This window comes from Anoplopoma fimbria, chromosome 9, assembly GCF_027596085.1.
Source record: "Anoplopoma fimbria isolate UVic2021 breed Golden Eagle Sablefish chromosome 9, Afim_UVic_2022, whole genome shotgun sequence".
Taxonomy (NCBI): domain Eukaryota; kingdom Metazoa; phylum Chordata; class Actinopteri; order Perciformes; family Anoplopomatidae; genus Anoplopoma; species Anoplopoma fimbria.
The window spans coordinates 12,119,576-12,241,471 of NC_072457.1; the positions used below are offsets into that span (position 1 = coordinate 12,119,576).

The 121,896-nt window shown below is 42.1% G+C and overlaps 1 protein-coding gene across 1 annotated transcript; it reads left to right on the forward strand.

Moving 5' to 3' along the window:
- Positions 1-36,959: 36,959 nt before the first annotated feature.
- cntln (centlein, centrosomal protein) lies at positions 36,960-121,497 on the forward strand. The gene is made up of 27 exons (XM_054604853.1): positions 36,960-36,985; positions 37,199-37,286; positions 40,457-40,545; positions 43,506-43,590; positions 46,518-46,652; positions 47,643-47,822; positions 50,082-50,215; positions 51,328-51,490; positions 52,053-52,274; positions 61,254-61,394; positions 66,160-66,279; positions 69,347-69,468; positions 73,576-73,692; positions 80,480-80,580; positions 83,647-83,744; positions 84,699-85,228; positions 88,276-88,357; positions 90,166-90,247; positions 90,613-90,887; positions 95,286-95,501; positions 96,859-96,956; positions 99,718-99,844; positions 100,170-100,307; positions 101,588-101,773; positions 107,261-107,458; positions 111,778-111,852; positions 120,782-121,497. Exons 2-27 carry the CDS (start codon positions 37,206-37,208, stop codon positions 120,890-120,892), a joined length of 3,906 nt encoding a protein of 1,301 aa, XP_054460828.1. The 5' UTR covers positions 36,960-36,985; positions 37,199-37,205; the 3' UTR covers positions 120,893-121,497.
- Positions 121,498-121,896: the final 399 nt, after the last annotated feature.

The window sequence follows — 121,896 nt, forward strand, 5'->3', positions numbered from 1 at the left end:
TCTTGTCTATGGGACTGCATTAAAATGATTTCCTAAATCAACGTTACCAGACCACACTGAGGAATGTGGCATGGAAGTATTCCCCCCCCATCTCTGACAGACAGGAGTGGAGTTAATAAGCCATGTCTCTGGAGGTGCTGCTGTGTGTGTGTGTGTGTGTGTGTGTGTGTGTGTGTGTGTGTGTGTGTGTGTGTGTGTGTGTGTGTGTGTGTGTGTGTGTGTGTGTGTGTGTGTGTGTGTGTGTCTGTGTTTGTGTGTGTGTGTCAGGATGCAGGGGCTCACAGGAGCACAGGAGTAAATTAAAACACACTTTAATAAAGTGACCAGAGGCAAGACCTGTAGGCCTCCTCCTTCAACACACATACATACACACTCACATACACACACAGACGGACACACACTCCTCTGGGACAGGATGGAGAGGTATCCTGGTGAATGGAATGTGGACAGACGGGGGGACAGCGGCAAAACAGTCCACCGAAGAGAGGAGTACAGAGAGAGAGAGAGAGAGGGAGAAGAGGGGGGGGGGGGGGCAGAGGTCAGGGGCAGCAGCCTTATAGTGTTTCCAGCTCCTCCTCTCAGGCCAGGTGTCTCCCAACCAAATAAACCATTTCACTACATAGCTGTACCTCCCACTGGCTTCTGAGACGATCCTTTACACGAAACTTCAACCTACCTTCTTCTCTCAAATGGTAATCAATCTAAGAGGAGCAGGATTGTAGTATGTCCAAAAGGAAATAGGTGTGCTGATACAAAAGCAAACTTCAGGCAACTAAGAGCCACAGTACCATTTTAAAGCTGGTCCGTTTTATAACATGCCCCATTCTCCTTTTCCTACACACTAGTGCCTAATGTTTGCTTTTTATCAGGTTTGTAATACATCAATCTGAACATTTTCTATCTGCACATTAAACAAAAAAAAACCTGTGTGGAAACGCAGACATTTTGAGAAACAGACAAAATATCGCCAAAAAGTTTTCCTGCCTGGCTAAGGTGGAAAAGTATTGTAAGTTGGACGAAGACTTAACAAATAAATAATGGCACATGGATGACAGACATCAGATCTTTGTGGAGCAATGACGAAACTGTAACTTTCCTTAAATTAATACATAGACAAACATTAACTCAAAATGATATAATATTCCATTGTTTAAGATTTGACTTGCATTGTTTTAATCACATCATCTTGTATTCTGCAATAGTTTAATGGCAAGCAACTGGAAAATAAGGGCCACCAGCTCTTTATCTCGATGCACCCAACTCCTAATATTCTTATTATAATAGTAGTGGATGGAAATGCGCATTAGGTAGAATACTTTGCACTACATTTGGATTAAAACCAATATACTGCTCAACCTCTTCTCAACCTCTCAGATAAGGGGAGCACTCTGTCACAGCTCCAAAATATAAAGACAACTTATAATGTAGTGCATCCAAACAATTACACTGTAGGATCCAAACAAAATCCAGTATACATTATTTTCTTTTTATTCCTCGGTTGTCTTGTTTTGGTCTTTGTGTTATGTTAAATGTTTTTGGACAGTAAATATACGACCTTAGTAATATTGGTAGAAAGTTGAGATTATAAAATGGGAAGTAACTTATTGCTTCAGTGAGTTTTAACTGACATGGGGGTGAGACGAGAAGTAATGCTTGAAGCTATGATTGAATTTTCATTTTGCAGTGAACTGTCCCTTTAAGTACACAGATGAACTGTGACACTCATGTAAGATGGGAACAGGCTGTGTTCCTGTGGCCAGACATTGTCTGCTCCTTAATAATCTCATTTTTGGTGTATGATCAAAATACCTCCCACACACTGATCCCATCCAGGCTCCGGTACATTCAAATGGGCCGTTTCCTACACACACGGACACACTCATACACACGCAAATACACACACATGGCTGTGGACAAGTGCTGGGGACTTCCATTATCATTGCTGCCAAATGCTCCTAACTTCTTCCAAAGAAGACTTGAGATACGATAGGATACACACACAGACACACACACACACGCGGTGTTGAGTTCTCAGAGAAGCCAACAAACACACTGCCACCTCTATGAAAACCCCTCCAGCCAACAAATCACATTCTGCTGATCCAACAGAAATAAATGTCGCTAGGCGGGCATACAAGGCGACTTATCTCCCACGTAGGTTTCATCTATTCAAATGAAGTGTGTTTTAATTTAACCTGCTTTGCATTTGACTGTGGGGCGTCACAGCATGTGATGACTAATCGCCTTTGATTACAACGCTTCACCTTATTCTTGCTAAGGGCAGGGACGACCTAAATACTGATCTGTGTGTCTGTCTGTCTTTTAACTGCGAGTCTTCTTATTTTAGCCATCATTGCGTTTTTTCCCCACTGGACTTCATCTCAGCGACGTTCCCAGATCTCAGCAACTGACTCTTTGTTAAGCCCCGCCCTCCTTAGTTACTATTGCCACACCTTTCTCACACAAGTTACCACAAGCTCTTTGAGATGTGTCTGAGTTTACATTTTGTCCCGCTCATTTCGAAATCTTTATAATCTTGTATAAGTGGTCTTACAAATTGACTTGGTGGCTACATAGGCTACATGATATTGAACACTTCATAACCCAGACAAAAAGTCAGCTCGATGTGCTAAAGCAGATTGTTATGAAATTACTCTTAGCCGGGAAGGTAACACACTCTAGGTAGTAAGGTAGTTCGCAGAACGATTGCATTTTACGTGAGAGAAGATAATCACGCATCTCTTAAACATGAGAGGAAAGACAGACCTCCCATGACCATTTACTGCTGCTAAGTTATGATTGGAAAACCACTGTTTTGGGGAGGGGTTTATAGAATGATTACTCTGATGAGTGCAATGTTATCGTAATCAACAGAAATGATAGCTAGCAACACTGAAAGTGAGACACAAGATGTAGTAAATGGGATTAATCCTTTCCTGTACAGTCAAAACGTTCTAACTCCAAACTCATCAAATACGGCAGCTTGGTCAGTGGCCCTACGCTTCAAACTATAACGCTGTAGGTAACCCATCAGTTCTGCACTCAGTTGTGTCATTTTTGGTTACATGCATACAGTCTCTTTAAAATAATCTTCCAACATAAGTTAACTAAATTTTACCTTTTTTTAGGTTTACTTACAAAGCAAAACTATTTGGTTCGATTAAGGAAACCAAAGTACTTGGTTAGGCGTTACCAGTACGTAAGTTATTTAACAACAGTAAGGTAAAAGAAAACAACAATGACTTGGTTTCACTCAGGACATGATCAGCGATCTTCAAGGTGATAGGCTTGTTTGTTTGACACATCCATCCTGCCTTATCACCCACCATATATTGGCTTTCTTTGCTCCTTATACAACATCAGTTACTACTATTGTAGTTTGTTGTAAGCCCAATGCGTCTCATATAGACGGTAAAAGGAGCCCCAGTACGTCGGTATCAAACGCCGTAGTGCACTGACCAAGCTGAAATATTTGATATCAGCTATCGATTTAAGTTGGGAGTGAGACTGAGGTTGCCTGCACACAGACCTACTGAAAGCTGTTATTAATCTAATACAAGGAGAGGTGAGGGCCCAGCGTCAGGCCTCTCTCTCCCCAGGTGAGGGGGCCCTGCGGTGGGCTACATGCAAGAGAAGCTCGGTCTCTGGAGCTGAGGAGGTTGACACAAAGTCCCCACCCTCAGTCCAGCGGGTGTTTGCGAACAGTGGGCCTGTTTTGGAAGAGAGTGTCCACACCACAGCTGTTGAACAGTTCAAGGCGGGGAGTCCTTCTGGGCAGGGGGACGGGGCGGTAATGAAAATTCCCCAGGAGAGAAGCGAGGGGAATTCTGCGCTGTTATTTGTTATGGGAAAAAAAAGGAGAAGACAGGGACAGGAGGGGAGAGAGGGAGCGATGTCAGGGAAGGGGAAGGAGTCAGAGGACAGATTCAGAGTGTGTGAGTGTGTGTGTTTGTGTGTCTGCTCAGGTGGTCAAGTGGTCCCACCCAATATAAATGAAAGAGCTAAAGACGGGAATGAGGTGGAAAGGTAGAGGGAGACAAATAATGAGAGAAAAAGACAACAGTGTGTGTCAACAGGCGTTTCATCTCATGGAGACCATTCAACATGGCAAGGGGGGGTTTCATTAAAACAGATATCCTCCCAAGACACACACAACGTTTTCAACTTTAGCTTCATATCCCTTCACCTCAAGATATGAACTTAACAATGTTCTTATTCCAGCTGTACTAGTTCCAGTGTTTCGTCCCCATCCTCGAAGCTTGTTTTTATGTGCACACATGCACACCCTAGAGTATGAGCTCCTGTTTATAATGAGAGGGTTCCCTACTGTGTATATATTCAAATGGGACTTGGCAACGCACACTGTCGTCATTCCTTCAGAGTCCAAACACCCTCACCACCCGCTCACTCTAAACGCACACAGACCACAGTTAAAAACCTCACACGCATGCACACGCAGACACACACAGCATCTCTGCCCTTGAGTCACTGCAATACTTTAAAATTGAGGCAAAGTGAGAAAAGAGACCCCCCTCCCTTCTCAATGGCATTGCGAGCCAGCTCCAAAGGCTACTTATCAACCCAAATGTGTTTCTACTTTTCTAATCTGCATCATTTATTATGGGCAAAACCAGAATAGGGAACACAGCCATGGTCAATATTATGTCTTGGCCCTGTGACTATTGCTGAAAAGAACCCCAGTGTCCTGAATACACATGAACGCACACTCACGCACAATAGCAGACACATGCTAGCTCCAACAGGCCCCTGACCAGAAAAACCCTGTGTGTCCTAAGAAAAATATGGTTGTTATGGGAAAAGAGCTACAATACGGTCATTTTTACTCAACATAAAACATAATTATGTGAGCCTTCACAGAGACTTACAAGAGATGATAAAATAATACTGTGGCACAAATTACACCCCCTTTTTTTTCTCCATCTTTAACACACACATGCAACACACACACACACACACACACACACACACACACACACACACACACACACACACACACACACACACACACACACACACACACACACACACACACACATATAACCACACATAATTCACTAGGACTTAAAGGGACTAGGGACCTTGAGAGATGCCTGGAAGGTTCCTGGAGGCCCAAATGACAGAGCGCACACACAAATAAACACACACACATACACACAAAGACACTTTGCCCTGAAGACATCACTGATAAGACAGTAGAGGTAATACAAATTGTACAATACATATATATACAACATACATATATGTGTATATATATTTATATATATATATATATACGCCAAACATGCAAGCGTTCTGAACATGCATGCGTTGCTTTGTGCGTGTGTTTCTGCATGTGTGTGTATAGATAGGGCTGTTTAAGGGGCCTGAGGTCTCTGAAGGATTAATGGTGGCAGGCCAGGCAGGGTAATCAGGACGGCGGATAAGTCCTGGTCATCCAGGCGTTGAGCTGAATAAACATGAGAGCCTGGTGATATCTCCTACACATTCGCACACGCACACAGACAAATATTCACACACAAATTTTACCACACATGCACACACACGTACACCAGATCTAGAAGGAGCCAGACTTGTTCCGGAGGATGATGCCAGTCAGTGGACTATGTCACTTGGGCTCAAACACACACACGTACACACACATATGAATGCAAACGCAGTGGAAATATTCTCCCTTATTGCCTTACTTTGAAAGTGCTCCCTCTGGTCATTGAGTGTAGCATGTTCCTGTGTGCCATTAGGCCTCTGATAAGTCCTCACCTTATGTAGACAAGGCAGTATGAAACAGGCCTGGACGAGAGGAAATTCATTATGTGTCGCTCTCCAAGCTAAAACTTGTCTTAATGTCAGATGTGCTTCATATTACAGAATCTATTCCAATTTCTTGTATGCAGGTTATATATGTGGATCTGGAATGATGCTTACGATGTTAAATTAGATTAAAAAAAGAATCTAACATTTGTTATATTTAGCTATTAATGTTGTTCAACTCTTTTTGCACAATGTGGTGAAACCTCACTTTATGAGCTGCAAATTGTGTTTTTGTGGATTCAGTAAACGCTCGAATATGAAACTGCATCAATCAAGTGTTTTCCTTAAAAACCACCCTGGTAGGCCGTATTTGGTCATTAGTGTAATCAAAAGAATTTCCTCAGGTTTATTATAGAGAATAAATGGCTCTTTTTACCACTGGAAACATAAGATAAAATAACTTAGTGCACACTTTCTACAGTTGAAAAACAAGCTGGGGACTATCTGAGAATGGCTGTGCTTGTTGTGGCCGCACGCCAAGGGTAGGTATGCAGCCCAATGGACACCATCTGCATGAACACATTTTTTTTCTCAAAAGCTAGCATTTCAAGTGTGTGCCTGTGTGTGTGTGTCTGTGTGTGTACTTGTGTAGAGTCGGAAACCAGGAGCAAATGCTTCACGCCAAATCGGGGGGACGAGGTGGGAGAGCAGGACATTCCTGCGAGATGACAAGCCATCACAGTCACACACCAGCACAGGAATGTTGGGAAAACAGACAGGGTGGGTGGGTGGGTGGCTGAGGTGCAGGGTAGGAGATGGGGGTGGGAGGATGAGTGAGCAAGGGGGGTAGAAAGACCAAGGATGAAGAAAGAGTGTCACTTCATTAGACCAGTAGTCATGGGTTTCCAAAAAGGAGCGGAGGAGCTGCTGTAATTAGTTTGCACTCACTGAAAAGAGAGAAAAAAGGGGAACAGTCAAAGAGATCGGGATACAGATATAGGAAGAGGGAGAGCGAGAAGTGGATGAGAGAAGGCTGACTTTTGCCCCCATCCCCATCACTGCTCTGCCTACCCGCTCAGCCCACCCCTGATGGTGGTTCACTCCAATTTCTGTCATGCAACAGCAAAACCACTGGAGGGGTGAAAGAAAGAGGGAAAAAATGGACTAAAACAAATCTCTGCATGTTTGTGTGCGCAGTGAGTGTACAAAAGTTAGAGGTGGGCTCGCCATAAGGACGACAAAGGGCCCCTAAATGACCACGAGGAGTGTGTCTGGTGGCAGCATTAGGATACATAGAGGGCCAGCAAAGAGTGAGAGGGAGAAAGAGTGTGAACACTAGTGAATATGCGCTCCAGATGTGTCGGCCTGTCACGCTGCAAGTAAACACCCTCGCTGATGGACAGCTCGGGACTGGATGGCCTCACCGTCTTCCCCCGGGGAGAGTGCTGGAGAAGGAAAGGAGGAGAGTGGAGTAAAAGGAGGAGGAGGAGTTGTAAGGGTGGGGGGTTAGTGGATGAGGGAGGAAAGGAGAGGGCTCTGTGCTAAGGGACCCGAGCCAAGAGCAAGTCACCCTGAGGACCTGTGTAGCCTGGCAGGCTGGATACAGAGGGAACAGAGAGAGACGGGGGAGAGAGGAAACAAGAGTAAGGGAGAAAGACAAAAAATGAGAAGGGGTGAAAGGGAGAAAAAAGTACATGGAGAGGGAGGGATAGCAAGGAAGGACTGGGCCTGATTGTTCCCCTCCTGTCCCTCCTCCATGTGGCCTCCAAGGGGGCTCCTGCAGCCTCAGCGAATTTCCGTCTGGCACAGACCTGCGAGCTCCTGGGAGCAAACTGAAATATGAACTGCAAGAAGGGAGGATGGGAGGAGGAGAGACGGAGAGAAAAGAGAGGAAGGAGAGGGTCAGACAGAGGCACTGAAAACGAGAGACGGACAGGGATCTGAGATGAGTGAGGAGTTGTGGTGGTCATAAGAACACATAATCTCAAACATTTAGTCTCTGACAGATTTAAAGGGTGGGTTCACCTAAATTACAAAAAAACATATATACATTTTCTCATTCACCTCCTAGGATATGCAGCTATGCAGATATTTTTGCCAAGATTTTGAAGGTTTGAGATTTTTGTCACTATCCCAATACAATAGAGCAGAATGAAACTTTTCTGCACCGCTCAAACCACAGAAAAATTACATTGAAAAAAAATTCCGCAGTACAATATCTTTACAGACATAGTGTCCCTGATATGCTCACACTATCAGTAGTTTTAATGGGACTCTGCTTGCAGTTAGCTCTACCAGGTCTATCTCCATTATATATTGGGGTGGCAGAAGATATCTCGAAACTTTGGCAAAAAAATAAGTTTTGGGTCAAATAATGATTCTGTCTGTACAAAGGTGTGTGATGCTCATATGTTATTTTAATGCTCTAGTGTTTTATTGAATCTGTTATGTCTTGTGGCTTGCTTTGGTTCCGGTAAATAAAAAGAGGCTAGCAAGATGATTGGGGTGCAATCATCAGTGTTTTCCTGTGACCTGTGTTTTTAATGAATGCCTGCAAGCCAAATTTCTTTTTAAATAGTTTAAAGCTATATGCATGACAAGATGACACCAGAGGTATATGAGAAATGTGTTTTTTGGTGATTTAAATGAAGTGTCCTTTAAGGTAAGTTTAGGAAACAAAAACTTTCTTGCACACACGCAAACATGCGAGTGGAGAAAACAAGCCACATGTTAAGATCCCACATGTTCACCTTGAGCGGGTGTACCTTTCCTCTCTCACACTCTTCTGAAACTTGTATTATTCCAACTGCTCTGCTGTTATTTTAGCTGCACCGGACAGGAGCGCTCCAGCGGAGTGTGAGAGAGAGAGAGCGCATGATTGGATAACTGCATATACTGCGGTCAGGTGACCAGTGCTGGCCAAGGGGGCACCCCTCTAGTGCATGATGGGTCGCCAAGCAGTCACCAAACCGTGAGTATGTCAAGAACGGGGGAAGAAAAAGGGAAATACAGCAGCACATGTTTTTGTCAAGAATTCATATTTCTGATTATGGAAAGTTAAACAGAAAGGTCCCCTCTAATCTAATAATCATTTATCACACATATTCGTAATGTAATTGAGAGCAACACCTTGAAATTTGCGTTATGAGCAGCGAAAAATGATAAGAACTCTGTCTGTAATCATACACTCCAAATGATACGTCTTGTAATCATATACTACAACTGTGATATGGGACACATCTAATACACCTTTACTGAGGTGTTCCTAAACCACATTAGTCGATCTGCTAAATGTTGGGGGTTTGTGTGCACCGCGTGCATTCAAGTCCCGTCAAGTGCAATGGAGCTGCTATCAGAAAGCTGCTCTGATGACACAACTGCATTAAGCAGCTGTCCACTCCCATGATCATTAGTGCGATATGGATGCAACGGAGCAGTGAACAGGATGCTGGGATTGCTACTAAGAAGGGTCTCCAGAGGGGGGGAGGCAGGGAGATGAGTCTAAACAACATCAAGTCACCGCAACCCTCAGAGACGGGGTCAAAACTTTTACACGCACAAACAAACATAAAGATTGAATTCCCCCTAACATCTTTCTGTGATAATCAAATCTTATTTCACTCAGCTTCCGCAAATTCAGGACCACATGACAGCATCATGGGATAGGGGCCTTTTTGCAAAAAAAAAAATTTAAATATAAAAAATTAGAGTGTCACTCTCCCGTATCTTTCCTGTGCCTATAACTATAATGTATTTTTTAAAAGAGGTTAAAAATGTTTTTGGACTTGTTTGTGGAAACGGTGTTTAACATCCAGGCCTCTGACCGGGCTTTTCCCATGGCAGCAGTTGACTGACATTTGAGGGCCAGTGGGGCTAGGCTGTTGCTGGCACTCTGTTTACTATCTTTCACCAAGAGAATGGAATCCTAGCTTGCTAATGTTAGCAGTGATTCCCATTAGCATTACTTTTTCGGTCATGTTATGTCGGCGTGTTGAGGCATTGGCAGCTCAGTACCGGTTATGTTTTTCAAAGACATCTGTCCCATGACTTGCATAAGCTGTCACCAAGGATATAGCCAAGTGATTTCCTAGCCAAAATTAATTTAACAAACAAATCTGTAAAAAACCCACAACAAAGCTACCTGTTTTGCTTTTCTCGGTGGGATAGAAAGCAGCATTTCTGATCCTTATCTGGTCCCAAAAAAATACTACAAACCACAATGTTGTAAAAGTCAACATTGTTCTAGCTTTAATCCTGTCTTTGCTTTATTTTGTGAGACAGAAAAAGACATATTTTACTTACTGTGCTTTGCTCTGATAAGCTACCCTCCTGGTTTGCAAGGTTAGCCAAGGCGACCTTGAGGACCAGACCTGCTCTGAAATCCCGACTGTGAAACATGAATACCACAAATCTTTTAAAAAAACACGCCTCTGAAAAAATCTTCACAGCAGATTAAAGAAAAAACATTCCATCTACTAAAAGTATTTAAAGCTTGAATGACTACGTTGGCCTTTAGCATTAATCAAATTCTAACTCAGAGATGCAACCTTGCTCTTAGAATTTTTTCACTTCATGGACAAGTAGGTGCAATTGTACTATGATACAGTGTCTCATTAGCTTAATTATGAGTTTAAAGCGAGGGATTAACAGATAAAAATCCGAGACGGGTGAAGATTACAACAGAGAAAAGCAGCTCTTTTTTTCTATTTTCCTGGAAGTTGCTGCCACTGGCAATGAGCTATATGACCTAGACCTATATGGTCAGAGATGATGAAAAAGAGTCATTAAAAATAAAGCAAAGAAAAGGCAAAACCAGAGGAAAAGGTGTATGTATATATTCAAACTTTATCTAGCTAGTGTTGTGTTTCAAATAGCATATGGTTGGTGTTATGTCGTAGCTTTATGTGCTAGTGTCAACGAGGAGGGTCTGCTGTGTTTTCCCACTGCGAGGAGCAAAGTCACACAGGGGGTAATTATCTGTGACGTGGAGACAGACATGGCTTCCCACCACACACACTCTCCAACGCACACCCCAACATTTATGCATGGCCATAGAGTCCCTGGTGCACAAAAGTATGACTCCCACTATGTGTGTGTTTGTGTGTGTTTACTGAGCTATGGATGGGTTGCCCCTCTGAGCCACGGGTTGAGTGAATATTCTTAGCACGTTGGGACAGTCCACAACACAGTGCGTCCCTGTAGACCCCTGCCCTGCCTGCCTGTACCCTCTGATTTGGACAGAGGGCAATCAAGCAGACCCAGTAAACAATACACAGCGAGGCCATGGAAAACCACAGTAGCTGCTCAATGTATTCCTCTCATATCACCAGGGACAACAGTGTTTGTCCAATCACTGTGGAGTCAGAGAGATGCAGTATGGAGGGACTATTAAAATGATCAAGGATGCCGGTTAATGGCCAGCGGAAGATGACATGCTGCACAGTGCTTTCATAGAGCTGCCAAGGGAACACCCATTAGAGTGATGGCCCATAGGAAATATATATATCGGGGAGTGTCAATGTCTGCTTTTGAAAGGCCTGTTCTTGTTTATTTTATCCGGTGAATGCCTCCAGAGATCTCAGTTCATTCTGAGCCAGGGGTCGAGAGCAGAGAGCCCTTTATGTGGCCGACTTGCAGAGGGAAACTCCTAAACTTGTTTAGGACGTCTCACAGTGAACCTGTTGGTACAAATGATGAGATATAAGCCCCGAATACACAGACCCTAACACAAATACAAACATAATATGCAATATTGCCTTGTTGTCTAGTGAAGAACATGAAGACAATATTTTGACATGGACATTCAAGGTTTGTCACAAAAACATATTTCCTCTGTGACTGATATCTTCATTGGTCTCAGTACGTAGAACCCAAAGAGATACAAAAAGAAATGCCCATCTACAGGTGACAACCACAGATTTTACAACCCAAACATAGAAACAGGTTGTATGTCAGGGTTATGTCAAGATAGTTACCCAAAAATAGCGAAAATGTATCCGTCATCAGGTACCTTGCGAGACTGGCGCCTGATGACGTATCCAAGAATTTACCATTTAAGGTCGATGCCTAGCCTCGACCATCTTGTGAGAGTTTACCCCCAAGACATAACCGTCTGTCAGCACTCTTCAAAACAACCCAGGTGACTCTAACGACCCATATTTGACACTAACAACCTGCAAAACTCATGTGCGTTTTCTGATCCTATTATCGTGTCAGGTCATGACATGGTTTGACTGCGCCTTTCAAAACACAAACATCTGTTTTTTGATCTGCTGTTGGGAAAGATTTTGGTTGTCATGGTTTAAAGGAGCGATGTTGACTGTCTGTAGAATGGATGTGGACTGAAATTTCTTGTCAAAGTGAGACGCTTTAAGTCATTAGGGGTAGGTGTTTTTATTTGCTTGCTCCAAGCAATTCAGAATCCAAACAACTTTTCCTTTTTTCTTCGATAGCCACAGAGCAGAAGAAGAAAGTCTACTCTCTTCTATTGCGCTGTACATAGAATCAAGCTAAATAAAATCTGGAGTGTCATCTCCAGGCAGAAGGAGAGGAAAGAGTGTTCTTCTCACATTACCCACTTCTACATTGGCAAATGATTAGCCTGCTGAAAACATCTCATTATCAGTATTTATGAGGGAGTGCGCCAGCCGGAGTAATGACAGCTTTACTCCAAAGTGGCACTCTCTCTCTTCCCCTCTCTTTCTCTTTGTGCACACACACTCTCTCTGTCTTACACACACTCTGTTTATGTGTGCCTAAAGGAGAGATATAAATCATGTAGATATAGATTCAGAAACTGTAGATGTTATATTACTCTAGTACATTAATGCATTATTCTCTCCCTCTCTGACCCTTCTTGCATGTTGAGCAACTTTTAAAGAGACCCTTAATTTCCTGTCACGTGTTTGAGAGCCTGTCTGTGTGTGCATATATATGTGTGTATTATTATAGTGCTAATGTATGTTTGTGAGAGACAAAGTAAGTTTTAGACTTTAAGACTAAGGACATTTTTCCTTACGTAGATTTTTAGCATTGAAAATTTGGTTACGTTTTGAGTTTGAGGGTTTTAGAAAGACGATTAGATCAAGGTTAAGGCTGGGCGTTGGTTAAGACATGTTCAGTGGTTCGGAAGATTTCAGAAAAGTCTCTGTCCATGCTGAAAAAGAAAATGAAAAGAAAATGCCAACTTCTTGTTTGCAAACAATAAATCTAACAAAGATTACGGTTACTAATGCTCTTGCTAACGCTTACTGCCCTTTAAGGCAAATTTGTGATTTTGGACTATATAAATAAAATTAACAATTTATGGTGTGTTTTAATATAGCAAAGCACAACTTTCATATATTTTCTGTTACTGTTTAAAAACAACTGAATAAGAAAATAAATATCAATTAGATTGCAGATTGTTAATCCACTCCTTTATTTAGACTATGAATAAAATTATTATTTCACTCATGCAAACTTGTCTGATAACATAAACGTGAATACAGAACACCTGTATTATTTGATCAGCAATTTGCATCCGAAACAAGTACTTAGAGGAAAGAGACAGTTGGCTTCATAGATATACATCAGTGATTGGGAAAAGCGTATTTTTTGCCATCCACATCAGCATTTTTAGATGTATCAAATCAGGAGAACATTTTTGAAAGTCTCGGTTTTCCAGTGTGAAAAACTTAGTTTCACAGCAAGCCGAACAGAAAGGAAAAGATACTTTTCCAAATTAAACCAGCTCTGCGTGGACATATACCAGCATCTTCCTCATCAGTCGGCATGTCTACTTCTCTGTTGGAGGTTTTGGTTTTAACTTGGCAAACTTGTTGAAAATCTGGTTTCAGTCACAGATACATACTATCTCTGCACTAATCATTTTTTTCATCTGTAGACACAACCCGAGAGACTGAAGAGATTTCTTATTAGTTTGGATGTTGTTGCCTGAGGGGCAAGAAAGCGATGAGATATTTGACCAAACGCAGAAACCCAATAAGGGGCCATCGATTAGGAGGGCTGAGCACCATATTGGACACACAGGTGGCTACAAAGAAATTAAAAAGCTGCAACAAATAAATGGAAGAAATCAAAACTCGGGCACCTTAAATCTTTTTGTCTCTCTGTTTGTTTGTTTATGTTTTGAATCCCCCAGGTGGAGGGTGTGTTGGCTGTCTAAAGAGGAAGTCACAATAGAAAACTTGTGTGGGCCATGAAAGACCGAACACAAGATTTGTTCATTTTGCTCTGGACTGAAATTGGTGGTTATTTTATGCTTATGACTGATCTCTCAGATCTTTTGTCCTTTTAAACTTTAAGGTTTTGACATCTGGGATGTTTGATTGATTGGGACATTCCTTATGTGCATGAGTAAGAGAGCTGACAAATGTTTTCTAGCCGCTACCAGAGATACAGACATAACATTACTGAACCAAAAAGGCTAGTCTTATTGGAATCATTGCTAATATTAGCAAGCTAGGCTAATCAGTAAGCTAGGCTAGATAATTTGACTGTCTCCATCGTGGCCTGTCTGCTCTGTTGTTCACTGACTTCAGTCATTGTTGTGTCCTGTTGTGTGTGTTTATGAGTGTGTTTAGTTGGTGAGAGCCGCGACACAGAGATCAGAGGAGATGCTGCAGCCTGATAATAAATGTATCTGTAAACGTACAGATAAAAGAACCAATAACATTGGAGCTGATCAATACTCTCTCTTTAATAATTCAGCACCGATCCCCGTTTAATAACAGGTTTTGGTACCTGAATATTGAAACCATCTGCGATTAAACTGGTTACCTCTAAGCTAGCTTTTCACTGTGCAATTCTATATGCCACCGGGTACGATCTCCCAGGACAACGAAGGGCTGATTTATGGCACAGAGGATGTGCATCAACCATTGCACAACCAAAGCAGGAACATGTTAGCGCTTTATTGTTCGATGGTAGCGATCCCCAGTTACCAAAGAGTATCAATGTAACTTCTTTGCAGTTGCCGTCCACAGTAGCGAAAATGGCAACAACCAAAGTAATAAGTGTGAAATAAAAAAGTCCTGTGTTCTTGGTAGCTGATAGTCTCTTTGCAACAGCAGTGCCAACATTAATGCCATTTGGAAATGTCCCCTATATGTCCAAAAACGGTTTTATTCCCTTTTCTAAAATTGGAAGAATATGCATAATACCTCTAGTATCATTATAGTTTACAGCTAAACTTTACCTCAACTTCAAAAAACATACTATCAAGGTACCAGCCATTGATGTTGACATTATCTACGTAATGTGTGCAAAGACTTTTATTTTAGAGTAGAGAAGAGCAGAGACAACTTCACAGCTGCCACTCACAAAGTGGCGAAGCTTTCTCAATATCGTCTATATTTAACTTTGACAAGAGGGAATGAACATGTTTGTGTTGTAAATACTAAGTGTGCTATAATATGAATTGGCTGGAACTGGATACATGTGACTAGGGGGCAAATGGATCTAATGGTAGTCTTAATGCTGGCCTTGAATAATGAGGCCTTTGTCTAATAAAACTGGAAAGCCTCCAAATACCTATAGGGACCTCGGCTAGTTAGAGCAATAACAGTCTATCAAAAGAGAAAGCAAAGTGATTACTTAGAGGGTAATAAATACAAGGTCCATGCTGGGGAGGGACTGGGGGCTAGAGTAAGAGTAAGAGAGAGAAAAAAACAGAGACAGGGACAGAGAGAGACAGAAAAAGAAAAGCTTTGTGGATAAATGTAACTCTATATTTGTTCTTTTTACCAATTACTGTGGCTGAATCTTGGTACAAGGTAGATATACCATATTGCCAACTAGTTTTCTTAAGGCAAAAGCAAGCTATGGAAAAAAACTCAGGTGAGTAAATGTGAATACATATGCAGGTAACAAATCATTAAGACTGAAGGCCTACTTAACCTTGGAAATCTTTCAGGAACCACATCATCAAGATTGCTTCCATTGAGATAAAAATAAAAAGCGAAGAAATTTAAATATATGCATTTTGAGCGTGAGGACCTTGATTTTTGTACAGGTGACAAGTGAGAAAATAATAATTTCAAAAAAGAATACAATTAAAACTTCTGAACAGGTAGAGATTTTTTGCTTCAGGGAACTTTGAAAACGACTTCACAACAACCTTTGAAATTACTTGCAGAATAGTTTGAAATTCAGTTGAAATATGTTCCAAGAAAGGACACCCAAACAAAGAACACAATCAAAGCCACTGTGTGCATTTCTATGGTGACCAAGGGCAAACATCACACTTGAGAAGGAACATGGAGGAAATATTGTCACTTATTCAAAATGACAAAATAGTTCAAGCTTGAAGGTCAAGATTCTTGTGAATTTTGAAGAACAGTTTCAAAACCAATCAGGAGCACTTTGATTGCTTAAACAGACAAGGCAAATGGATAACCCTGGTTTTAACAAATATGCACACATACAAGAACATGCACACACCTGCACACACAAAAAAAGGCTTTCACTGTCTACCCCATTCCCAGCATGTCTTAAATGGTGGAGTAGTGCTGACCTGAAGGAACAGCTTTAGGGCCAGAGAACTGGACACAATAACACCACCATCAATTACAGCCCTGAGAGAGGAAAGAGAGAGTCCAATCAGAGAATTAGAGAGATGTGGGGCAGACAGGTGGATCGACAGCCTCGAGGCAGAGGCAGAGGGAGAGGGTGGAGAAGGGGATGACAGAGAGGACAGACAAGAGACAGACTGCTGGTCACAGCTCTAACTAAGTGACGGGATGAGGATAATAAAGAGTCAGTCACACAGAGCGAGCGGTGGCCTCAGAGGGGGGAGAGAGGGAGGGTTTGGAGCAGAGGGGTGACAGAAGTGAGAGATGGACTTCATCAACACCGCTGCCTGATGGTTAGGGTTCAGACTGTTGCTATGTTTCTGGCCCGCTGACTTCAGGGCGGGGAAAATGTGTGTGTGTGTGTGTGTGTGTGTGTGTGTGTGTGTGTGTGTGTGTGTGTGTGTGTGTGTGTGTGTGTGTGTGTGTGTGTGTGTGTGTGTGTGTGTGTGTGCGTGCGTGCACTAGCTCAATCTGCAATGACTGGTGAGCGATTCATTGCCCCCCACCGGAGTGACCAATGCCTTTCCACTCCAGGCCTTGATCCATTTCAGCTAATGTATTACTGGAGGAGCATCACTGTCCGTTGTCTGCTGACTGGGCTGGACTGAACCTAAACACAGCTTTACTGAGCTTCACTGGACTGCACAGGGCTTTCCTGAGAGTTGCCAGAGAAAAAAAAAATCACATTGGAACCAGAAACGGCTGAAATTTGATGCAACACAAAGTTTAGTTTGGGTTGACAAAATAGAAATCATCCAAAACATGTGTGTCTCAAAGTGCAAAGAGAATTTGTGGATTTGAGATGGGAGATCAGGTTATCAGGTTTTACTTGAACCCAGCTAAATGAAATCTTCAGTACACTAAAAACGTGATGAATATCTGTTATTCCAACCGTGTCTCCAAGAAATTATATTTATGCAGCTAATTAAATACAGCAAATACATTTTGAAGGAAACGTATAATGCTGCCCGGTTTGCATTCTATATCAACATAAGGAAGAAATTATTTTAATTATATTGCATGTTGCAAAAATGTTGATACTGAAGATATCAGCAATAATTTCCAATCTATAAATACAATATCCACTTGTAGTGACTACAGCAATATACAACTTTGTTTTATGGTTAGGAACTGGCAGTACTTGTTTTAGGTTATAGAGAAAGGCCATGGGTTTGGTTTAGTATAGAAGAAGTATGTAGCGACTTGAAAAGATTCTGTTTTAGTAATATTTGCTCCGTCTCTTATTCACTTCAATCACCCAATTTAATGCAACATTACACAACCACAAGTCACCCTCACTGTTAAAAGTTCACAACTGCTTTGTTCAATATGTTATTAATACCTCGTCAGTAGGATGCTAGTAAAAGATGAACAAGACCCAGTTTTCTGGGTTCCGTCAGAAATCACTCCCTACTGGCACTATTTTCACTATTCTGTTTAAAGAATCCAGATAAAGTCACGACAGAAACTCCTTCAGCTCAGACTCCAACTGCGCCTCCAGCAGCTACCAGCCCTATGCAGCAAATAGTGAATGCCTCATTTTTTGATTTTATGGTTTCTTAGGAAGCATTCTGTCTTCTAAATATGCAAATGCCATAATGTTTTAATGTTATTTTAAATGAATCAAATAATCTGGGAGGTATTTCTTCATCTTCATTCAAAACGCAAAGGCGCAAATTATTTTTGAGTGCCAATTTGGAGCTCGACATACACTTATGACAGTGGTCATAAAACGAGGGATTTCTTCATGTGACTCGCTGTGAGAGGAGAAGGAATATAGAGAGATAGTCAGAGCGACAGACAGAGAAAGGGAGGAAGAAGAAGGGAGGAGAGAAGCCCCCCCCCTTTATTGGCCATTAAAAAACAGAATGACGGAACAAACTGTTTGTGTTTTCAGTCTAACTCCTCCAGGGTGCTACTCGCCTCAGCACAAGACAGTCACACCACGCTTGTCCTCTCCTTTCTGTCTCTCTTTTTCTGTCGTGGTCAACATTCCCGTCCTTGTTCTGCCTGAGACCTGTCTACTATCAACATGTGGCACATGTCCTTGACAAGTCAATAGGATCCTTCACCATAGGAGTTGTACGGCATGCAGTGTCAACTATGCCACCCCTTTTCCTCTCTTTTACCCCCTTTTCTTCCTCTTCCTGCCTCCCCTCTTTCACTCTCCCTCCCTTAATATTGAGTTGCCGGGGTAGAGGGTGGCCAGAGGAATCTAATAACTGTGACAGTGGGGCTTTTTTTGGCATTGTTCCTGAAGCTGTGCAGACACACACAGGGCTGTCTGCTGGCTCTAATGAAAGGTTAAATGAATAGGACTAAGTGACAGGAGGTACAATAAAGAAACAAGAAGGAGGACAGAATGTGTGTGCAAGCATGTGTCCATGTCTTTGTGCGTGAGTGTCTCGAGGCCAGCCTCCTTTAGCTCAGGGAACAACAAGGACAGCCCCTCCACAGCGCCACCATATTCAAAACAGATTGCTCTGCGACAGGGTGTGTGTGTGTGTGTGTGTGTGCACGTTCACATGTGTCATGTATGTGTGTGCATCTGACTCTCCCACCAGGACACAGATGCTCATGAGGAATTCTAGCATGGGGTTCTTTGATAAATGTTAAGGTCACTGGCAGAGAGTAAGGGTGGAGGCTGGATGGGGTTGGGAGGGAGAGCGGGTGCAGTGGGGGAGGAGGCAGAGGGAGTGACGAGGGGGGACGCATGTCTCGTCTTGTGCCTCTCTCTGCCTGTGCCTTGGTGGAATGCAGAGTCACATGAAAGAGGCCCTCTTTCTCCTTCCCTCTCTCTGAGACTCGTCTCTTGTGTCTGTCTCAAAAGCGCCACTGTCCCCCTCCTGACACACTACCTGTCAGCAGATTTACCCTCAGCTCCGGAAACGCAAAGCCACAACTGCATGTGAAAACACACAGACACAACCATGTGCACACACAGGTATCTACACACATATACAGATGTGCCCTTCACATGGTTTACTTTCCCTCAAACAGGAAAAGTGAACTAAGGACCAAACAAAGACACTTAAGCCCATCATCCGTAGACTGCTTAATTACTATGATTATCACCGTAAATAGCAACTTTGTCACCAACAATTACAGGATAGGACTTCTAAACATGTCATCCAGGTTCATGCTGATGTATTGCATGGCACAGTACAGTTCAAAAGATGCGGCATAATCAATTAAACGTGCATATCACTTAGAGATTGTGACGTCGGTTGAGACACAGACAGGGAATTAAAGATGCAGATGTTACTGTGAGGTTAAATATGAGGCATCAGACTTAAGGTGGAAGTTTCTATGAGATTGCATCTGTTCCATAGAGTAAATCCATGTCTCACCAAACCATGAGGTCAAGACCCACTGCAAACAAAATGAATATAGATGCTCACTGCATTTAGTAGTTAACAGGTGTCTAATGGGTGTGGGTAGCTGCAGGCCGACATCACAGACTCTTAGTAAATGCGTGAAGTTTTTCTGATTTTTCTGATCTGACGGCTCTATTAGCAGCATCATATCATTTATCATTGCTTTCCAAAACTGTAAAAAATTCGGCACAGGTTTAAGGTTAGAAAACGTTGTGGTTTGGTTAGAATTACTACCTCATAAAGGGTAGGGGACCTTCATTGTTTTACCATCGTCATGGTCAAAGTCATGACGCTACGAAGCTCTACGAAGCTGATGATCCAGGAAATAGGGTGTGAGCAGCAATGTCTCATTGCACACTCACACCCTACTCATGTAGCGATGTACTACAGCAACTTCCTTCTTTTCTTACATGAGACATGTCATAACTCCTATGGCCACAGGAGGTTTTTGTCAAGTGAACGTCATATTGGAGGATTTTCTGAAACGACTGCTGCTGTCCGGAGGACCGTCTCATTGTTATTTGCACATCTTCCACTGGGCAAGTAAATACATGAACATGTTCAAAACGTAATAGAAGATATACACAATGCACCGACATCCTTTACCAATCTTTTAAAAGTAATATCCTGTCAATGACATCCATCATACGTGGATAAAGAGACCAAACTGATTAAGACTAGGTAATAGAGGCTGCATTATACGCATTTGGCACACAAGGTTACAAGTGTGCCTGAATCATATTCAGAATATTCAGATAAGATTCATTGTCAGATAAAACTTGGTGAAAGTAAGATTGAAAAACCAAGGTGACCAGTTTTCCCTGTTGATCCAGCATAGATGGGATACATGCATTGGTTACACTTAAACGTCTTACAAATTGAATTATATTATGTTTAACAATACTTGGATTGATTACATAGTTATATCATATTGGGATTAGACTTCTCTGTTCCCTCTCTATTATGTAAAAACAACATGAAACAGTAAAAACATAAAACCTTTGGTACGTACCAGGAATATCCGAAGTCCTCCATGAAGATTTAGCAGAGTGGCTCAAATCTCACTTTGGGTTTGTCTTTGTGGAAGTCAAATGGGACACATGCCACCAACAAAGTACACAATGCCATGTGTTGTTTAAAATATTTAACCTAGCTTTGCGATGCTCATTTGTGACACATTTATAAAATCACATTAGAGTCCCAACACAGCCTCTGAAATGATACTGGAATGACTAATGGATGACTGAATGGACTGTATAATGTATGGTGTACATTAGGAAATTGCATGTAGCAATGTCAAGGCAATTTGTTTGTGATAAAATAAGGATGACACACTGTCACCCCTGTTATATGAGTGCACCAAGAGTCCACTAATGGGCTCTATAAGCTTGCCAGATCACTCCTGTGAAGTAGCGTAATGAAATTTTCATGAAATGCTTTTGCCATTCAGGACAGGCTCACCAATGCTTCCTGGTACTGACTGTTTAAATTGCCATGGTATTCAGTTTTCACAAAGTCAGCAACTCCAGGAGACACATGGTAACAAGGTTTGAGCATTCCACCTGTGCACTAAGAACTAAGTTACAACTTGTAATGTGTTTGTTTGTTTTCACCTTCCAGCAGGATTAGCTCTATAGTGGACTATATGGCTAAAACCCAGATGTTTCACTCTTTGCTGTGACACCAACAGGGCACGACTGCAGTAGAAGGGAGAAGCCAAGGCAATGAAAAGTGGTCTTGACTGGTCTTACACACTACTACAAGCAGACCAACAACAAACCCCCCAATGATTGTTTTTCTGAGGTAATCACAGGAAGTGGTCACCACACCACCTAAGACGGTCACAGCAATAACATCCTAGTCTCCGAAAATGAAATCCAGTGATTTGTGTACATGGTCACAAATTTTCCATTTTATTTTCGTGTCGTTCAGCAAGAAAACAATGCCAACAGAAATTCAACTAGGACATTTTTCATGGTGGACAACACGAATCAAATGCATCTATGAGACTACGCAACAGTCAGAGTTAGTGACGTAGTATTAACTACTGAGAAAGACAACTTTTAGTGAGCAAGTGGGGAGGTGGATGGGACAAACAAACACAAGACGTTCAATTATGAGAGATATGTTCAAGACTGCATGACCCGAAGTGTTGTTGTGAAGTGACATGTCTCTGATGGTTTTCCTAAATCTAACGAAGTGGTTTAAGTGAGCGCTACTATTTTTGCGCTACTATTTCAGGGACTGGCATGTGACTTTGTTGGAAATAAAGGACTGGAAGGGTGAAAGTAATATCTCTGGTACTCAGAGGTCACAGGTGAAAGAACAAGAAAGTGCCTCCTTTCTTACCAATGTCAATGTTGGTGTGAAAGGGATAGAAAGGGTGCAAACTGTTGCAGGAGCTGTGGAATAATTAGTGGAAGCCCAGATCTGTAGGACCGAAACCTAGTGCGCCTATTTTCATCATTGCCACCAACATCTACATGATACGCATCTCCTGATGCCAGGGTAAAACGAGTGCTGGCAGGGCAGCATTGCATCAGGAAATGCTTGATCACAGTTAATCATGTCACTTTTTGCTTTGCCTTTTCAGTTGCTGAAATACGGTGGAAAGTTTGGAAACTGGGCTAAGGTACAACAGCCATATCTTCAATCGGTACTGGGGTAAGAAAGTTATTTGGCTTATCCTGATTGGCTAAACTAGTACATGAAAACTCAGCACCCCGTCCTGCCAGAGTAAATGGACAATCCTACAGACCTAGTTAAAAGTATGACATTCAAAACCACTGTTACGGTCTCACAAGCTACTACGAACATTGTTCTTATCAAACAGGTATTCATTTGTTTTAAACAAACCGTATGGTATAACACTATGTGGTACCACATCATTAAAGAGTACTTAGGTGTTCTGTGAAAGAAGCCTGAAGAAGTAAATGTCTGGAATGAAGTGGGACATTGACTTGGTCCTGTCTTTGGACAGTACATTAACAGGTTTCAGATTAGAGAAATCGGGATAGAGAACCTGAGGAATCGTTTCAAAGGCTACTCAGGTAAAAATAACATTGTCAGGCACAGTTACCAGCAAAGAACTAGACACTCAAGGCAATAATTCCAAAGTCAACATGCTACGTCTCAGTCCTCAGGAATTTTTCATGAGCCACCACTTATCTTGTCATATCAGATTTCTTCAACCAGCTTCTTTGGAGGGAGGAGAAAAGACACCTTTAGGGCAAATTATTCTCTTTTAATGAAATCACTCTGTATGGCCTGAGGAGATCTTTCCATGCCGTTTGAGTCACTGAGGCATGGCCCACTGATGCACACACCCATAAAATAAAAGAAGCCTCCAAACAGAAATCCACATATGTGGCATGTGTTGAAACAGCAGCAGTTAGGTGACTTTTTTTTATCTGAAAGCAAGAAATGAGACTCAACAGGAAAATAAAACATACAAGAAGAAAGCAAGGAACAAAGTGATGTCTGGAGTTTCCATCACAAGTGAAATCCCAGATTTTCTCACTCACTGTTCATGGAACAAAATCGAACAACTTTATTCTGGAGTGAAGTCAGTGCAGGAGGGAGCTATAAAATATAAATTATACCACATAACCCTATACCTCCCTACTGAGCCATTTGGTTACAACTATACTCCTGTTCGTTACACAAGTCCAGCGTCTCTGGTATTTCTATAGCGTCGACATGAATTATATTCTAGCCCTGGTAGAGAACGTATGGATTACAAGCGAAATGTAATTTCCCTACCGATCGGACAAGTTGCCACCCAGTGACACTGAAGTGTTTATTTTACACAGTTGCCGGTAATTAGTTCTGGACAGAATCAATTAAGGCCACCCCAAATTACAGCTGAAAATGTAAGAATCATGACCGGGGCTGGGTTGACAGAAAAATGCAGCTGTGGTTGTATTTTCTAAAAGCTGAGTTGTGCAAAAAATCTGTTCTATCATTTCTCACTTTAAACAAACAAAGACTGAGGGAGTGTGTGGCTTCTGCACACACTGGGTGTGTTCATGAACGAAGACTAAAGTGTTCCCGATGCCTTCCTTAAGGAGCATGATAGTGTTTGGATTAGCATGTGAAATGAAACGAAAAAAGAAAATGACGCAAAAATGTTACACATGTAAGTACATGTATCAGTTTACAGTTCAAACACATCTTGTAGCACTGAGCCTGCTTTTAATCTCATTAACTTGCCATTTACATCTCTATTCACACTACACAGACATTGCCATAGTTTAGCAGATAAAAAACTGTTATAGATATCAATCTGTGTGATAGTACAAGACAATACACAGCTTAAATGTTCATGTCATAACAGCTGTTAACCCTCTTCATTACCCCTTCTCCTTATTCCGCTTTTTATTTGTTTTTTACCATGATAAAGAATCACAGGAACACAGACCAAATTTCATCATATATTCAGAGGAAACAAGAGAGTTTTCATGAGTGTGTGTGAAGATTTAGTTTCTTACTTTGTGTGCCGAGGTACAATAAACACAATTATGTCTCCTTTATGTATATTGTTTTTAATCAAGTATGTCTCACACTATGCTCTTTATTAAATTAGGACTCCGGCCATCCAATTTGTTTGAACATTTCACAGTGTCTCTGTTTAGTCACTACAGCCTGCAGCTTCGGTTACAAGAGTCTTGCTCAAAGATTTCCATCTCAAGCCACCACTAGGTATATATGACCCACTCCCTCTTTCAAAATATTACCTTTTCTGTCACTGCCAACACACACTATCAGTCACTCGAGAGAATTATTGGGTCTGAGGACAGATGGAGAGGAGCAGAGCCATATCGGTGCCGCAATGACCCACTCCTAGATAAATAAAGCAAGAATGTTGCTTTGATGTCCTTGAGGCTGAATATCTATACCTGTTAGCTTGAGTAAAAGTACTTTTTTTTCATTCATCTAAAATACATTTTGTTTGTTTGTTTTTTTCTCCCTGCTCCGCGCTTACACACATTTCCTTTCACCCGTGCGCCACCGGGGGTTAAGCTCTCAACATCAGAGAGCAGCCTCGTCACGACTAAAACTGCACATAAAATGGGTCTGAACATGAAGGTCAAGTGGTGATTATCCCCCTCAACTAATCACATAAAATATGGGAATAAGCAAGTACACAAATGAAAAAAAACAAGAGCAGAAAATTAATAAACGTACCAAAAGGGTTATCAATAGTTACTTTACACACTTAGCACTCACTCTTTTCAAATAAAGAGGCAGGGAGCGAGAACAGTAAGGAAACCAGGGGAAATGGAGAGGATGGACTAGAGGGAGAAAGGGGAAGAAAGAGTTCTGGATGTGAGCGGTAATCAGAGGAAGCCAGCGGGGGGGACAGGGAGGGGCGCCGGGGTCAGAGCGGAGCACCACTAAGCAGCCTTTCTCTTCATTAGCAGCCTCTCTAAGGGGGGCGTCACAGGCCTACCTGTCCAGCAGATTATTGAACCGACTAACCAGTGGCTCCCACCCCGCACACACACACACTCTCACACACTCTCCCCTCTCTGATTCCCACAGACCCAGAGGAATCACGACCTCGATGCAGCCTCGCTGACAACTTTAACTTTTTCTTTAACCTCACGTAACAGCGCTATAGGCGGAACCTACTCAGTGCATAACGAGGACATTTACCTCCACATTTTCTCCATTATTTAACGTGGAGTTTTGTTGTCCAACCTTTTTTTTCTGTCGTCTTTTTTTGGAGGGTTTATGTATTTTCCTTCAGCAACACACCAACCCTTATTCTCTGCCAATAACTCTGAGAACGTAAGAAGTGTATACTTATTGCGAAAGACAAAAAAAAACACACACACACGTAAAAACAAATACTGGCATTTAAGTTGGTGTGATTTGTGCGGTAAAGGACATTTGAATTGGACAGACCCCTGACTGGTCTGGCAGGGGGAGAGCAGCATGGAGATAAAAGTAATGAAATGACACTCCAGGAATGTAAATTGGCATTCTTCAGTGTAGTCGCAGCACCAGCACAGGCTCATGAAACATCCCGACACACACTCGGACCAGGCCACTGTGCTAAACATTAATCTCACACACATCTCACTGACGTAAGTGTGAAGGTACTTTTGTGGTGCTTTTAAGTGGGGCCATTCATCTCAATCTCTCTCTCGCTGTTTCTCTTTTTCTACTCGTCTCCCTTCGTCTTCCCTGTCTCCCAAAGCGTTCAGATATGGCCACACTGAAATGTCTTCCACTGACATGTATTGCCTCTGTGTACTTCTGCTTGTGTTTCACTGTTACTGTTGGCTCCCTGAGTATATTGTGTATTTAACAAATATGCCAATTTTCGTGTAAAAGGCAGCAATTTAAATGACCAAAAGCTTTTGTCTAACACAGTCAAATATGCTTGTTTTTGAGAGACTAACACACACACACAGACCAAATATCACTTCAAACAAGATGGTGAATATTTCAGGAAATCAATAAAACGTTGCAGAAAAATAGCATGCAGTACAAGAAGGAATTCTACAGAAAGGTGAAGCGGAATTTTCAGCGGAGGGATTTTAGGCCTGAAAAATAACTTGAGAAATGTTGCTGCCAGCTATGAAATCTGTCTGCTCACATTTATTTAAGTAAACACACAAAACACATTTCTAGCAGCCCAGTTTATGTGTGTTTTCTATCTGAAGACATTGCACTAAGTTGCATTGAATTGCATTGAGTGGTTTGTTTGTGTATGTAAATGTGAAGGCCCAAATCTATGGGTAGCATCAAGTCCCTTACAACATAAATATCATGTAAACATGAAATCATTTTCTGGAGTGAACATTGTCCCCTAACATCAAGTAAACGTTTTTAATTTATCTATGGGGAGAAGAGATCACTGTCATAGTGTGATGAAAACTATTCAACTACTGAGTGAAGTAATATTTTGTTAAGGTACTTTGTATGTTACACATTCTAGGTCTCATTTCTGATTATGGCCTTAATATGCTTCCAAATGCTGCAATGATTACTATTGATTGTGTAAGACAAGGAGAAAGGAAAGAAAAAAAAAGATCACAACAAGCAGAACAAAATATGTTTTCTTTTAAATGTACGCATATAAACATATCCAGCCAGGTGTGAAAATGACAAGAGATAAGTGTGGGGAAATAAAGTGCTCATAAAGACTTTGTTAACTGTTTAGCTGCTCCGATGAAGGAGATGACAGACCAGCAGAGAAGTTGTAAAAACTAAAAAAAAACATTTACCAATTCCATAATTTATTCTCCTCATAAGTTTCATAATAATAACTTAAGTTAAATGATATTTACCATTGCTGCATGTTGTTACTGACAGACCCCGGGACTCCTGGCACTTTTCAAAACTTGGCGTCCTCAAAAAAGTCTGATTTCGCCCTCAAGTGGGGAACCTTCTCCTCTTCAATACTGCACGCACTGAGGTCAATCACCGTCGCTTTTCCTTTCACAAACGTACCATCGACGTTTATGACAGTTTTTTTTTTTAGTCTGCAACACGGGGGGGAAAAAAACAGACACTCTTTTTATCCCCGAGAATCGCTGCTTCTCCACCGAGGAAAAACGCGCGTCAGGACGTTTGGAAACGCGCCGGTCTCACGGTGACGAGCGCACGACCGAGACAAGTCCTCTTTTCTCAAAAACGTGACCTGAAGAAGTCTAATAGACTTTGGAGATCGCTGACAACCAGAAGCTGTGTTGTAACTTCTTGTCCTAGCTTGAGAAACAAGCAAAAAAAAAAAAAAAAAAAAAACGCCTTCCTACACTCCCCCGATGGTTTCCTTCTGCAGAGTCAGCGCAGTGCGCCGTGGAGAGCAGCGGACGGTCCGGGCTGGAGAGAAGGTGGCTGGCTGCTGTGAATTCAGACCAGTGTTGTTTTTTTTTACACGCCGTGTGTGTGACTGTAACCCGAGTGACTGTGGGTCCACACAGTTTCTGCGCCTGATGAGCTGATTTACGATGTTGTGTCAGGAGGAAGAGTCACATCTTTGTGCGACAAAAATGTGGCAAAAAAACCCCTCAGACCCGAGATGAGAAATCGGCAAAGAGACGCGCAAATGCAGCGCATAGCAACACTTGGAAAGTAGCGAGGGCTCTGTGGTGTTTAGTTCACATGAATTGTGCTCAAAATAATCTGTATTTTAAACAATATCACCTGTAAGAAAATCTGCCAAATAGGAAAAAAATAGTACAAAATAAATCCACGTTTTGTTTTTTTTTAATTCCCTGCTATCTTTGAAACGCTGCGTTAACTTGTTGGGGGGGGATGCAAGCTGCATTTCATTAAAGCAAACTTTCACTTTTTTTTTTTTTTTTTTTCCCCACTTTCTCTGCACAGGCGGGTAAAGTCCACGCACGCCACAAACACGCACGCACGCCCGCAAGGCAGTTGGAAATAGTTTTATGATTTCTCTGTGCACTGCAGGGATGTGACACTAAGTTGTGTCCCTAATATGCCTCAGAAGTGGTTCGCGCTCATTAAAGTTTCATTGTGAGCTTGTTTTTATGAGGGAATTTGCTCAACATTTGACTGAGACATCTCAAGAGTGAAGAGTTGAAGGAGTGAGGGCTGTGTGTGTGTGTGTGTGTGTGTGTGTGTGTGTGTGTGTGAGAGAGAGAGAGAGTGTGTTTGAGGATAGAGTGGAGCAGAAAGAGAGACATACTGCGCTACTCAGCCTGACTCCTCCACTGGGGTGAGAGAGGCAGCAGAATCCCAGTCAAGCGTCTGGAAGCCCCACTTGCATGTTTGGTCAAGGGGTAAATAATAGATCAGGGATTAGGCTTGTGTAGAATTCATTCCAGGGTAACAAGCTACTGAGGTCCCAGGATATGCATATTCATTCCTTTGCCAAGGCTGTGGGAGAGCGAGGACCATATGCCTGTTTGTCAGATGGCTTACATTGCTAATTAAAGGAGATATTACATACTTATATGAGCAACGAAACAAAAGGCCTTTAAAGGATTGTTTGGAATCTTTTTTCGTCCACTTCAAGTGCTTTGATGCTGCTTTAATTTTGACTCAGGAAGTGTTTTTTATTCAGCATTGTTGATTAACCATATACACACCGGGGGGGCTGTGGATGAGTAATATGACATAAACTGCACATCAAAGCAAAACATGACCCTTATTTTCTTTGCTGTTGCTGAAATATCAGATAAAACAAATCTCTGCACACAAGATGCACGATAGCATAGTTATGATAGTGGGTGTCGAGTGATACTGTATTTCCAGCTTCAAGCTATTTCTTTAGATCATAATTGTTGAAAGAACTGTGCTTCTGTGTTGCTGGATGGGCTACATGAGAAGGTCAATCATCCACATAGCTTATTGTTGTTGAAGCAAAAAGTTCATTTAGAAATGAAGGTATAGATCATTAGGAAACTAATTGTTCATACAAAACATATCTAAAGAATGTTTAGTGACAAACACTTTCATTTTTTTTTCCTACAACATCCAATCTTCCAAAACAATATGTGCTCATAGCAACTAAAGCATGTTTTATGTGGTTATGTTTCTGTTATTAACATATATTTGGTGATGGAAAAGATTGAGGATCCTTGATTGAAAAGAGGACAACACAAAGTTAAAGCATGAGACACGTTTATTATGTTAACATTTAACCTTAACCATGATCTTAATCTAATCTTTACCGACATGCTTTTGTTACCTATCTCCAACCACAGCCAGGACAGAGAACATGCCTGCAGTGACCCATTCAACCCTACAGCTACATCTGTGAAGGTGTAGCATGCTTACAGGCATTTTGCTTTAAACATCAGAGTCACACCTTCATGCTAGTTTTGACTTACGTCACAAACACAAAAACATTACGAGGTATTGGTCAAATTAACATATGTCCTATCAAACAAATCATTGCTTTCACATTTTTTATTAAATCCAGCATGGCCCTTTGTATTGGAGGCAATCATTTGGTAATATTTCTTGATGTCTTCGGTCCATTTTTTCTATTTTCTTTTTTCAGCAGGATAACGGAAAAACTCTTGACCTGATTTTCATGAAACTTGTTGGAATGGTGTAACAAATGTTTAAACAGATCCAATCACGTGGAAAATACACATTACATTTCACTTATGGAAACAGCCGCGCTGGGGAGGTCTACGCTCTCCAAGTGCCCTCCTACTTACTGACAGATATATCTGTGTCAGTGTCTATGTCAGCTAATAAATAAGAAATTGCAGTAAAAAAATACAAGTTGAGGTAATGTATATCATTAAGTAAGAATGTGTTTTAGCTGCTTTATTAATCGTTCTTCTTGAACAGAACAGATGTGCTTCCATTTTAGTCCACTGTTTTACGCACATGACCGCAGTGAGTGGGATGGTCTGCTTTCACTACGCAGACTGTATAGACACAGAGTTAGAAACATTACCTCCATCACATAGTTGCTTAACCAGAAAGCACTGGCAAGTTTGATTTTCAACTTTACAGTACATATTGTGGCCCCAACTATTTTAGCAATAAACAAACATAGCATGATAAGGAACTTCAACTGTGCTTGAAGGAAAATAGTTCCTACATAATTCTACTCACAACAAGGTCTGTGGATTATCTTGATTAGCTGTGTCATGATTTCTGGAAAGCGAATTTGTTGTTGAGTTTTTTAAATGTGTGTTTTTCAAATGTTCCTTTGAGCACCACAAGGAGAGTGCCATACAGTCCCATTATTTTCACTCACACCAAAATAATCTAGAATGTTTAATTGGGCTACAGGGAAATGATTTATTTTAGATTTTGGGGTCCCTTTAAATAACAAACACACAAACTTAGCACAAACTAACAAAAATGTTGGTGTTAACCTCTATATTAATGCTCTGAATATGGTATAGAGAACCTTTAAATGTGTACTGTACAAGTAACCAGGAAAGGCAGCTTGATAGAGAAGGAGAGTACATGTTTATTTGTCCCTGTGACAGAATCCAACTGTTCACTAATTATCCAGTGGGACCACTGATAATGAGCTATTGAACTTGCTACTGAAGTGTTCCACCTCCTGGGAGGACCATCAGCAGCGTGTACACAGCACTCGCGGATCCATCAAATCCACAGAGGTCCTCCTGTTCATTAAGTTCCAGTCACTACCAAAGCATAGACAGGTCCGGAAAGGTCAGTTTAACCATCACCAGAAGAACCGTTGAGACTTTTCAAAGGACTGGCGCATCTTCACAAATCAGTAGACATTGATGGCTTTGAGTATGTTTCTTTATAACTACTAATGATGTGACATTTCTGATGCCATATACATGTCACAATCATGGTAACTTGGTATTTTCTCGTAATTTATTTTTTCTCGTTACCATCATGTCAGGTCAAGTTAATTTTCATGGCCCAAATTCACAAATTTGCCTCACTGGGCTTCATACAATCTGTGTATCAAACAACACTCTCTATTCTTCAACCCTCAATTTGGATAAGCAAAATACTTAAACAGCAAAACAGGGATCGTGATCATTCAGGTGTCAGATTTGATAATGAAAGGAGAAAAAGATTCACTGAGCAACAGGAAAGTACAACTCTCCAGAAACAGTTCTCCTAACTACGAAGGAAGGAAGCACAGGTGCCGGAAATAAGACCAATACTTTTCTCATCTCAAAGCTGTTTTTCCGACTGGACAACATTTACTCAGCGCGATCAATGTCCCATGTCCTTGGTCTCCTCTCTCATACACAAGGGAAATATGAACTTAAATACAACCTCACCACCTTAATTTACCCTTTCACCAAGCAAAGGACAAGCTCTCTGGTAGGAACCCCAGGGAAATAGCCTGAATCCTTGTTCCCACACATCCTGAGGGAGCTAACCTGGGTTGGGATGGCACACCAGTTGGGTGAGCCGCGAGTGAGGTTCATGGCACTGCGGACACACACGAACACACACACACACACACACACGCTGCTGCGTAGATTGTGCAGGAAGAGGTGGGTCTTGTGTGGATCAATTCCTCCTTTATGAGGGCTCTGGTCTGTTGAGGATAAGACCAGAAGGTCATCAGATGGGAGTCAAACAGAGGTCCATGCCATCTCATTGGGGCTTGGGTTAGGACACGAACAAGGGGGCATGTGCACACAGCATGTGGTGGTGGTGGGGGGTGATAGTGATGGGGGCTTATGCAAGGTCAGCGACATCACATGAATTCAGGAATGCACATGATGGCAGAGACAGAGTGTAAGGTTTGTGATGAGGGAAGGTTCTGCACTAGAGTTGTCTGATTTAGGTGCACAGATATTGTGTGTCTGAGGGCTGAAAAGAGGGAAGGCTGGTAATCAATGGTTTCTCTGTCCTGGGGTTTTGTAAGGCAGTCCAAGGTCTCACAGGATTCAGCATGAGGACTGCTCATGCTTGAGGTCAAGAGTGGCTGATAATTCTCCCTCTGACTCCAGCGAGAGCGATATAATATCCTTCCTCAGGGCATCGCTCGAATAGAAAATGTGTACAAACAAAATGTCAGCGATTGAACATGAATTTAGTGGGCAATTTCAAAGATTTGTCACGGCCAATTTCAATTTCAAAAGGCGCCAAGTGTGTTAACAGCGTACTATCATCTAATCTTATTCAAGAAGAAGACATAAGACACTCAACAAATAGAGTCATCAGCCGCCGCTACAAAGTGACTGTGTTCAAAGAGCCACCATGTTGCGGCCCCCGTCTCATTTGCCATGCAGCGGGGGTGATGTTCTGCTAAACACTGTGCAGGTTTGACATCCCAAACGGCATTTGTACAATCAATGTTCCTTTAAAGCAGGGGACTTGTGACTCTTTAGTATCTACTGTCATCTCCCGCAGTTCTCAGGTTCATTCCTCCCTCAGCATCAAAGCTAGGCCACATTAATGCAGACAGTATCCCAGCTTACCTGAGGCGGCAGGCGGAGACTGTGCCTTCAGAATTCTCAATGGAGTATTGTGTTTTTTTCCCCGGGATGTGCCTCTCTTCCTTCCTCTGTCAGCGTCGGGACACACCAGGGCTTGTCATTTGGTTCTTGAATTTTTCATGCAGTTGCATTTGCATGATCACAGTTCTGTGTCACTTTTTTTTTTTTTCTTTCCCCCCAGTAGATAAAATGCTGCATGAACTACCCTGTGACTCCGCTGAGGCAGAACAGAGAGTGAGACATGAATGCTTATTGGGATTGTCAAAGCAAGAGCTGTCTTGTTTCAAGGGGTGGCTCTTCACATATTAACTGTTGGGCAATTAGACACGAGAGGCCCACAGAGACATCTTCAAACAAGGGTCGGTTTACATTTTTTAACTACATTGTTTGTGTTTGCAGCTATACGTCTGAGGTCAGTCATATTCTGTGGCATCCAGTAAAGAAAGTCAAACCAAGCTGTGCACTTTCAGTGACAGCGTATGTGATTTGGTTGGGTAGGGCGCATAATCTCAGCAAAAAATCAAAACAATCTGTTCATTCATTATGACAAGAAAAGTCTGTTATAATCAGATGATTGAGTTTAATCATTTTACCATCTCTCTCCAAACAACAGACCATACCAGCAACCTACAGTAAAACCATCCTTTGAGTTTTTTTATACATATATAAATATAAATCTTGGGTAGGTCTCTTTTCAGTCACAAACCCACAATCCCCAAGACTGCCAGAATACAAGCTAAAATTGCATGTTCAATTAAAGATTCTTCTTTCCCGCATGATTCTAAGTAGGTAATCAAATGTGTTATGAAAATAACATTTATTAAAGGTAATACATGTTGGAGATTCTCAACATGTATTATTCTTATTGTGACAGTGGTGATCCTTTATACAGCAACTTCGGGCCTCTTAATTCCAGCAAATCAAGACATTTACGCTCTCCATTTCTTGTCTTAGATCTCTTAACAGTGCGTTTTTGAAGAATGTTGAGCAACATATCGATATAGTTATTTACATTTTAAAGTATGTATAGGACGTTTCAGGAAACCTAACTTGAAGAAGCTTATGGTGTGATTTTGTACAGTGTTTGATCTCAATGACACTAATCTACAGAATGCATCATTTGCCAAAGAAGTGTAATCAGGCCCCAAGAGACAGTTTTAATGGACAAATTAATGTAAATACAGAACATAAAATCACTTTCCCACATACACTTTTTTTTATTTGTCAAAGTGTAAATGATGAAAAAAAGCATTTAGATGAAGTGGAATCAGATAAATAGGTTGAAGGGAGTGTGAGAAAATGTTTTTTGTTTAATTTTTTTTTTACGCAGGAAGCACGTCATTGGCGATGTGAAATAGTGCTTGGCAGTTATCTGCCTTTTATGTACCTAGAAGACCCTAAGATCTGGATTAATCTGTCATTAGTGGGACAGACAACACGTACTTAAAAGTGGGAGATACAGTCTGCTTCAGATTTAGGAAAGAGCAGCAGCAGCAGCAGCAGTCACTGTCAAAACATGGTGGAACATGCCTGTGTAGAACATGCAAGCTACTGGAAATGTCTGGGGCCAAATTACACGTATTTGATGATGAAAGAGGGGATGGTTAAAAAAAATGATCCCTTTGAGTTACCAGTTCCCTCAGAGAGAATTGTGTTAATTTGACTTTCTATGGACCGTATTCTGCCATATGATCTGCCTCTTACTGCACGTAATTAATCCATTTCAAGGTTTCTTATAAGTGAATTCTGAATGACTTTTGACCTGAAGATGAAGGTGCAACTGCACGGACCAGACCCTGTTGCAGATGTATGATGGTCTTTGAGCGAGAGAGAAAGAGAGAGAGAGGCTTATTCATAGATACCATGTGTCAGTTTGTGCGTCTGAACAAGAAACAGGGGGCAGGCAGATGTTGCGCATTATGTACCAGTCTACTGCTTCTAAAATTGTTCCGCAAATGAGGATCTTAATGAGAGGCAGTGTTCGTGGGTCAAGGAACAGCCTAATCATGCTAAGTCAATTGCATCTTTGCTCTTTCTGTGCATGTGTGTGTGTGATTGTGTGTGTGTGTGAAGCAAGGAGCAGATGAACCAACATTTGTCTGACTGAAGAGGAGCGCCAGTCCTCATATTTCTTCATTTTCCTCTCTCACCCTGTGCTCCAAATCTGGCTGGACACTTAAGTACATTAGCCACACAATATGGAGTTGTCTTGTCTCACCAGCAAAACAGATGTCGAACACGTGTCTTTGTTCATTTTCCCTCACTTGCATCCAGATCTCAGAGCCTTCCACTGAGGATTCAGAGGTTCAACATGTATTGTGCATAATGTCTTTGACCTTACAGCATATCATTATAAACATATAAAACCAGGCAACTATCAACAGGGGTGAGGAAAGTGTGTCTATTATGAGAAAAACAACATTTTAAACATAAACTGCCATTTAAAGATCAATATCATATTTCACTGTCATTTTTCTTTGCTGTCTTTCATGTGGCTGTTCAGCTTTGATATACAAGCATGGATTTATAGGCTTGTAAAACAGCACCTGCGGACACAGGGGAACCCTCATTCTATGTAGTGTGTGTGTGTGTGATCGGGTGTGTGTCTGTATGTCTGTAATAGCACAAAAGCTACACAACACCTCACCCTATGATATGTTGCCGTGTTATTTTAACGTTACTGTAATTTTGGCACACAGTTACAATTCTCTGCCGATTTTTTTGACATTTTATAATTTCCACCTTTGATTTTCAATTACTCTTTTATCTTTAGGCACACATATTCTTCTTCTTCTTCTACTCGTCAAAGCCTATACAACTGCTTTAACATCTTAAAGACTTTAAATTTAATTTGTTAAGAGATCTAAATGTTTTTATCAATTGGACACATTGTTTTACCCTTAAATATATGGGTGCAATTTTTTAATTGTAGTCATATTTTACAACAAATAATATATACAAATAAAATCTATCAAACTTCATGTGCTTTTCAGACTATGAAATGTCAAAATGTCTTCTGTTAAACTGTAAAATAATCCAAATTAGTTTGATACATTATTGATTTGACATTTTTCTCATACACTCCAAAACTTTTAAATTAAGTGGATTTAGGATCCTAAATAGCTTGTTAACAGAACCTACCCTTCAATGGAAAGCTTTGATAAGCCTAAAAGTGAGAAGAGCAAACAAATGAATCATTGCACATACTGAAGCACATTCTTCACCCACAGATGATTAAGAATTCCTTCTCATATAAGTTTTTTATATATAATTTAGAGCCAATAGATTTGACCCACGGTAGTTTAGTCTTGATCTGAATCGTTGCTCAGAGTTGGTCGATGTCAGCTAAAATGTGCCTCTGATGAGAGCCCAGTAGGAGGCATGGGCTGGTTGAAGAAGTCACCGCCAGGATTTCAAGTCATGCTCTATAGACCCTATAAAAAGAAACAATATAATCGGTAGCCTGCATATAACATATTATTTTAATACCGTGTATGCAATAAATAGCAAGGACAGATGCTGTTCTTGGAAAACTGGAGTGGTGTTTAATTGCATCAAACCATGCATGCAAACAATTTTAAATATTTGTTTATGCTTCCTGTTGTGATGAAGAAGGTCAGGAAAATATTTGTACTTATTATATTTGAGTCTCTAAACACACAGACTATAGCCCAATAATTTAGCCAACTGTAGGCTTACCGGTAATCATATTTAATCAAATATTCTATCAACTGTTTGGTTAGGTGTGTGGTCAAATTATTTTTTTTTTTTATCCAAATAGTCCACATGAATTAGGCTTATCTTGTACATAAGATAGTTGTATATTATTTAAATATCCTTAAGTAGAAAAAAATAGTGTGTGGGAGTGTAAAAAGTGTGAAAGTTTGAAAATAAACTGTTATTCTTTGTTTGTGTTGAGGACCACCTGAAACATGCATAAGGACTCCTTATGGTACCCGGACCCGCCTTTGAAAACCACTGCATTCGGATCAGTCTGCCGTACGTCAACTGTAGCCGCCGTAAAATGACGTGATTACGGTGACGACGCCAGAGACAGAAAGGAAAAAAAACAGCGGGCTTGTTTGAAACAGGAAAGCGTTTCGGTAGCTATTGACAACCGTGTGATTCAGGGAGGAAGTTTGTTTTGCTTTTTGTATAAAAGTCTACCAATGCTCCTGTTAAAGGATGATTAAACTACAGTGGAAACAGGCGGTGACGTGGGTCTAATTTAACGCGGAAGGCTGTCCGCCGCAGACAAGGAACGGAAAATACGAATGTTTGTTAGCTAGTGTAGCTAGTGTAGCTAACGTAAAGTAGCACTGTGATGTTTTAGTGAAGTGATATCTGGCTGGTTGGGAAGTGATCGAAACAGGTCAGTAAGTAACACGTTTCCTACGAACGATTGTCTAATCCTGCCAATGTAATGATACGTAAATTAAATGAACTACCTTCAGCTCACGTTGCTTTCAAAAAGATAAAGTCGTTTTCATCAACACGAGCTCTCTGTTTGTTTAATCTTGTATCCACTGCCACTAGTTTCCAAAGTGTCCAAACTGACTTCAGTTGTTATTTTGCTTCCTTTCAGTACCAACATGTCCTGCAAAGACGACACTCGCATCCTGGTTCTGGAGGAGGAAGTGAAGAGTTTATCAGATGAGTTAATGCAATGCCAGGTATGTATGGAAGAGTGTTTGACACACTAGGTATTAAGCCTTGTTTCCTTATAACTTAGTAACACAATAACAATGGCATTTTTATAAAAAAAAGTGGCATTTAATGAGTGAATTGATGGCAGCAGTTATGTCATCAAATGTCCAATTGTTCACTCAATATGAATACTATTTTGTCATATGTCTCCAATTAGTAATTATTGAGATGTTATTTCCACACATGTCAGCTTTTCATAAGCCTGATGATGCAATGAGTGAAATGTGTTGCACTGATCCAGTGTAAAAAATAAAAAATATATATTTCATGGTGCAGTCGTTACCACAAACGTGTGTTTTCCATTTTGTCTGACTACATGTCACTTACAGTTGCCAAAACAATTCACTATTTGTCATTTCTATCTGGCAATGACTATCCATTTTAATAAATTCCAAACCGTTTGGCATCCAAATTGCTATTATTTTTCATTTTGAAAAAGGCTTATGACTACCTAAAACTAAGATCTGTTTCACCTGCCCTAATTTCAACCGATAAAGCATGGACTCCTGTGTATAGTTTTTCTGGTTGATGATTAGCAGTAAGCAGTCATTGAAAAGCATGGCTATTATCAGGAAGATAGTTACTGTGTACAGATGAGTTGATTATACCACATTGCATAAAGCATATTTTAATGTTTTAGTTGTCACTGCTGTGTAGCTGCAAAAGTCTGTAAATTACCTGACCACCCTTTATTAAACTTTCAGCAAAAACACTAAATACTGTGCAGCATATATTCCTAATTGTTCTATCAATCCAAATGAATGCTAACACATGGACACAGAAAATGCTCATGAGCAGATTTGAAAACCTTTTGTTTTCTCTTTGTAAGTCAGTGATTGAGGGAGGGTGTCCTTGCATATTCACCACCAGGTGGTGCCTCATAACATGAGTGAACTTAACCCAGCATCTCTCACTTTGCATATTCACAGTACCTTGCTTTACAGGTATGCAGACAGACAGTCTGTTGGGTTCAGCAGATGATGTGTTACATTTAGGTTTTTATTAGACTCTAGATATCACTTGGCAAATGGAGTATGACAATGTGTTGTGGTGCTGTTTGGCTTTGACCACATGTGTGCCTGTTTCCTAATGAATTGTATAGTATATTTATATATTTTATAACTTTTTAGATTTCACGCAGGAAAAAGAACTTTGACATCTTCATACCTCCAGACACAAGACATCCTTACAAACTTGCATAGTGGTGTAAATACATGCATGTACCTGCAATAAACCAAAGTACTTAATACATTTGCTTCTAATTCACTATACTGAGTATGAATAATTGACAGTTAAAATGCTTTATACCAAATAAAAAAACCTGCTTATAGCAGTCACATGCATATTTTGAGCCTTTTTTTTTTGTTTTAAAATAAGAATTTATTAAACTCTTTGTTGGAGACCATATGTATTATTTTTCTTTTATTGTTTAATGTTTTCTCCTGTGTTTCAAGTGTTGGGGCGAGTAAAGGAGTTGTATAATTAGAGGTGTTTACCCACCGAACAACTTAACACTTATTTATTAATTACACTGAGTAGGCCTTTGTCCTACACACATTTTGTCAAGAAAATAAGAGCACCTCAACACTGTAACATCTTTGTTTAAATGTTCATCTCACTTGTAAAGCACTACATTATGGTACTTTATAGTTTACCAGTGAGACTTTGTTCACTTCAGAAAGTTGCTGCTGCTCTACATTGAACATCGCAGCCGTCCTTGGTGGTCTTGTCTAGAGTGGAACATCAGTGATTCTGTCTATCTAATGGGAACCTTTAGTTGTGCAGTGTACAATTTAAATAGTGGCATTTGAATACCACTGAAGTCTTAAGTCTCTTGCAAGACGTACTTCAGGACAGCCATTAACTACAAAGAGTCTCATCTGTCGGCCAGCAAATGTTCCTACTAGACCATGCTAATTTTATTAATATGTGGCTGAATTCCAGATACTTTCTTTGGTATGTTTAGCCCATGGTGTTTCAGTGTCGAGATTCAAGATGAATAATTCACACACCATCAAACACACATTCAATACATCTTTAAGTACATATATGGCAAAGGAGAGATCTTGATGAGGGTCCTCACTGAACACTTGTCTGTGGAACGGCTAATGGCAGCCAAAGGCCGGGCAGAGGCAGACCACCTATTTCAAGTCATCCACACTGCTTAATTTCATCGTTAGCTGCATTGCAGGGCCTGATTTGATGAGATCTCTATCCTCCTTCATCCTGCTCTCACTCTGTATACACACACACACACACATACACTTGCACACAGATGCATACAGAGACAGATATCTACAGTCCTTCCACTTATGTGTTCAGTTCATGGTCTTATCAAGGTCTGCTTCTGCCATTTTAGTAAATAATTGATTAGACACTTTTGAAAAGGGGGTTAAAATTCATATACTAATTGGAGACCAGTAGATTCCAGTGGGAGGGATGACTTTTATCTTATGATGATGTGAACATAATTTATCAGATAATTTTATATTAAGTCGATTTGGTATAATTCGGTCTTTTAATGTCAGAAAATGTAGTTTTTAGATGTCCCTCATTAAATGTAATGTAGTTTTAAAATGTTTGAAAAAAACAGCGAGACAATTTGAATTGGAAATGTGTCAGGGGCTGGCTGGGTTTTTCTGCTTGAAGATGACTCTCCCTGTCATCAGTTTTGAGTTTCTTTGGGGCTAGTTACTTTTGAGCTGTAGTGGAAAACATATCCGCAGCGCAATTGATTAATAAAGAAAATGCAAGCTCGACTGCTGTGTTTTGATTTGGATCCCAGCTCTCCCCAGTCATAAATAGTGCATAACGACAAGTGTCAATGCTGGCTCCCCTTGAGTCGAAGGTCACATCTCAGCGATGAAAATTCCTGTTAAAAGAGGCTCATTATTAGAGAGAGCAGGCCAGATCAAAAACTATTTTGTACAAGATATTTAAATTATTGATGGACTCCAGTCGTATGCTGATGTCATTGAGCATCCTATTTTTTATTTTGTTTTTCAGTGGGTAAAGCAGAAATGTGCTGTGGCTTTCCTTGTAGCATCATTGCATTTATTTGACAAATGCATCAAAAGCTATTTATCTCAATTAAGAATAACACTGGTTGACTTGCTGATTCTCTTATTTTTCACAGGCAGACAAGGAGTTTGTGTGGTCCCTATGGAAACGCCTGCAAGTGGCAAATCCAGACTTGACCCAGGCTGTCAGTTTGGTGGTTGAGCGGTGAGTAGATTCATCTTTCAAATTGCTACCTGAGAGGCTCAGTAGCTGAAAATTCTTTTATCTCACAAGTGAAGAGAAATATGTGTGAAAGTCGTTCAAGGGGTGTTTAAGGCACCTTGGCCATTCTACTGGGGTTAAGACGGAATCTGGTGCAGATGCTGATTTAAGCCTTCTTATCCCCCAGTCTAGCAGTTCAACCATGGAAACCCTTTTAATGAAAACACTCCTCCACCGCACCCATTCTGGACAGTTAAAACACCGCTGCCAAATACTTGTCTTTATCTGATAAATAGTGAGATTGAATATGACCTCTTTTGCAGGGTAGCTTAGCTGCACCAAACACAGTGGCATGGGAACTTTCAGAAAAGAGACGAGGCTCAGGCCTTTTCACACTTGATGCACTCTTGGATAAATTAAACATATTCATCCTATTTATTAAAAAGACTTTAAATAAGGGATGCACCGATACCACTTTTTTTTTAGAACAAGAACAAGTAAAGGTCATACCCTTAAAGGTCACCTCCTTAAAGGTCAGGCCACCTTTGGTGCGCCTAAGCCAGAGTTGTTGCTAACTTCGGGGCTAACCCCCTTCACTTTAATCAGCAGGTAGCACTAGCAATTAAGACAAGGAAAATTAGCTTGTGTCTCAGGGAGTTGTAGCATTAATTCACAGACAAATAAACTGTACACACACTGCACTGCTACCTTCACCCCCGTTACTGTACTGCAGACTTCCCAGTCTCTACCGGACACTCGCTAAAGTTATGCCAAGCTCACAACATCGCTAATTGCTGTGGTGGAGACTAAAGTGGCTGCGTGTGTCCAAGAGAATGCACGCAACATTATGGCTGTTAACTCTCCCAGGCGGCTGACCTGGAGCCTGCTGTGTGCATACACCGCAGCTGGCAGTAAATTATGGAATTAACCTGTTGGTGCATCAGGTTATTGTTGAAACTTATTAATCACTACAACCACTAACCCTGTCGGCTTATGTCACGTTGCCGTAAAGTGGTATCGGGTGTGGTTGTATTGGAGAAGTTTAACAAGTATGTGTACGAGTATATGAGCACAGTACGGATGAGGTACCTGATACTGGTATCGGTTCACCCCTACTTGAAACTTTTGAACACCAGTTGTTATTTCCACTTGCATATGTTGAAAAGAATGAAAAGCTTTATTCAATACTTGGACTAGTTTTTTCTCTTTTGAGGATTCCTCAGAACGATATTTTCACTATCATGGGTGCATATCACATACATTTTGAGGTCTGTCAGTTGTTAGGAGACCATTAATAAGGATAAAAAATAGTGTAGCAGTGAGCCAAGAGTTCCTTAGTACCTACGCCTCTCATTCCTTCTCCACACCCTCTTCAGTTCCTTTACAGCCCCTTAGGAAACCCATCAAAGTATGTTGGTCCGCTGAGACTCGCGGGGGGAACATGCACCCAGAGAGCGTATGTGTATTGTATCACCTGATGCGCTGGAGGATATTGACATGGTAATTGTGTCGACTCCAGTCAAGCGCAGGTGCCTACTGGGAACCGCCATTCAGTCTCCCCTCCCCTTCCTGTGTGGATCTTGTAGAGTGATTGGTTGGTTGCTCAGGACATGGTGAACCCAGCCCAACATACAAGGAGATGTAGCTAGGCCAGCCTGCGTTCCAGCCCCTCCAGGGACATCAGATACTTATTTCGGTGTCTGCCAGGGGAGTGGGCTGATCAGAAGAGGCAAGGAAACGAGAGAAAAGGCATCACTGATGGGAGGTGTAGAAGGAGCAGGTGATGAGTGGGGGGAATGGGTGGCCCCTGGTGGCCCGCAGTAGTTGAAACAAACAGGTTCCCAATTGATGCGTTTTTTTGTCTCCCTAAGAGTTCATTATGATAAAAGAGAGAGGCTTAGTGAGCTGGGGAGAAAAGTTCAGAGTTTAGTGCAGCAGCAGGATTGAACAGTAACTCACCTTTTTCTAACAGATATTTCTTGTTTATTTACATTGTTAATACTTTTATTAAAGAGTTGTTTTCATAAACATTGTATCAAAAGTATAAAAATAACACTAATTGCTTATATGTAAAGGGTTATTCTTTATATGCCAAGTTCAGCACTTGCCCAAAGAAATTAGAAATTGATAGAAGGAAAATTACATTAGAAGAAGGATGCAAAAAGCAGGATTTACACTCTAAGTGGGAAAGTATTATGGAAACAATGTTATATAGTACTAACAAGACATAATTGTACAAACTAAGTAAAATACTTTATATACAGATTTCTAAAAATGTCTTATCATCTTTCTCCCTCTATCTACTTTACACCCACTGTGTTTCAAAGTTCTATAAAAAAATTAAATGATTTTTAATGGGATAGGGATGTTATTTTTGTAGGCATGCAGTTGGCGGATCTGGTCAAAATCTTCCATCAAGATATAGGTCATTTCATATCTGTGTTTTCTGGTAATTCTATAGATAGTCTATATGAAATAACCACATGGTAAAGCCTTTTTTTTGTGTGAATTAAGTACATGACCAATGAAAAGTACTGAATATTTTCTCATTTGATAAATACCTTTATTGCAAATTGAACATAAAGTGGAATCTTTGAGAGAAAATAAGTAAATATTTCCAGCTTTGCACTGACCATGTTTAAATGTAAGCACACGCAGTAATCAGATTAAGATAATAGTTCGATTTAACTACACTGACTGAACCTACTACACATTCTCATAAGGTTCATTTTTTTAATTTGAAGAAAGTTTAGTTAGTATCTGCTTGTTATTATCAAATTAGGCAACGTAATTGTGAATTTCAATGGAACAATACAATTCCATTGAAATTATCATATTGAATTATTGCTTAGCCCTATGCAGGCATGAAATTGTACTGTCCAATTTTTCTAACCCTTTAGCCTGAAGCCTTGTAGGTGACTAAGAACACACACCCATTTGTGTTTCTCTCCTCTCTCTTCCAGTGAGAAGCACAAAGGTGAGATCAAGGACAGGAAGGTGTTGGAGATCCTCCAGTCCAAAGACTACAAGATACAGGAGCTGGAACAGGTACAGTACTATTTGTCCAAAAGACTGTAACTTTCTGTGTTCATTGACTGTCTGTTAGATCTCAGACACATTAATGGAGTGGAGGGGGGTGCTTTTAGTGAATGTTAGTGCATATGAGCACTCACACTCCGGTTAGCTCTGTCAGTACTTTTGCCATAGTTTGCACTGTTTAACGCTGTTAGCACTGTGAGCCGTTGTGAGGCAATGGAAATCTCTAAATTTGCACCTTGATTGCACTCTTTCTCTCTCTTACCTGCTTTCTTTTGCGCCACACCTTGAGTAATATTTCTCGATGGTATAATGGCTGACAATAATGACACACACTAATGTAATTTACTCCAAATCATCATCCCCTCACTGAAGCATCTGTCAGCCTCCTTCATTAGTGTCCCTCATCCAGAATCATGTGCGTTCCTGATGAGACAGGCTGTAATGTCATCAGCTTGCCAGTGTTTTTTTTTTTTTTTTTTTTTTTAAATTACCCTCCTCAGCCATCTTTATCCAGTCGATACAGTAGCTATAGTATTAACTCATAGGAGCACAAGATATGTGATTATGTCAACCTTTGTTTCAGTGTTATATTTGGGCCATTAACGGCAGTAAGACTTTTTTCCCACCAGTTGCACATTGTGCCATTGCTTCAGTGCTGGGATGTACATAAGAAGGACAGATACATAAAAAAAAATACGAAAGACAAAAAACAAGTACAAAAACAGTCAAGCGCAAGTAGGATTAAATGTAGAATAGTGTGATGAATGAAAAGTGCCTTAAAGCTGTGCCTTGTTTATTAAAATAATAAACATTTTGAATGGATGAACAATGTGCATAGAAATTGTGACGGATGTTTTAGCACCCATGACAACCACCTGGCAAACAAATCTCTAAAAACTTTAATGGTATAGCCTCTAGATAGGACGGCATCCACAATGCTACAAAAGCAAAGATAATAGGATGATGTATCGACAACAAACTCACTTTACACAACTATTTAAAAAATGCACTCAAGATTCTAAACATTATTACATCTCAGTGAAGTCTGCATGTTTTTAACAAGGCTTTGGCGAACTGCATATTGTGTTTATCTGCAATAATGTAACTTGTTATTAATATCTTAAACTAAAGTCTGGCTGGTAGAAAACTTTTTACAGCCGTCAGACAAGTAGCCACACATCTGTTTCTGACAACATGACCATTTTTAACAGTGTGTCATATTTGCAAAACCAACCTTCTGCACTTACAGTTGTTATAATTGAGTGATTCTTTCATTCATTCATCCATTACTCATAATCCAAATCAGTTTGAAAGAAAAACATGTGAGCCTATCTATGTCTAATCTGCTGATCTGTTGAATTCCAAAGTGGCTTTCACAGAAAAACCAACAACATGTTGTCGATGAATTCTTCCATTCTCATTCTTGCATGCTTGTGGTTTCTATGCGCTTTGAAAAGTGTCTTGTTCTCCTGTTTAAACTGTTGGTAATGAAACTCACAGGCTATTACAGAACCTCATTAAGAGCACTGAACTCTATGCTGTGTCATTTGGCCCTCTGACTGTCATCATCTCATCCACAGTGTTGAGCCTTACACACCCAAAAAGTGATTAATTGGTTTTCCCCTCTCTTTTTTTTGGAGATGTGATGGTCCACTGAGTCCACACAGGATCCTACGCTCCTCTTGATATCTCCATTCTCCAACTTTGATGATGTTTTTTTTTTCTTCTTCTCTAGCCTTCTTTTTTTTATCTTCCACCTCTTTTTCTATATACTTTCCCTCGCTACTCCTTTTCCATTTTTGTAACATAATTAGCTTTCATTTTTGAACTGCACTGGGAATTTTCAAATGCTAATCTTTCTGTCCTAGACCTCTTAACTTGGCGGAACCCCCTTTTTTCCCCCCTCTATCAATTGAGCACTACTGGGGTTCAAATTGTTCTTGCCTACCTCATTATCAACGTTTGAATTTATTTTCTGCTCTCCAGTATAAATCTCTATTAAAGCCCCCTCTGTTCTTACCACGGCGAGCTAGGAGTAGCGAGGAACGCTAAATCCACTATCTGGATATATCTGAGCGATTTCCCTCAACATGGCAATTAATTGCATCCCAAAGCACAGTGTTATTTGAGAGGAGGGTGTACTCACAGAAGGCTGCGGATTACCAGCCAATACCAAACCCCAGCTGATGCCGTGTTAAGAGGCCAGCCTCCTCCTACCAACGCCACAAAGGCAGCCAAAAAAAACATGACGTAAACATATACCGGCATCAAAAGTGGGTGGTCATTAAAATCATTGAACAATTTCTGCTGGCCCAGTCTGGTTTAATGAACCCTACGAAACATTTAGTCGTTCATCATGGAGCATTATGATATTTTCTGACTCACAATAGTTCCATCTTTATAGTATGTGCTAGCTTTCTGTTAAGGGTTGTGGATTAACTGATATGTGAATCAGTAATTACTAACTTTCAAAAATGGATAAATGTTTGTGTGGTATGTTGGACGAAACAAGACATTTACTAACATCACCTTTGGCTCTAGGATATTGCACAGGCATTTTTCATGGTTTTCTAGATCGATAAAATGAATCAAGAAAATAATTGGTAGAATAATCAATTGGGAAAATAATAGTTAGTTGCAACCCTATTTCTGTTGCAACACATTCAAGGTTAAAAAAGAATCACAGCTTGTCTTCCACTAATTAAGAAACTTTATCTACTCAATATTTATAGATATCATTGTGGGATATAAGGTTGTAATGCCTGGTTAATTTAAAAATATTGAATTTATGTTAATCACACTTGGTCAGGACAAAATCCAGAAGAGTATTCCAAGACTTAAATCCTAAATGAAACCTGGAGCACTCATTGTCTCCCTATCTTTCTCTTTCTCTGTGTCGCTCCCTGTCTTTTTTTCGGTCTCGCTGTCTGCCACAGAAAGTGACAGGGCAGCAGCAGGAGATTAACAACTTGGGACAGAGGAGGACGACAGTGGAAGAGGAGAGTGCCTTAATGAAGAAGGAGCTGACAGCTCTGCGTGAACAACTGGTCAATAACAGTCAGGAACTTAAGGTTGGTGGAACACATTTTCTGTGGCGGTCTGGGACTCCGAGTCAAATAGTCTGTTATGTGTGGCACTGAACACGACAACTCCCCCGTGCCGATAGCCACGGGCATTTGAATCATTTAAAGAGAAAGGATGGATTGCTCAGTCCTCCTGAACACAATCTCACCGTCTTTGTGTCTTCTCCTCTTGATTTTCACCCTCGCTCTATCTCACCCTTTCTTGCTTTTTAGCTTTCTTTCTTGCTACTGACAACAGAGAATACTTGAGAGAGAGGGGAGGGGGGGAGAGAGAGAGAAAAGGAAAGCAGGCTGTTAACTTGCAGATAAATACTTAATGACTGGTTCAGTGGGGGAAAGTGAAAATTGTGCATGTGATGGTGTGGCTTCTCCCTAATTATGCTTAGTTGGGACCTGGCTATGATTAATTGATAAAGGAATGGTCCTTACACAGTCTTGGTGAGGTCTCATGGCGAGAAATTGTGGGGGACAGCATCAAAGGAGACCTAGGTTGAGTCTAATGGGTCCTGCAGCAAGCACCATTCTCATTAGGAGCCTGTCATTAGAGCCGACACACTGGCCCCTGTACCTGCATGAGGCCGGCTCTTGCGGCACGTCTCGGCCCGCACCAGCCAACATCTGGCCGTGTGGGCGCAGTCATACAGCACAGGTGACCTTGGCCAATCAGCGGCCCATGCAGGGGGCTCCCGCAGCAAAGCCGGTCCACTGTTTACATATTCATTTCAGCCTCCACCCCATGGGTTGCTTCTCTTTTTGTACTTCTCCATCTTTCTCTTTTCATTTTTTGAATTGCTACTTTTTCTATTTCTCTCCTTCCGTCACCGTTGTTTATTTGGCCCTCATGACCCCCTACTCTCCTCCTTTCTCACACACACACACACACACACACACACACACACACACACACACACACACACACACACACACACACACACACACACACACACACACACACACACACACACTTCACTTATCCAGGAAAATGAGACGGAGTGTAGGAGGAAAGAGGAGGAGGAGCGGCAGGTGGTGCAGGCTCTAGAGGAGGAGAAAGTGGGATTAACCTCCCGCTGTGCCGCCCTGCGAGCTGACCTGGAGGAGAAAGAGAGGCAGGCCAGCAGCCAACGAGACCAGAGGGAGGCCGCCCAGGACAGAGTCAAGGTATGAACACGGGGACAAGTCCTTTCAGACACACATAGCTGTACAGGAAGGGCACCGTCCTCCAGCTTTCCATTTCTTCTGCACATCTTGAACTCTCTGATCCCTCGTACCCTTTCTTCCTCAGCATGTGAATATAAAAATATCATTGTTGCAAAGCACACAATTTAAATATGCATGGACTATATTCAAAGGAAGGAAGAATTACTATTTAACATGGAGGACACAGAGCTTCCTTGTGTGGGGTAAAAAAGGAATTGGGCTGACCTCAAGTGAAAGGAACTTTTGCGAAGTCATTTTCTTGTGTGGGCGCAAGAGTTTGTAGTTGTTTTGAATCATTCAATCTCTCCAAACACAAGCAGGTCATTTTCAGAATCTGTCCATTGTTCCAGTCGTTGGTATCAATCAATACTTTCCATCTCTGTGGACATGAGAAATACAGTGATTAGACAGTGACAGCAGTGTTGTTCTTTTATACAACCACTGGGTTGGGGGAGTGGGAGGGATTGTAAATGTACCTACAAGTACTCAGTAATGATAAGTAAGTACTTATAATTAACAGTACTGATATAATTAAGAAATATAATCCGCATTGCATGCCAGAGAGAGAAGTCAGGAAAGAGTGTCCACTCTGTTGCCGAGTTCCAGAAGTCATTCACTATTTATGCGCACATCAAAGCTCACACATCTTTACAAGTTTGGTTGGGCAAGGCCGATGCAGAAAAAAGGCCCGAATCACAATCAAAGTCCTGCGTAGGTTTCATTTCAGCCGCCCTTTTGCCATCCCCCTTACAGAAATCAGCTGCCTGCCAATACTAGAGTCTGAGGACATCGGAGCAGCAGAAGAGCCTCACAGTCTTCCCCTTCCTGATAGACTTATTTTTTATAAAACATATTGCTACGCTAGTCAAATGGAGTCAGACAAGAAGTCTTAAATAATACAGGGCTGCAAAGTAATTACACTTGGACGAAGATGGAACCCAGCAACTAGTCTATGCACATCCATCACAGCCTAAGACACTCCACCTGTTCATAATTTCATTCGTATCATACATTGATGTGAGAGACGGAGAGGATGGGGCGTGCGTTGGATACATCATGCCGATTTGTTTTACACAGCAAAGATTTGTCGAGGAATTTATCATTTATTCCAGTGCATGTGTAGATAAGGTACACCTACAGGGGGTGGACAAAATAAAAGAAACACACTGTGAAAGCCCTAAAGTTAATAAAAAAATGTAGTGGTCCTCCTTTATGTTCACTTATTTAAACACTTATAAAGTACCTGCTTGACAATGACACAAACATTCTCTTCAAACTCTAAACATTATGGGTTGTCCTGCAGGTGTTTTTGTTATCTTTCTTCCATATATATATATATATATATATATATATATATATATATATATATATATATATATATATATATATATATATATATATATATATATATATATATATATTTATATAGGAAGACACCAAACAAACAAGATTGCTTTTTTTATGCACTTATACACACAAGTATTATGGCTTCTTTTCATGTCCCTTCGTTTAATTGCTGAAGACTAATTAATTTTGCATATGGTTAATTCTTGCGCTGTGAAATGCTTTTTTAATTACATTTAATCTATCAAGGTTTGGAGACCCTTTGTGTGTTTGATGCTGTGCACCCTGCCCTGCTCTAATGATTATTTTCTTAAGAAGAAAAAGCTGTCACTAACACCTTGTCTACACCTGCTGCACAGCGAAAGCAGCACATAGCAGCAGCTGCAGTCCCACGTCTGTCTATTCACTGGATCTGTTCACTCAGAAGTCTACTGTGCACTCCAAAGTGTTTTGACAGTGCTTTCAGCCCAATGCACAATCAATGTAGTTACATATGTAAGTTGTAAGTAAATAGATTTGGAGCCTAAAATATGCTTTAGGTTGATGTTACAAGCTTAAAGTGTGACAGAAATGTGAGCTGTTACGAAGCCAGTGTAGACAGCTGTATGGATTAGAGTGCGAGAGTATTCGTTCCATCAGATGGATGAGAGACGGACGACAGACAAACATGGCTGAAACGTGCAGCATGGACGATATCAGATAGGGTTGTTCGACATCCAACATTTATACTGTCACATTTTGAATCAAAACATTTCTGATTCCAGGGCAGAGTAAGCAGCAACCTCACCAGGATTTACACGGCCTAGTCCTCAATCACTGCAAACACATGGGGCTCTGTGTTTTCTGAAATAAACTGTTGTCTCTTTTCAACGCCAGGAGTTGGAGGAGGAGCTACACAATGCCTGGCAGGAGTTGTCCAGCTTGCAGAGACACAGTAGCAGTCTAACGGCTCAGCTTACCTCCAAAGAGAAGGAGGTAGCAGCGAAAGAGGGGCAACTCAATCAACTTCGGTGAGCCCATCCAACTCGAGCATCACCCAAAACATCTCAGTGTCTGCTTTCTTGTAACAGCCTCACCTGAGTTGGTTAAAATTATGGATATTGTCTTGAGTTAAAGGAAGTATGAATCTGTCCTGAGCATAGACGTATGCATTTCCATTACTTCACATGGGTTACTGTGTAGAGCAGTTACTATATTGCTCTCTACCCTGGGAGGCTTGGGGGTGACACAGATTTCTTCCACTCTGGCTCACCCAAAGCCACTTGATAAGCCCTGCATAGTGGATGTGCTTTAAAAGAAGGAGAAAAGGGAAACATCGCAGGCTTTGGCTAAGCTTTAGTCGATATGATAAGAACTGTTCCAACCGTAGGAGCCTTACTTGTAATCTCAACCTTTTTTTTTAACTACTTTTCTGTTTTAATGCCAGAGGCACTCTTACATGTCAGTCACATCAGGACCAGAGACCATTCTTAAGGTTTTAGCTAGGTGAATAAAGATATCCCTATTAGTAAGTGGAGCACTGTCTGGTATTTCCATGGGACAGAAAACAAATTTCAGGAATAAACGTTAATGCTTAGAATGCTATGTTGCAGGAAATTAAAAAAAAAATTCTAATTAACATGTTATTGTTCTGGGTTCATCCCAATATTGCCCTTTATCTTTCAGTGTTAATTAAGTGAATTACATCTATATCAAATTTAAACATTTTAACCAATTTTTACACGTTTAATTTAATTATAAAATCTAGCATTGTTAGCAATTATAATACTAACAATGATAATTCAAGTTATTTGGCCTCCTCACACCCTTTTAGTTATGACTTCTCTATATTTGTACCTCTTTAATTACGTCCAAAACCCAGGAATATAATTTCAGTGTATTACAGAAGATATGAATGCCAGTACTGCTCTATTGGGTAATGATTAACAATGATTTTGTTATAATAGTCTTGGTGCATGCACAGTGTCAATTTGTTTAACTGTGTGTGTGTGTGTGTGTGTGTGTGTGTGTGTGTGTGTGTGTGTGTGTGTGTGTGTGTGTGTGTGTGTGTGTGTGTGTGTGTGTGTGTGTGTGTGTGTGTGTGTGTGTGTGTGTGTGTGTGTGTGTGTGTGTGTGTGTGTAGTTGTGAGTTTGCAGAGGTGCAGACCCTGTACAGACAGAGTACAAAGCACGCAGCAGAGCAGAGCCATCTGATCAAGCAACTGGAGGGACTCAACCTAGACACTCAGAAAGTCCTGAGGAACCAAGAAGAGGCACATACTGCTGACACCACCTCCTATCAGAGGGTACATGCGTGCACACACACACACACACACATGCCAACCCTCAAACTCATCATTATTAGAACCACTTTGTTGCCCTCCACTCAGGCCTCACCCGCTGTGGTGATTTATTTCCAAGCTAGCTGTGACCTACAATTATTTGACAAGTGTCGGAAAAGAAGGACTTTTCTCACCGTATCCTGTTTCTGTGAATGGGTTCTCAACCTACCACCCCTCTACCTGATGACTTTACCACTGTGTCATACTCAGCACTACACAGGGACGGGGTACGGAGACATCTGCAGACATCACAAAACACTAAACTAAAATTTCGTCTCATTTCATAATATATTCTTCTGTTTGGTGTCTTTTTATTCTTCCATTTTTTCCTTTTCTTTCTCCTTACTTTTATGTCTTTCCTGTTGCTATTGAAAATAAAACACATCCCCATTTAAAAACACGTCAGTCTTCATGTCACCCAATCTCGTGAGTGATTTTGTCTCAGTTTGACGTGACCCGTTCCCTCTTCACCTTCCCTCCTGCCCTGCTTCTACAACCCCTTTGTCCTGTTTGTGTTTGTCGACAGCTGTACAAGGAGTTGAGTCAGTGCTACCAGGCCCTCGTGTCGAGTGAGGCCAACCTCCGTCAGAGTCACCAGAAGCTCAGCAGCCTGCTGGCTCAGAAAGACCAACACATCCTGCAACTCCAGGCCCAGCTACAACAGCAGCAGCAGGAACAGATACAACCACAGCAGCAACAGCAACAACAGCAGCAACACCCCTCACCAAACAGACAAACCAACTTTAAGGTAAGCACCCTTCTGAAGGTCTTTTTTAAACCAAACACGAAAGGTTTGTGCAAATAGATCAATTAAAAAGGTTGGCTTTTATATGCTGACCATTATAAACTGACCATTAGGTCTTGTATTGGCCATATATCACTTTATAAACACATAGGCTACATACGATTCAGTCCAGTCATTAATGATAAAAAACGATTGCGATGAAGTTCAGAATTTACTCTCGCCGTCGTTACAATATCGTGCCTTAATAGGAAATAGGCCCACATTGTAATTTTCTACACAGTTTTGCACAGTTGGAGTAACGATCCTGTCTCCAGGGTGTACAGTTGAGTTGGGTTCATCATAGTAAAAACAAGTTATGAATCAATTATATTGTGCGACAGTGCCAAACTGTAATTTCAGTGCACTGCACTGAGCATGAATAATCGTGTCGGCCTCAGTGTGAAAGGTTTGAATGCAAAATTCGCCCGCAAATATTCCACATTTTCGTGGATTCCTTCCGGGTGTAAAAAAAACTTAAATCTTCACCTTCTCCACCTACAGAGGCCCCTCTCCTTTAAGAGTTATTCCAGTGCATTGCAACTCTGTTTTTTTTCTATGATGCTACTCTTAAGTTGTTGAACCTATATGCAGTATATATGCATTATGCGTTTATGTGGGTGTGGACAACACAATATGTATGCTCATGATGCCCTGCATAATGTATATGTATCTTTCTCTTACATTATATAAACATTATATAACGAAACGTCTTTCAATCACCTGTCCGGAGACTAATTGTCCTAAGGTATAGAGGCAGCGATGTGTAGGTGGATTAGCAGGAACAGCAATGACTGACAGGCCCCAGCATGGCCTCTGGTGGTGGTGGTGGTCTTTAACGGAGAACCACTCGCTTAATATCGCTCTAGTTCATCCTTGATCCTTCCATCTGTCTTTCAGCGTCTTTCATGTCAACTTTATGATCTTCTCGCGCTCACTGTCCTGTGCATGCATCGACTCTCTCTCTGACTTTACCCACTGTATCTATCTTCTTTCTATCCTCCCACCCAAGTACCTGGAAGTCCTTTTTAACACACTCCCATTAGCAAGCAAAGATGGATAAAAGGTGGAGAGGTGATTTAATTGGAGCCCAGTTATGTTTTTGAAGATGAAGTTGGAGTTCCAGTTCTACATCTGTCAGTCAGCGGCGGTTTGGCTTCAGCTCACTACCTTTGAACCGTCACCCCCAAGGCAATAGAGGCTCCAGTTGACTAAGTTAATGCTGCAGCCACATTTTAAGTGGGCGTTAACGGCTCCTAATAATATGGTGATAGGTGCTTCTTGGACCACACAGTGTCAAAGACTAGAATAGTAACAGGTTTCTACATCTTGTACTGTTCGGCCACACAACCTCATTCCATCAACATCGTAGGTCACTGCACTTTTTGTTATAATGAGTCACTCAGTTTTGTTTTCCTCAGTATGACTTTCACTACAGTTTTCACTACGTCTTATTACAGATAGAACAACTCTGTAGCTGATGCGGCGGAAGATAATATTTCTGCTGCAGTTGAGTAATTTCTGTGCCTCCAAAGACCGTAATTGTTTAATTTGATTGGTTGATATTTTCTGACAGTGCTGCCCCCAGACTGGAAGTTAAAAGATATCAGATCAAATGTTAAGTGAGTTACAATCGCCCTGTCTCACTTAACCCTGTTAATTTAACCAGCGGTGAAATATAAATGGATCATTTAGTCAGTAATTAAATACAGTACTGTAGTGGTTCCCCCAGTAATTAATACTACATTTAGAGAAGATGCAGTTAGTGGTGTGTGTGTGTGTGTGTGTGTGTGTGTGTGTGTGTGTGTGTGTGTGTGTGTGTGTGTGTGTGTGTGTGTGTGTGTGTGTGTGTGTGTGTGTGTGTGTGTGTGTGTGTGTGTGTGTGTGTGTGTAGTGTGGGCATGCATGCGTGAATCCATGCATATATGAATGGTATGTATGTGAGTGTGTATGTATACATAAGTATGTGTTTTATTTCATCACATTCAAAATGCACTCCACCCCACCAAGTAAAAAAAACTAAAAACAACTCCTCACACATTTATCTCCATTGCTGAGATGTAATTACAGAACTACTGTGTACACAATAAACCTATTCTAAGATTTATTCAGAATTTTTGTTTACTGAACCCATGTAGCTGCTGTCTGGCTGATTTGTTTCTTTAACTTTCTTACCTACTGACATCAAAGTGAACAGATCAGGTATCCCAAGGTATAGCACTCAGTCAGGAGGGCTTTCTGTTTCCCACTCTGTAATTTCACTGACAGGTTGTGCGTCTGTGTGTACGCGTGCGTCTGTGCAGGCGCGCGTTCGACTAAAGGTGTGTGTATCCGAGCATATAATCGCAAATTCTGTAACAACTTCCTCCCGAACACCTGTTAAATTCTAATGCTCGGGTTGTTAAGGCAGATTTGATTTTAATTTTAAATGTTTTGGTGGAAGTTACCATTGGAGGTGATCAAAGTGCTGATCGCAACGGGAGCTCAGGGGGGAGATGCAGCGCTCATTTGAATACGGACCAGAGCGACGGCTTTGAACACCCCTCCCACAGTGGTTTTTTTTGGGGGGTGGGCTGGAATAAAGGAGGAGGGTGGGTGAGAGGAATAACACCCATTGTGTGTTATACTTCCATGCTGTGCACCGAGATTGACTGTCTGTTCTCTTCTGTCTTATGTCAAGTTAACTCTTTGCAGGAAGCTTAAGAAGACTTTACTAAGGCCTGAAGCTACAGTTCTGCTTGTTTTAAGTTAATGTGAGTCATGCTATGCTTTATGGATACTGTTACCTCCTATATCAGTTTACCTGCAAGGTCAGCACTAGGTTTAGTGTGGACAGATTGTAAAGCCCTCTGAGGCAAATTTGCGATTTGTGGTTTTGGACTATAAAAATACATTTAATTAAATTAAATTTAATTAAAGGTTGCCTTTATAGAATTTAGAGCATATGATTTGCCTCCACACGGCCTTCAATGTTCTGTTAAAGGCATGCACCACCGGACCGGCTACGTAAACAAAGCACACAGAGGAGGAGTGACTTCTTTCTTTGCTCATGTATAACTCCCGTTTATCTTTACAGCAAATAGGTCTTTGTTGCAACTTTATGCTCTGGATATGAAATTTAGCACCATAAAATAAATTATTGTTTTTTTTTTTTAAACTAATGTTTTAAAAAAGCCTCACAAATATATTATATTCATTTACATGGGTCTTAGCAAACCTTCCTTTTTATTGTAAATAAATTACTGATTATTTTTACGAACTTTAATTAAGAAAAATATGGAAAATGCACATCACAGTTTGTAGGAGCAAAAATATTCAGTTTGACGTAATTTAGAATGTACAAAAAAAAAAAAAAATCCTCATGTTGGAAAAGTTAGAACCATTCATAAATATATAACTCTAATTGATGTTCAAAATGACTGTTGGTCAGTCAACAAATCAACTAATGGATTCAGAGCTACTCATACTGTATTTTTCCTAGTGTTCTGTATTGTGTACGTGTCTCTGTGTGTGTACTGAAAACAGTGTGATATCTCCATAATGTCAGAATGGAGATGGCCTCATGCCCTGATCTTCTAGCTGTAGGGCCTGGCCGACCATCAGGCACCTGGGTGACCTCCCACACACAATGAGATGCAGTCTGAACAAACTGCCAGGTTGGGGAGGTATGGGTCGCCAGGTTGGGTGGTCACCATCACAATGTAGAGGCAGGTGAGAGAGTCCTCATTAGCGAACAAATCTAAAAATATTTCTAGTAGTCCAGCGTTTGGCTATTGTCAGAGCTGTGCGGTGATTAAAGACCAACATTAGAATCCATAGCAGACCTCAGGCTTTCTGGAGCCTTCACCACAGTAAATGAGTGATAAGTTGTTAATTGTGTGGGCAGTCGTTCAGAGCACTGGTTGTTCTCTCATCAGCATTGGAGAGGGAGAATGAGGCATTTTAATTCAATCCAGAAAAGTTTTATATAAATATAACAGAAAAGAAGCCCTGTGGCTTTTAAATGTATACTGCAACTTTTTAATGTGCAATATAACTTTTTCACTAAGAACATTTTGACATTTATAAATAGGAAATGCACAGGTGTAAATAAAAAGATAATAAAAACAGTGTCCTGGTATTGTGCATGATGACTCACTATCACACTGGTACCCTTGAATAGAACAGAGAAATCATAAATGTTTTCAGCAACATCATAGCTATTCCTAGTATGACAGGTCAAAATGTCTTCTATGAAAAGAGCCTCTTTTCACACTATTAAATACACTAATTATCATAGTCATTATGGACCTAGCCCTCCAATTTCCTACAGCTTTCCGTAAAGGATGGAGGAATCGTTGAACTGCACCTACAATTACTTTTCTATGCCTACGTTTTAGCATACAATACACAAAAGGTTGTTAACACACAAGTCCCTCATATGGGTTTTATAGACTGAACCTTAAGCACTGAAACATCATTTCCCAAGGTGAACAGGCTTTTTTTTCTACTTTCTTTTTAATAAATTGAAAGAAGCCCACATTATGCATTTCCCACATATTAATGTTTTTTTTGTAACATCTGCTTCCGGCTTGTTATCGATGTTTGCCAATTTAAACACTTCTAGATGTATAATTAAATTGCTAGTTACACACACACGTGCTCATAAACGCACCCATCACTTTGCGGGGTCATGTTTGGCATAGTCGAGGCGTTTCTTTTGATCATCATCATCATCATCATCATCATTAATTGCCACCATCCAGTGAAAACGATGAAACCATAATGATACAAAGAAACGTGGAAATACATTTTTTCAACCAAGAGCTCAACAAACAGACAGGAGTCAGCCAGAGAGTTCTTTTGTGTATGTTTCTGTACACAGTGCAGTACGGAGCAGTATAAGGATAAAGGGTGCTTTTAGTCTTTAGCCGATGTTTCAGTAAAATGTGGTGGAAAGCTTGTACAAGTCAGATATTTTTGAATTGTCTTTCGCATAGGTCTCGTTTTGACTCCGGCTGCTCTTCACTTTTTTCCCCCATCTGGAACGGCACTCCTTTAGCTTAACTGTCAGGACCTCCCTAGGAGTATGTTAAAAATTTAGTGCAACCTGCTGCTTGTATTTACATATTCCTCTCCTCCTCAGACGTATCAGTCATCCTTCCCTCATGAAAACATTGTGTAGAAGATTACACATTCAAATAATGTTTAAGAATTATGCTCTGATAAATGTTTCATGACTTATAGTGCTATGTTTGTCTGATCTTGTGCATGCTGAGTGTGTTATTAGCGTTATCAGTGTTGTCAACATGAGTTTGTGTATGAGCGTGTGTTTGGAGCTGGGCCATGTCCAGGGCCAGAGACATACTAATGACATGGACTCCAGTGGTGTGTTTTACCAGCTCAACCGCTCTCATTAGATGAGAACCTCTGCGTAGCACAGCTCGCCTCATTAATGAAGCACAGCCATGTGCCGCTGCAGACACGTGAACTCACTCCTTCAAGCACATACACTCGGGTCAAACAGGCTGTGTGGGAGGACACACACACACACACACACACACACACACACACACACACACACACACACACACACACACACACACACACACACACACACACACACACACACACACACAAACATACATGCACTCTTCATCCTACTCACTGTGTGCTGTCCTTCTATAAAGTTCCTCTTTACTGCACACACGCTCATACATATATGCACATACACATTCTTTTGAAGAACCGCCATCTTGAATACAAAGTGCACCTGACCCGGTGGGGGCATCCACCTTGTAGCCCCTTCACTTCTGAAGCCAATCCAATCACTATCACAAGTGCTGTCGCTCCACAGATGTGTACGAGCATGTATTTGTGTATGCATGTAGTCGTGTGTCTGTGTGTGGCGGACGGGGAGCGGACGGGGGGGCCTCCTGATTATAGCTGCTCCATAATTAACAGTGATCAGATTTGTTTTGTGGCATAAATGGTGCATGTGTAGAACATTAGGCCTGGCAAGTCTCATTTCACATTCAGCTCAAGGGCTCGGCAGCAGACGGGTCACGAGCTTCGGGGAGCACAATCACAAGCCTCCCTCCATATGGTCCTGCCTGCCGCATCCTCAGCAGTTAGGGCCGCGAGTGCCAGACAAGTTCCCCAAAGAACCTAATCGTGTTCAGTAATTACCAAGACTGGCTTTTCTCTTCTTTTTTTTTTTTTTTTTTTTTCCTCTCCTCCCTCAGCTTCCCACAATCTCTTCCTCTTTTTTTTTCACTGCACCTGCATGCTCTCTTCCTCTCTTTCGATCTCATGCTCTCTCCCAGTCCATTGCTTTCACTAAGCTGCTTGTAATATGTTTATTTTTTTCCCCTTCTGCATCCTTGCTCCTTTATTATCTGAGAGATTCACAGTTTTTTTTTCTTTCTGGATGAAAACCAGGATGGGGATGAGAGAGATTGTGAGAGGGAAAAAAAAAAAAAAAAAACTCAGACACTCCTGCATCAGTTAATTTCTAAATTGCTTTATGTGGCTGATGCCGAAAAACCCGGTCCGTCCTCCTGACTGCCTGGAAATTATAAATAATTGTAACAGATGCGCCAATATGGCCGGCCTCCAATAAACGAGGCCCCAGATAATTTGACCAACCCCCTTTGACAGGCCAATTTAATAAAACATGAACAAAATCTTCCTCACTAATAATTTATCATCCCCTCTCCTCCCCTTTGGTTAAAGTTGATTACCCTGGCAGTTAACAAGGTCACGCCCAGATGCCAGGTTTCTGATAATGCAATCAGGACGCGTTGGAAAAAAGGTGATGACATCCTGTGCGGTTTTCTTCATTACCTTGGCCTCCCAGTTAAACACAGTTGTGAATGTTTGTCAAAAGGCTTTTTATTTGATGTGTTCAGTAGACATGTTGTTGATAGCAGCAGGTGAGGCTGTTTTTTTTTTTTTTTTTAGTGTTTCACACTTTTTTATTAAGGACTTAAGAAAAGAAAGGTGAGAATTTATGCAGTAAGGTGATGGAGTCAAAGGGGATGTGGGTGATTGTTAACTTTAATATAAAGGACTCAGGCATCAGCTTTGCTTAAACAATGTGTATGTGTATCTAAAAGAGAATGTAACCATCCTTTCTGTACACACACACACACACACACACACACACACACACACACACACACACACACACACACACACACACACACACACACACACACACATATCACCACCGTGAGCTGTATGAACTTTTTATAACAGTAGCAGCAAACCTTTAGGTCACATTATAAACTTAATACTTTCACTGTTACATTATGGAATGTGGAATGTGGCATATGTGAGTCTATATTCATTTGTGGATGTGCGTGCATGACAACCTGCTCCTCTGTGGGTGGGTCCTCTGCTTTATCCTTGTCCCCTTCAGTTTGTTTTGGTAGACCCCGCTGTGTGCAGATGCTGCAAGACACTGGCTTATAGACACTGATGAATAGATGGGCCATTAAAGCACACACCACAATGCTGGGGGTGGGAGATACCTGTTCAACTGCCACATGGCACATGTGGTTATTGACTTTGGCGTATGAAAATGTCAGGTGGACATCCAGTTTACAAGCGTAACTCTTTTGAACTACTTGAGACTCTGTCAGCCTGTGATTTTCCTACATTTCTCTTCATTAATTAAGCCGTTGATTCGATCAAAGGAAAAAATACGGGCTGCTTGGCCGCCCACTAGTTTGGGGCTTGTCTCTTACTCAAACTGATATTTGCACCCCTCTTATAGATTTCTTCCAGTATACTATAATTTGTAATCATAAGAGGAAACTAGAAAGTATACAACGAATAAAGCTTCATCTTCAATATTCTGAAATTGCAGAGAAGTCTTGTCTGACCTCAACTTACCCATCTTGCTTCTGGATTGTAACCACAATTTGTTTCTAAGCATATGTTTTGCGCAACTATCAATGATATTAAGAGATGAGTAATCTTCATAACTATTTAATTTAGGCCAAGTTATCATTACTTTGGATTCTAGAGTTGTCCTCGACCAAAGAAATTCTTAATCGACTAGCAATCAAAGGTTTTTTTAATTGACTGACAGATCTGTGAAACTAACTCCGGGCTCATACTTCAGGAGGTTTGACCAATTTAACCACCGATTCAACCCTCCCGACAATGGGAGGAGAAATCCTGTTCGGCCCAGATTATCTGGTAATGTGAGGAGTTTACAGATCCAGTATAAAACAATCTGAACCTTTCGCAGCACCACTGCAATCATTTCAAACATGTTTAAAAATGAAGGAGAATCGGGATGATAACAGTTATGATTGCGTCATGAGAGAGTCAGGTTTGCTACAAGAAGACTGACACTGAAGAATGGACAACCCATGTTGACTGCGACCCCCCCAGCCCTTTTCCCACCCAGACTCGAAGCTTAGCTTTAGTCGTTGTTTCGCTGCAAAGCATTATTAGAGAAAGTTGTCGCAGACTCTATATTTAGTTTACAACTGCTTCCCAAGGAGATGGTGTGGTGCATTGCTCCCTCTGGCATGATAATCTTAATAATATCCTATAGTATGTGATGCACAATTATTTTCAAATCTGGCAGAGTGTGTATGTTTAAGATTTGAGAGAGAAACCTAAGAGAAGATTTTGCTTATGTGTGAGATGGAACCCAATTTCAAAACCAGTTAGGATTGAAAACTCCTGTAGTTTGAGCCGGGCTTAAGTTTCTTCCCGAAGTATCATACATAAACACCGCTTTAAATCTTGTGTTCACCAGAGATGTGCTAATAAATTCTTATGGATTAGCATATAAACGACTATTGGACTAAAAAAACCAAATCGACTAACAAACGTCAGTCCTTTTGGATTCACTATTTGTTCTGTCACTTTCCTGTTGGTCTCTGCACCTATACGCTTGTCTTCCTCACTCACAAATACACATGCCCTGTCTCTCTTCTCTTACAGGCAGTGGTGTCAGAGCAGGTTGATGCTGCAGCTCAGAGGTCTAGCCCTGATTCTGACTGGGCCCCCACCCGAGGCTCAGATCCCAGGCCAGAGGAGAAGACCCTTCGACAGAGATCCACCAGTTCCGTCAGAGGACAGCAGGTAGGTTAGCACACACTACACTACAGCCAATTATGTCAAAGGCAGCACGTGGGTGAGTGGCTAACATGCCCACACCTACCCATTACCACTCTGCTCAGATTAGATCAAAGCCATAGAGAAGGGATATGAGGGAAATGGTCTGTTGAGAATCATGTGATTTATCAGACTTTGCTTCTGCCAACCTTTGTCCTGAACTCTCCAACACACACACACACACACACACACACACACACACACACACACACACACACACACACACACACACACACACACACACACACACACACACACACACACACACACGAATGCCCCTCCTACTGTGACCAGGCCGGCGTGTGCTGCTGGTTTCACGCATGCCTTGGGCTCAGGCACTGGCTAATTTACCGCTTCAACAGTACATTATGAACAAGAAAGAAGCTTTTGATCTTCTCAGTATTCCTCTCATAAGTTTGGCAGGGCATGTTTCTATATGGCCTCACTCACTCTAAAGCTGGCCTGAAGACACATTGTTTGATTTATACAGCTGTCCTCATTACGGCTTCAATGGAGGTGCTTCTGTTCAGGCAGTTTATACATGTAAGGAAATTATTCTTTACAAAATAAATAAACGGTATTGACATCATTCAATGTGCTTCACTCTTCTGGAGGCTCTGTTGTGTTTGCCCCAGGACACACACGCACGCACACACACACAAACACACACACACGCACAAACACATAATCTGTCTGTTATTTCGCACCTACTATTAATTATTTAGATTCTTGTGCCAATTCTTTAAATTAAAGTGGGACTGTGATTCATTTTTCATACCTTATTAGGATGAATAAAAAGATGAATCCTAATCTGATTTATAAATGTGTAAATTGATCATCAAAACTCAGTGTGAATTTTTTTCCGTAGAAACCGAACTGAGATAACTAACAGAAGGTTTAGAAGTCAGCATTTGTTATTTAATTCAATGAATCAATTTTAGTAAGTAATACAATTTTAACAACACAATTTCAAATAAAAAAATAAAAAGGGTAAAGTAGAGTCACTTCAGTACAGTCAACTCTATAAGTCTGCTACAGAATAATTCTTTACTCAACCAGACACCAGTGACATGTTCACCTCACATTCAATGCCTGATTCTCCCTCTCCCTGCAAAAAATCAAAATAGTTGTAATACCTAAAGTTATAAGCTTCAGGTAAGTAAACAACACGTCAACTTCATAAATCATGTTAAACCTTACTGTTATTAAAAACGTGAACATTTTAAATAGATGTCTCTGTAGGCTGCTTTACATCCAAATATGATGATGCTCCAAAGCAACCATAAACCTGCTTAAGCTTCATTACACTCCATTTAAACAATAGTACCAGTCTGCAAGGTCAAAAGCTGATGAAATGAGCCTTCTGTGCAGCCCACTGCTACCACCCAGGACACAATTTGCAGCTTTCACTAAGTGCCTAAAGTGAAATGTGATTATTAGCTGAGGCGACGAGCAGTACAGAGTGGTACATGACTCAGGTTTTGCATCACACAGCAAGTGTTTAACTGATGTTTCCAGATTTCAGTCAAGAAAAGTTTTCTTAAAATTGGAAAAAGCCTGATTAAAAAGAAGAGTGATAGAGAAAAAAACTTAATAAAAGTTACATTTATTAATATGTAGTCAATTAAAAACCATCTGAAAAAATAAAAGAAATCAGTGGTTCAATATGAGCATGATGTATTTCAACTTTGAATCAAACTTATGCAGTTCTCTTTCAAACCTTGCGTAGTATCTCATGACGGGGCGAGTCCCTTCTGGGTTTTACACTTAACTCTTTGTATGTAGTTCTTTGTATCTTGGGCCTCTTTCCCATCTTTCTACTGTCGGTCACACTGGCTAGTGGAGGCTATAATTTTGTCTTTTAACAGTCTTTGTTTGTAGCCGTTTGGCTCGTTCCATCGGGGTCTGGCTACCTCCTGGGCCTTGTTCAGGGGAATTTCTATGAGTAATATTTCTGCCACCGCAAACTGGGCATTCTCACACACATTTATTTGGTTTCACGTCTTCTTTGTTGGTGCACTCAGTCCTCAGTGTGAGTTCATTGTAGTTGTGTATTCTCAGATTACCAGCTCTATCGTTTGTCATGCGTTTTGCAGTGTAACTTAGTCTTTTGAATTCTTGTAGTCCTCTAATAGATTTGTTTTGTTAAATAGAGTACATTTGCTTTGTGTTATGTGTGCACCCATGTGTTTACACTTTGACGGAGGTCTGTATGTGTCTTGTCCTGTGCTTGTGTGTGTACGACATTCCTATTCGCCCGGGAACCTGAACAAGTTCAGCTTTGAAAGCTCCAGACGCACTCATGACACGCTGCTGCAATCATGAAGAAGCCCATTGATAGCAGTGACCCCTCTCTGAGGGAGAGAGAGAGAGAGAGAGGGAGGCTGGAGGAGGGAGGCAGTCGATGAAATGTTTCTTCTTTGAGAGTCTTACTCTTCCTTGCATACGGACTCGGGCCTCTCTCCTCATTTCCCTCGTACTGTATGCCCTCCTCCCCTCCATCTGCATTGCACTTTCATGTTTACAGAGTTGTTACAGGGCGCGATGCACGGGTCAGGTCATGGCCGCCAACCGGCTGTCGAGCTGAGGTTGACAGCGGGCACATCTTTCTTTGCCTCACGTTATCTGCTTTTTATCTTCCAGGCCTGTCTTGTAGAACATAAACAACATAGAGCTTCCCTCATAAAGCAGAAGGCATTCATGTGTCTTGTGAGACAGCCGTCCAACTGGACCGGAGAGAACATCTGCAGCAAATCTCAGCCATTAGTCAGTGTCGCCATGTCATCCTCCACTCTACGCCTTCAGACAAAGCACACTGCAGTTTATCTTCTCTGGTTCTCACATACAAAGGAACAGCTATGATGGAATATTCAGCTCCTTGTTAAATCAATCCTCCCCAAAATGTACTTCTATCTGAAAACCGAGAGTTCATAATTAATAAGTCATACTTTAAAGTTAGTCCTCTTTACTTTAGAGCTCGGGGCTTTTAGTTGATTTGGATTCCCTTTTTGGCCTCTCAGTTTCCCCTGTGCACATACAGGCTAAGCCAGTCGGCCTGCCACTCATCAGGAATATGCAGATCAATCTGTTAATTAGTGGCATAGAGTCATTAAGGCGGCGTCAGAACACATGGTTGGCACCAACGCAGGCATGATAGCAGAACCGGGCTCACCAGGTCACTGGAGTTAACTGAAGCCTTGAGGCACATTCCCAGACACACTGGTATGCTTAGAAATGTTTGTCACAGGAAAATGGTTTTAAAAATATATTAATAGTGATAAAATGAGACTCGACATATCAATAGAAAAGTGACATAAATGTGTTTTTATTATTGTTATAATCCTTAATATTTTCACAATATTAATTTCAAACCCGATGCACGTTTTGACAGGGATTTTAATTGCCATTAAGGTAATAATTGCCTTTTTATGGTTATCATTGTAAATGACAGAGTTCACCTCTCCTGTGCAGGATTAAATTTGCATACCCACGCATGAGGTACCCAGCAGATGTGATTTCATTCATGCATTTAACACAATGCGGGCCAGACATCATTGTTGACTGTGTTTCTTTAGTCAACTTCACACAATTATCCTCACAGCCAACAGTTTGTTCTGTTGCAGTCTAAACAAATTTACAAGTTCCTCTTCATCTGCTTGATACATGTATCGTTTCGAAAGGAACTTAGGTACCTTTGTTATTATAATGCACTTGCCATTTCGTCCAATCTGTATTTTTTTTTACTTTAATAGACCACTAATTTAATAGACAACAAAGCCAAAATAACTCTTATTTATCTGCCATCCTATCATAAACCTCCTCCTCCTCCTCCTCCTGTACTCCTCAACCACTCCAGCCCAAGGACTGTTGTACGTTTAGTCACATTGCATATTTCAGCCTGCCATCTGGTCAGCTTTGCCAGGCACCGCAGGGGGCCTCCTATCCTCCCGTATTCGTATTCCACTAGCATATTGTTCCCACTGCTTTTCTACAGCGTGGCGGCCCCAGCACTCCTCCACTTTTTTTTATTTATTTCTACAGAAGAGGCTGGAGAGCAAACTTCACACACCACCCCCCTCTTCCCCTCTTCCCCTAATCGGCGGCTCTTCCAGTTGTCCTATCAAGTGTAACCTGGAGGCCCCTAGTAGAGCAATTAGAGCGGCCTCCCTGCCCACCTCTTGTAATGAAGCCCAGCACATTCTGGAATCTATAGCCCCTTTAGTCTCCCCTAATGGGACATCATTATTGTCAAAGAAACAATGTAAATGGAAATGAACATACTCATTAGCCAGTCGCAGGGAGAAACCTTTGCCGCTCTCAGCTTGCAACTCCCACTTCCAAACACACACACACACACACACACACACACACACACACACACACACACACACACACACACACACACACACACACACACACACACACACACACACAACTGAACCTCCTCCCTTCAGCTTCTGCGGACTGCTGCTCCAGCCAGCTTGCTTTATTCCTCCGATAGCATGTTTGTTTGTGTGTGCATATTTGTGTTGCAGAACACAAATTTGCACACACAAACAAACATGAAGACATTGTTCATGTTTTACTCAAGGTGAGAGGGGAATGGAATGAACATGGATGATTCCATTATTGGCATTCACTCAGTGTTTCTACAGATGTTAATTGTTGCATGGGTTTGTGCTCAAGTGTGCTCAAGTTCTCACCCCAGTGCTTCTTTGCCTACCTGTCCCAGGGTGCACCGGTGCAGCGATCCAGGTCTTTGTCCCCAGCCAGCAGTGTGGAGTTGGGTAGCGGGAAAAGAAGAGGGGCAGAACAGAAGATACAAGACCTTGAGGTGCTGCTGCAACTGAAGGTAACTAGCTAACATAGATGAATACACATAATATCCTCTCCTTTCCCTACCTACATTAATCAATCAATCCCCATTCTTTTTTGGGGGGTTTATTCTAACTTTATGTCTTTTGTTTCCTGCAGCCGGCATCAACTTTTTTGCTTTTTTTCTGTTTAAAGCTTGATTCATGCTTCCTGCATCTGCAAGGGTTGCCAGTTTTTCGCATCAGTTCTGTGCGGCAAGTTTTCACCTGTCTGTGCACATCAAAAGAAATTCTAACTGTGCAGATGGGTGGAGAAAAATGGAGAACTTTGAGGAGCTTTGAGAATGTCTTCTTGCCATGAAGAGAAACCCGCACAGAGCATAAACTATCCTAATGTTTCCTCTTCACGACTCCACGTCAAAAGTATAACTGAATCTTCTCTTCTGTTTCCCCCACTCACCAGTGGCTGTTGACTCCCTGTGACTCTGAACTATTTCGAGGTATTGTTTGTTGAATAGGGCACATTTAGTGACATAGTGGTGTCCAGCTGGTAGTGTGTAGCACCAGACCGTCACAGTGGAGCTGCTTGTTGCTCCGGCCGCTATCTTTCATATGATTGCTGCTATCAGCCGATGGGTTTTCTAGGAAGATTTGCAGCTCTGTAAGAGTCGCTCACGGTCTCCAAAGGGTTCAATTGCACTACTGCTGCCACTGCCTCCTCCATGACCTTCTCTTACAGTTCCTTTCACACACACACACACACACACACACATACAAATACATATGTGCGCGCACATAAACAGAGCGTGCGTAGGCAGTGAAGCAGCAGGAGAGGAGCTGCTCCGGTTAAAGTGGATGCAGCAGGTTTTTTTCCCCTTAAACGAATCAGCTTTATTAGGCTTTTAACCTTCACATGCTCTATGACGTTGTCCTTCCACTATTCTTCATTCCCGTGTTTTTTTTTAAAATTTCAAGTCAGCAGAGTACATTTTTCGCTGCCATGACCTTTTTTTTTTTTTTTTTTTTTCCTCTCTCTAAAGCCGTCCTCCTTATGCCTTTCTTTACCCTTTCAATATTTCAGACTGACCAGTGAGTGAGTGATTATGCAGAGGTTATCTCCCTTTGAACACAATCTCAGGAACACATTAGGCATCATTTTCTTGTCAGATCTGAAGTGTCTGAATTACATCACTGGCAGACAACTAGTCAGACCTCAATGCTCAACGTGGATTCAGACGACACGCATGACTGTCTTAGTTAATGGTGCCATTTATGTGTCTGCCAGTTGAGGGGCATTTAGCAAAGGTATGCACAGAAGAAAAAAAAAACTGTGATTGGCAACTCCCATCTGTGGCCACATTAATCACAGCATTAGTTCAGAGCATGATTTAGTGGTCATGTCCTTTGCTTGGATCTGGCATTGAGAAAAATGCCCTCCATCAGCTACAGCTGAGACCTCACCTCCAGGATCTTCCAGTACAGCACTTCACTCTGTCCAGTCTGTTGTTCTCCAGTTGATCCTATCTAATTATTTCCAGAAGAATGCCCTTCAAATTGGGTACGCCAGTCTGTACCATTGACATTTTGACCTTAGCAGCTAACAGCAGCAGACAAACAAACAATTCTTATAATAATGGCCTCTTTTTTCTTTCAAGTAAACAGTAGCTGTTGCTGTGTAATTATTTTTCAGCTTGAGAACGTCCACAGATGTGTATGCTGGCTGAGTAAGGGGGTGTATTGATCTGTGGGCAAGGGTCTGTGGCCTGATGACCAGAACTGGGCTGCCCGAGGGAAGCTCTGTAAGGGGCCTGAGAAGCCATGATGTGGCTAATGCCCTGCCACTTGCTCCATCCTTGCCCCCCCCCCCTCTCCTCCATCAGTCAGCATCAACTCTTCTGTGTCCTCCTGGTCTGGCCCCTTTCATTAGAGCCTTGTTTTTGAGAGGTTGGGGGGCAGCTCGAAAGGGGCCGAGGATGTCTTGCAGATGTCCTCTGTGAATAATCCGCACCGGGGAAAATCCATACTTGTCACAGTGGCAGTGTAAATGTGCATCGTGTGTGTGTGTGTGTGTGTGAGTGTGAGTGTGAGTGAGTGTGCACCTGTTGTGTGTCTGGTGCATGTTTGTGCGCTCTCTGTTCTCTTTGTCCTTGTTAATAATAACAGGGCTGAGGGCTCGCATTTCCCTCTCTGCAGGGCAGCCGTGTCATATCAGCAGTAAACAAGCTCCTTCCCTTCAGAAAGCGCTCGACAACTCTCCCCAGCCCTGGCCACTCAAGCAGAAACCTGTCCTGCACTCTTCCTTTCACTTTCTGTTTTGCTTTGCTCTCTCTCTCTCTCTCTCTCTCTTTCTTCTCTTTTTCTAATTTTCTCCGTTCTCTCTCTCTCTTTCTCTTTCCTCTATTTTCATCAGCTGTCGTTCTCTCTGCTTTGCTCTCTTTCCACCTCCTGTTTGTCCTGCCTTTTTGAAAGTGTTTTCTCCATCGCCCTCGCTGTTAAGGTCGAGTGTGATGGGGGGAAGAAGGGGTGCCCCTGACAAGAAAAATCTATATGTTGTCTTCTCTTACTCCCTCTTTAAAGCCGGAGCCCAATCTTGCAGTGTTTTAATAGCTGTCAACAACAGTGTCAGCAACAAACCCACCGCTACAACTCACAGCAGCACAACATGTGCCGGTCGTCAGTTGGTAACTCCAGCGAGTGAGTTTCTTTGCTGGTTAAAGAGTGTGTGAGTGTGTGAGTGTGTGAGTGTGTGTGTGTGTGTGTGTGTGTGTGTGTGTGTGTCTGCTCGGTGTTCTGCGACCCCGTTGACTCTTTGTGTAAATGTCGTCCCTTAATGATGTCTCAGTTTCCCAGTGAGGGTGGAAGCACTCACAAGGAGGAAGGCGAAGAGAGAAAAGAATCTGAACCTGCTGGTTCCTGTCAGGCGAAGGTGTTTCAGCTGCAGACCAGTTTAAATATGTAGACGGTGAGGGGCTTTTCTCAGCTTCCCTGACACACGGCTGTGCCGGTGTAAATGAAGCTGACTCCCTGTTTCGGTTAAGTTATGTTTCATTTGACACATACGACTTTTGGAGTAAAAAAAAATCTTGTCGCTGTGCCTTTTTACAGATGGAGGAGAATGAAGAGCTGAGGAGGGCTCACGATAAGCGCCGTGAACGTCTGTGTCTGATTCAAACCCACTACAAGACGGTCCGAGGCCAGCTGAAGGAGATGGAGAAATCGAATGGCTTGTGAGTACACAGTCTACACAACACAGTGTATAAATGTGACACAATAAATACTGTACACTCACTCAATGGACAGGGCCTGTTGGTGTACTCACATTTGACTCATAAAACACGTCTGCATACACAAAGTAACTTGGATAACTTCCAGCAGCAGGCAGTGAGAGACGTTTCAAAGCACATAACTCACCTTGCCTGATGTTTAAAGCCCTTGTGAAACACTACAACCCTCTGAAGCCACTCACAAAGAGTCTTAGGGACTCATTGCTCTCCACATGTTGTCTGACAAGACCTGATTGCTGGATTTGGGAAAGTGGGAGAAATACCTTCCCTTTTGCCTTTGAAAAGCTCTGAGGTTTAAGCCCAGTCAATTTGGGCCTTTTTGTGCCAAGTGCGTGTGCGCTTCTGCGTCTCTTTCTCCCCCAGCGTTCATTAGAATGTGAGAGCCAGAGGCTGGAAGTGTCTGGTCCTGGGGGGGTGCAAGGTGTTTGAGAAGGCCTGTGGAGGGAGGAGGAGGGGAGAAAGGGGTCCATTTCCTGCCTCGAACCTGTTATCTTCACCAGAAAACCACAGGATTTTTACACAAAATGTGTGGAAAATGTGCTGGAAAATATCATTCATATAGGGATCTCTTTTCCCCTCCATTGTCTCCACCAGCCTTTTTGTCTCTTTTCTTTTTCTCCAGCAGCATCTTTGAGTTAAAATGAAACTAAAGGTGCATATGTTTGGTGGCCGCAAGGGAGCAAAGTGTTGACCCCGTCAGCTGTTTTCTCTCTGGGTTAATTAAAGAAAACAGCGGTGCAACGTGAGCCCGTGTGAAAGTGGAGTGAGGGAGAGAGCGTGTTCAGCGCCGGGCTCGACTCGGCTCATGTCAGCTCAGCGCGGCTCAACAGCATGTGTCTGAGACAGTGGGAACAAAGACAGAGAGATGTAGAGGGAGAAAACTCTCAGAGTCAACACCAGTTGTGTTGCCGTTCTACATTTTAGCAGGTTATCAAAGAAAATGCTATGTTGTGGCCTGCTTGAAGTTATAATGAGAAAACATGTATGTTTGTGCGATAAGACAAACAAGATTGTGGTTAAATATAAAGCGCTGAGAGGACCAAAATAATATGTTTGTAGTATCAGTGTCAGTGTATTTGTATTTCATCACTGATTTGACATAATATTGATGCAATAGGCAGCTTTGCCCTTTTCAGTCAGAGCCCTCCATGGCACCAGCCAGTCACTCACTGTTATGATCCTGGCATTCATTTGGCATTAAGCCCCATCCTTAAATAGCTGTTAAACCCACTGGGGTAATGCCATCCTGAATGAGAGACAATAGAAAATGACTTAAATACTCCCATTAGTGCTGGGAAATCAGGGCCCTAACAAGTCAGTGGGGATAGGCGTCGGGTCTCATTGCATTTGGAGCTTGTTAGGGATTTCCTCGTAGCTTCCATGCTGTGTTGTTGCCTTTTTGGAAAGATGCAGGGGGTTGTTTTCGCTTCCCTTCTGTCTGCCTTCCCTCCCTCTTCCCTTCTTAACCTGCCACACACACATGCCTGTACTGTAAAATACTCAAGTTTATATATACAGTTTACGTCATAGATACTAGTATAATTTTTCGATACCTCCCAGATTTTTGTTTACCTTATAGCAATCTTCACCTCTTATCAGCAGCATTAAGTATTAAATTAAATTGGCTGCTGAGTGACGTCACCAGTGTGCGCGATAACCTGTCCCACTCAAGGTAGAACTACCGGCCAATCACAAAGCAGACGAAGGGGTCCATTGGCTCATCAGCATGCGGGTGGTGCGCAGTCGGCCAGTCCCAGTGAAACCACCCCTGCCATTCACCATTACCACAATATTTTCCCGAAATGGCATGAAGGAGATGGGGAGAAAAAAAAAAAAAAAAAGGCAACTTCTTATTTATATTAAGGAAGGGAAAAAGTTTTTTAATCAGACTGGGGATGATGAGGGTGAGCAAATAAAATTAAAGGTTATTAAAGCATCCGTACTCTGATCAAAGTTGCGCCCATAAACAGATTCCCCCTGAATCAGAGCAATTAGCCGCAGCAGCGCGGAAAAGTTCTCTCTATTTCCTCCTGCTTAATAATGGAAACTAGGATGCCATAGGGGAGAAAGCACTGAGGCCTGAAGAAGATAGCTCTCTCATGGCTCCATGTTCAACAGCCTTTTGGCCCACTGTAAACAAATTAAAATGCTTTAAAAAGCTTTACCGTGACTTACTAAAAGCTTCATACACCTTTCACAAGGAATGCGTTTGATACACTGCATACTTAAAATTCACACAGCGAGAATTAAAACAGAGCTGTGGGTAAAATATCATGTACTTTTACAGCTCCAGGCAGTGTGAAGAACGCTCAGGCTGATTCATTGTGTGTTTGCCCGTAGAATGTGTGAAGTGTATCAGTCTCTGTGACTATACAGTGAGATTATACCTTAAGTTGCTTTGCACCCCGACCCGAGCCCACAGATAACACAGATATACACACTCACACACGCATACACTACGAAGAATTTCAAGGGCTCCAAATTGCTCACAGGGGCATTAGCGCTATTAAATGTAAACATTTGCCGTTCTTCAGTAGCCTCCAACTCCCAGGCACCAGGGTTTAAGTAGTATTAGCGTAGTGCGGCTGTATCTACATAGCCAATAATGACCACAGGAAAAGGAGCCTTCCGCAACAGCAGTGACCCTCACACTACGTTTCTACACCTCTACCTCATTGAGTAAAAATGAAAAAACTCTAGTGTGTGTGTGTGTGTGTGTGTGTGTGTGTGTGTGTGTGTGTGTGTGTGTGTGTGTGTGTGTGTGTGTGTGTGTGTGTGTGTGTGTGTGTGTGTGTGTGTGTGTGTGTGTGTGTGTGTGTGTGTGTGTGAGAGACTAAAATTATATTCTCACCCGCTACGTTTGAAATCTTTGGATTTCTCATCAAAAGCCATTTTAGATTGTGAATGAAAGGTTAATTGGAATTGAGTGTGTTGGGCTAAGATTGATTGATGAGTCGGGTGTAAACGGGGATGCAGTTGAGGGGCAGTAGGGACAGTGTGTACATGTGTTTATTTGTGTGTGTGAGTTGAAGGGTGAAGTTCAATGGAGGGGGCAGCCACTGAGCACAAAGTGTCATTAAGTATTCATAAGTGAGGTGTAGACATTTGAATGACCTCGTTTGCGAGTGTGTTTTTGCCATTATCTACATTTGCATGGCACACAGGGAATGGTCCAGCAGCCCTGCCACACGGGCAGCGCCCTGGGCTTTAGCAAACGTGCATACGTGTGTACATGATTCGCCACTGAAATGTCAAAGTCAAGGCTGCTCATTTGAATACTGCTAAAGATGGCTGAATAACAAAAACAGAGTGAGACTAAGGGGCCTTGTTACCCCCCATGTGAATTGGCCAGAGGTAGCAAGATGTTATACAGTACCAACCATTTTCCCCTTGTTAGTATGGTGTGTGTGTGTGTGTGTGTGTGTGTGTGTGTGTGTGTGTGTGTGTGTGTGTGTGTGTGTGTGTGTGTGTGTGTGTGTGTGTGTGTGTGTGTGTGTGTGTGTGTGTGTGTGTGTGTGTCAGTGAGTCAATCTGTTCAATCTATATATACGATTTGCTTACCTCTACATTTCTACTTTTTGTTTGTTTGTTTGTGTTTTTATTCAGTCATCACACACAATACAATGTATACAGCCTATATATAATGTAGTATACAATATAACTGAAAAGGCATGGGCAGAAGCATTAAGCTTATATATGCCTATCCTACTTTCCCATCGATCAAGCCACCCTCAAGAAAACAAAATATATAATAAAAGAAAAGATATTTCATTCAGTCTGTAACCCTCAAAAATAGTTTTATAAACACTCATTTTGAAAACCCCCCAAAAAGTTACATATTCTTACATTTATATTAGTATTGTTTCCATATTTTAACCCCAACAATAGAAATGAATCTTCTTTTAATCCCCTTTTTTAGCTTTTTGAACAGTAAACTTACAAACATCTCTCAAATCATATTTACACTTGTGTATTGAAAAACACACTTTGTACACAGTTTGGCAGTGACTACTTTTTGTCTTCTTATATATATTGTGTATGTGTGTCCAGGCCAGGTGGAAGGATGCAGCGTGCAGAGCCGCGGCAGCTGAGACAAGAGAACAGCGATGCGGTGTGGAATGAGCTGGCCTACTTGAAAAACCTCACCAGGAAACTCTCCATTGAAAAGTAAGTCACCTGTTGTCAAAGCTGCGTGTCTGAACCGTAGATAATACCAACACCGGACGTTTGACTGTGCATACATCATTTAGAAACTGTTTCCTTCTGTGTCTCACACGTGTACACACATACCAACAAGCACTCCCACTGTCCGGACTTGTTTGTGGGGTGTGCCCTTCCCAACTTTGCGGCATCCACCTCGCTCTTCACATCATTACCAACCAGCAGGGGCCAAAGCAGGATCATTAGACTCTGTGCTCATTTGTAAAATTGGCTGCCCAAAAAATTCACAAATAAAAGTGCATTAAAAAAAAAAAAAAAAAAGGAAAAGAATCACATCATCAGAATCCCTGGTGTTGTCTTTGTGAAATAATTGCATTTTTAATGGAACATTTATGCCAAACTGTAGTCATGTTGCAGGTGTTATTACGTGAGTGTCAATGAGATACTTTACATACTTTGTTTGATGTTTTACTCACAGTGTGACTTTTCTGCAATAGGTGCTTTTTTTATTTAATTGCTTTCATTGTTACATAGTTTTTTACCGTCCATCTTTCTTCCCTCCTGTCTTTGTGTTGTAGTCCGTCTCTGGGTGTAGTGTAGTCATTGTCTTGTTTGATCTTGAGAAGCCCCTGTAACCGTACCACTAACACTGACCCTCTATGATGCTACACAAAGCTTGGCCTAAAGCCACAGTCTTCCTCTCCCCATCTCCCCTAGCCTTCACCTCTCCTCACCTCTTTCCTCCTCCATCCTATGCCTCTGTACCCTCCTCTTCCCCTCTTCCGACTTGTCTTCCCAGTTTGCCTCCCTCCGGCCCCCTCTGTAATGCTGCAGTAGGCTGAGGCCAGAATTCTGGTACTTGCCCCCCCCCCCCCCTTCTACTGCTTTCCCCTCTGCTCACCCCCTGCCCTGTCCTCCTAATCCCAGCTGAGCTCATTATGATATAGCCCGGCTGCCTCTCTCCAAGCCTGAGCTGTCCGAGCTAATTACAGGCTAGCAGCCCTAGTGCCGCCGATGCTGCCTGTTAAGGGATGTCCGTCCGTCTGCCTGCCTGCCTGCCTGCCTGCCTGCCTGCCCGGCCACGACTGGAGCCGAGCGGAGAGTTGAGCACTGGACGGTCTCGGGGTGGGGCAAGGGGGGGGGTCGAGCAGACTACGGTGAACACGTAGGGCCCCTTGGATCTGACCTGTGAGGGGGGAAACCACGAGGGACGGAGAGCGGACAGCCTCATCCCTAGCTGTGTAACTGGCCTGTTCTCCGGGGTTAGTGTTGATCCCCTTCATGCCCCTGACCGGCTCCACCTCATCTCCTCCCTTCCCACCCCCCAGGCCTCCTCCTTACCCGGGTGGCTGATGCAAAGTAAACTTGGCTGGGGTCTTTAAACTTGGGCTTTATATAAAAAATAAAAAAAAACCTCTCCGTTCCAAGGCACCCATCTGCACACAGCTCAGTGTGTTAAACTAAGCAGAAGCATACGGCCCAATCTCTATTCCATACCATACCAGCTTTACCAAACGGCTTTACTTCCATGCCATGCAAATTTCTATTGAGAGGAATCAGAGAAAGGCAAAAGTGCAACAACAGCAAAAGTTTGGGAAAGCATAACTACCAGGACACTATTGGGCAAAGCAGTTGCAGCTTGTTGTTCCGTTGATCGTGTTATAATGGTTGTGCTTGTGAAGGTTATGCTAGATAAGTGTTAGCAATGATCCACTAATGGGTAATTAACTCCTGGCAGCTGAAGAATTTAGGGCCAAATAAAGGCCCCTTTATAAAGCTTTAAATGCCAAGTGGCTGGCTTTAGAGGAGAGCCTCCGTTTAATCGCATTCGCTTCTCCTTATTGTCATGATATTGTGCACAGATGCTCCCGATCACCTTCTCCAAAGACAGCACTTGTAAAACACCATCTCGAGGCCCAAATGACCGTTAGCTGGTATAAGTCCTGCACAGTGGGTCCCCACAGTGTTGAGATACGTTTATGAAGCCCGGGCCCCCCCCCTCCAATCTCTGCACTGGAGTCAGAGTCTGAGCAAGTAGGTGAGACAGGTCTGTTTGTCTGCTCTGTTAGCTGATTAACTGGCTCCCTGTTGCTCATCCCAAATGACTTGGGGAAGCAGTAAGCAACAACCTGCTTATTGTTTGACAACCTTTTACAAGAAAATATAGAGAATTATCAGCAGGATGGTTTCTTGTGTTGTGTTTTGTGGGTTGGTATCTCTTTAAACATTAAGATATGCTTAATATTTAGGCAGTAAATTTGAAAAAGACATGGCTAAGACATGACTACATAATCAAACGTGTACGGACACCAGAGCATTACACCCACATGTGATTACTGAATGCTCATTGTACCTCAGGCGTTAAAACAGCGTAGCTCCTTTTTGTTGCTTTAGCTTACTGAAAAAGTTGAACCTCTACTCCATGCATGGCTCCAGACTAACTTTTTACCATAGTTGCTCTGCTGTGCCTAACTTTTCATTTAGGTGCACCATCACAAATTTTTCATCTTGCCCTTTTTTCAGCTCCCATACACATTGTCGTTATCTTAACCAGGGACAGGGGAGTCGGGTGGTGGATCTGTTACCTCCATCGGGTCCTAGCTGGACCTCTCAGGGCCGGGCAAAGATCTAATGGGCACTGCACCATTATTCCTGACAAAAAAAGATCCATAATTTTCTTCCGCATGTGCCAAAATAGTCACACTCTGGAGACCTTTTTTACCATCTTTCTGTCACTTGAAAAGCTGTTGAAAATAATTCAGTTATTCATCCTCACGAACTCACAACTTGACGTGGATAAGAAATGATTATAACCAAGTTAAATTTGTCTAAACACTTCATCTCCTTATTTGAACTGTTCTTGAGAGTATGGAACTGCTCTGTTGCTTTCATCACTTCGTCAGCAAACAATCCCACAACTAAAATAGCCTCTCCTTTATATAGTAATATGATTATCAACTGACAGAATATTACATGAAGACCTCTATTTCAACATTTCATCAGTTTACTATATCCCTCAGATGCACACTGGAGTGCATTAAGTCAAAGGGCACAAACAAATAAACAGGTCGACACCAAGGCTGATTTTCAATTGAGATTTCTTTCTGATTGTAGAAGAGACCTGGCAAGCAACTACGGGCAGGGTGGGCAAGAAAAATTTGCAGTGGGATCATTTTATCTGCCTCATTATGCATGTGTCTGCGGCACTCCATGTCTGTGCTTGTTAATTGTTGTTAAAGGTCTGTTGGTGAAAAGAGGCAGGGATTATTTAGGCACCATAAACAGAATAAACACATGCAGTGCACCCTCAGACTTAAGATGCTATACTCAGACGACATCAAAGCACAAATTAGTTAGCGATTACTGGGGAAAAAGCCTTTGAGATCATTTGCACTGCAGCGGCAGTGGAAGCTCCTCTACAGAGAGTGACCATTACGAGCGTGAACCTCCCAGATAAGCGACGTTGACACTAATTAAGTTTAATAAAGTTTACCCCGATGTTCCTCATATTCCTCTATTTCTTTTCGTTTCATCTTGATTTGCTAAAAGGTATTAGAAGTAATGAGAGTCTTTTGCCCCCCCGGACCAGGGCTTAGTTGGAGGAGGGACACATTTGCTCACACAAACACACACACAAACATAATGTTTTATGCATGTTTTTTAATCAGACAACTAAGGTTTTTTTTCCTTCATTAATTATTTGGTAAATTAATTATTGTGCGAGGAAAAAAAAACCCCCAAAAACTTGCATTACACTTAAAACATAATTATGATTCCAGTTTCAGTGTGCCATCAATTCTTAACTAGTCCCATAACAAGATAAAATTAGAGCACAAAGAACACAGTTATTTCAAAGAAGCAAACCTCACATACAAAATCCACACATACAGTCGACTACAGAATGTAGTGCGCCTATGTCCGCTCATATTTGAATAGTCATTGACTGTGGAAGTGGTGTTTAGTTGTTCCTCGTGTTTAATAAATGCACCATTATGATATTGTTTTATTCCATATTAGGATCCCTCGCAGCATCAACACACCTCATAAACAGAGTATATTGTGGACATCCTAGGTTGTTTCCACCAGTGGTTATTACATGAATCCCCATTTACCTCTCATATCAGTGGCCTGTGGCAGATAGAGCCCAACTCTTAGAGACTCACTGTTGCTGCTGCTCCACCGCCAAGAGCTGAAATACAGCACTGAGCCATGTAAACTCCACCAGTCACCATTTCTGCTGTGAGCGGTGGCTCATCCACCCAAACTCTCCCTCCATGAATGAAGAGCCCTCTAGCCTGAGTTTAACCAGAGGGGAATCCCCCCACCCCCCACCCCAAAACAAGATTCTTTCCCCAGCAATAAAAATGCCAGAGGTTTTTTTTTATTTTTTTTTATTTCTCACCCTATTCCCTGCTGTTTCTGTGTATTTTTATGTGCCGGGCAAGAAACTGCGAGAATGCTGGCATGTGAAAGCACAATGGCCGCAGATGATGTTGCGTTGTACACCCTTGTGGATGGAGGCTGGCAGTTTGCGCTCTAAGCTGTGTTAGGTGCAACACAGGTAGAGATGAGATCAAATGACATGGATTGGATGGCTTAGGGCTAAAGTTCTAGTGCTGCACGAGAGAGAAAAATGTTTTCAAAAACGGGGGCCTAAAAGAGCGGCTTGAGACAGACTTGCATTGCAGACCACATCATTACCAAACGTAACACCTGTCTGGTGCCTTTAGTTTGCTTTCTTGCAGTTTGCAGAGAAACGTCTTTTGCTTTTATGCCTGCTGAGTGTTATTCTACCTTAGGTGAAGCAGCAAGTTAAGAGGGAATTGAAAATTGTCTGACTAGCTTCATTTGATTTAGTATTCAGATTTGAAAAAAAACAAAAAAAAAACACTTGACATATGCTATAGAAGGTGTTGCTGCAGAGAACCTTTTCTCCTCTGTGACAGGGAGGATACGACAGAAAAACATGGTATCATTTCAGATAAATTGCAGGTTACAGTGCGTAGTATAACGAAGGGCAAAGGTTTGGTCTTTTTTAAATCCTCAAAGCTACTCTTTTCCCATCATCAGGACCCCAATAGGTTGAAAAGAGTAAGCATCTGTTTATCAAATGATGCACACACAAGGAAACATGTGAGGAGTGTATAAAAATAAGAGATCCTGTAATTTGAATCTGTTGTTTTGACACAAAACAAAACTATTAACATTGTAACATTGTGACTCACATCATTGAACTTTACAAAAATAAAGCAAATGTGACATAATGACAGTTCTAAAAAATACAAATTGCCCTACAAATCAAAGTTGAAATGTATTAATTGTTTTAGATTTCTATCTATTTTTACTTTCCCTAAATAACCTTGGCAGATATTGATGATAAGTCACCAAATTTTGTATTATTGCTCTTGCGGCATCCATCCCAAGCACTGCTAATTCCCAGACTGGTGCACACACTGCAACAACTGAATGCTACTGAATAAGGATGCAATAGTCTTCCATCTCCAAATTGTTATGATGTGAAACCGGAGGCCTCTGACCAATGAGCTCCATCTGTAATTTAATCCCTTCTCCATCCAAGACAGTATGCTTATCCTTCAACAAAATTTTATGTTTTGCATATGAACTTTGGTTTAGCGTCAATACCATCAGCATCCGAAAAAGGCATAAAACAGAAACATGAGATGGAACCGGCTCCTCTGGCATACTGCATATTTCAGCTCATTTGTCCCATTAACAGCCTGAACACATAAGGCAGTGCCGGTGCCTCATCGACCTGAGTTCATTTCTGGAGGAAAATCTATAGAGGAGCGACACATATCCATCTGCTCCCCCCCCGCCCCCGCCTCAGGGAGAGTCATTTGTGTACTTATTTAAGCTGCGGTCAGCCATTAGACCAGGCCTCTACTGGACTGTGTGGGCTAAAAAGATAATTAATTTTCTTCCCTGTGCTATGGCGATAACTTTTTCCCCAAGTCATTTTCATGGTATACGTCTGGAAAAATCTCTTGGTTGACCTCGCAAAATTAGACTGGTTGGAAACAGGTGTCTCGTGTCAGTTAATTGCCATCGTCGTTTACCACAACCACAACTGCCCTGTTACTCCTCAAACACACCTCAGTGTGTATCGCACATGCTGCACTCGCTGCATGCCGTAAGAAGTCAGCCAGAAGGAAGACCTACTGTTGTAATAAGGTTAACCGAGGGAAGAATGCCACCAGTAGCAGGAGCTTGTTTCCAGTGTTTCTCTCTGACGCTGTGGAGCAGAGGGGAGGGAAATTAGGTGTGTGTTTCAGGTGTGGTTGTCTCAGCGGGCTTGTGTGTATCCTCAGTAGACTTCAGTTGGGGTCCTAATAATAACTTGAAAGTGCAGAGTCTCGAGCATGGCTCCACATAATTAGCCTTTAGCAGGAATCAAGCTAATTGCAGAGAGGTAATTGGGCACACTTTCCAGTCTGTTTGTCTGTTATGATACATACACACACACGCGCACACACACAGACACACACTGTACTTTCCTACCTTGGCGTTTCATGTTGCTTGTCACTTTGATTTCCAGATGAATTAAAAAAGCATTTTAATTAGTTGATTTCTTAACAATGTCGTCTTTTCTGTTGGGTAGAGAAAGCCAGTGCATAAGATTCAGGTTAAAATGTGTAATAAAAGTTTCTATAATAAAGGAGTCCACAGTGGAATCCAGAAAGAAACTCGTTATACACTGCTTGGCTTGCGTTGGTGGTGGTTTCATATTTATCTATTTCAAAATTTGTTATGCCATTTTTGTGTGTGACTGCAGAGCCGGCGTAGAAGAGGAGCTGGACATGCTGCGAGTCCAGGCTGCTATGGACCGGACCACAGTGAAGGAGCTCCACTTGTGTCTTGCTAATGAACACCAAGGTGAACCCAGTTTTTCTTTATACATTTTCTAGGGACTTAAAAAAAGTGCCCTATTATGCTATTTCCGGGTGCATATTTTCATCTCAAGTTACACTTACAACATGTTTACATGTGTTAATGCTCATAATCCGCCTTGTTTTTCTCATCCTGGCTGTCCTGCAGCCCCTCTTCTCACCCTCTCTCTGAAACGCTCCGTTGTAGCGCTTGCTCCTCCCTCCAGAAAGCAAAGTCTGCTCTGATTGGTCAGCTAGTGTGCTTTGTTGTGATTGGTTCAACGTTTCACATCTAAAAAATCTTTTCCTCCGGAGCTTCAGCTCCGTTTCTCTTTTTTGTTGTTTGAGGGCCAAACTAGCCGGAAGGAGTTTTGCGTCACTTCTGTAACATTATTAGGTCATAATGTTACGGAAGTGAAGGAGATAATTCAATCGAGCCGTTCCAGGCAGCTCAGGAGCATCTGAGGGGGAGGGTAACTCCTTTTAGGCGTGGATAGGTTTTACACTCTACCGACTTTTTACATGTACAAAAATATATATAACATACTAAAGAAGAGGGAAAAAGTGGAAAAGCATAATAGGGCCACTTTAAAGTCACTTTTTGTCTTCAGCCTTTTTTCTATTTATTTATTTATTTACTTTTTATTCTTGTATTAGTTTATTGTATTGTTCTCCACAATGCCAAGGCCCTTGCCACAGGTTTAAAGTACAAAGATTAAAGAAAGTCACTGGCTGTATCGCCCATAAATGATTAAATGACGGCACCTTCAAGCCATCCTTTTACCGCTGGGCCATGTCTATTAGTGAGCAGAATTAATAAGACAACTCCCAGTGGAATTAATACGACAACTCAATTAAGACTTGATCAACTCCTTGCAAATTGATTGAGAGATCAAGTGGTGTTCAACTTGTCATTCCCGATGTTGAAAAGCCCATCACTTTTAATCCAATCTGCAACCCTTTTGTCGGATGTTGACCACCGCAACCGTTGGCCTTAATTAACTAGTTCAATAACAAATCTGTCCGAGATCACTTTAATTTTCTACACAACCAGTGATTGTGAGATGCGAGCTTGTGATTTAAAGGATGGCACTAATTAAAATAGTGGATCCTCTCTGATTGACAGTCTAGTCAGGAACACTAGGAAATAAGCCCTTTCTTAAGGACATGCTTAGTTTCACATCTTGTCAGACAAATAATCACTGAATATAAATGTTACACAAAAAGCTGACAATATGTGTCTTTTGTCATGTACAAATATTTTTTTCCCAGTTTCTATCAGGTAAAAATTCCAAACATTAACAATATCCATGCCAGAGAGTGGCTTTATGCAATATGCTCTCCAGTACTGCTGGTTTTATTGTATTACCAATAATATTGAAGTTCTTTCTGTATAAAAAATGCATCTTGGCACAATACCAAACCCATTTACAACAACGACAAAACAAAGATTGTGATATAAAAATGTGTTAAGTCATGGAGGCACTGCCAGTTGATTTTAGTTTTATATAGTTGCCATAATGATTTTGGAGAAGATTATCCTACCATACACTGTGTAAATACTGATAAATATCAGCTGTGTTTCTTAATTTGTACTGAAATGATGGCTTTATTCTGGTGGATATCATTTGCAATATTTACTTCTGGACTAAAACCAATATCTTTAGAGTCAATAGGAAGTAAACTCAACATTATTAACAAAAGAAATTGTGAATGGCTAAAACATTAGCTCCAGAGGAACCTCTGTGACCCGATCAAAGGGGTGGAGGGTTGAAACGCTTGCGCCGGGATCACACTAACGAAAGGCAGCAGATGAAAGGAACCGGGGCGTTTGTGCTGCAGCCCGTGAGGAGACGTGGGAGGGACGTTAATGTATGCCGCAGTGCCGGGACCTCCTCCAACAGCGGGTGACTAGGGAGCCACCACGTCTTCTTATCAAGGTGGTGCTGAGGTGCCAACTCCCAAGCCACCAGCACTGGAGCTGGATAATTGTCTCCCAACCTGGTTATGTACCCAGCGAACACGGCAGCCCTCCTGTCCTATTTGGTGCTCTGTCTGATTGGATTTGACACGCTGGGAAGACAAAAGAGCCAGCTAATTCAAAGTAACAAACTTCCCTGGGCAAAGCGTCAAATGCAAAGCAAGGGAGCAGCAGCTCCTCACAATGTAGCCCTCACTCCTGTTACTCTCCCTTCCAAGGCCTCTCTTGCCATCTCGCTCTCCAAAAGATCAACTGACCTGAAAAGTCAAGGTCCTGAATTTTTAAAGCTCCCCGCCTCATTGTACAAATTATTTTGGTCGTTCCGTCATAAATTGTTTAACAGGAAAGAATAAAAAGCAGAAAGTTTTATATTGTATTATGTTGCCCTTTACATCTAGGTGAGCAGATACGATACTTGTGCAGGTTCGTACTGTCAAACAATGACACCGAGGCTTGTTGGATTGTTTATGCGCGCATGAATATGTGTGCATCAAATCCCCAAGCACTTTGACTCCTGCATTCATTCTGTTGTTATCATAAAGACTAAATCATATGTTTGCCAAGGCCACTATTGAAGTTCCCAGAATAAAGCAGCATGTTAGTCTTCTGAGATTAGCTGTCCGTTGGGGAAACATACTGGACTACAAAGCAGTGCAGCCCGGGGCTGTGTGTTCACGAGGGATTCAAGCACTTCTCTTCGTTTGTTTAAGATCCCTCGAGAGAGGTTGCACATAGCATGCACCAGTGTGTGCTTTTGAACACTGTTTTCCTATTTCTGCGTGGACTACTAAATAAAAACCCCTTTCTGTTAATCAGGAGGAAAAAGGGCTATTTGATAAGGTTTTAGAAACAGGTGGTGGGTTTCAGCAGTGCAGACATTTCAAGTCCCTATGAAGAAAGCAACAGTGATCCTGCATTCCTTCTGATTTGATTGACAAAAGAAGAAAAAAAAAGAAACTGGGCTTTAGGAAGGAAATTAGACCTTAGTAATGCTAATTGATTTAATGTACCCTCTTTATTATCATTCTATTGATTGAGCAGCCTGAGTTTGACACATCATGTCACAATAACGAGCTTTGTTCCCTTTTGCAGAATTGCTTCACAAAGTGCTGGAGGAGCACCAGGTCAAAAGCAGCACACCGAAAAAGCTTTCTGTTTCTTCGGAGCGAATGGAACAGTCATTTAAAAAGGTACAGCACTATGCCATCACTAAGTGTTCTTTGTCATTGCCAATGAAAGAAACCCGACAGAGCCGTAACTAAGCACAATGCGTCTAAGGAAATGTCTTTTTTTTCTATCAAGCACGTTTCCAAAGTGTTCTCACTCTGTGTCTCTATCTTGGAAGTAGTTTTGTTTTTCTCACAGTTAAAAACATTCTACAAATGACCACAAATAATAACTGTAGGGGTGGAGCAGAGAACATTTTATTAAGTTATCCCAGAAAAACCGTACGTAATTTAACATAAATGTTGAATTGGAGCTGTTCCTCGGTTGCACATGTTTGTGCTTTTCAAAGCCCCTGCTTGCATGAATTTGTATGTTGCCCCCCTTCTACCTTCATGGCAGTGAATCATCAAGAGTGGGGATAGCCATCTAATTTTGTCTGAGAGGTACCAGGCTTCACCAGCAGGCAGAGGGCGAACCAAATAAAAGGGAAAAATTGCCCGGAGGCACAAACCCAGCAGGCATGCACTGTTCTCTTAAACAGTCTCCACCAAAGATCTAACAAATAGACTAAGTGCTCCTGGTTGATGAGGGTGATCAGAGTACTGGGGGTGCCAGTCAGATGTCCGTAGCCTTGCCAGGCTCCAGAGGAGGGTGTTACACCCCTCATTGGTTCAGCCGTACACACAGCGTTTATGCATTGGCACATACTGCTTTGAGAAAATGTCTGGGGAGGGAAACCACTGTGTGCATGCTACCGCACACAGCTCAAATTTAGAAACTGGCCTCTGATTGAAATGTAGATAACATAACAGTAGATAACATACAGTATCCTGATAACAACAACAGGGCGAACTCACGACTTTGCATTCCAAGAGCAGCATGCTCACAAGTTTTAGTATTTATGGTAAAAACAACAGATATGCATGATAAAAAACTATGTTGTACCACTGAGGCCCAATATCTCTGACTCCTTTCAGATAGAACAGCTGGAGCGGAGGATGGTGTCCCTGGAGGAGGAGACCGAGGGGCTGAGGGAAGAGAGAGAGCGGCTACTTGAGGCCAAGGAAGACTTGGCCCACAACTGCCGCAGACTGCAAGCCTCCCTGGATCATCTGCAAACCCAGGAAGCTGTCCGTGAAGAGGCGGCCCGGGCCCAGGCCCTGGCCCAGGGGGAGCGGCACCGCGGCGAGATCACGGCTCTAGAAGGCCGGCTGGCTGCCTCTCGGAAAGAGGCTACCAAGCTTCATCATCAGCTGCTGAAGTTGAGACAGGATCTGGGGATCCTCAGGGCAGCCAGGGACTTCTACAGGAATCGTGCAGCGGCACCAGCGCAGGCGGGCGGGATCCCAAGCAATATTAGCTGCAAGGTCAAATTCAAAACAACTCGGCTCAGAGGGCCGTTACACCAGCGCAGCCACCGAACAGTCAGCCCCAATCAAGCCATCAGCTGGCAAGGCCGCAGCCCCAGTCCCACTAAGGACGAGTGGGAGGATATGAGCGTCGATAGGTAATGATACACGCACACACAGACGCACTGATTCTCACAGGCAACCCTCCTCATTATTTTTAGGTAGGTAGGAGGTGGAGCGGGGTGGGCCGGCTGAATTGTGGGGGGGGGGGACGACACGCAGCATCGAGGGGACAACGTGCATATGCAAAGTGTAGGCAAATGGGTGATTGAATTCCATCTTCTGTCTAGTTGGTATTCAGGAGCCAAAAGAAGAATGCGAGCAAGAATGATAGAGAAGAGGAGAGAGGAGGGGGGTGGGGTTGGGGGGAACCACTGTCAGATCCTTTGAAATATCCTGGGACGCCTTGCTTGGAGCTTATTGACTGAAATTTGCATGCAAAATTAGCCACCTCTCCACACAAAGTTGAACCGTTGCCAGGAAAGCCCAGGGATAAGGGGGCCGCCAAAGCCCGATACCTTCCAGTGATGCCATTCTCATGCACTAGTCACGCTACCTCGAAATTGACAGTTTGGCAGTTTGATTTAATTTACTGGTCCTTTGCATATTCACTAACCCCCCCTTGACAGCGCTAAGGATCCCCCTGCAAGTACCAAGCCCCTCCACCCTCCACCCGCACACACACAACCATACATGTATGGAAGGTAACCCCACCCTGCGTCTAGTCGTGTTGGGTATCCTGTAGCATGTCAATTCACAAATGTGTGTGCGCGCTACTCTTATTTCCTCCAACCAGCCCGGTAAACCCCTCCCAACACACACACACACACACACACACGCACACACACGCACACACTTCCTTCCCTTCTCACCCACCCCTCCCCTTTCCTCATCTCCCGTTAATTTAGTTGGATAAATTTTGAATGACCCTACTCGGCTCAGTACCAGATGTCTACAAGCTGTTTAACACCCTCTAAATTAAGAACCATCGACAGTAATTATTTCATGTATGTTTTATGCAAAAAAGCCACTGAGCCAACATTTATTGAGTGATGGTCGGAATGATTTGATTTCAAACACTCAGAGCTATCGCTGGTATTTATTTCCCCTTCACTCTCTCTCCTCTTATGCCTCTCTGTATCCCCTCTCTCTTTTTTGCTCGATCCTACCAACTCCCCATTTCTTCACCAACTAATTCATCAGGCTGTAATCCACCCCGTCTCAATCCACATGAGGCCGTTTAACAGGGACCGGCTGTAGCTATGCCCTGCTTTCCTAATGCCTCTCCATGTGGCTAATAAGCAGCAGTCTAATATAGGCTTTACCTGAGAGGTGGATCTAAGTGGATTTGTGAAGAAGGGGTCTAAACTGAGATGTTGTCTTATTTAAGGCACCTGTCAGCTGATTTGTTACTGTAAAGCCCTCTGCGTCTCTTATCTCGCAGCGGTCCTCTTCAGCAATATGCCTGCTAGGCGCTCCCGGAAATACAGTATATCTGCCTAAGGAGGTTTGGCCTAAATAGTGCCGTATAAAGATGTCAGACTCGTTAAGGCTACTGACAAGTCTTTGTTTTTTTCCCCCTTCCTTTTTAACGCTGCCTCTGGCTCCCTCTCTCAAGTTTTGAGATGCTAGAGGCAGCTGACCATTTTGAGCCGATCAGCGGTTCTGTTAGAGTGAAGGGCAGAAAGAGAGCAGGGGGGCAGGAGGAGTATTGCTCAGAAACATAATGAATTGTTTTGTTTAGTAGGAATGTATACTGTGTGTTCATGATTGTGTTCAAATGATCTCTGGAATACACTTACAGATGGGTGACATTTTTGGGGATTCACAAGGAAAAACCAACATATAGTGTCTTTCACAAGGTGATGGGCCACCACTGAGCGTCAGAACAGGTTCAGTGTGTCTTCTTTTAGATTTTTCAAGTTGCTGGACCTTAACTGAAAGATGTGTATGCCATACTTGCAAAAGATGTTCATTTGGTGTTTTAATGAGCATCGCTCCAAAATCTCACATCGATATTCATATGCCTCGACAGTCACCAGATCTCTGGTGACTGTCGAGGCATATGATTCACTTCGTTTTCATACACATCACACCCCCCATGTGTCCCAAAGAACCTTTCGTCATCGCTCATGATTTGACCCGCACAATTTTGGATCCAGGCTTTAAATAAACAAACATGTGTTTCATACAACCCCCCTGAAGTATCGCCATAACATGCCAGCAGAACATCCTTAAACTGTATTGTTTGTATTAACACATCCAGGAAAATTTGGTGGGCTCTGGGTGCAGCTACCGTAACTCCTGTTGTCTGATAGTATTATGCTCTCAGTAGTATCTATCAATTTGAATATTCATGTGATGCGTAATTAGTAGAAAAGTATTTTCAAAATGATTAGTGAGATGACTTCAGACTTGTATTCACGAGGCAAAATTGAAGTCAGACCGGTTTAGCTGCCTCACCAGTATGAGGCAGGTAGCATTTCTCCTCACATGCCTGTAACCCTGGTCTTGGTGATGGTGATTAGTGATCCTCAGCAAGTCCCTGTGCCCCCTTCCAGATCAGGTTTAACCCTAACTAGCCCCACAGCCCTGTCATGTTCCAGCTAGATCCTCTCTCCGTGGTCTTTACCTCCGCTGCTTCTCCCAGGCCCCACCTTAATAAACCCGCCAGCGTAAATGTCACTGGCTTCCACCTTCACGTCAAAGGTCACTGTCAATAAAACCCGTGTGTGTGTCAGCGGGTGTGTATGTGTGTCCCAGGAAGCCCATGCCGTGTGTCCATCAGATGCAACTTTGCTTGGATCCGCTCAGCCGTGCCTCTCACACACGTCTGTCACACACAGAGGGCTAATGAAGGCCACAGCCGCTCTCATACATGTTGATGCATTCACCATCAGCACCAGACACTGCAGCTTTTCACTTAATTTACACCCACATGTACACTTCCAGCTCAGAAATTGGATGGGACATTGATTTTCTGTTGGAAGGCTGGTGGGGGGGGGAATACACATATTTTTGCTTGATGTCAACTAAATCAACCATAAAAGGTAAATTGGATTTTTATCCAGTGGTGGTACTCTAAGAGGCACGGTTGTGGGTTCAACTTCGGGCCTGTAATAACCCTTCTCCCTTTTCTCTACAGTGACAGCGGTGAGGAGTATGAGGACAGTCTCAACGGCGAGAACGCTGGGAGAATGTCTTACAGACAACGCTCTGACAAAAAGGTTTGTCAGAAAAAAGGAATGAATAATACACTTCTACAGTCATGTCATGTGTATATTCCCACGCAGAGTACTTCTGTAACAGTACCATTTTAGTAGGATTTATGTGAATGGCCAGCCTATGAATATCTTTAGAGCACATTCAGCTTTTGTTCCAGGTATGACAGGCTTGTTTTAATTGAGCGCTATTATTTCAGTGATGTAAGACTATCATAAAGAACAATTTCTGAATCGCTACACTGATTCTTAACCATCACTCAGTTATTGAAGAATACGCTGTATCAGTACAGTTTAAAAAATTGTACTGTTTGATCCTAAATCTATAATACAACAATTTAAAATGTGTTTACAATGTAATATTCAGCATATTTCAAGTAAACTTTATTTATTAAGACAGAATCTGTCGACGTACCTTACCAAACAAAATTACAAGTAGAACTTGATTTAATTTAAGTTAAAATGTTTCCCAGTTATTTGCAGCTACAAAGTCTTTTTGATGTTTTATTGTGCCTTCTACAGTAATTTAAGTAATGTACTATTTACTAAAATATCCTCTCATTTATTCTGAAAGGATGACTGTTAGAGTTGTAGGAAAGGAACTGGAGAGCAGATGTAGTATTTTTTTTGCGATAGTGAAGAGTGTGTTTTTAATTCATGTTCTTGCAACTTTACATTTTACATCTTATAAGCCTACTAAATTGCACATTTTTAACCACAAAGGTAATACAGCTATAGAGAACACGCATATGGATGAGTGTTCCTGTAACTACCTCGACTCCCTTTGCTCTTGCAGTCACAAGGTCTTGCCCATGTGTGGTTGTCGGTGCTCTTTTTTTTTTCCATCTCCTCTCCAAACCATTAAAATCAGCAGGCCTGGACCCTTTCTCTTGTCCATATCAAACCAATTCATGGCAGGACATGGCAGCTCCAAACCCCAGAGAGATATTTTGGTCAAGAAGAGAGAAGAAGTGGGTAAAGAAAGGGGGACTTTAAGGATATTCTGTCTCCCTCGCCTTCTGTTTTCAAGAGGAGGGGAGCTAGGTGGAAGGTGGAGACTGAGAGAGAGAGAGAGTTGTTGTTGTACATGTAGCCGGGGATCTGTCAGGACCCTCTCTCTCAGATCCCCTTAAGTTTAACCGCTCCAGATCCGCTAAATGTGCCCATCAGCTCCTCCCGGGCTCATCGCTGTGACAGCCCCGGCCCCTCACGACACGCTATGTCACAAACCAAAGGGGTTCATCCTCCGACTACTCTCTGTGCAAGGCACTGTGAGATCAAACCTGGCACTGATCAACTCCTACCTGAGCCTTTATACAAAGGAAACCGGCAGAGAGGAAGACGGAGGGGAGGGGGGTTGGTGTGGTGGTGATGGAGGGGGTGCCTTCTTTGATGTCACTACAAACGATGGTGCATTTGGGAGGTGTCACACATATACACACACATACACACTTATGCGTGCAAATGACTACACACACACACACACACACACACATCACGTCATACTGTAAGGGTGAATCACGGCTTGTCCGCAGTGATTGAACAAAGGCGGTATTTGCAAGCGTCTGTCAGAAGTAATATCCGCGGTGAGGAGCGTTTGCGTTGAAGCCGGTGGAACGCGCCCAGGTGAATTATTAAGAGCGCAGGGTGATTTGTCTTGTCGCGTTAAACTGAGCACAGCCTGTGATCACGGTGTCATTATGAGCTGTGTTTTTCAGGAAGCACAACATGTCAACCGGTTGTGTTACATCTAACAGCTGCTTTCCATCCCCGTCTCTGACTCTTTTTTTTTTTTTTTTTTTCTGTTCTCTCAGTCCTACAGGTGTTCACTGATCTCAAACAAAGCGGCACCGGCAGCAAAATCCAACAGAAAACAACCCGATGTTCTGGCCCAAGGTAGCAAGAGTTTTTTTCTTTTTCACACCCATGCAAAACTAGAAAAATCTAATCGACTATTAATCTAAGCAGGAAGAACACTCGATGTATGTACATGCTGTCGATCGGAAACAAGTATTTAAGAAGTTAACAAGCTTTGTTTTGCTTTTTTTTATAGTTTGTTTTCAGAACTTGACACTCCTGAATTGGTTATAAATGGCAAATGTTAATCATTCAAGTAGTTAAATATATCACAGTTTCCACTTGTGCATACACAGAGACACTTTTACATAAGCCTGTTTACTCCCACCAGTAGCTTTCTAAATAGGGATTTGTTCCGTGCACTCGTCAACTCTGAGGTGCCTGCGTGTACTTCCTCCTGTTAGAATACGAACAGCATGAGCCCTGGGACCGAGGGACGAGAGGAGAGGAAAGGAGGTGGAGGAGGAAGAAGAGGATGCTAATGAAGACCCAGCACTGCTCCTCCTCCTCTTCTCTGCAGCAGCGCGTAGAGTCCCTACAGCGTCACATTGACATACTGCGAAGTGCCAGGAAAGACGCTTTGCTTTCTGCCCGAGAGCTGCGAAGGGCCAATGAGGAGATCACGGCGCGACTCAACTCCCTCACTGAGAAACTCTGCAGCAGCGAGCAGATCACACAGGTAACTTGGGAGGGGGAAAAAAAACAAACTGGGAAATTATTAAAATCAGAAAGCCGGGTATAAGCAATGGGACTTTTCTGATTTTACTTTCTTTGTCTTTTTTTGGTTCTTTTGTATTTGCTGAGGACTGACTGCAGCAGTAGCGGGTCCTTTGCCCTTATCATGCTTAATAAGTGCGGCTGACAGGCCTACCCTTGTCAGTGGAGGTCAGCACCGCGGAGCAGAAGCGAGGACGAGAAACTCCCTCTCTGTCTCTCTCTCTTTTTTTCCTCTCTCCGACTCTGCTGTTGTCTCGTCTGGCTGAATGTTTCAACAAGCCTGTCCTCCACAACAATCTGTGTCACTAGCAGTTACATTTCTCCAAGAACAGGCACCTCAGTGTGCAGACACACACACACTCGGTGACCACTGCCACACACTCATTTAGTTATTTAGTATCTGCCTCCAGGTAGGAAACTCTTAGACTTGGTATAGACTATAAATAAAACACCAAGCACTTTGGCCCTAAACAGTACCTTGCCTGCCAGGGTTTCCTTGTACAAACCAACATATGTACTCACACATACTGTACACAGACACACAAATACACACACTAACACCTAGACACTAGGTACAGTCGTTAATCGGACAGGCAGGAGACTTCTTTTGGTGAATTCAGACATAGCAGCAGCCAGCGAGGGCCCACTGGGCGCCTGATTAGGCGCATGTGTCTGTTTATCCGTATGTTTACTGGGTGAATAGTACAGATGCAGTATATTAGACTTTTACACACACACACACAGGTCAGAGTCCAGCCCTCATAGTGCTGCTACCTAGGAAGTGGCCCTTGTGCTCCCACCCAGGCATCTGATTGCTAAGGCCCAACGAGACCTTAGACTCAGACACAGCAGTAAAGCCACACGAGTATGCACACACACACACACACTGACACACACACACACACACACACACCGTGAATGAGTGGACAGAGAGGGAATTGTTGTCTTCCTGTTTGTTTCCTCTTCCCTCCTGCAGTATTAATGCCACTATACCAGAGAAAGTTGGAGCCGACTGACTGGCCAAAGCCATGTCTTGTTGCCCTCTCTGGAAAGGGCAAGAGGTGATGGACTTTGGGCTTGTTCCAGGCGGTCCTTGCCAACTTTCTAACTAAAACTCTCTTCTTGTAATTGGCTTAGGACAGCCTCCACAGGGGCCATCATGTGAGAAGTAGCATGGCAGTTTCTCAGAAAACTTTTTTTTGTTGCTGCTAGAGATCGACCAATAGTGGATTTTTTTTAAGGCCGTTATAATAAGTTTGGAGCAGGAAAAAAAGCTGAAACCAGATTAATTACACGTTTTGTTCTAGTGTCAGAGCATCGTAAAAAACACACTTCATTCAAACTCGACAGAAACATCTTCTTTGCGCTTGTCGCAAAATCAGCTGTTTACTGGGACTGCAACGTTGTGCCCCACTTTTTCCAACCCTATCACCAGCAAGAATAAAGGTTGTGGGTATTTGGAGTTTTTATGATGTGTAGAATACTTGCCAGAAAAAAATAAATTCTCTGATCTAGTCTACATTTAAAAAAACATATTTCAAAGTCTGTCACACATTTATCGGCCCAACTGATGAGGTCTCCCTGAGGTTTCAGCCTTTCTGTCTCTGCCTTGTTGCTTCCTTCCTTACCTCCTTTTAATTATAAAGCTTGCTCCTATTTTTATTCACCTTCCCTCTGGGGACTTTGTATGAGTTTGGATTTTGAGTTTCTAACCGCCTTAATAGCTGCATTTAATAGCTGCTATTTAAACGACATTTTGCTGCTCTCAAATCTCTAACGTGAGAGAGGAATAGGACTGCGTTGGAGGGTTGTGATGGGCTTTGTAATGCTGCACTCAGCTCTCCATGTCGCAGCCTAAGGGGAACATGTGTTCAACAGCATGGTGAAACTTTTATCGCCAAGTCCCCAGCACAACGGTATGCTGACAGATGTCTTAATCAGCAACAGAATGTAACCAGTGCAGAATATTAATCACAAATGATGATTCCTGTTAATTATTACTCAGTTTGATTATGATGACATTGCTGAGATCTATTGATCATGAAAATATCTCTGCAGCAAAGGCCAATGTGGCAAATGATACAAACAGTCAGACAATCATACTGGTTGTAAACAAACCAGCAGTTTTAGCCAGATTATCTAGACCACTTTATTTGGAGGTAAAACTTAAAGTGAGTGCCTCTGCAGTGTCAGTAATGATCCCTCATTGCTCAGGGAAACTTGCACTCATGACTACGGCAAGTACTGTAGGTCAAAGTTCATATATAAAGTCAGTCTGTGAACTGTGATTGATGTTTGCAATGTCCACCATAGTTTTCTCTTTTCAAAAATAAATTTGTCTAACCTGGAGGTGACTGTAAAAAGAACCTTACCGTTCATCAGATTGTATGAACAGATGTGTTTCTTGCCACGTCTGACATTTATTAATGTGCCATATTCCTGGATCCCAAATATTAACTTTGAGATCTGGGAATATGGCAACTACTTATTATAACTACTGATAGAAATAATGGCGAAAAACTACAAAATTAAGACCCAAGCTGTAATAAACTGGAATTATCCCTTAAGGTGGCATAAGAAGCTTAAAAAACTCAGGTGACAGGTGAAACATGCCTTCCTTTTTCGAACCAAGTCTATCTCTTGACGAAATGTGCTCGTCACGCGTATCATCCAAATACAGGATCATTTTGTTGCTTGGATTATCCGCCTCACTCATTCATTACTTCCCCCGTTTACCTCACTTTGCAGTTTACTGTGACATTGCCTCATAATTTAGCAGCGTTATCTCTTTACTCGCCGAGTGTAGTACCCTCCTCTAACATGTAAGGGGCTGGGATTATCACAGGATTAGTGGGTAGCAACAGACACAACCGACTGAATTTAAAAAGATCCAGAAATTATTTAAATTTTAATTATATTTGCACAACAAATCACATTAAAATTGTGGCCAACAGGATGAATAAAAACAGTTTGAGGATCTCATTGAGTAAGACATTACACTAGTGTCTTTCTTGGTTGGTTTATGTTGACAAATTCCCTGGGATTTTCACATGTGTATATGTGTGGCTATTACAGCAGTCTGTTGTTATTTATCCTGCTACTGATTGAGTATTACTCGGAAAGCTAACAGTGAAACCACTGCTCAGATAGAAAGAGAGAGGTGTCTTCTTTTCCAGCCCTAATGGACCAGCAGTAAATCAGCCCATGTCAGTGTCATCTCTCACCAGGGCTGAAAATGCCCCGTGAAATCAAAGCCTGTCTTACAGGAACTGTCATCAATGCCGTTCTTAATTCGTGCACCACTGCTACTGCAGCCATAGCCGCACTTTTTCCTTCTCCACTCCTTCCTCTCTCCCGCTCTATCACTCCTACTTCTTTCTCTCCCACCCTCCCTCGGGGGTTTGGCATGTGCGTCTTCAACAGAGCAGAGGAAACCTAAAACAAGAGGGATTCTATTAAAAGGTGTCAGCCAGCAACCAGATATCAATAACCTCCATGTATGCAGAGCAGAGAGCAAACTCCTGGGAATCTGCGGTTTCACTCGGGCGTGTGCGTGTGTCTCTGTGTGTGTTCCAGCATTTACCCCATGTGAGCGGCATCATGTATCATGTCTCCCATTTGTGCCATTAAGCATTCTTGATGTTTGAAATGATACCAGGTCAGCTAATTGTGGCAGTATTGAACCAAACAGACGTGTTTCTGCCCCATATTTTCTTAATAAGCAGACAAAGATTTTTTTTGATTTTCTTTTTTTGCATGTGGTTAAAAGTGTTCACCTCAGATGCTTATGTTTATAATCATTGATACACTGTGCATTGTACATGATCAGCTAGTGCCATTATCCTTCATCACGGTAAACCCAACCTCTCGCCAACTACTGAGCTCACTCCATCCCAAAGTGCTCTCTGATTCTGCAGGATGGCTTTATTATGCATGCCAATCACAGTGAGAATTAGACCCTGTTGACCGGGCAACGGCATCATCTGCCTCCTAATTAGCATTTTAAAAAAAAGGAGATTTATCACAGACTAGATATTAAAACAGAGTCCACAGCCCCCCTGTTGCTAACACATACAGTATTTCCAACATCTTGTGTTTACTCTGTCTCTGTGTCTATCATATTCATGTAATGTGAATTTCAAATTAAGTCTTTTTTTTACTTTTTTTTTGCATCTTAAAGCAGAGAAAGCTGGGATTTGGTTTGTAGCATTATATCATGTCTCCTGTTACACTGGACATCCTATAACAAAAACAATAGGTTTAGGTGTCCTTTGTTTAATAACAATAGACAAAACTAGTTTTTTTAGTTGAAGTATCATTAGCAGTAGCCAAGACCACCAATTCTGTCTATCTGTTGCAGAAGCTGACCTCTGACCTTAATGGTAAGGAGCAGCAGAAAAAGGTTCTGGAGATGGAGCTGGAGCAGTGGAGGCAGATCACATTACCCCTACAAACTGTACCCGCAGCACCAGTAAACGCAGAGTGCTGCTGCCAGGGCAGGACCATGCCTGCCCCGGCTAATCCAGCCCCCCAGGCCCTGGAGGCCGAGGTCAAACAACTTCAGGCCAGACTTAAGGTTAGTGTGGTTACGAGCAGAACTCTGGTGTTAATGAGTAGGCCTCATGCTTTGTCTTATTGTGCACGCTTTATGAGATAAATCTCTTAATAGGATGATGGTATTAAGGATTGTGTTCATTTCCAATTTTGTGCTCTATGAAGCTTGAGTAGATTATACCATGAATAACAAGGGATTGAAAACATGTTTTAATGCTGTTTGGCTCAGAACATATTTGACAAAAATGTATTCAAAATTAATTTCTGTCAGTACCAGCAAGTTTAGGGGAAAAAGAAATAAATAGAGGTAATGAATTTAGAATTTTTCTTTTGCTTTTGTTGCCCTTTTTACTTATTATGCAGTATCAAACCGTTTACCAGTGTGGGCATTAATGTTCTTATTCAGAAAGATTTCCCTGGTATTTTAACAAACATTTATATTTCTGAGTCACTTTAACACCTCAATTGTTTAAATAGCCCGCTTTTTTCCTTGTGGAGTTTAGAAACGCTGAAAGAAACACTGTCAAGGTTTTACTTTCAAATCTTGAGCACTCAAATTCACCTGAAATTGCATGTGATTTCGACATGAATTAGCATTTCTTATCATTTGATCTTATTACGGGTTACCTGTCAGAGAGATGACGAATGGGGAATAACAGTAGAGACGTGCCTTACATCATAGGGAATGAGGTGTGAGTGGAAGCGCCGTATTATCACCCTCTCCGCAGCCAGCTCATCAGTGTCACCGAGCAGATTGCTGCTGTCATTACACACAGCCAAGGAAGTCATGTCAGGTGACAGCAAAACGGAGGGGCGAGGGATGCACTGTGGGGGTGCACGCACTGAGTGAGCACATTGTCAAAAGCTTGTACTGTTACAGTTCCCACAAGAGATACGGGGCCCTTTAAACCAAAGTGAACATGCACGTTCAAATAACCATCAGAGGAATGATCAGAAGTCAGGCTGTCGTCATGAAGCGTGTGTCTTAATATGTTGCAATGCAGGAATATAAAAGATCACAACAAACGAGACATTTAAATAATAGAATAAATAATAAATGAAATGTTGCTGTTGGATTTTTTGAATCTTTTTAACATATTTTTTCACGTATATACAGTATAGTCCCCAATGAAATATATACCGTAGTTTAGGTCTATACATTGTTATTTTTTACCATTACTCCCCCATCTCATCCACTTTGAAAAATACAGTTTTCCTTTTAACCTCTCTTAACACCTTCCACCCTCCTGCTGTAACTATAATGAGGAGGCATGCTGTGCCTGACCTGTCATCAGCCGTGTCGCGAAAAACCACCCCCTACCCCGGATCACACACACTCAAACACATTAACAAACACACACACCATGTTTCCCCCCCAGAGTGCAAGTGCGGAGGTCACAAGGCAGGTGGCGGCTAACAAAGCCCTGCGAGGCCAACTCCAGGAGAAGGAGGACAAGCTCCGTCAGCTTCAGGACAAGTTAGTTTCACACCATTTTCTTCATTAGTATGAGTTCTTTCTCTTTGTGTTGCTTCCTAACTGCTGCTCTGCAGAACGGTTCTTACTTTTCCTTTTTCCTTTTTTTCCCCCATCTTTCTCTCTGTCTTTGTCTCTCCGTCTCCCTGCGTGTCCGTCTGCATGTTTGCACATTCACTGCAGCTCCCATCCGTAGTGTTTGATTCCACCATGTGGCAGCACTCTGTCTGCTGCACTCCACTTAGGCATGCTTCTCCTCTGCATGAATCACTTGTGAAATATTCTGCGTGTTCCCATGAGCGAGTGAATCAAAATTACTGAAGGAATTAGTGTCTATGCGCATGTGAGCATGTGGGTGTCTTGTGTGTCATGTAGTGCGATGTTACTTATGTGGGTAGCTGATGCGGAGTGCTGATCAAAGCATCTGTATTGATTGTTTGTGTGCCGCAGGAGGGACCATTTTGGCCCATGACACTAAAACCCACACAGCATCACTCTGGCCTGTGGGCCACAAGCCCTAATGGTTCACCTACTGTAGCAATCGCTGCATTACACAGTCAGAATGTGTATAGCTATGAACAATTCACTCAGGGAAACTGTCAACAATTAAACAGTGTTGTGTAAGGCGTACATCATCATTCGGCATTAGTATCTCATCTTTGAACCGAGAGAAAGGTACAAAGAACAACTTGGCTTTCCTCCCTCTCGCTCTCTTTGTCTCGTATGCTGTGTCCTCTGCCTGCCATTCTCAATAATGCATCCAGGGCATGTGTACAATCGCAGCGGGTATGTGTTTGTGTGCGACCAAAGCACAGCGGATCACAGCCAGACAGAGTGAACATCCCTCAGCTTTCCACGACAGCCTCATCCTCTCCTCTGGCTCTTGTCACACACTCACACACACACATTAATGCATGTAACTCGCCATCTTTTCTTGCCTACCTCACCATTTGCCTCTATGGAGGGACCCCTTCTCAGAATGAAAGACATGTCTAGACGTCTCTGAAATATACATCTCAGCACACACAGTGGGAGCAAGGCTGCTTCGCCTTAAAGAAGAGAAGGGGGGGGGAAAGAAATGAATTTCAAAGTATACCGGCATGTCCTCAGTCAATATCCGGCACTATGGCCCTGCCTTATTTATGAAGCAGCTTCTTTCATCTTTAGCCCTGTTGTCTATCAGCCACATGAAACGTCCAACCGCACTTCATTCTTAACAACATACACAGAAATGTGCGCTCTCGCTCTCTCTTATGCACACACACTTCAGACCACTGGCTGTTATCATTACAATACACGCATGTTTGATGAACAATATTGCCAACAAGCGCAGAACAAAGGGAACAAACGTGTGAGTGATTGGGATATAGTTCGAGGCTCCCTTTCTCTCTTTCCACTAACACTCATAAATAGAGATCACACACTCCGGCAGTAGCAACACATATCCTTCATTCTTTTTTATCCTCTATTCTTTTTGGGGTGCAGGAGAAGAGAACATCTAAAATAAATGTTGTCGATCTAATTGCCATTAGCATTGGGACAGAGGGAGCCTGGCTGGGGCTATTATTGCTGCTCTCCGTCTTTAAGTCAACACCAGACAGTCATCTGGAAGGTTCAATATGGGTTTTCTCATTAATGGCCAAATCCATGGGGTAACCAGCCAGCGCTACTTTCCCCCAAAGACCCCAGGCTAGACTCCTCTCATTTAATTTAATGTCACTCCAATAGGACAAGCTCACATTTATTTAGCCAGTCTGCCCTCAGGCATTCCTCCACCTAGGGAGACAGGGACATTTACTTACACGAAAGCATTTGCTCTAACATTTCGTCATCTGTTTATTCAAAACACACAAGCCATGATGGGAGCTAAGAGATCCACTACATCTTTGAAATAAATAAAAAAACGGCAAAATCATTTTAATTAACTGCATCCTTATGATCTTTATTCTATTTGTTCTAACTCCCCAAGGTAAAGACAACCATGAAAAATGCCTCATATTTGCCTTTTATGAAAACAGAATAAAACATACTAACATACTGAGCCCATTTAGTACAAGGCCTCACGGATGCTGGAATATTAAGCGTGTCAATACGGCAAGTTATCAAAATAGGAAGTGACACAGGGTGCTTGTTTGCAACAGTTACGACATGAATAGCTTACAATACAAAGACATTGCCTATCTTTAGGGAAGCATTATCAACACAGTGCGGCACACAAACAGCAATATTTAAAAAAAAATATTCCCTTCATAATCAGTCTTTCCCCGAGCCGGGTCCCCCTGCTGACGCGATGTTTTTATGTGACTGGAGTAATGCTGAGCTGCAAATAATAAACATTTAAATACTTGTTAACAGTCTTTCAAGTCGTGTCACTGCTGATTCGAAAACGCCATTTGTCAAAAGGACTCCCCAGTCACACTTAGCGCGGCATTCCCCGCCAGAGCACTTGTTCTAATATATGCCAGTTAGAATTATATATGCATCCTTATTCCACATCCCCCCCTCCATTTACCCAAACAGCATGCCAGTGTATTTAGTTGTCATAATGAGCTGTCATGCCTGATGCACTGCACGGGGACACTGTGTCTGCCAGCTTTGTGTGCGTGTGCATGTTTTCTGTCTCAGTGTGTGTCTGTTTATTCTGCTATGTATATAGATACTTTATGTGAGTGTGTGCCTGTGCATGAAAGTGAATATCTGAAAAATGCACATTCATTTATACTTCATACCCTTAATAAAAAAATGTGTGTGTGTGTATTTCCAGGCTGAGCCACACAGAGCGAGATGTGACCATGAAGAGGCAGCTGGTGGAGGACTTGAAGACAAGACTGAAGTTCCTGCAGGAGATGGAGAAAAGTTACCGTGGACAGCTGGAGGAGCTGGAGAAGAAGGTACATAAAATACAGCTGACACCATCATCATGTCATCCAAGTAGTTTGTTGCTCCGTGGTAGAAAGACGATAAGAATGAGGTATTGCGATGTTCAGTATTTCTCATATCCCGGATATTATGGCTCCTAAATTACTAAAAAGTAGAACTATTAGATGTGGTTACTGGTACATTAACTAATACAATAGATGCTTCGTTAATTTGAGTGAAACTTATTACAATAAATGACTTGCGTACCTCCATCACAACAGAACTGCAATACCTCCACACCATAGCTCATCTTCATTTTCTACCTTCTTGTTTCCCATTTGTTCCAACTTCCTACAGGTGAAGACTTTATCAGAAGAGGCCACCAACAGGAAGGCCCTCGTTGATTCTCTGAAGAGGAGACTGAATGTTGCAACCACAGAGAAAAGCCAACATGAAACCTCCTGTAAACAGATGAAGGAGGACCTGGACAAAAAGGTAGGAAACAGCCAATTGTTATAATTGTTTTAATAATGTTTTAGATATTTGAACTTAAGTTTTCAATAAAAAAAAATGTTTGCTACATAACAGTGAGAGGCAAGTTCAGTTTGGCTACTTAACTGAACTATAAAAACTGGTTCCGTAGCACTGCCATGGTACACTGCTATTACAGAAAATTGTCATCGTATCAGATCCCAGTTTTAAAGTATGTATTAAGTCCAAACAAAATAAATGTTTCAGGATTGGGGGATAATAACTTCCAGGAATCTTTAAACCGCAGCTGTTTTAGTTTTCTGTTTCCAGGCAAAATACAACAATTCACACCTTTTAATTGTATTTCATTTAATTTTTTATGTATTGTTTTATAACTTTTAATCACAGTGGTTTAAAATAAGCATTTTGACACTAATCAACCTAAAACGACTCAAATGTCAGAGTAAGAAAAATTAACAAAAATGATTCAAAGTTGTTTCTAACACAATTACATACAAAAAAAATTGAAGTTCAAAGTGGGCAAAATTATTCTTCTGTATTTTTTTTGATAATATTATCTTTAAAATGAACCTAATGGCATTTGACATCCACACACGAGCCGGCTTTCCTTTACTGTTGTATTTGCAGTTTGAAGCCTGTTTTTTGTCTCTGCAGTATCAGTAGTTTTGTTTCTATAAAAATATAGCCACTAACAGCTCCGCTACTTTGGTGATAAACACATTTCATTTACTTTAAGTTCCTCACAATAAAAGTCACCCGTTATTTTGTTTTTTAAAAGTTTTCATTTTTAATCAGCAAAATTAGGAAATGTCCGGTTGGCAGCGACTTAACACGACTCCTAAACAACTGAAAGCGAAGAAGAAAAAAAAAAACAGGAACGCAGGAAATAAAGTAAACTTCAAACCAAAGAGATTGGGTGAGGAGCTACAAATGTACTGAGAGCTGAAAACATCTTTCTCTCTGGTCTCCTGCACAGACATGAGTTGAATCTCACAACACATATGTCGTATTCGGTTTGCCGAGGTCGGCGAATTAACACAACTCAGCGCGTTAAAACTGATAATGGAAACGCAAATCAATGTGGCATGGTTTGACTCGGCGCGTTGAAAACCCTTTCTGTGTTGCTTTCATTAGACACTACTACTAGGGGTCGGCAGGGTAAAAAGAAAAAAATCTAATTCTACAATTGCCACAAATGTCTCACAGACCTATGCAGACTCTCTCCTTTCTAAAGATTGTTTGCCTTCAGCTCACCAGTTCTGCCTACAATTTTTTCTTTCCAGGAGCAGCGCATGCATGCCTTGCAGGCTCGTATGGGAGCCAAGGATCAGGCTTTGGCTGCACTGGAACAGACAGCCACAGAGCAAATGGAGGGGTTGACCCAGCAGAGCTCCCATGCCTTGGACAGGATTCAGAGACAGCTAAGCCAAGCATACTCCCAGCTGGAGCAGCTTCATGCTTTCATCAAGGTACTGTACTGAAGGGGCAATGGTTTGCAAAAATAATTCAGATTGTATAGAAGTCTGTGAGAAAATGACTTCACTTCTCACTTGATTTATTACCTCAGTGAGCATTCTAAAGAGTTTATGGTCTTAGTTTCAAGTCTTTTCCAAAACGGCATTATGTTCATTTCGAGTAAAATAGACAATAAAGCGAGGTAAGCTTTAGGACCCGGCTACCTTGTGATTGACAGGTAGCTACCACGGTGTTGTCCGGTCTCAGAGTTGTCTGTGTCATGGCTTTAAAACTTTCACCCTTTCACAGTTTGATTTCACTTCATGAAATTGTAACATTTTGGTATTTCAGCGTTAGCTTGTTTCATCATGTCCATCATCTCGGGCACTTCTGGTTGCAAAAAACTAAGATGTTGAGAGACAAAAAGGCCAAACTGAAGGCTTTAAGACGGTCACCAAACTAATGGGGGACATCACGGTGACTCTGTCCTCTTCTTATGGACTCACCTCTATGCACACCACCGGCTCCAGGGTCAGGACTTTCCTTTTCCAGAATCGCCAAGCTGGATGTGGAAATACCACAATATCCCAGTGGAGTGCCATTGTCGTTCCATTTGGTTTTTGAGGGGGTTGCTTATATGTGAGTGTGTGTCATGGAGAGGAAGTTCTCTGGCTATTGTTTGAGCCCCTTGTCTTCTTGGAGTCTCAAGGTGGAGTCCTGTAGACTTTAACAGTATTTTTGTGTAGAAACATGGATTGGGATGAACAGACTGCCTCATGTAAACCTGAGTGGTCTTTAGTTTTTTGGAAAAGTCTGAATGAGGCCGTCTGCAGTCACAGCTCTGAAGGCATCCCTTCTGTCTCTGGCCTTGGAGAGGTTCTGGCAAACTGTCGAAAGACGGAGGAAGAGGAAGCAGAGCCTTGTTACATGAAGGTTGGTAGCATCCAACTTACATGTATCTAATGCTCCTAGAAGGCTTTTTACCGTGTCCCCTAGGATGTCTTATGGGACATCTTGAGGATTGGGGTGATTGCAATAAACGTACAACAGCAGTGGCAGCTGAGTTTTTATTCCAAACAGTGGAGAATGTCCGGTTTGATGGAGTCCGGATTGCATCACTGCTTTTTTAGATGATGTATTCTGATAGCTTCATTAGAGAGTGAGCTTCAGTACAGTATACAATGGCGAGGATGAGGGTCAGCACCTTTATGTCCGAGGTGATGGTTCAGTGGATCGACCCCCCCTCATTCATTCCATAACAGGTACAAGCTTAACCATCAGGAGAAGTTGGAGCTTGTTAAGTTACTCAAGCACACTTTGACATCAAATTGAACCACCAACTACGCCATTTGTTGACAATCCTCTTTACTTCTTGATAGGGCTTGACGATGTGGAGAAAATCAAATATCACAATATGTTTTACTGAATACCCTGATATTGTAAGCTTGACCATTGGTGCTGTCACAAAGTATTTACACAATGGGATTTTTGATGAATAATCATCAGTAATTACGATATATTAACAAAGCGGGTAATGGCAAATTATAGAACAGCTAGAAACAGTCTGACATCACTTTACTGTAATGCAGCTTTTAAAACCATGTGGCTAAGTGAAGGACGTCAGAAGTGCCTTGCTCAGCCTACCCTGCGGCCACCAGAACGGGATCCCCCATAAATGTCAGCAGATTGATGGATTTCTAACAATGTGTTTATGTGCCATTATGCATTTTTCACTTTCTTCAAGCACATAGGGAGACACAGGCCACCACTATGAGAATACCGTGTGCCCAACGGGAATGGGCACCATTGTCTTTGTCTAGGCCTAATCCATCACCTTGAGGTGTGTTTGTGTGTCCGTGTCAGTCTGCGTGTGTGTCTGGCAGAGGCTGATAAAGACTGTCCATCAGCTCTGCTTTAGCTGACACCTGTCTATCAAAGGAGGAAACAGCTTGGCAGAGATAGATAGTGATGGCAGTGTTTTTTGCACCACACACACATAAATCAAGTGGCAGATCACGGGCACAGTTTCACGGCAATTCTCTATCGCTTCAGACCTCACAAACCAGAAACGTTAGAAATTACGGACACTATTCTTGCCCTTATATGGCTCACTCACATCGAAGAAAAATTGAGGTAGAAAAAAGCTTGTTTTTCTTAGCCTCTGATTTCTTTCACACAGTATAACCTTACACATTTATGAAAAGACACACATGCATGACATCTACAAGTAGCCTATAAATAGAGGCTGTATTACATGGGAAAGAGCCTGTGTATAGAAATGCATAGAAATACAGTTCACGCTCTTATAACTGCTCTCCTCCATTCCCATAACCCAAGGCTGGTGGGGCCATTGTGTTGTAGTTGAGGATTCACATCATTGTTTGCCTCCCCCTGGCTCCTGTGATTCCCTATAAGAACACCGAGCCCTTTGATTGGACTGCCTGACGTCCGGAGGAGATTTACTCTTGTCATGTATTGATCAGGACCGGAGGGCTGCGTGTGTGCGTGTGCGTGTGTGTGTGTGTGTGTGTGTGCGCGTGTGTGTGTGTGTCTTTATGAGCTTTTTTTTTTTTTTTTTTTTTTTGTCCTTTGTGCCTGTATGTGCTGCTCTGTGTGTGTGTGTATGTGTATTTGTGTGTGGGGATTTTTTTTATTTTTTTTATTGTGTGCCAGCAAACCCTTTTGGCCCCTGCACACGCCCCAGGCTGTAAGCACTGCTGTTGAACTGCTAAACAGTGGCCCTGCATGTAGTGACTACTTCACAACACACACACACACACACACACACACACACACACACACACACACACACACACACACACACACACACACACACACACACACATAAACACACACACTAAAGGTTCCGGTAGCTTTCTTGTAAAGAATATTTTGGCTTCTCATCCCTGCTGAAAAGTAAAGGATTGTGCAGAGTTTGAGTATTATCTTTTTTTTCTGAAAAGAATGTGTAAGTATTTTTGTGATTACTTGAGTTTGATTTAGGTCTTGGATATGAAAGACCCTATACAGCAAGAATGTCACAAAAAATGTACCTGTGAAGACCTTACAGTAAATATACATTTCATATAATCTGTAAGCATTTTTTTTACATAATTAAAGATCTTACTGAAATGTTTAGGGTATGTAAACAACAGTAAAAAGCTATTTTTTTTACATCAGTGTCTAACAAAATAAAAGCATTTTCCCTCCCGCTCTGCTCTTTATGCTTTTGAATGGCCCTTTGTATCCTCGTGTGTGAAGAGGTTCAGAGGTAGCTAGTTATTAAAGAGGATATCTTTTTGCTGCTCATTTGATCCCCATCTCTTTGCCCTAATCCTCGTCCTGTCTAAATTGCCCCTCTGGCAATTGTGATTGTGTACTATTCAAGCTAAGAGCTCTTAACAAACACACACACACACCTTCCATGTTTGTATTTGAATTTGAACACAGCACACACACACCTTCCATGTTTTGTGTGTGTGTGTGTGTGTGTGTGTGTGTGTGTGTGTGTGTGTGTGTGTGTGTGTGTGTGTGTGTGTGTGTGTGTGTGTGTGTGTGTGTGTGTGTGTGTGTGAATGCTTGCATATCCCCCTCCCACCCTTTGTCTCGCAGGGCTGGGAATGAGTGATAAATTCACCCCTTAATCTCTTTCTGGATTCTTCCACATGCAGGGTTTAGGTCAATTGAATGTAACCCTTGAACAGTGACAGTGAATATCTATTAGGCTCTAAATAAAAGAATAGGATCCCCGACTGTTAGTTAATGAGCTGTGTATTCCTCAAGGGTAAACACAGTTCTCAGATCACCAAAAAGAGCTGAAGCTGCCTTCCTTCATTAGGAGGGTGACGACGGTTCTGATTTTTTTTTTTTTGCTCGTCCTGTTCAATCAGTGCTATTCTGATGACTTTACACCAACATAGTCGTAGTAGGCCACCTATGAAACTGGAATTTAAATGAAACTGCTCCCACTTCTGTTATCTAGAAGGAGTCAAAAAGCATCTGCTACAGAGAATTCACACTTTTCTTGTTTTAAAGTGTTTTTACATTAGACTTGAGATCAATAAAACTATTTTTGAGGGTTACAAGTCTGAATGAAATAAAAAAAATAAAAAATAAAAATAATTTCTTTTTTTATATATTATTTGGATGGCATGATTGATGGTGAAAGTAGGATAGACATATATAAGCTTAATGCTTCTGCCTATGCCTTTTCAGTTATATTGTATACTACATTATATATAGGCTGTATACATTGTATTGTGTGTGATGACTGAATAAAAACACTAACTAACTACCTAATAGATGAAAAAACAGTGTTATAGCTCTGTGAGCTGATTTATATAACCTATTGTTATATATTTATCTGTATGGGCTTTATATAATGTGATCCTGTTTGTTTTCCTCCATGTCTCCTTTGGATTTCTGAATGTCTCTGCTCTGCTTGTGTATATTTCATGTTGCTAACAGACAAATAGCAACACTCCACATTCTCCAGCTGCAAGCCTCCAACCACTCATTCAGCTCTCTCCTGTGAGAACCACCACTTGCTCTGTAAACAGCACCTGGTCCACCTGTGTGAAATTAAGAGAGGGGAGTGGAGATGTTTGCCGCAATTCCACATTGTTGGTGTGTGATTACCCTTGTTACTGTAATGCACTTGAGTGTTTTCGTATGTTTGTGCTTGTGTCTTTGTATGTGTGCACACACTGTACTTCTTGCTTGCCTGGCTATATTGTGTACTGTCCAGGAGTAAGTTGTGTAAATTTTGTTTTTGTGTACAGCAAGTTCTTCTGTCTTCTAGCTCTCTCTCATCTGACCATCTATTCCAAGGTCAGCTTTTCAGCAGGCTTACAAGGGAATGATACAGAAGATTATTGCCTCGATCAATAAGCTCAAAATGAAGCAAAGGGGAGTTTACTTTATTGACTTTCCCGTGTACAGTGGCAGTTTTAACATTTAATTGTCTCTCTGTATTTAGAGCAAACTCCCATTTAGTGCCCGACAACTGTGCCTTCCCAGGCCTTCCTCGTCTCGCTTGCCGTTCACTCGGGCACCATTTGAAACAGCCCCTCATAGCTCAATTATTAACAGTGTTATGCTGCCCTGTTGTACTGAGAGACATTCAGAAAGCAAATAAATAAATGAATGGCTGTATTTTCAGTAGATCACTGTCTCTCTCTCTCTGATGCATGATTCTCTGTCTGTGGAGATTTTGGAAAAACTCAGGGTACGTTTGGTATCAAAGCTGTGTTCCCTCAGCTTTCAATCGACAGGGCAACAAACCCTCAGGTCCACATTCCTACAAGGGAGCGTGAGGCGAAACTGAAGAGAATCTGAGTGTGTCAAACTCAATATTCCTCCATAATGTACTAGGCCTCTCTGGCGCATGCTTGATCAATTTCATTTATTCATCGGCCAGCCAGAGCTCTCCTCTTGTTTTTCTATCTCCATTTCATCATCTCTCTCCCTTTTTTTTATTCCTTCTTCTCCTCCTCCTTCAGGCACTGGCCAGTGAAATACTTTTAGACGTTCAAGAGGTCAAGCAGCAGTTGATGAAGAGGAGGAGGTTGGAGCAGGCCAATGCTGTGGCAGCAAAGGGCCGCCTCTCAGCCAAGTCTATGATCAAAGCCAAGTCCATCGCTGCCTCCATCCTCAATATGTCAGAGAACGATCTTGCGGACATAATGGACACTGACCAGGTAAGGCCAAGGGACAGTGGGTCAAGATTTCATATAAACGCTAACTTCAGAATCGGGTCTAGATTATGCCCAGAGCACTCAAGATACCTAAAATAGATTTTCTGTGCTGTAAGATTTCAAAACATGCTAAAAGTTATCGAGCGGTTTTGCTTAGTGATTGCCTGGGAAACACATTATATCGTCAATATTTCCTTGTAGTTTTGGGTATCTTCTTAGTCAATTGTGTCTAAATGAGTTGCTACATTCACTGTGATCATCATCTGGGAACAGATGCAGGGTCTCCACCAGAAGGGTTGTAAGGCCCAGTAAATGGCAAAAACGAGGGCGTGGTGGTGAACAGAGTGCCTGAAGTCTCTGCTTCTGTCTCACCTGCTCTCATTGATGGGTAGATAGATCACAGCAAGTTAGCAAGGTCGAACACTGCAAAGGCCACACCAACACATTCTCACACCAATGCGTCAAATAATGCAGCTCGGTCAGAGCTCCAAAGCTTCAAACACACCGTGGCATGTCACTAATGAGTCGGGAAATAAGTTGCAACAGAGATGGGTGGGGCTTCATGTTTAAAGCTGGTGTTCTTGCTCCCGACAAGATAAAAAACCCATCAACACCTGCAGCACCAATCAACTTGATATAAGATTTAATACAGCCCAAGTTGAGTGAGTACAACTCTTTTCTTCCAGCTGAAAGCAGTCATTGAACTGAAAATCCTTGCTATTGACGGTCGACTCCTTGCAAAAGTCAGAGTTTTACACTTTTTTTTTCCAACTTGGTGGGGCCTTTCTCTACCATAGATCATACCCGGCTCTGTCATCAATTAGCGATCCCATGTTACAATCAACCACCCACCCTGGGGAATTCCTCCCATCTATCACAAGATGAGAGAGGGCGCTCCAGACACTTACTCACACTTGAAACCAATTTTAGCCCTTTGTAGCCCAGCTCCACCCAGGAGATAACAGGGAACAGTTTCTCACTTGACAAAAAATCCTCCTCATCGGAGCCGATACGTCTGCGTGTAAAAACACTCTCTACACCACTTGTTTTCTCTCTCGTATTAATTGTGGTTAATGGTGTGCTGCTTGGTGCCCTAACGTGGTGGGTGTGATCTTCCTGTTAATTGAACATTCATGCTGGAGATGCATCGATAGTAATACTGATATTGGTCTGATACTGACTTAACTAGCTGGATTGAGTATCGTGACAGTCGGGCGATCTGGTATCAGATACTTCTCTTTTAATAAATAACAATTTGGTACATTTATATCTATGTATTTATTCATATATAGAGAAAGTACAGAAAGTGATTTTTAAGTAAAACATGATGAAAAAATGATCCCAGTCACTCACACACAGTGAGGAATACAGCTTATCAATTAAATACTAGTATCGGATCAGTACTCAGTATCAGGCGATACCCAAAGATAAGGTAATGGTAACGGGACTGAAAAAGTCTGATCGGTGCATTCCTTATTCATAAATCACAGCGCTGTCCAAAAGGCACACACAATTGTACGGTTTTTTTTCACAGTGAGTTTCATAGTTTAGGTATTTTACTGAGTGTGATTTTGAATGTTGGAAATAGACCATCTGTGACTGTGCAGATGTGTGTATTTCATATTTGTGCTTATTGAAACTCTTGCTAGACACATTAAAGATCTGTATGGACGTGTGTGTCTCTAGAGATTCAGAATCAAGTGCACCTTACTTAAACCAGCCTGAACTGAACTAGGCTTTAGCTGTGCACACAATGCTTCTTTAGTTGTAGGAATTTTAAAACTGGATATATGGTCTACAACTCTCCAGAATTTGAAAGTATGGCACAGAGTTGAAGTTTCAAGATACTTGTTTTTCAGAATTGTGATATGTTTTTCCCCCCTCAGTCAAAGAGATGAAAGGAGCTTTTGCACAACCCTTTTAGATTGTATGTATTTCTTTTTTTTCTTCTTCTTTTGGACTTGAGGACATCACGAGACATGAGGTTATCAGGATGTCCCTGCAGTCTTCAAAAAGTCCAACACATAGCAAGTGTATTCATTTATTCACTTGGTTGTGTGATACCAGTGTGCTGAATTAGAACCCAGGTCCTAATAGGGTTTGGTTTCACTCTTCATTTTTACTTTTAAATGAGGATACTTCCATTGCCAACATAGCTACTTTTCTTTAGTTTGGAAGATTTCGCTTGGCAACTATTTTAGCAGAACTTTTTTAACATTGTAGTGCACTGGTGCTGGTTTTAAAATCAATGTACTTTTGAATATAATGCATATCAAAATTTTCCTTTTATGAATTATTCCTTGTTGTGATAATATTTTTGGAGAATTTGGGGAAAAGATGACCTTGTTATGACAGTCATCTTTTCCAGATATTGCAAACAGTATTTTCTTCCCCCCTTTGAATTTGTTGATTTGTCCCTGAGGTGTTGAACTGCGGTTGTATCCAGGCTATTTGTGTGGCTGGTCCTAGTTATAGACAGCATATCATTTAAAGGGTTGGCAGCTATTTCAAGGGGATGTGGAATTCGTTTGTTCGTTTTGTGTATTTTGAATTTATTAATTGATTTTCAAAGGTTTTTATGTGTCTAACAGAAACCTACAGCTGCTTCCTTACGCACACGAACATATGCAAACCCACAAAATCAATGTGATATATGCAAAGAAGGCATGCTCAAACATAAGTGCTCCACACATGCTCACACACATGTACACGGTTATTTGCCTCTGTCCATTCCATAGCGTGTAACAGAGGACCGGAGAGGGCCGAGCAGCTCCAGGCTCCCCTGGCAACTTGTTGTGGAGTTAATGATCCAGATGTAATAAGGCTGTAATTGCCAGGCCAGTTTGTTTTGCACCTAATGTTTGATGGAGGGTCAGTGCTTTGTTATATATCTACCAAGGGTGGGCAAGCACACCCACTCTCAAGCACATGCACGGTTTCACACACCGTGTTCACCCCTGCGGGAGGCTTGAAGGCAGTAGTCACAAGAAGCCCCCCCAACCCAACCCTCTTTTTCTTCTCTCACTAAAATAACCACACACACACACACACACACCCGCCCCCGAACACTACCTACTTTCTCAGTTACGCAGAGCACCAGGCACAATTAGGCATGCACTGAAATTAGCCTAGACCAACTGCTAGTACCACCAAGGATCACACATAGAGGGTACCAGGAAGCTGCGGATCACCAGGGAGAAAGACATGCTAAATCCAAATGTCAACCCTCCAGACCTTACTAATTGCCATGGATACCACCAATGCCCACATCTTAACGGTTCCAGCCTGGTCACTGCATATCTTTGTGAATTGGTTTGAGTTATGTTCAGATGAAAGGGCTCGTTGCTTTGTGTAGCAAAACAGTAAAAAAAAAAAAAGCTTTTATTGTGGCTGTACAGTTAAAAAAGGACAAATGAGAATATATAACAAGATGGATTTTATATTTCCTTTTATGGTGCTGAATTTTCTTCACATTCGAGACCTTTGTGTCATCAGCTGCTTTAGATGAAATAATAGAGATAATAAAATTCTAAATTGACACTGTAGAACTGTAGCTCAGCATTAACATTGCTAATCATATTCTAAAAAAAAACGTAGGTGGTCAGATGTTTTTGTTAGTTGGATGATGTCAACATTTGCCTGTCTGACTCACTATTGCTATGAATATTGTGTGATCTTCAGAGCGCACTCTGGTGAGGTCACCACCCTAAAGAGAAACTCACTCAAAGTTCACATAAGTCTGCATGAGCCCCCTTGTGGACTTGTAGCATTGGACAACCCCTTGCCGTCCCAGACTTCACTGGTCAGGCAGTCTGCAAGCACAGGGACTTTTAGATTCTGCCACACACACACTCCCCCCCCTTGCCCTCCCCCTCGTCCCTGTGAGGCAGTACAAGGCTCGTCACATCATTTCCAGCAGCTACACCTGGGGTTTGAAGTGAAGAGGTAACGCATTAGTGCTGAGGTGTACATGGCCACGCCGTCGCTCTTCTTTCTGTTCATTAGCAGTAACAAGGCTACCAGTCTGTAAGGTCTTTATACATGAGCAGCATGCAAACGTATTCCGGCGTACCTTGCCACTGAGTCTCCGGAGAGCTTCTTCAAGGTCCTGGCTGGTGTGTTGCTACAATTCTGCCCTTAAGCAGGAGACTCACGGAGGCCAATCTAAAGATACAGCAGCAGGTTCTCTCTAGAAAAAGTCAAGTGACTCTAGTCTGATTCACTTGAAATGTAGTCTACCCTCAATGTTTGCGCGATTTCATGTGGATCTTTCAGTCTCCATCATGTCATTGAATTGTATGTATTTGCTGTTGTGTTTGCAGGGGGCAGAGGCCCGTTCAAAGACTCCAAGAGACCAGGACTGGCTGGACCACCTCAACCACATCCTCCAGCAGAAGGTCAGGATCACACAAGTTACTCATTCCTGCACAAACACCAGATATAAACTGCCTCCCTTCATTTCCTTCGGTTCAGTTTATTTATTAGCAGGATTACGGGACAACTACAAACTCGATATCATGAAACTTGGTGGGAGGGTGTTTCATGGCCCAAAGAAGAACCCATTGAATGGAGTAGATCCGAATCAAGGGGCAGATACACAAATTATTTTTCACTTTCATTTACATTGCAAGGTAGTGCGTTGTTTGGCGGAGGTCTACGCTTTCCAAGTGCCCTTCTAGTTGTTAAATAGATTTCCAGCGTAGCACAGCTCTTTATTGAGGTGCAGATTTGTAGAACAAATTTTTCTCTTAATACAGCTCCTCTAAAAGTAGTTAGAGTTGCCAAAGTCAAGTTTTATGTTTTACAAAGCAACACTCTAAAAAGTCATAATTTTTTGATATATTGAATGTTCTTGTTTGATAAATTAGTTTAGGAATAATTATTTTAGCTCCACATTGCAGATGTGTTGCTTTGTCAGTCTTCAGTGTAGACATTTTTGGGCACCAGTTTCACCCAAAAACAGTAAATGAAGAATGAATTTTTCATTCCCACACCAATGTGTCCTGCTCTAGGCTCCGAAAAAACCCAAAAAAGAAACAATGATGCAAAAGATAAAACAAAGAAAAGCAACCACATCCTCGCTGTGTGTGTGTGTGTTTCTTTGTGTGTGCCCAGCCACTCATCTGTGAGTGCTCTGCTGGAGCTTTACTCGAGTGCTGTCAACGTCTGCTCGCTGTGATATGTGTATGATTGAGAGTGTCGACTGTGTGTATGTGTGTCTTGTCTGTGTTCTTGTCAGCGGCTGCCGCAGGCACTCATGCGTCGCCTCCGCACCACGACACACACCAGACACTGTTCTCTTGTTCCCCAGATCTTCTCCTGACCTTTCCACCTTCCTCTCCCCCTCCCACACTAACACACACAAACACACACACACACACACACACAAAAAACACTCTACTGAATCCATGTTTTTCCCTTCTAGCTGGACAGCTCTCAGTCCCTGTTCTCTGTCTCTCTCTGCCATCCTCCACTGTCCTGCATTCCTCTCTCTCTCTCGCTCTCTCGCTCTCTCTCTCTGGCTCAGACCCCGAGGCAGCTTGTTAGTGGGGAACTAAATATTGATTTGGCGGGCCTGTCGATGCCGGGAGAATGAGCTAGTGTCCACCAGAGACCTCGGCACCAGCAGCCTGCTATCGACGTTTTCCGTGGGCAGAACAGGGGTGGTGGGAGGGGGAGTGGAGGGGGGGAGTGGAGGAGGAGGAGGAGAAGAGTGGAGTATGACAAGGCTGAGACTCGCCCCTAGGTCTCAGTGGGGACCGCTGGGACCACCGCAGTCATCCCCCCCTCTCTGCAACAGACTTTTTCTTTCCCCTTTCAAGTCCATCTTGTGCTGTTTTCTGTTTGTTTATTTATTTTAAATCTTTTCTCTCTCTCTCTCTTCTGTTTTTTTAAAGAGCATGCTGTCGTAGCAAGGGGACAGCCGACTCTGTGTCTGCATGTGTCTCTCGTCTTATCGTCTATTTTTCTGACAGGCTGGTGTGATATCTTACACACTAAGAGACCAGGAGAAGGGTCTATGAAGACGCTCTTAGTGCCTGTCTGTTGGTTGATTGAGGTAGATCTCCTAATTTGAAGCTGTGAAGACCCCTATGATAACGTGCCTGAACTACACATGCCGCTGATGCTGAGAAGCGAGCGTTTTCATAGTGAGGGAATTCACTTCAAGAGCTCTCATACTGTAGCCCCTTTGCCTCTCTACTCTCTGTCATAGCTTATGAAAGGCTCACCAAGCAGAACATCTGTGAAGTGAAATGGCCCGGCCTGTCACCCTGCCTGTGACACTAATAACACACTCCCCTAATAGTGATATGATCCTACCCCGAGCTGCACTCACACACACACACACACACACACACACACACACACACACACACTTCTTCGGTTAAAAAGACACAGAGACAGAAATAGACTCTGTGTAAGGAAAGATGAGAGAGAGATCCATGTCCTTAACTGGCTGGCTGTCACTGAAAGAGGATGAGGATGTGTCCATCGGCGTGTACGTCTGGGTGTGTGCACGTATTTGTGTGTGCATGTGCACTCTCACGACAGCCTCATCTTGTCACTGTCAGTGCCTAATGGAGCTGCCAGTGGGACAGCACTTTATTATCTCAGTGGCCCTGTCAATAGCAAACCCATCACTCACTCTGCGTGTGTGTGTGTGTGTGTGTGTGTGTGTGTGTGTGTGTGTGTGTGTGTGTGTGTGTGTGTGTGTGTGTGTGTGTGTGTGTGTGTGTGTGTGTGTAGATGTGAAAGTGCTGCTATGTATGTGTGCATCCGTGTCTCTGTGTGTGAGCTGTTGCTCGCCGTTCACCGCCGTGCACCGCCACATGTCAGCGTAACAAGAGAGAGAGACGTCCACAACACGTTGGCAAACAGTGTGTGTGAACGCTCTGAGTTACTGCTCCCTCCACGCCGGAGCAGTGGCATAGATTTCTGGAGCCCCCTCACCGCTGCCCCACACGTCCACTCAAAACCAAATGAAACATTGCATTCATTTCCTCGTCTCTCACCTCTACTGGGAAGTTAATGAAATCAAACCCTACGCATCTCAGTGGAGAGCCACCATAAGCGGCGCTCCATAGCCGGGATCGAGGGACGGTGCTATCTAATAATCATGAGCAGGCCAGGGGGTGTACTGTATGGCTCCACCGCAACCCACCATGAATAAGGCCAGCAGAGAAGATGGAGTGTCCATGTGGGCCACAGGGTCCAGGCACCGGCCCGGGGAAGCATTGATTTAATTGCCTTTGGTTTATTTGTGGAGTCCTAATTATTGACTGGAGGTAGAATTTAATGGGCCAAGTCTTTATGAAGACAGGGAAATGACTGGCTTCTGCTGCTGGCCAATAATGAACACGAGGAGCATGTGCACGCAAGCATGTGCACATGCATGCAAACACACTCGCACACACGCTCCCTCCAGATCATTTTTCAGACTCATTTTGTACACATACACGTACCCATCTCAAGCCTCATGACAGCATAATAACATTTAAAAAGTCATTGACTCTGTTGATTTCTTTATGGGAGGACAGTGGTTTGGGGCGGCGCTGAGGGCCTGCTAATATTTACTTCACGATCACGCCCGAGGGAGACGTACAAGCATCACTTCTTATCAGCCTCCCAACTATAACAAGCAGGTGAACATTACATTAAGACAGTAGTAGAGACAGGCCAGACCCATCTGGACCGGACCTGTTATAAAACATAAAAGGCGTTTATGGATGGACCACAGGGCTGAACATTTTCCTGTAATTTCAAAGCCTTATTGAACTTTGGGGAAGGATTTCTGCTGCTTATTGATGTGATGTTAATGGCATCATTTATCTATATCCAAATAGACTTTATTCATGTCACCTCTTGTCAAAGCCTCTCATCATTTTGGTGGTTCCCTTGGGTATTACATCATTGACCCTTAGTCGTAAATATATCAAAGGCTCCGTGCTGATGCAGTGGGAAAGTTTTCTATTGTTGTCGGTGCTGTGAGGGTGAGGGGTAAGTGTGTTGTGTTGTGTGGCTCATTATGCCTCTGTAATGACAAGGAACAGCTCTGAGTCCCACACTTCTCTCCGAAGGAAAGTGACTCTAATTAAGCCTTATTTAATGATTGCGCTAATTAAATCAGCCACTCTTTTTCTGTCTCTGTGTGTGTGTGTGTGTGTGTGTGTGTGTGTGTGTGTGTGTGTGTGTGTGTGTGTGTGTGTGTGTGTGTGTGTGTGTGTGTGTGTGTGTGTGTGTGTGTGTGTGTGTGTGTGTGTGTGTGTGTGTGTAAGGGGACTCGAGACGAGCCTTTGTACTGTAAATACGACAGTGGAACAGTGGCAGGGATTAAGGGGGGAGCAATCCCAGGAGGAGACTTTACTAATACCAGAGCACACTGTGACTTATTCGTTAAGTTCAACTTGCAATTCCACATAAATAGAAACAGCAGATGCAGCCTTTTTGCCGCTGTTTCTTTGCCATTAAACTGTTGGGGCGATTACTTAACCAGGCGAGCTAGAAAATATCAAACGGCACATTCCAGGAGATGAGTTCAAACAGGCCGAGTGAATAATCTCTTTATTATTCTTGAGTCATGATGCTATTTGGGAGCTTTAAGGTTACTGCTAGTCTGATTTTACCCGGGGGTCGTCCTTTGGAGCGAAGTGGACTTTGGCTCTTTTATGTTACTACAGGAAAAGAATTAATGATGAAAGTACACATTTCCTCATTGAATAGATGACTAGATGTGTTACATTCCCTTATGTCAGAGAACAAACATTGAGAGGCAACAATTCTATGTGTGACAGTTTGCTGCAGGCACAGCCACTTTTGTTGATTGTAACTGCTTCCCAGTACATTACCTCGGCCAATGAGCCGTACGGTTAATCACGGCCTTGCTCTTGATTGCTGAATCCACCTAAAGATTGCATCTGTTTTGTATGGATATCACCTTTCTATATTTATACCCCAATCGTGCCTGAATCATCTAATTTTCACACCTAATGAGTAGGAACCTGAAACAAAGACCCGGTGCTTTCCTGTGTTTAATCTAGGGTGTATTTAGGTCAGATCCCTAACAAATGCATGTTGCACACCGAAATGATGTTTCCAAACAACGTATCAAGAAAAGGAGAGATTTTTAATTACAGTATTTGTGGCCCCAAGTGTCCAATTCCCTTTCATATCAGTCTCTAGTGACCTTAAGGGGAGAAAAGAGAGGGATCCGCTCCGCTGCAGGAGTAGGTAATTACGAGGTAGAGGGAGAGAATAGGCTTGTCGGTGCTTCAGTGATTTCCTTACCTGAGCCCCTCTTTGCAAATGTGACATATTCATTATCAGAGATAATCAAATGCAAGACTTTTATGGTGTATGGTGCCTTTGTGCTTTTTTTTTATGCTGTTGTTGTTGTTATTCCCCCGTTTGATAAATTTGATTTTCAAACAAAAGTGAGAAGATCAAAGATCAAAGAGATTTTTTTTTCCCCCTCTGTGATAAAACTACTATAACTACTTCTCCCTTACCTTGAGTAGTGGCCTAGATTGGAGTCGGCTCACCAGTCAGGGACAAAGATTTATAGCAAGAATCCTTCACCACTGTGATACCGCTCCTGTCATACCAGTTAGATCCTCAACCTTACTTTTTTATGGTTATTATCAAATTAAGAAGAAGTGTAAAGTGTGTTACGGTAAAATATACACTGTAAGGTTTGCTGTTGTTACAGCTATACAGGAAGTCACTCCTGTATGACATTTGAATAAACCCAAATGTCGCTTATTTGAAGCAGCAAAGTCTGCCTAATTATACATGGCTGTCACATTTATATTGATAAGGTGGTAAACTAGTTAATAACTGAGAAAGACCACTTGGTAGTCACATGCTGAGCACATGAAGACATTTGAATGAAGTACCCCCTTATATCTCTTTCAGACTCTCTGATTCCTCCTCCTCCTTCATTCTGACTCATTTAGATATCCAGCAGTCTTACACCAATCTTTACACCTACTCCCAAATTGGGCCCTTGGAAATAATTTTCACTAACCCGTTCTGAGGGAGAAGACAAAAGAGCTGGGATGATCGATCTTTAAAAAAAAAAAAAAGTTGATGTGTGTAATGCCACTACCAGACAATGGTCACTGGAGTGCTGCAACTTTGAGCTGCTCCCTGCCTTGAGGTGTGCCCCAGGCTATAGAATAGCAATGTCATTTAATTGGCTCATGAAAACACCTTTTGCTTGCAGCTCTTGTTCTTGTCTTCACACACACACACACACACACACACACACACACACACACACACACACACACACACACACACACACACACACACACACACACACACACACACACACACACACACACACTTGTCAGTGTCAGTGGCTTTGCATGTCAGTTCACTTCTGAAACATGTTCATGGAATCACACCTAGACAAAAGGTCTTCTCTGCAGGGCCTGTTGAATAGTAATGATGTGAGTTAGCATGGCTTAATGCTACAGTAGCCTTTTTTTAGTGTAGCCATAGGGGACAGGGCCTCTTGCAAAGTAGCGGCCGCGTTGCTTAGTGCTGGGGTTGGCTAGCTCTGCCAAAGGGGACAGGGGAACCAGCTAAATCAACTGTAGCATAGCATTAGTGCCAGATCCTAACACTGCCTTAAGCAGCCCAGGGGACCCGGTAGAGCAGCTGCATCACAGCTTATCGCAAACCTTCCTGCTGGGTATCGGTCCCCAGCAAACGTGGCTGTCAGATGAATGGAAAGGACGGTCCTCCTGCTGGTCCTGTCCGTGAGTCCGTGTTTGAGCTCTTGGGCTTTCCTGTGCCAAAAAATCTGCTGATGTAAGTCACACAGCAATAGGGAGATGAATCTGAATGAGAGGCATTTTATCAAACACAACAGAATAATTTATAATAATTTACTTGTTGTCAACGATCGACTTTAATTAAGGTTTATAAAGACGTGGTTGCGGTCGTATCTATGCTTTCACGTATGGTTAAGACGCCAACCATAAACTGCAACATCCCTGGTTCTCTCCTTCCCTTGTGTCTTGTCATCCCTGACTGAGATGAAAAGTTGGAATGCCCAGATTATACTTAAAAATGAAGGGATTAAAAGCAGATGGATTTTAATCTGTTTAAGACTTAAATATCCCTCCATTTGGTTTATCTAGATCATGTTTACCTGCGAGTGTTGTTTACCCATATTCCCATATCGGTACTTTTAATGATCCAGTCTCCCTCTTTGCTGTCCCATAGAGCCTCGTGTTGTGGCTGTGTCTTTATTTTAGTGGGTTTGTTTGCATAGTTAGTGACTCTAACTGCAATTAGCTGATTAGGAAATTGTGTGCGTGTGTGTGTGTGTGTGTGTGTGCGTGCCGATGTGAATGTGTGTGTGAGACAGGGAGAGCGAATTCTCCCTGAAGGACGGAGGCAGAGGGAGATGTCTCAGCAGTTACTTCAGTGTAGTGGTTCTCTGAGGAATAGCGCTGTGTGTTTGAAGCATCCAGTGCTGTTGAAACTGACTCCCCACTGCACACACACACACACACACACACACACACACACACACACACACACACACACACACACACACATCCCGGCACACGGCACCTTGTGTTCCCTGCTCCTGTTACCTTTAATGAAGAGGAGAGATGTGTCAAGGGGCATGGGGACTGCATGTATTTTAGTTTCTCACTCTCCTGACATATTGGATAGTGATAAGACGATAGTTTCAAATGTCCTTAAAACATGTGAGCTGCAGACCTAATTCCAAAATGTGTTTGTGTTAATCACTTCAAAGCAACAATACCTTGTATTCCCAGATGCTGATGTTACTCAGTGAAGTTTGTTACAGCACTTCACACTTGTGTCAGCCCTGTTTTTCTCTGTGTATGGTTCAATAGCTTATGTTTTCACATAAAAAGTGAAAGATTTTATGATATAGAAGTCACTATTTTCAGCTTGGCCAGTACACATCTCATCTCATGCCATGTGACTTAGAAAATTGCTCAGGGAATGAATTTGTCTCCCTCGCTTGGAAAAGGCGCTTGTAAAAGGCTGCTCATAACTTGTAGTGAATATTTATGGGTGATACAGTATGAATGCCCGCCTTTGATCAGGCGCCCTAATGACCATAAAATCCTTGTGTTGATTCGGAGGAAAAACTAAATTAGCCAGAACTCGGATGAGTAGCCTGCCAAACACATATAGTTCCTTCATACTCAACCTTTGTAATCCTGTATGATTAAGTGGACATCAGTTCCCATCCTCTCACATTCCCAGCATAAACACAGTCCAGTAAAAACACAACAATGCTGTAAACGTCCCCAGTGATGCTCTTGGTGTTTTAATTATGCCTTGAGGCATCTCTGCTAAAAAGTGATCAACTTATCCCTCTGAGCAGAGAGGAGTGTGCTTCAGCCCACCGAAAATGGGGAATGGTTGCCATTTTTCCTGTGTTTAAAGTATTTTTAAATTATTTTTTTATTCTGTCGTAAACACTACTCACGTGCCCACATGTACGTTGAAAGGTTTTTTGGACGCCATAATCATTCCCCTTGTCTGTATCGACAAGATTCCAATGTAAGATGAGGGACAAAATCCACAGACCTTTTTCATTGCAAAATGAATTCTCTAATTCAGCTGAAGCTCGTATGAGGTTTGTTAAATTGAGTGGGGATCCAACCAAAAATGTCATGTTTTGTTTCTTCCTTAAAGGAAATCCTCAACCACAAACTCACCATTTGTATGTCTATTATTCATCCCGTGTTACCTTGACATTTTGAAGGAAATGTTTCCTTCAAAATTTATTAGTATTCTGACTTATACTTTCTGACTTATACTTCTGACTACCGTTAGTCTTCACTGCCACTATGAACAATAGTAAACAACTATAGCAAACAACAGCTGGTTAGATGAACATATGAGCATGCAAGTGTTGCTTTAAGACAGACTTGAAAAATGTGAACCTATGCTTTGATACTTAAGAATCATACATTACTTTACCACTTATTGAGAATGGAATCTTAGAAAAAAGTAAAGTGTGGGATTATATGTCAAGGCTTCTGCTGTGTAGCCTGTTTTGTGAATTGCTTTGTCAAAACACTCAACATGGCTGGTCCCTCAAAAGTTTCACGAGTCCTCAGGCCCCATCTGAGGATCTGTTGTTTCACAAAACAGCACAAAGGCTCTCTGAAAAGCTGCCAGGTGTCAAAAATCGGACTCTTTTTTTTTTTTTTTTTTTTTTTTTAATAGTGGTGCATTTGTGTGTTTTCCCCATTTTCTCCTACCCCTACCACCACCACCACCACCGCCCCCTCACCCTTTTTCTATCCTTTCCCTCCCCTGCAGATCCCCTCTGCCGGCCAGCTAATGGAGGCTGTGCGCGCGAAGATGAAGGAGAGGAAAGTGCTGACAGAAGAGCTGGCCACGCTCGTAACACCAGTCAGCGAAAAAGCCTGACTCCCTGGGCTGAGGCAGGGAAAACTGTCATCCTCTTCTTTTTCTCCCTCCCTTCTTCTCCCCCCTCCCCGGTTCTTACTCAGTGGGAGCTGGGCTGAGCCAAGCTGAGCCGGGGCAGCAGAACCAATATTTGTGAGAAAAGCGCTGTCGACTCACTCTGGGCCACTGGCTCAACTCAGCAGCCCGGCTTTTGTAAATGAGCCCTCGACATCTGTGTTAGCGCTCAGTGCACTACGTCTATCAGACAGGGCCCCTTTAGCGCCAAGCTAATTTACAGTGCAGCCACTCTCAACGCAGACCTGGGGTGATAAGGCAAATGCTTACGCTAATGTTTAAGTTGGATCTCTCTGGATGCTCTCTTTTTACCTCTCCCCCTAATTTATTTGGCACCTGAAGGACCTTAGGGTACAGGGACTTGACCTAGCAATGCCAAGTCAACACTTTGAGAAAGTCAAGGAGCAGAATATTCACTGTGAGGTTGGATCCATTTATCAGACCTGAGAACATATGCAATGATTGAAGCATACTGAATTTTATTCATCAAATGCAAAGAAGGAAATTACGTCTGTACGTGGATGTTTTAATTTGTTATTTGTATAACTTGTGATCTAGTATTATAATTCATTGCTAATTTATTTCTTAAATATGTTAAATATCAATGATTTCTGCTGAGAAGCTATTCTGAATTCCAAAATAAAAACCCATTTCTCAAATGTTTTTGTCTATATTTTTTATTCTGCACTATTGTTGTGGATTTCATGGTCGTATTTCTAAATGGTGTCTTTTATTTTTTCCAGCAGTTCAAAGGGACTGTCAGTCAGTGTGAGATGGTGACTGAGGGTGCTCTGGTGGACAGCAGGGTTCTCACACCTCTCATGATTGACAGCTGACTGTTGGCATGGTTCCTGTCTGTAACAAGTGACCCCTGCTGTTGACATCATTAACAAGGGTCCACATGAGCACGCACACAGCCCAGCACAGGGGTGTATTAGAGGAGTGGTTAC

Bases quoted from the DNA above. Each gene is read 5' to 3' on its own strand.
- cntln (XM_054604853.1), top strand. From the start codon at position 37,206: ATGTCCTGCAAAGACGACACTCGCATCCTGGTTCTGGAGGAGGAAGTG. The intron at 90,248-90,612 runs GTAGCAAGAGTT...TCCTCCTGTTAG, and splicing joins ACCCGATGTTCTGGCCCAAG to AATACGAACAGCATGAGCCC. The intron at 90,888-95,285 runs GTAACTTGGGAG...TATCTGTTGCAG, and splicing joins GCAGCGAGCAGATCACACAG to AAGCTGACCTCTGACCTTAA.